The sequence below is a fragment of the Macrotis lagotis genome, chromosome 1 (assembly GCF_037893015.1).
Source record: "Macrotis lagotis isolate mMagLag1 chromosome 1, bilby.v1.9.chrom.fasta, whole genome shotgun sequence".
In the NCBI taxonomy this organism is placed as follows: domain Eukaryota; kingdom Metazoa; phylum Chordata; class Mammalia; order Peramelemorphia; family Peramelidae; genus Macrotis; species Macrotis lagotis.
Window position 1 is genome coordinate 838,063,095 of NC_133658.1, and position 144,179 is coordinate 838,207,273.

The 144,179-nt window shown below is 35.6% G+C and overlaps 3 protein-coding genes and 1 pseudogene across 5 annotated transcripts; 2 read left to right on the forward strand and 2 right to left on the reverse strand.

Annotated features, from left to right (window-relative positions):
- Positions 1-7,221: 7,221 nt before the first annotated feature.
- LOC141508603 (NACHT, LRR and PYD domains-containing protein 3-like) lies at positions 7,222-89,389 on the reverse strand. Of its 3 annotated transcripts, none has more exons than XM_074217384.1 (10): positions 88,896-89,389; positions 68,888-69,022; positions 62,102-62,143; positions 59,114-60,743; positions 54,456-54,626; positions 47,472-47,630; positions 45,757-45,915; positions 33,845-34,015; positions 14,450-14,620; positions 7,223-11,281 (listed from the first exon to the last, which is right to left on the reverse strand). In XM_074217384.1, the coding sequence occupies exons 1-10, from the start codon at positions 89,137-89,139 to the stop codon at positions 11,140-11,142; spliced, it is 3,024 nt and encodes a 1,007-aa protein (XP_074073485.1). In that variant the 5' UTR covers positions 89,140-89,389; the 3' UTR covers positions 7,223-11,139. The 3 variants fall into 3 exon arrangements, with proteins under 3 accessions (XP_074073486.1, XP_074073485.1, XP_074073484.1); XM_074217383.1 differs by having other exon boundaries at positions 62,102-62,146; XM_074217385.1 differs by lacking the exon at positions 33,845-34,015 and having other exon boundaries at positions 7,222-11,281; positions 62,102-62,146.
- LOC141508612 (ubiquitin-conjugating enzyme E2 L3 pseudogene) lies at positions 17,475-18,846 on the reverse strand (annotated as a pseudogene).
- A 33,610-nt stretch (positions 89,390-122,999) lies between the features above and the next one.
- LOC141507514 (olfactory receptor 52I1-like) lies at positions 123,000-123,988 on the forward strand. Its single transcript, XM_074215233.1, is given in 2 exon segments — positions 123,000-123,927; positions 123,930-123,988. Coding segments are annotated over 2 exon segments (987 nt in total).
- An 11,229-nt stretch (positions 123,989-135,217) lies between these two features.
- On the forward strand, positions 135,218-136,204 carry LOC141507522 (olfactory receptor 52K2-like). Its single transcript, XM_074215246.1, has one exon. It carries the CDS (start codon positions 135,218-135,220, stop codon positions 136,202-136,204), a length of 987 nt encoding a protein of 328 aa, XP_074071347.1.
- The last annotated feature ends 7,975 nt before the right edge of the window (positions 136,205-144,179 follow it).

Genomic DNA, 144,179 nt, shown 5'->3' on the forward strand with positions numbered 1-144,179 from the left:
TCATGTGTAATTAATGATTTTAGTTTGGATTTTGAAATGTAAATTCACTGAGAACAACCTCAGCTTCTTCCTCCCTACCCTCCCTTGCTCTCCCACTTTGCATATAGTCTGAGAAGTTGTACACCTGAATCCAGTCACATGGAATTGTTGACCACTCCTTTGTTCCTTCTCCTGAGTCCTTCCAGAATATAGTGAGGGGAGGGATTACTTAAAAGTTCTGGTCACCCTCTCTGCCAGACTGACCTCAACTGATTTCTTCTGATAACCCAGATACTCCCTTGCAGCTGTACTCCTCTTGTCATCCTGTTGACTCTTGCCTTTGGATATAAAGTGAATTAATGGCTAGTCTTACATCCCAATGAGATGTTCCTGTCCTAACGTCAAGTCAGCAATCAATTAGCAAGCATTTATTATCTATTATCTATCACTGGGCAAGCCTAGGTGTTAGGGATACAAACACAAAAAATGACAATGCCTGTCCTGCAAGAACCTTAGGTTTAGGGAGAAACTATCTGTAAATATAGTATCCTGTCTCCAGGGCCGATGCTCTGTCCACTGCTCAATCTAGCTACCCTGTAAATATAGTATCAAAACAGAATGAACATATGGTGATTTTTAGTGTGAGAGAAGAGACCACACGGGAGAGGTGACTTGCTTGCGGACTTGCTTCCACAGCTCCCTCAGGTCCATCTCCCAGATGCTCAGATCCAGTTTCAGGTCTCTTGCTGTCTATGAATACCAGCCACTTGGGTGCCTTCGAAACTCTTCAGACCATCCGGAGGAATAGTCTATCACATACAATAGTTTGAATTTCTCCAGCTCTTCTTTCGTCAGATGCTCCAAATACCCAACCAGCAGTGGACAGTCTCGACCATCGCAGCCCCCTCTGCTCGCAGCCCCCTCTGTTGTCCTGTCTCAGACTAAGCAGGACTGGAGAGAAGTGAAAGGTTAAGGATCCCTGACAGGCTTCCTCTGTAGGTCTAGGCTACGCAAGAGTAGGACCAGGCGTTGCTGGAAGACCTCAGGATTTTCCCCAGACCTCTGGCCAAACAGGAGGGAGGTGGAGCATTCTTGGAATCTTAGCCCCAGATTGGTCTTTTTTTCCCATTTCTTGACTGTTAGCTCTTTTTTAAAATTTTATTTATTTATTTATTTAAGGCAATGGGGTTAAGTGACTTGACCAAAGTCACACAGCTAAGCAATCATTGTCTGAGTCCATATTTGAACTCAGGTCCTCCTGACTCCAGAGCCAGTGCTCTGTCCACTAGTTAAAGGTCTAGACGACTCACTTCTGGTCAAAGAAGCCATATCCCTGGGAATGTGGGCTGGGGCTTGTGTCACACACACACACACACACACACACACACACACACACACACACACAAAGACACCGAGATATTTGCATCTTCCTTTCTTTTAATAAAGCCTCCAGTCAAGATCGACCTAGTGACTTGGAATCAGAGGTCGTAGATTCAAATCCCATCTATGACAGTTACTGTCTATACCAGCTTAGGTAAGTTTCATAAACTTCACAGGCTTCAATTTTCTCATTAGTAAAATGCAGGAGAGGAACAGACTAAATGGCCTCTGAGGTCCCTACCTTTTCATAAACAATATTTATAAAGTACTTAGTTTAATGCCTGTCATATAGTACGAGCATAACTTCTTGTTCCCTCCCCCACCTTCCTTTTAGCTTACTATCTATCACCGTGCTGGTGATTTGAGTTGAGGGGTGGAGTCAAGCCCCTTTGTTGGAGTCTAGCAAATCTGCATTGGATGATGGTTTTCCTCCCAGGTTGCAGATTTGCAGGAGAGAGGGACTTTGTTGTTGAATTGCTCAAGCATTTAGAGCCTGCTCTCCCATGTAGTTTCTTTTTTGATAATCTGACTTTTTCCCCCTGCCAATAAATATTTAAATAATGTCCAAATAAGGAAAGGCTATATATTACATCTTCCCTCCAATGAAAGATTTGTAGTCTCTGAGTATCATCAGATAAAAAAATCAGGATAACAAGGGGCAAGCAAATAGTTTACATAATCAACATATTTTAGAATGGTCCACATTAAATTAAAACTTTCATCATTCTAGACTATATATACCCACATAATTTCATAACCTAAAGCATTCAGACATATACTAATAGCACCTACTTCTATGCTGTGAGGTGCTATGAGGACCAAATTAGATATGGAAAATCCATTACAAACCTTAAAGTACTATATATTTGTGAGCTGTTATCATTCATATATACATAACAATCGGTATACATATAACAACAATAGACCAATGATTTGATTCTTATCTGGTCACTCTACCGAGATGGGCTCTGGAGGGGAAAGTAAGGTTGGTGATTTAGCACAGTAGCCCCTCACTCATACAATTCATGTGCTTATCATGACCACCTCCCTGATGTCATTGTTTTCTTTGAGAATTGAAGAACGACTATTATTACAGAAACATCTTGTGTAATTAATGGTTTTAGTTTGGATTTGCACCTTCAGTAAGACACTATTTAGAAGGGAAAACATGATGTAGTTTTTTATTATTTTTACAACAAACTTCACAGAAAGCTTACAACAACAATAACTAATTAAGATGATGAAAGAGATAGAAAACATTATCAAAGATTATCAAAAGAAATAGAAAGTTTTTTTACCAATCACACAATCAAACAAGATACAGGAAGCTCCAACTGTAAAACATCAGTCTTGGGGAATTCTGATTTTCAAGCAACCTCTTTCATTGTCTGGTCAGAAGGGTCCCAGGCAAAGCATCTTCTCCATGGGTGAGACTCCAAAGATGCATGAACAAGGCTTGTGTAATTAAAGGATTTTGAACAAATAAGGCATGGTGCCAAGTATCTATGTGACTCTGGACTCAGAAGATCCATCCTGAAACTGGTCAAATTTCAGGAGGGATAGTTCTTCTCCAGATAATTGAGGAAAGGGTCTGAATGTACAGGACTGGCCATGTTCCCAATAAATGCTCCCTTCCTTATCAGGGACTGGCCAGTTTCCCAATCATATGAATGTTTTACTTCAAGATCACCATGCCCCTAACTTGCTCTAATATTTTTGTTCAGGTCATACTAGGGACATGGAAGAGCTTCATTGATTAATCATTCACACAAATAGCATGTGATAAGCATAAAACTTCATCTATATCAACATGTATAAGCATGAAAAAGCCTATTTTGATTAAATAAATGAATAGCATGTTCTGGAGAGCAAAAGGTAGTTGTGGAGCAGCTAGGACAGTGGATAGAGTATTGGCCCTGGAATCAGTAGGGTCTAAGTTCAAATCTGGCCCCAAACATTTAATGATTACCTAGTTGTGTGATCTTAGGCAAGTCATTTAACCTTATTGCCTTGCAAAAACAAAAATAAATAGTATTTGCTTACAAGCTTCTATTACAAACATTATTTGTCATTAAAGAACTGTGGCTAGATGAGAGATCACTTCTGTTTTTCCTGGTGCATCCTAAATCTAATTCCTGCTCTTAATTTTCTATATTCCAAATAGTTGATTATACATTATACATTACATATTAACAGTAATTCTGATGGTTCAGGCTGGTTGTTAGGGTACCTTCTGTTTGCACTCTGTTTCATCTCAATATTTGAGGCATTATGGTAAAATGTGTTTGTCTCTGGGTTAATTCTGCTTATCTGAAGTGATAGTCTTCTATAATAGCAATATACTTTGTTATTGAGTGATTATCTTAAGGTTAGGGTGGAGTAATAATACATACTTTTGTTTTCATAAGAATCATAATTCTTTGAGTTATTACCTTGTTCTATACTCTTTCTGTAATATGTGGATTGTTTTTTTTCCCTCTCTTAAGTCATTTAGAACCAAGGTGCTTTCCTACAATCAGATCAGTTCCTGGCAGCACCTTCACAGTCTATTTTATTATATTCACAAGAATCTATTTTTCCCTTCTCCCGTTGGTACTCTATTGTTTCTTGTTGCTCTGCTTCTTTGAGTACATTTTTAGAATGCATTTAAAGGAATGAAATCCATTTAGATATTTGTCCACTTTTGCTGTTTAATGACTTGTTAGAAAGTTTGATTAACTCCCCAATAACTTAGATAATAGATAGTGCTAGTACAATGTCTTTGTAAATCCCCGGACATTTTCTGATGCTATTCTTTAAACTGTCAACTAACCTAATCTGTAGCTTGATGATGCTTGTCTTTCATTCTCAAAGAAGATCGTGATATTAGGGGAAGTGATGCTATGACAAACATATGAATTGGATTTGAGTAAGGGAGTGCTGTGCTAAGTCACCAATCTCATTTTCTTCTCTGAGGTCATCTGGGTCCAGTGGCCAGATATGAATCAGGATAATTGGAGATGGTTCTGGATACATGGCAGAGTTAAGTGACTTGCCCGAGATCATACAACTAGTAATATCAATATGTGAAGTCAGATTTGAACTCCTGTCCTCCTAATTCCAAGGCCAATTCTCTATCTACTGTACCACCTGGCAAATCAGAGCATAACTTTCCAGCAGGTTGCTATTTTGTGTATTCTATGTATTACTAAGGTTGTTTATCTTTTCATTTTTCTTAATATTTTCTTGTTTTTATTTTTCCAACTACATGCAATTGAAGTTTGCAACATTTTTTGCAAGTTTTTGAGTTTCACATTTTTCTCCATCCCTCCCCTTTGCCCTGACAGAAAGCAATTTAATGTAAACTATACATGTATAACCATGATAAACAAAGATCCATATTAATCATGTTGTGAAAGAAGAGTGAAGTCAAAATGAAAAAAGAAAGAGAAAACACATAATACATAAGACAACTATTAAAATTTGAAGATAGTAATGTTTTATTCTGCATTTATATTTCATAGTTCCTTTTCCATACATGGATAGTATTTTCCATCACAAGTCTTTTAGAATTATCTTTCATTATTGTACAGTTGAAATGAATAAATTTAAAAAAGTTGATCATCACCCAATGTTGCTCTTAGTGCATGCATACAATCTTCTGCTCACTTCACTCAGCATCAGTTCATGCAAGTTTTTCCAGTCTATCCTGAAGTCCCATCCCTTATGATTTCTTATAGAACAATATTCCATCATCTTCAAACACCACAATGTGTTCAGCCATTCCCCAATTGATGGTAATCCCCTCAATTTCCACTTTTCATTTTTGTACATGTGTGTTTTTTACCTCTTTATGTGATCCCTTTGGGATACAGACTTAGAAGTGGTATTGCTAGATCAAAGGGTATGACAGTTTTATTGCCCTTTGGCCATAATTCCAAATTGCTCTCAAGAAAGTTGAATTGGTTCACAACTCCACAAACAATGCATTCATTAGTGTTCCAGTTTTCCTACATCCTTTTAAACATTAATCATTTCCTTTTTTGTCATATTAAGCAATCTGATAGATGTGAGGTGTTACCTCAGAGTTGTTTTAATTTGCATTTCTCTAATCAATAATGATTTAGAGAATTTTTCAAATGACTATAAATACCTTTAATTTCTTCATATGAGAATTGGCTTTCCATATACTTTGGACATTTATCAATTGGGGAATGATTTGTAACTTTATAAATTTGACTCAGTTCTTTATATATTTTAGAAATAAGTCCTTTGTCAGAAACACTAGTTGGGGAAAAATTACTGCCTTCCTTTTAGTCTTTGTTGTGTTGGTTTTATTTGTTCAAAAACTTTCCAGGGTCAAGGGTGAGGGAGGGAGGGAGACTGTATGTGGGGAGTGTGTGCATGTGGTGGGATGAGGGCATGTGCCTCAAGGAGAAGCTGAGTGGCTGACGCCATCTGTGGATGATTTGGAGCCTCACTCCCCAAACTTCTCCCCCAGACCTGCCTTTCAGTGGGAAGTTCGCACTTGCTCAACAAGGGCTTGGCTGTCATAAAAATTTGAACATGGTCCTGCTTCAATAGTTGCAGTGGATAAGAAGTTTTAAAACTTTGGTTCAAGAGAATTTAAAGACATGGAAATAAGGATCCAGTGACAGGATGTTATTCTCCTAGGGAATTCTGAAGACTAAAAAATGTTGAAAAATTAAATTTATGATTCTGGAACTCGTGCTCATATTAAAAAATTCCAGGCATTTGACCTCCAATCATGAATGGTCCCATGCACCCACATCCATTGGTAGCTTTACTGGATGGCTGAGATTGTACAATATAAATGCCCATTCTGAAAGATGTAGCTACAGTGGCATGTTGTGATGCATAGTCCACACAAGAAATTCATGAAAAGGTACCAAATGAAACAATGGGTGCCTTGATGTATCTCACTATCACTTTAACATGAGAAGATCTGGAGAAATTCAAAGCTCTTCTAATAATCATCTGAATTGGCAGTGTGACTTTGATAACATTAGAAGAAAATAAGTAACAAAATTGATCCTCACTTCAGTAATATACTTTTATGGATCACAGACTTCATTAAAAAAAGACAAAAAACTTCCCACAAGGATCAGTAGTTCACAGTTTGGGAAATTTTGCCCTAGCTCCTATCTCTCCATTTCATCCACAAGTCTAGCTAGAGAGTTTGTCAAAGACTTTGCTCAAATCTAAATATACCACTACTATAGGGATCCCTTGATATATGTATCAGTTTGGTAATCCTAAAAAATAGCAAGTGAGATTAGTCTTGCATTATTTATTTTGAGTGGAGCCAAGGTAGCTCTTGGTGACATCATTTTCCTATATAATTTCTCAAAATTCATTCCTTTGATTCTAAGAAGCCATACTAAAATTATTTTATGAAATAGTCACAAGTATTCTATCAATTAATAATCACTAATTAAGTGCTTACTTTGTGTCAGTTACCATACTAAATTTCAGGGTTACGAAGAAAAAGCAAAAATCATCCCTATTCTCAGGGAGTTTCCATTTTAATTCAAAACATATAATGCATATAATTAGGTACATAAAATTATTGATTGATGTTTGTCCTTCATTCTCAAAGAACACTATGACATCAGGGAGGTGATGCCAGGACAAGCACATGAATTGGATTTGAGTGAGGGAGTGCTATCCTATGTTGTCAACTTCACTTTCTCCTCCAGAATCATCTGAATCCAGTGGTCAGATAAAAATCATAATGCCTGGAGATGGTACTGGATGTGAGGCTTTCAGGATTAAGTGACTTGACCAAGATCACACAGCTAGTAAGTGTCAAATGTCTGAGACCATATATATATATATATATGTATATATACATATATATATATGTATATATATTAGCTTAGAGAGAAGGGCATTAACATTTTGGATGAACAGAAAAGGCTTTCTGTGGAAGGTGGTATTTGAATTGAATCTTGAACAATGCCAGGGGATTCTCAAATAACTTAAGAAAACTTAAGAATTCTATTCTGCTCAACACAATAACCATTTCTCTAGAGAACTCATCATGAAAATTGTTACCCATTTTCTGTCAAAGATAATCAACTCAGAGAGTATATTAAAGCATATAATTTTTGGACGTAGATAATTTGGGAACTTGTTTTGTTTGACCATATTTTTTATAAGGGCTTGTTTTTTGTTTTTCAGTTGGTGGGGAGGAAGGAGAGAGAAAAATAGTTTTTGTTATTTAAATACTTTTTTGCTCATAAAATTAATTTCTATTACATATATTTGGTTTGTCTTTACTCCACACATTTTGGGAAATTGGATGGGGGCAGAGAGTGTGCATGGGGGCAAGTGAGGTACTTATGAAAAATCCCCAAATTTATCATAATGAATTTTGTTAAAACTGTTGACCTAGTCTTGCTCCTATCTATTTCTATTAGGTTATGCTTTTGTTCTGATTTGAAAACTTCCCTTCCCTCTCAACAAAGAAACCCACTTCTGATCTTCTTATTTAGAACATCTTCCTCCTAATCTCTTATCAATCCAATTTCTTCTTTTCCTTTTCAATCCCACCCAACTTTCACCCTTCTCCAGGAAGGCTTCACTGATTAACTCCACTTAACTATTCTTTTTGCCTATATTACAGTCCTCACACTTCTCTAGTTTTGTCTTATGAAAACAATAATAATTTTTATAACTATATTATGATAGAAAATTAAGTTCCATTAGAGAATACTATGTTTTATAGCAGATCTTTGCACTGCTAGTTAAAAATTAAGCTCTCTGTGTTCATTATAAAATCTAGAAGAATGATGCTCAAAATGTAAGGAGACTACTCCCTGGAAGAGACAATAGAACTCAGGAAAAAACAAGAGATAATACAGGAAGGGGTACAAAAATGATATCTTTGTAAATCAATTGTGCAAAATCCTATTAACAGGTCACTAAGGATGTTAAAAAATTTTCCCATTTCCCAAATAGTATAAGTATCTACTCACTTTCCCCGGTTTTCTGGTGTCAGTCATGGGATGGTTTCCATTACATATAGGTTTTGATTGATAGCTCCCATAGAAGAAAACTTGCCTAATCTGTATTTTTCAGTTATGCTGTTTTAACTGTTTTTAAAGTTCCTATAATTTTAGGGATAACAGTACAGATATTATTAATCCTTCTTATTTTAATCCATATTTTTACCCTATAAGACACTACAAACTAAACAACAACTGAATTTGGGGAAAGATATGAGAATTTTCTAGTCCAACCCATCCCTGAGCTGCTAAGCATCCTTGACCAAGTCTCTTAACCTTCTCTTGCTAGTTTCTTTGTCTTCTTCAAGCCTGGGATTCTATAATGTTCTGAAACAGAATTTCTACCCTGAGATATATATCTAGTTCATCACTCTCATTTTACAGATGGTCAAAGACACAATTACCTTGCCCTTGATCACAGAGGTAGTGAGGAGCAAGTCAGAAATATGAAACCAGATACTGACACTTCAAATCCACCATATGGATTTGGAGCTTGTTGTGAGGACAAAGAATAAGATTATGAGCAACAGGAGAAATGATATAAAATGTTGATCAGAAGTGAATTTCAGAATTATGAGAGTTTGGAATAGTGGTGATATCTGAGTTCTGATCATGTATGTACCTGTCCAAGGTAGAATAGAGTTGAACATCAAGGCAACTAAAGATGGTGATCAGGAGATTCAAAAAGGATAGAGTAGGAAAAACTCTGAGCAAGACAATGACCTCCTAGAGAAAGGAAGGGGAATAATTTAAAGTCTAGGTTACCAGAAAAAAAGAATCCAGACAGTTTGATAGAAAGGTGCGATGAACCTCATAAGAGAGACTTCTGAGGGAGGGACAGAAAAGTGACAGTTTTGGGTGCAACAAACATTGAGAGAGGAATTACACAGCATTGGAGAATCTATTGAGGGATGAGGTGTCTCTAGGGAGAAATCCAGGTTCCTTTGAGTATCAGAAAATAGAGGGCATAAAAGGACAAAAAAGAATTTGGTAACAATATAGTTCAGAGGGTGATGCATAAAAAGTGGAGAGCATAGATGGACAGACACTGAATGGGACAAGAGCTGAGCATGAAGTATACCCTGGGAAAAGGAATTCCCATTTTTTCTTAAAAACAAAAATATATTTTATTTTTCCAATTCCATGCTTTGGAAGTTTTACAACATACATTTATTTGCAAATTTACAAGTTCACATTTTTCTTCCACCCTCCCTTCTCTCCTCCCACCCCTTGGTGGTGAACAATCTGGTAAAAGTTACATATGTGCTTTTTTATTTAACATATTTACATATTCATCATTTTGTTTAAGAGAATCAGAACTAAGGGGGGGGGGAACCATGAGTTAGGAAGGAAAAACATATTTTAAAAAGTGAACACAGTATATACCCAGATTCTATGGTTTTGTTTTTTGCTTGGTTTTTTTTTCCTTCTAGATGTGGATGGCATTATCCTTAACAGATCTCCCAGGGTTGTCCTTGTTTTCTGAACTTCTGAGAGGAGCAGCATCCCTCAAAGTTGATCAACTCCCAGTGCTGTTGTTGATGTGTACAATGTTATCTTGGTTCAACTCAGGATCAGTTCATGTAATTCTTTCCATGCTTTTCTAATATTTGACCACTCATGATTTCTTTCAGAACAAGAGTACATAATATTCATATGCTATAACTTGTTCAACCATTTTCCAATTGATGGGCATCCCCTCAATTTCCAATTATTTGCCACTAAAAAAAGAGCTGCCATAAATACTTTTGAACATATGGGATTTTACAATTTTTATGATTTTTTTTGTTATAGGCTTAGTATTGGTATTATTAGATCAAAGGGTATGATTAGTTTTATTGTTCTTTGATCCTACTTCCAGATTGCTTTTCCAGAATCACTGGATCAGCTCACAACTCTACCAACAGTGCATTAATGTCCCAATTTTCCCACACCCTCTCCAACTATGATCATTGTTTTGTCATCTTAGCCAATATGATAGGTGTGAGGTGATATATCATAGTTGTTTTAATTTATATTTCTATAATCAATAATTATTTGGAGTATTTTTTCATGACTATATATAACTTTAGTTTCAATATTTGAAAGTTTATTATTCATACCCTCTGACCATTTATCAAATAGAGAATGACTAGTGTTCTTATGAATTTGGTTCAATTAACTCTATATATTTTGGAAATGAGACCTTTATCAGAACCACTAGCTGTCAAAATTGTTTCCCAGCTTTCTGTTTTCCATCTAATCTTGGTTGAATTGGTTTTATTAGTGCATAACTTTTCTTTTTTTTAATAACCTTTCTAATTAAATGTAGTCAAAATCATTCATTTTGGAATTTGTAATGTGCTTTACTTCTTGTTTGGTCATAATTTTTCCCCTGAGAAAAGGAATTCAAATTCAGCAAAATGAATATTAGAGATCTGCAAAGGAGGGAAAATTCTTAAGAATGTACTACAGACTTAGTTGACATGGATGCTTTTAATCTCAGGCAGCCTGTGATTTGGAATGATAATTTTTCTTTAGTTTTCAGTTGCAGGAGAGGTCTTATGTGTTTCTTCCATATCCAAACTAGGAAAGATGATTCTAAGAGACTTTCTAGATATTAATGATAGTAGGAAGGCCCTCATGATGCAGTAAGTTTCTAACTCCTAGGGAATAGGACTTCCTAACAGACCACCTAGTACAATCATCCATATCATATTATGGATAAGAAAACTGATGCTATAAGGTTACAGTGAGTTCAAAGTCACCTAGACAGTGAAAAGAGCTTATGCTAGAGAATGTCTTCAGCATCCCAGTCAAAGAATTTTGTGTTAATATCTTCATATTGTTCCCAAGTTATGTGACAAGATATTCTTGAATTTAGGCTGGTCAGTGCTCTCTCTGATTCTTTGCTTATGTCGAATTCCCAGAGTCTATGGAAACACAAAGAAATTTTGTTCAACCTGTAGCTGAGTTTCGTTTGTAACCCAGATGCCTATGCCCTCTGTTGAGTACCTTTTTTTAAAAAAGTTTTTGCAGGGCAATGGGGTTAAGTGAATTGCCTAAGGCCACACAGCTAGGTAATTAGCAAGTGTCTGAGGCCAGATTTGAACTCAGGTACTCCTGACTCCAGGGCTGGTGCTCTATCCACCATGCCACGTAGCTGCCCCTGTTAAGTACCTTTTAATAGTAATCTCTGCATCTCACTCCCTCATCCCATTTTGGTAAATGTGTTTCTGTGAGTGGTGTGTGTGTGTGTGTGTGTGTGTGTGTGTGTGTGTGTGTGCATGTGTGTGTGTGTGTGTGTGTCTGTATGTGTGTGTGTGTGTGTGTGTGTGTGTAGAAGTTACTGTTGGATGGTTTTTAAAAACACATCTGTTATATATGAAATAGGTATAAGATTTGCCCTTCCTTCCAACACCCTCCTCATGAACAGCTCAGTGATACTGAGAAGACCTTGTCTGTATGAATTTCACTAAAAGTAGGTCTAGCACAGGCTTGGAGGAATCATCTTTCATAATTAGAGCCATGTCACATGATTGGTTCTATGCATGGGGTTTAAAAAGAAAAATAAATGCACAAGTATTGAAAAGGGGGGAACATGCTTATTCAACAGTTATATTAAAAAAGCTTGACTTGAAACTCAATATGAGTCTTAGTGTGACAAATCAGATAAAACAACTAAAATGAATTTTGGTTTCATTAAGAGAAGCATAGAATACAAGATGAGGGAAGGGTAAGTCTATTTACAATCTGACATAGTCAAATCAGGGCTTCATCATTGCATACTCTTAGCAGAGGGGGAAGGGGCTCATTTTAGAAAAGATGTGAGAACTGAAGGATATTTGTAACAAGGGCAACAGTGATGATGATGATGATGATGATGATGATGATGATGATGATGATGAAGATGATGCTTGTCCTTTGTTTTTGAAGAAAACCATCAGGGGAGGTGATGCCATGAAAAGCACATGGATTGGATTTGAATGAGGGGAGTGCTGGGCTAACTCACCAGTCTCCTGCAGAGTTATCTGGGTCCAGTGTCCAGATATGAATCAGGACAACTGGAGGTGGCCTTGGATTCAAAGCAATCAGGGTTAAGTGACTTGCCCAAGGTCACAAAGCTAGTAGGCAGCAAGTGTTTGAAGTTGAATTTGAACTCCAATATTCCTGACTCCAAGGCCAATGCTCTAATAACTATGCCACCTAGTTGCCCTTAGGAGGTTAATCAGGATATAGATGGGGATTAGAAAACAAGAAAGAAAGGAAACAAGCAATTTTAAGCATCAGTACATAACCAATGTGCCAGTTAGATACTTTACATATCTTATTAATCAATCCAAAAATTCCTCTTCTCATATTTTCTTTACCCATAAACTCCAATCAAAGACAAATTTGATATTACTGCTCTTTTGTCAATCTGTGACCACACCCTTCAAGGGGATTTTTGTCAAGGAGGAGTTTGCCATTTCCACCTTTAAAGGTTAAAATAAACAGGTTAATTGATTTACCCAGGTCATAGCTATATGTATCCAAGTTCATTTTTGAGCTCTGGTCTCTGCCTAACTACAAGGCTAGTGTTCTATCCATGGAGTCATGTAGTGGTTTCCTTGACAGTGTTATGTGTAGGTAAGAAAAAAAGGTTGAAAGTAGGGGGATAGCAGGGATGTGCTAACTAAATTTCTGTATCTTAAGGCTATGCATGAGAAGGTTTCTGTTTTTTTGGTTTTGTTTTTATTGTTCTACTGGTGGGGAGGCAGTGGGAGAACTAATAAATAATTATAAAACTAAATTTGATCTCTCTCTCTCTGTATATATATATATATATGTATATATATATATATATATATATATATATATATATATATCTGTCTTTCAAAGTAGCTTTTAAGTAATAAAGAAGCCTGATTAGGTATTGGTTAGACTTGACCAGTGATATCATGCTCAAATTGAATTGAACTACTCAACACCATGCACTGATATAAAAAATTACAAATTAACATTACCTATGTTGTATTACATTTGATTTACTTTGTTAAATATTCCCATCTGAATCTGTTTGGACCACCCTAGACTGGATGAAATGGAGGAAGTTTTGATTTCTCAAGGAAGCACTACTATAGCAGTTCTCAACAGTTCCCTCTATGATCCTCTTCCAAGCATATATCTTTCAGGTCTGTTCAACCTCCACACATTAAACATACACACTTGTTTGATGAAAGGAGACAAGAGAAAACAGTTAAGACATGAAAACAGCTCTCGGGTGAAGGGACTAGATTAAAGGAAGGCTAGATTCATCAATGAATTTGGTAGGAGGAAGTGGACTTTCTTTTGAACAAACCGACCCTGGAAGATTTGAGTGAGAATGGAAAAGTTCCCCTAACTAGAATGTCCTTCAGGCATGAAAATGTGTTAGAATCAGACTTGTAACATGTTAAAACTGACTGACCCTGGGGTTCCTCTCCAATTTTCCCTGCTCATAGTTTTTTTGTCATTCCAGTAAAAAACTGGAAATTTAGAGGATATCCATCAAATAAGGAAAGACCTGTCAATTTAAGACATCTTATTTTAATGGAATATTGTTATACTCTAAGAAATGATGAAAAGAATGGTTTCAGAGAAACCTGAGAAGAATTGAATGAACTGATCTGGAGTGAACTTAGCAAAACCAGGAAAAACAGTTTATAAAATGTCGACATGTACACTGACAATTATAAAAACAAGCAACTTTGAAAGATTTTGGAACCCTGATCAATACAAAGACTCATCACAATTCAGGAGGTCTCATGATGAAATTTAACATCTATCTCTTAAAAGAGTAGGAGATGGACTCAGAGTCCTGACTGGCACACTTTGTTTTTGAACTAAGGTAATATAGAAATTTGTTTTGCTTGACTATGCATATATAAAAGTTTTATTTTTATTCTTTTTTCAAATTGGCAGAAAGAGGGGAATGGTAGAGAGAGATAAAGTGAATTTTTTAATTGAAAAACTAAATGAAAAGATTTTTTTGCGTGTTTTTCCTGTCATTTTCTCTTTTTACTTCTTTTTTCACCCTAATGCATAGGGAATATGCAAGAAAGGAAACTTAGGGAACTCACCTTAATGTTTGTAGTTTATAATTCTGCTTTTCCAAGGTCTTGCACAGCATATTCATTCCTTCATCACCAAAGAAATTATGTCTCAGATCCAAGAATTTTAGGGTCTCACTGCTACAGATAGCAGGTAGGAGATTCTTAAGACAAGCAATAGTGAGTTTACAGTTGGCCAACCTAAAGAAGAAGGTCAGTCAAAGGAGAAATGGCAATTTAATTTATCTTAATTTATCATTCATTTCCTGATTTCTTTGAGAGAAGAATTCAGACTCATAGTTCCTTTAAGACATAACTTAAGAGGCAGCTAGGTGGCACAGTGAATACAGCATGCCCTGAAGTCAGGAGGACCCAAGTTCAAATCTAACCACAGAACCCATAATACTTACCTAGCTGTGTGATCTTGGGCATTTCACTTAACCCCATTGGCTTTAATAAATAATTTTTTTTAAAAAAGACATAACCTCAGAACATCCTCTCTCTCAGTCTCTCTCTCTCTCTCTCTCTCTCTCTCTCTCTCTCTCTCTTCTCTCTCCTTTTCTGCCAAATTCCAGAATGTGTTTTGTTTAATCCTATATATTTTTATAAGGATTTTTTTTTGTTTTTGTCCCTCAAAAATGAGGAGTAAGGAAGGAAGGGTAGTGGGGAATGAAGATAAATTAGTGACTGGGAAAAGGAAAAAAGTAACTAAGACAGTTTTACTTAAAATGAAGGAGAGATAAAGGGATAAAAAGGACAGTTTTTAAAACTTCACATTGAATATATATTTAAAAATAAAATCAAGCTCTACATAACAGAGACCCACAATTTCATGCTTATTCTCTTTTTTCTGTTCTACTACAGAAGTCCATTCTACTTGGTGATTATTAAGTTTAGATTTTTTTTTGAAAGACTAAGAAATGACAATTTTTTTAATGGCCCTGTGTACAATACTTAATGACTTAAAAGGGGAGGAGAGAGAATCAAAAATTTTTACATGGTAAATTTTGATTAGATAAATTTGTTTACTGCATCAACAAAACCAATACAGCTAAAATTAAAAGAAAAATAAATAAATGGGGAGAAACGAATCTTTGGAACAAATTTTCTTGATAAGGGTCCTATGTCCTAGCTATATAAGTAATTAATTTAGGACTACAAGACTACAAGTCATTCTTCAACAGATAAAAAACAATGTTCAACAGAGAAAAAAACAATGTTCTCCTGGATCTGCTCACTTCACTTTATATAAGTTGACATATGTCTTTCCAGCTTATTCTGCAAATATTTTGCTTGCCATATTTTAAGCCATAATAATATTCTATTACACACATATGTCATAATTTTTTCAACATTCCCCAACTTATGGACATCTCTCCAATTCAATTCTTAGCTACCACAGAAAGATCTACTATAACTACTATAAATATTTTTATACAAAAAAGAAATTTCATTTTTTTTACCATTTAATCTCTTTGAAATACAGACCCAGCTAGTAGTATAGATGAATCAAAAGGAATGCACAAGAGACTTCCTGTGGAGAGAAGCTAGGAAGCTCCTGTAGTTTTTCTGTTTTCCTTTGAAATAACTTTAAGTGAAGACTCTAAACAACCTGTAAGTGACAGAACCTACAAAATTATTGAGTGAAATAAATTTTCACCTCAGGATATCCTAGAGGAACTTCAGGAAAGTCTGTCTCATGTAGGTAAAAGGGGAGTGCAATCCAGCATAGGAGGGTAACTGTGAAAGGGAACAAGAGACACTTGGCTACAATGCAGTTCAATTACCAAGGCAACTGTGTCCTAGTTCAGCAGGTCAGCAGAGAGGGCCCCAAAGCCAGAAAAGAATGCATATTGAGTGCCCAGAACCCCAGGGCAACACATGGGATTGGGTTTAGATGCCTTAGCACTGGAACAAGTTGCAAGTACATGAGACCCCAGTACAGAAAACTAGAGCCCACAATACAAATAGCTTAGTACTGTATTCCCTATTCCCCAGGAACAGACCTCAACTTTCAAAATGAGCAAAAGCAAAAAAAAATTAATACAAGTCATAGAATATTACCATGGTGGTAGGTAAGATCAAAATACCATTTCAGAAGAGGAAAGTAGTGACAAAATATCCACATGTGAATCTTCAAAGAGGATTATGAATTGGTCTCAAATCCAAAAAGCCCTCTTGGAAGAGCTCAAAAAAAGAATTTTAAAAATCAAATGAGAGACAAAGAAGAAAAACCGAGAAAAAATAGCGGTCATGCAGGACAATTATGAAAAACTGGAAAAATTGTCTGAAGTAGAATTGGTCAAATGGAAAAAGAAAACAACTACTTTAAAAGCAGACTCAATCAGTTGGGAAAGGAAATACAAAATCTAACTGAAGAAAATAAAACCTTAAAAATTAGAATTGGGCAAGTAGAAATTAATTGTTCTATGAGACATCAATAATCTATTAAAAAAAAACAAACAAGAAATCCAAAGGACTGGAAAAAGAGAATCAATTGTAAAGAAACTCACAGGAAAAAAAGACCAAATTGGAAAATAGAGATGTAAGTTTTGTATTACTGATCTAGGGGAAAGCCATGATAAAAAAAAAAGAGAACCTGGACAATATCTGTCAGGAAATCATAAGTGAAAACAACCTTAATAATCCTACATATAAGAAGATTAAATTATTTTTGAAAGAAACACCAATCACTTTCAGACAAAGATCCCAAAATAAAAATCCCAAGAAATATTGTATCCAGAGTTCAGAATTAGCAGCTAGGAACAATGGTTGGGATTATAAGGATTTAGCAGCATCACTATTAAAGGATCAGAGGGGCTCATAATATGATATTCTAGAAGGTAAAGGAGCGTGGATTGCAAGCAAGTATTAATTACTTGCAAAATTCAGTATATTCTTTCAAGGGGAAAGATGGGCATCCAACAAAATAGGGGATTTTCAAAAGTATTTGATAAAAAAGACCAGAACAGATGAGAAAATTTGATCTTCAAATACAAGACTCAAGACATGTATAAAAAGATAAATGGAAAGAGAAAAAAATGTGAGTCAATAAGATTAACTGTTTACATCCCTACTTGAGAAGATAATATGTGTAACTCTTGAGAATTGTATTTCTTTTTTTTTTTTGCTCGGGGTTTGCCCATTTAATCGACATCATTTTGATAGCATCAGCCAGATTTACACAACAGCCAGGCTCCTTCCTCCTTGGGTTTGGCCTCATTCGGGTTTCTTCGATGTTACAAACTCACAACCCATATCTCACAAAGCACAGAGCCACAGGGAGGGAAGGCAAGAGGGAGGACTGCTGGATCTGAGGGCATTTTCGTTCAGGGAGTGGGGTGGGAGGGGAAGGGAAGAAGGTAAGGTGGGGGGGGTTCCAAGGCATTGTTCTGGGGAGAGGGAGTGTGATTAAAATGAACTCAATAAAATAAGACATACAAAGGGGAAGGGAGGGATCAGGAGTATGCACCACTCACTAACTTTCTGTTTTAAACCTGAAGAGAAAGTGAAGATTTGGGACAGATTTGGGCAAGAAAAGAACACATCATCCTTTAAAGTAGATTGAAGCAGTGATTTTTAAAACAAAGAAATCAGAACTAGAACATCTTAATTTTTTAATCCTTTCTTTACAGGTTTACCTAGACCACTTTTGATTAAGAAAACTGTAGAAAGTTAGTAACTGCCACAAGTTAACGCCAGGAGGTGGCCCCTGTCAATTCCCAAAGAGTCCTGGTTGCGGGGTGTTGGAAATGCACTGCTCCTGGTCTCCGCTCGCCCTGCTTGGAATCAATCCAGAAGATTTAGTCCACGGGTCGCTTTTCCCCATATTTCTTTATAAACTCTTCAGCGTTCTTACAGAATTTTTTACGGTCCTTAGAGTACTCTTCAGCTAGGTCAGCCCGAAGGGGGTGCTCAGGCTGGGGGTCGTTCACCAGTGCTATGAGGGACTGGATGACTTGGTCAGTTTTGGTTGCTGGCTTCCAGTTTTCAGCACTAATTACAGGCAGACAAACCTGCCCTTTTTCGTCGATGTTAGGGTGGTAAATCTTTGTTTTAAAAGTGATCTTAGGCGGTTTGAATGGATACTCTGCTGGGAAGTTGATTTCGATTCTGAAGGCTCCCTTGTTATATGGAGGGTTGTCAGGAACGATGAGTCCTTGCCAAGTCAATAAATTAGCTTCATCAACCTGGATGTTACAGAAGTTTTTCATCCTACACTTGCGGATTTCTTCCAGCTCCTTCATCAGCCTCCTGCTGGCCGCCATCTTGGGTCTGAGAATTGTATTTCTATTAGGACATTTTAAAGGGGAATATTTAGTCAGATAGTGTGGGTATAAATTTATTATGATATGATGGTGCCTATTACTTTCAAGAATTATATTTCTATTAAGACAGTGGAAAGGAATATACTTACACAGAAGATGTGAGTATAAGATATATATTAAACAATTAAAACATGGGGTAAAAGGATTATACTAGAAGAAGGAGCAAGGCAAAAGAAGGTAAATAATATCACATGAAGAGGAAAAAGACCTATTTAGTAGAGGGAAAGAAGGAGTAGTGTGAAAAATGAGTGAATCGTATTCTCAACATATTTGGCTCAAAGAGGGAAAGAAACATTGCCAATAGGATTTAGAAATTTATCCTTCTCTACAGGGAAGTTGGAAGGGAAAGGGGAAAGAAAGGAGGAGGGCAGATTGATAGAAGGGAGAGCAGATTGAGGGGAGCAGTGGTCACAAGCAAAACACTAGTGAGGAGGGGAAAAAGATGAAAGGAAAGAGAAAAGTACAAATGGGGGGGAAATAGAATGGAGAGAAATGCAGAGTTGGTAAGTATAACTCTGAATAGGAATGGGATGAACTCTCTCATAAAATGAAAGCAGGAAGCATAGTCGATTAAAAACCAGCATTCCACAATATGTTGTTTATAAGAAACACATATGAAGCATAGAGATACATACAGAAGTAAAGGTAAAAGACTGGAACAGAATATATTATGCTTCAGATGAAGTAAAAGAAAAGCAAGGGGAGAAATCCTGACCTCAGACATAGCAAAAGCAAAAATAGATCACATTAAAAGGGCTAGGAAAGGAAGCTATATCTTTCTAAATGATGCCATAGAAAATGAAGTAATGTCAATATTAAACATATATGCATCACATAGTATAGCATCCACATTCTTAGAGGAGAAGCTAGAGGGACCTCAATCTCCCTCTCTTAGAATCAAATCTAACCATAAAATAAAGAAGGAGGTTAAGGAGGAGAATAGAATTTTAGAAAATCTAGACAAAATAGACCTCTGGAAAAAAATTGAATGATGATATTAAAAAATATACTTTTTTCTCAGTGGTACATGGAACCTAAACAGAAATCGATCATGTATTAGGGCATTAAAAACTTCACAATCAAATGCATAAAGGCAAAAGTATTAAATGCATCCTTTACAAATCATTAGACAATAAAAATTACATATAATAAAGGGCCATGGAATGTTAGATTAAAAAGTTAATTGGAAACTAAGTTCTTTTTTTTCAGTTTCAAGTCCTTTATTTGGGCAGGATCTGATCACAAGCTGCCTTTGGGGGGACAGATGTCATTCCACAGGTCCTGAAATCCAAGTTCTTTTCACTGTTGTGATCTCCGACAATGTGCCTGAGGGTTGAGCTTCACTTCTGGCCCTTCAGGTAGTTCCAGCCATCTTGACTGTCCTCCTGGATTGTGGTGGGAGTGGCAGACAGTGACTTCATCAAGTTATTGATTCCAAATGTCTCTTAAGTTAAAGTTGAAACGCGGAAGGAATGGGATCTCCAAGCAGATGCCCATGTGCTTCCAAAATAAGTTTGTGTAATGGTTGAAGGCATCAGGGATGGCTTCCTATGCCCTTCTGAAGAGCCTGACTCTCAGAACTGGACCCCAGCAGCCCTTGATTGCAAATGAAGTACACCGACCCACCAGCCAAGCCGGCCTTAAGGAAAAACCCAAACAGGGGCCGCAGGTGGGCAGCCATGGTCACCGAGCGACAGCACAAGTACACAGAGCTCTGCCCACCGTCCGCCCCTAAATAAGTTATTTTTAAAGTATGAATGGATCAAACAACAAATCATAGTAACAATCAGCAATTTCTTCCAAAACAATCACAATGAGAAGTTATCATACCAAAACTTGTAGCATGCAGCCAAATCAGTTATTAGGGGAATTTTATATCTCTAAGTGCTTACACAAATGAAATAGAGAAAGTGGAGGTCATTGAATTGGGAATGCAACTAAAAAAGCTAGAAAAAGAAAAAATTAAAACCTCCAATTCAGTACCAAGGTATTAATTTTGAAAACCAAAAGAGAGAGAGATGAATAAAATTGAAAGAAAACTATTGAACTAATAATTAAAGCTAAGAGTTTGTTTTATGAAAAAATGATGAAATAGATAAAATTATGAATAAGTTAATTAATTTTTCTTTAGTTCTGATTCTTCTTTAATAATAGGATTACTTTGGTAATATGTTGAACATGATGTATAAACTATCAGATTAATTGTTGTCATGGGGGGGAGAAAAGGGAGGTTGTAAAAAATGTCTAATACAAAAATTTACCAAAAGGATGAAATTTTAAAGTTATCATTTCCTGTAACTGAAAAAATAAATGAAATAATATTAAAAAAGGTATGCATAATTTATAACCACTTGAGCACATAAAGAGGCAATTTTTAATATTCTTTTTCTTTTTTTAGCTTTTTCAAGGCAATGGGGTTAAGTGACTTGCCCAAGGCCACATAGCTAGGTAATTATTAAGTGTCTGAGACTGGATTTGAACCCAGGTACTCCTGACTCCAGGACTGGTGCTTTATCCATTGTGCCCCCTAGCTGCCCCCACTGCACCACCTAGCTGCCCCCAACAGGTAATTTTTAAAGAAAAAAATTCAAGCTTTCAACAATCATAAGAAAAAAGGGCATAAATCAATAATTAGAGGAATGTAACTAAAGAAACTTGAAATTTCATTTCATACCCTTCAGAGAGGCAAACCTGACCAAAAAAAAAAAGAACAAGGAGTGATGAAGAAGCTATCAAAAAATAGGCACAGCAATATATTGTTAGTGCACGTGTAAAGTGGTCTGGATAGTCTGTAATATAATTTAATCATATGGAATGTCAAGAACATTACCAAATTATGTATATACTTTGATCTGGCTATATCAACCAAAGAAATGAAAGAAAAGAAAAAAGAGTTCTATGTACAACAACATTTATAGAAATTCTTTTGTGACCAAAAATTTAAATTAAAGGGTTATTCTATTGGTGAATGGTGAAGTAAGCTGTGTTATAGGAATGTAATGGTATATTGTGCCATAAGAGAAAATGAAATGGAAGTTACAGTTGAAACTAGGAAGACCTCATGAACTTAGGAGGAAGAAAATGAGTAGAACAAGAGCAATAACAGCATTATAGAGAAAAAATAATTAATAATTATAAAAGACTAGAACTCTGATCAATACAACAATAAATGAATTCAAAACGATGATAAAATGAATCTCCCATCTTACAAAGAGATGATGAACTTGAAATGTAGAGACATACGTTTTGGACTTTCATAAAGTCCATATAGTTCTGCATTGAGGGATTTTTTTCTCAATGGGGAGAAGATAGTGAGAGGGACAAATTGAAAAAAATGTTATCTGCAAATTTAAGAAAAAAAATTTTTTAATGTGATGTCTGAGTCTTTGTTAGTGACATGTATTAAGACAGGGAAAATAAGAGATCTCACAAGGTTGGAGAAGAGCAAATGTCTGTCTTTTTTTTTCAGAAAAGAAAAGAGACCAGGTCCTTCAAATTTTGTGCCAGTGAGACTGACTTCAATTCCTGGAAAAATTATAAAATGACTTATTAAAAAGATGGTTGGTGTACATTTAAATGAAGGAGTTATGATTAAAAAGTCAGTCAAGAAGATATTTGTGAAGAAGATATTATGTCAGACTAATTTCATGTGATTGGTTGGTTGTTGTTTGTCCTCAAAGAGGACCAAATTGACAATATTATGTTAGAATCAAGTTACAATGGGTTCAACTGTAGTTAGAACAATATGAACTTAGAATGTCCAATTAGGCACAACTAGTCCTTGTAAATATTTTGGGGAAATTCCCTAAATTTGCACATTTCCCATTCCTTTTGAGCTATTTCAATTCTACTTTGCTCATAGTCCATAGCACCTTCTTTGAAGAGGGCATGCATGTGATACAGAGGGTTCTGAGTCAGTGTCTTCAGAGGGACCTTGAGATTGTCCTTGTATCCCATCTTCTGACAACCATGTGCATTCTTGTCTTGTGGGAGTTCTTCATAAAATGGTTTTTGAGGCAAGATCAGTGTAGCTAGTACAGTGAAGTTGCACTATCTGTAGTCGATTTGAATGCTTGTTGGTTCAGTTTCAGAAAGTAACTCACTGTCTAGTAACTTATCTTGTGAGTTAATCTTCAGAATTTTGCATAGATAATTCAAATGAAAGTGATTTAGTTTCTTGGAATGGCACTGGTAGACTGTCCAGATTTCACAGGCATACAAACACAAGGACTCTGTAAATCTTCTGTGTATTTTGACCACAGGGTGGCTTCCCCTTGTAGTGCACCATTTCTAGCCTTTTCCTCACTTTAGAAGATGATCAGTATGGTTCTTCATAGGCTACTCAGACCCTGGTACCTGCCAAATTCCATGGCTGCTTCTAGTGAGATGATTCTATGACTTGATCCACCTGTGTGCAAGATTGTGACTACAGTTTCCAATGCATCTGTACCTGTTGCTTCATCATTTGCCTGTTGGCATAGACTTTGAAATAGGAAAAATGGCAAGATGGCAAGGGTGAGGTCTTTTGATTTATGTAAAAATTGGGTTTAGGTGAGGTAGGACTGTGTGAAGTTGTCAGTCTCTCTTCTACACTTGTCACAGTTCAGTGATAGGAAAAAGTCAAGATGATTGGTAATAGCTCATGATGCAATGAATGGCACTGGTGTCTTATGTCTAGGTTTCCATAGTATCTACTTTACCTGCCTTTATGAACATTGGAACAGATTGTTCTCAACCACCCGTTCCAAAAGGAGAAGTCTTTATAAGCTGGGGTAGACAAGGGTTTGAGACTTTTTGATTACCCTCAACCTAGCTTAGCCTGTTTTCTGAAACAGTTTACCATGGTGTGACCACTTGAGCATACTACTATTTTTTATCATATGTGAGATTTAAGTGAATCCTGTATCATTTTCTTATTAATCCTATCTACAGATATCTGATTTTGTTTTGAAACTATATTTTTTAGTGTAACTGCTTAAATCATTGTCATTGTCTCTGAATTTATTTCAAAGTTCAGCTGCCTGTTATGGCTTAATTTTAAAAGCTATCTATTCTTGCCTCAAGAAATTTTGCTAATATTTGGACAGACACAGATGCTGAGACACACAGAGACACATACACAGAAAGAGAACTGCTCAATTCTTAATTTCATCTTCCTTCCCACTTAGATGTGTACAGAAAGAGAATCTGATGTTTTTATTCTACTAATCTAACCTTCAAGGATGCCTAATTTTCTCTGCAAAAGTCTCGGCCACTATCTCAGAACTGACTCAAAAAATGAGCACTTGAATGAAGTGAGCAGAACCAAAAGAACACTGTAAACATTAACTATGACATTGTGAGATGGATCAACTATGAAGGAATATAGTTCCTTTTAGCAGTTCATTGATTAAGGACCTTCCTAAGAGACCTGTTATGGAAACTGAAATTCACATCCAGAAAAAAAACACATAAATAATGCAGTCTGAATGCAAAGCAAAGTATACTGTGTTCACTTTTGTTTTTTTGTTTTTGTTTTTTGTTTTTAGTTTTTGCAAGGCAATGGGCTAAGTGGCTTGCCCACACAGCTAGGTAATTATTAAGTGTCTGAGGCCAGATTTGAACTCAGGTACTCCTGATTCCAGGGCCGGTGCTCTATCCACTGCTCCACCTAGTCGTCCCTTTTATGTTCACTTTTAAAAATTTCTTTTATATTTTTCTTTCTTTCTCATGATTTTCTTTCCTCTTAATTTTAATTACTCTTTCACTCTAATTCCTCTTTGACTAATATGAAAATATATTAAACATGATTATACATGTATTACTTATACCTAATTGTTTACTGCCATGGGAAGGGGAAAGAGGAGGAAGGTCATAAAAAAAGTGTAGAACTCATAAGATAACAAATGGATGAATGTTGGAACTACCTTTGCATGTAATTGGGGGACAAAAGAATTTGTATACTGAAAAAAAGAGCACTTCTTAGTTTCGTGAAAGAAGTGCTCATTTTTTTAAGCATCCAAATTCTTTATTTCTATGCCCTTCCTCCTCTTCCCCCTTCCCATGGCAGCAAACACCTCAAATATACTTAATAAATGATTTTGAATTGAAGTGAATTAAATTGTGAACAAAAGTACAGGAAGGACAGAAAAATGGCAATTGTCCCAATGTTCCAAAAAAAAAGATAAGAGAATATCTTAAAAGTATAGACTAATGATTTTGTCTTGGATTCCTAGGACAATTTTAGCATATCTTACTTAGATTGCTAGAAAAGACACAAAAATGTAAATGGTTATCAGAAAGAGCCAGCATGGCTTCAGGATGATAAGGTCATGCTAAATATTTTCTTTTTTTACAGAGTGATTGAACTGGCAGGTAAAAGTAATGCTGTATAGATAGATTTCACCTAGATTTTAGCAAAGTTTTTTGATACAGTCTCATGCTCTTGTAGAAAATACGAGAGAAAAATTAGATTAAGAAATGGATAAATTATAGTATAATCATTGTTTCTATATCAGTTTGAAAGGTTTGGAAGGAGAATTGCACTTGACCTTGAGTTGTTTAAAATTTGGTGAATGTCTTGGATAGGGATGCTCACTTTATCATTATTAAATATGAAGATGATATAACACTTGGATGGAAAAAAGCAAACAATGCTAGGATCCAAATATATTTTATCAGGTTGGATTATTGCTGTGAACAAATTAAGATGGCATTTAATAGAAATGAATATAAATGCAAACATGGGTTAAATAACTGATATTAAAATAAAAAAATCAGGGCAGCTAGGTGGCGCAGTGGATAAAGCACCGGCCTTGGAGTCAGGAGGACCTGGGTTCAAATCCGATCTCAGACACTTAATAATTACCTAGCTGTGTGGCCTTGGGCAAGACACTTAACCCTGTTTGCCTTGCAAGGAAAAAAAAACCCTAAAATTAAAAAATCATGACAGCATTTTTATAATGATTTGAGATATGCAAATTATTTTATGTATGTTATCTGATTTAATCATTTGACATAAGATCAGACATTAGTTTATCTGAAAAAGTTTTCTGTGTATTAGGATACTTGAAACTCAGTATACATGCACAGTGTGATATGACAATCAAAAGAGATAAATTGATTTGGGGCTTTATGAAGAAATAATTCTCAGAAGGTGTTGATAAGAGTTCTGATCAGGTCACATCTGAAATATTCTATTGAGCTTTTGTTAATACAATGTGGTTAGGATATTAAAAATCTGAACAACATCCAGAAAATAGTAGAGTAAGGAAAAGATTTGTAGTTCATGTTAAGTGATTTGCTGAAGAAAATGATAATGTTCAGCCTGGAGAAAAGACTACCCATAAATGCAATGTAAGGAAAGGAGATAGAAAAATGTAACTCAAAAATCTTACAAAAAGATGAATGATATAAACTCTGTGTGTAATTGTTTAAAAACGTAAAATACAATAACATTAAAAAATAAAGGACAACTCACAGCAGTTTGATAGCTATCTTCACTTATTTCAAAGGCTATCACATAGAAAAAAGATTATAGGGATGCTCACTTTATCGTTATTAAATGTGAAGATGATATAACACTTGGATGGAAAAAAGCTTTCTATGACCCTGAATTTGAGGTTTTCTTGGCAGAAATACTAGTTTGCCATTTCATTCTCCAGTTGATTTTACAGATGAGGAATTGTGGCAAATAGGGTTAAATAACTTTTCCAGTGTCATACAGCTTATATGTTTGTTCTGTACCAAGTTATAAAGTCCAATTTAAGTATGTGTATAGGGGTCCAAAGAAGGTTCTAGAATTGAGAAGTAACATAATCATACTTGTGTTTGAGAGAATTTATTTTGCCTGCTGGTTAGGGAATGATTGATGATTTCTAAGGTTTGATCACAACAATGTAAAGTCACTATATTTGAGAAAGGTGAATTGTCCACTTAGAGAGAAATTGTTCAGTATGAATACTAGAGTCCCCAGGAAGAATGTCAGAGGATTTTAAAGAATGAATGAAAGTGGTAAAGAGAACAAAATTGAATAAGTCAAAAGAATTATCTAGATCTCTCTAGATGAAGTCAATATGGGAAGAAATGAACATGTGGAGATATATAAATGGATTGCAATCTGCATCAAGACTCAGATAAAAAAACACTTTTTGCAAAAAGCTTGTCCTGTTCATCCCCACTCCCCATGCCTTCCATGAGATTTTAAGTTATTTATATTTTTCCTTGAAAGACATGCTGTATCTATTTGATTTTTCCACAGTGGATGGTTTGGCCAAAGACAAATTGGTTATGGATCTCACTCAGGAGATCCTGTAGAGTTCTTGATACTTACTAATACAATGTCATCTGAAAAACAAGTATCTGGTGGTTACTAGTCCCTATAAGGAAATACTTCTTCCTTTTGGACTCTGGTTCAAGCATACTCCATGATAGCAGGAAACAAATCATATGAGCATAGTTTACTAACTTTTGCCTTAATCTCCTTGTTGAGCCTACCTCTACAATAGGTCGACCTACATGCATTTGACTCTACTCATACAGTTGTATTTCAGTAATCTGTAACATTTACTTGGAGTTCTTCAAAAGCCTCCTAATTGTCCTCTCTGGTTGTCATCTTTTGACTCTTAAAACCACATCAGTCCTACTGGTAATTTTTCAATGACTCTTACTTCTATGATAAAACAAAGTTTTCTTAGCATGGCAACATCAGTTCTCCAAAATTTAGCTCCTTCTACCCTTTCCAACATTATTTGCTATGAATGCTTTTTATAAACTATTGTTCTCAAATGGGTCTGCTAGCTATTTGCTTTATAAGACCTTCAATTTCCTGCTTTTGTGCTTCCACAAAGGTGATAGTCCTAATGTCAGAAATGAACTTCTTGGGGCATCTAGGTGGTGTAGTGGGGGTGGCTAGGTGGCATAGTGGATAAAGCACCAGCCTTGGAGTCAGGAGTACCTGGGTTCAAATCCGGTCTCAGACACTTAATAATTACCTAGCTGTGTGGCCTTGGGCAAGCCACTTAACCCTGTTTGCCTTACAAAAAAAAAAGAAATGAACTTCTTCCTCTCCTCTTCCCAGAGGATACAGTGATCTAAAAATCCACATCTCTTGCTTTGAGTATTGCTTCTTAAGAGACTTTCCAGTGAGGAAGCCTCCTCCTGGTCTTTGTGTTCACCCTGCAGTCTTTTCAGGGAGCCTTGAATTATCCCTGGATCCAGGTCACCCGCTGTTGGCCTTTTTGTTCAAGAAACATCTCTGATCTGCATCAGTTCAAGATCCAGGGTAACTGCCTCCTGTCTTGTCTTCATCCAAGTGTTTTCCCAGAGAACCCTGAATGAGCCCCAGATACAAACTTTTTTGGTCCTTAAGGTTAGGATTTCTGTAGTGCTTTTGTCTTTACCCATTTCCTACCTCTTACTTCAATTCTCCCAGGAATCCTGATTTTCTGAGAGGTGGATTCCTGGGCCTCACAGAATACAATTTGGCATCATAAGATTGAACCTCAAGGTAGAGTTTTGACCACTTTTACTACCTGTCACTCTTGGGAGAACTCTCGACTGCTACTAATACTTTGCCTGAACTCATTCCTCAATGATTTGCATACTCCTACCACATACATACATACATCATGCATCCTAGTGATTCTGCACTCTCAATTGTCCTTGTACAAACCATATCCATTCACTGTCCACTCTCTCATGCCTATCTTTTCAGCTTTACCTTTTAAATGTTGATCTCAGATTTGCACCCCATCTACAATGCTTTCTGGAATTAAGGGTCTATAATTATCAAGTTTGATTATAATTAAGCAAGCTTGCTTTCAACTTAAAATTTTTTCTTTCTTATTGCCTGTCTTTTGGCTCTCAATGAACTCTGCTTCTCAAGAATATATTGCTGTCCTTTCCAATACTGGTTGTGTTGAGATTCACATTCTGAAATACTGTGGTTTGGCATAGGATGTCTAAGAAAGAATTCAAAAGATATGAGCTCTGTCCCAAGCACAAACTCTAGCAATGAGAGCTCTGACATATTTTCATTTATATAGGGAGAGAAAAAGATAGAAGAGAGAAAAAACTCAGATAAATAATTCTATTTGAAGTGGATTTGGCTGACAGAAGTTGGCACATCCAAGGGACAGAACTTAAGTTAAGGAGGACTTTTGCATATCAAAGAAGACCCCAAATGCTGATAATAAGTTATTAAGATGCTAAGCAGATCAGATTCCCACTTATCACATGAAAGGTAAAAGAACAAGTATGACTTCAAGCAGATCTAGAGCAGTAGGGACAGATAACTGGCAACCATAAGACAAAAAGGTCTTGGGCAAAAATAAAGATAGTAGAAGGACCTTGGACTTAGGCAGTAATAAGTCATAGCTATCTGGTTCTAGCAAAGACCCAAGAAAGTTACTCAGAGCAAATCTGAATGTTGGGGAGAAGGCTCATTTAATGGGATCCCCAACTTTCATCAATTTCTCTTTCTTTTATACCCCACCAATTCATGGGTCAGTAAGACTGATTTAGAAGACTCCTAGTTAAGCATTATAACTCCCAGATTCTCCCATTTTAAGCATCACTAAACAGCTTCTCCCCCTTTAAGGAAGAAGTTATCCAATGCAATTCGATTGTGATGACAATGAAAATTAAATGCAAATTTATTACTTAATCAAGATTCTGGTTGCTGTTTTCAGCACCATCTCCCAACCTTCCTCTTCTCCTTCCCCTTCCATGATAACACCTTCCTTTTTCAATTAGTGAATATAAACCCTTGCTTGTTTTTATAGTCTTACTCTTAGAGGAATTTGACAAAAATACTGATACTTCTTTAAATACCCTAATATTCCAGTTCTTTACTCATTTTCCATTTCTTACTTCTCCACTCCATCTCAGCTACACAGACATGTAGTTTCATTCTTGATCTTTCACTCATAAGTGCTGTTGTATTCCTATGTTTAGAGACTCTGAAAATCCTTTATCTGACATAATTGTTTATTATTCCATTTTCCCCCTCTGCTTTACAATCCTGTTTATCCTTCCTACTTTTCCAGTGTTATGATATTTTACTCCACTTCTCATTTTCTATGATCTAAGAACATTAGCTTTCCTATTGTTATTTTTATTCTTGGTATTTTCTTATTATCTGTTTACTGGTTCTTCCCATGTTGGAATTTTCTTCTTCCTTACCTTCATGAGTCTGGTCAAAGTTTCCTAACTTTGGCCTTAGCTTTTCCCATCAACATCTCCCCACTCCAACAATTCTACTACTCCCCAATTAAGAAATGTTTCTTGATGGCAGATATTATCTTTTTTGCCTTTCTTTGTATCTACAGAGATTAAAAGTGTTGATTGATTGCCCCTTAGTGTCTATTTTTTCTTTCAAAGTAAAGGTCAGACACTAAAGGAAAGTCTCATGAAAATGACATTCCTGATCACCCCAATGGTTAATGATATATTATTCTTGTAATTAAAGAAAAAAGATGGTGGTCTAGCCATACCTGATCTAAATTTATATGATAAAGCAGCAGTCAAAACTGTTTGGTATTGGCTAAGAAATAGAGTGGTGGATCAGTGAAATAGATTTTGTCCAAAAGAAACAGTAGTAAATGATTATAGTATTCTACTGCTTGTTAAACTCAAAGACTCCAGTTTCTGAGATAAGAACTTATTGTTTGATTAAAAACTGCTGGGGAAAACTTGAAAATAATATGGCAGAAACTGGACATAGACTCACATTTCACATTATTCCAAGATAAAGTAAAAATAGGTATAGGATTTAGGCATAAAGTGTAATATCATAAACCAATGAGAAGAATAAGAAATAGTTTGTCTGTCAGATTTATGGAAAAGAGAGGTGTTTATGACCAAAAAAGAGGTAGAGAACATAATGAAGTATAAAATGGATAATTTTTATTACACTGAATAAAAAAGTTTTTGCAAAAATAAAACCATGTAACCAAGATTTGAAAGAACACAAAAAGCTAGAAAATGATTTTCCTGACTAGTGTTTCTAATAAAGAACTCTTTTCTAAAATATACAAATAATCAAGTCAAATTTATAAGAATATGATTGATAAATAACCTAAGGATATGAATTAGCAGTTTTCAGATGAAGAAATTAAAGCTAGCTATACTTATAAGAAAAAATGCTGAATATTGATTGGAGAAAAACAAATTGCAACAATTCTGGTAACACCTCACACTTATCAGATTGACAAAAACTAAAAAAAAAGGAAACTGATCAATGTTGTAGAGAATATTGGAAAATTGGAACCCTAATGCATTGATGATAAGAGTTGTGAAATGATTCAGTCATTCTAGAGCATACTTTTGAACTATGCCCAAAGACCAATAAATCTACATACTCTTTGATTCAGCAATGCCATTTGTAACACTATATTCCAAAGAGATCATAAAAATGGGGGAAAGACCCAAGTTTACAAAAGCATTTGTAGCAACTCTTTTTGTTGAAGCAAGAATTAGAAAAGGAAGGGATGCTCATCAATTGAGGAATGTCTGAACAAATTAAGATATATGAATGTGGTGGAATAAGAACTTAAAAATGGATAGACCAGAAAAGCTTGAAAAGACTTTGATGAACTAATGCTGAATGTAATGAGCAGAATGGTGAGAATATTGTACACACTGACAGCAACATCATGTAATGATCAACTATGATCAACTAACCTAGTGAATGACCAGTAACAATTCTAAAAGAATTGTGATGGAAAATGCTATCCACAACCAGAGAAAAAACTATGGAGACTGAATACAGGCCAAAGTATACTATTTTCACTTTTCAAAACTTGTTTCATGGATTTATATTCCAAAAAATCCCCCCCCCCCCAAATTCTGAGTCTTCTTTCACAACATGGCAAATATGGAACTACATTAAACATGATTGTACATGTATAACCTCTATCCAATTACTTATTGTCATGGGGAGAGGGGGGAGGATAATAGAGAGATGTGGAACTCTAAAACATACAAAGATATGTTGAGGGGTGGTTAGGTGGCACAGTGGATAGAGCACCGACCCTGGAGTCAGGAGCACCTGAATTCAAATCTAGCCTCAGATACTTAATAATTCCCTAGCTGTGTGGCCTTGGGCAAAGTACTTAACCCCATTTGCCTTGCAAAAACTAAAAAACAAAGATATGTCGAAAACTATCTTTGCATGTAATTGAAAAAGTAAAATTAAATAACATTCAAAAAAATGTTAATTTCTTAAAATTTCTTTGTACATACTTTGGTTTTGCTTAGTTGTATGCAGGTTATATATACTGATGTAGACCATAATATCTTTAAAGTCTGGGACTATTCCATTTGTATCTTTGAACCCCCCAGCACCAAGAACAGGGTCTTTCAAGCAGATGGGCATTTAGTAAATATTTGTCAAATTGAATCATCAACTTGTGATTCTGTTCATAGTCATCATTGTCATCTGCAAAAAATGTCTCTCATCTCAAATTCCATAAGGATGACTTTGATATACATAGACTTGATTCTTTAGAAGCTAAAGTAGAAATATACTTTCATTCTTCATGACATCTCCTGTCTGCCCCTTTTACAGAAGGTAAGAGTCATTCTCCTTCATGCTGTCTTGTCTCTAGCTAGTACTCTAGGTACTGGTCTTGCTCATCACATTTTGCCTTCTTTGGTACCTCTTTCCACTTTTTGGGGCAGCAAAATAAAGTTCTACGATGTTAGATTTCAAATTTAGGGGACCTATTGTCACTGAGGAAGAACAAAACTTGTTTTGGAAAAATAATGGCAAAATATTTCTAAAGATAAGGACCCTTAATTTGCAAATAACTTTGTGATTTCATAGATTTTGGAGATCCTCCTTATGATGGAAACATAACCCTTTCATGCTTATTTATTGTGCGAACTCTTGTCCATATTCTCCCAAACACTGGCCACAGGGTATCTAATCAACACCGCTTTCTTGCACTATGAGGGTAATACTAGTTCACTCCAGCTATCATTTCATCAACTACCAGCATGACCAATTCATCTTTTCCTCCTATCATAGAGTTTGTTGGTGACATATCCTTTTCTCCAATTCCTCAAAAGTTTTCAATGGTTACATCTGACAAAGATATTAGGAGTTTATAATCCTTCAGGGGAAAAGATGTATAAATATATAATGAAGACAATACAGATACAAGTAAATTTTTGTGAGGAGGATACTAACAGCTGAGTTAATCAGGAAAAGCTTCTTCATAGTCTAGGCGGTTTTGAAAAACTAATCTTAAAGGATACTAGGACTTCTAAGAGGTTAAGGTAGAAAGGAAGATCAACCCAGGTATAGTGACCAGTCAATGCAAAGGAACAAAAATAGGCGATAGGTTGTATTATCTGAGCAAGAGTGAGATCATTCTGACTGGATCACAGAATGTGTGAAGAAAATAAGGTCAAATTGAAGGTTGAAGAGGCAGCTACATAACAGATTCTAAAGGGTTTTTAATGTCAAACAGAATATTTTAGATTTGTTCCTTGGTGTAATAACCAGATAGTAGGTTACTGCAATAGTGATAAGGGTCTGAATAAGAAGGGTAGTTATATGTACAGAGAGGAAAAACAGAGAAAGGAGTTTTTTTTGGAGGAAGAAATAACAAAATTCATAAAAGATTATATGTATGGAGTAAGAAAGTGAGGAGTCAAGGATAACACTGAAGTTGAAAACCTAAGTTACTAGAGGGCCAGAATCCTCGACAAAAAAATAGGGAAGTTAGGAAGAGAAGTGGGATTTATTGAAAAAAATCAGTTCTGATAAAACATGTTGAGTCTGAAGATATTTACAGAATATCCAGAGATTAGGACTGCTGATATAGATTATAATAATTAACTATATTAATATAGATTTGGGAGCCATGCACATAGATGTTATAAAGAGCTGTTAGAAAGGCAGTATTCCCTAATCAAACCAGCTTTTCTTTATCATGTAACTCCTCAGAGCATCATGAGAGGAAGAAGGGTGTAAGATTATCAAACCTGAACCAGGATTAGGCAGACACATTGAATTCTTAATTCCTAGTTTGTGCTGTTCTCTCTTCCCAATGTACTTCTGTCCCTGATATCAAGCAAACAACTACAAAAGTGATATGTGGGAACTCACCTCAGTTTTTCTAACTTGCAGTTCGAATTTTCCAAGACCTTACACAGATGTTTTAATTCCGCCTCCTTTATGAAATTTTGACTAATATCTAGATTTTTCAGGCTCTTGTTGAAATTGAGAGCATGGAAGAGATTCTGGAAACATATAGATGAAAGAACACAAAACTCTAAACTGTAGGGAAAAAACACAACATAGTCAGAATGAAAGTAGTCAGTTCAATTTTCCAAGAGCAATTCTTTTCTTGTCTTTCTCAGGGAAATGCACACCCACTTTATGATCATCATCATTTGTTGTCTCCTCTTCACTATAATCAATGTAATTTCTTTAACAATGATTAGATTCTCCCAAATTTTATTTTTTATTATTTTATTTATTTTTCCAATTACATATAAAGATAATTTTTAACAATCATTTTTGTTAGATTTTGAGTTTCACATTTTTCTCCCTCCATTCCTTCCCTCTCTACTCCCCTTGAGAAAAAGCAAACTCATGTAGTTTATACATGTATAACTATGTTAAACATATTTTCATTTTAATCATGTTGTAAAATAAAAATTGGAACAAAAAGGAAAAACCACAGAAGAGGGGAAAAAACTAAAACATAAAATAAATTTTAAAAATTAAAAATAATAAATTTTGTTTTGCATTCAGACTTCATAGTTCCTTCTTTGGATGTGCATGATATTTCCTTCAGAAGTCTTTTAGAATTGCCTGTGGTTATCGTACTGCTGAGATGAGAAAGAGCACTGTGTTGATCGTCACATAATGTTGCTTTTAATGTATACAATGTTAATCTGGTTCTACCCTATTTAGCATCAGTGCATGCTGATCTTTTCAGGCTTTTCTGAAGTCCAATTCCTCATGATTTTTTAAAATGCATTTCATTGTTCCAATTGCATGTAAAGGTAGGTTTCAGCATTCATCCATTTGCAAGTTTATGAGTTTCACATTTTTCTACCAGCCTCCCTTCTTTTCCCCCTCATTATGGTGGCAAACATTCTGGTAAAACTTGTACATATTTAATATATTTTGATATTGATCATGTTCTAAAAAGGAATTAAAATAAAGGGGAAAAATCATGAGAAAAAAAGAAAAAACATCCCATTCACATTTACAGTTATGATTACTAACTCTGCATTTCCCTCCATGCTATCTGCCACCATTTTTACTTTTCTTGCCTTTCCCCTTATCCCTCCTCACCAATTTTGGACTCTTATCACTTGACTGGGCTGTTGCTTCTATCAGTCCTTTTCCCTTTCCTTCTCTCTTTTCCCTTTGATTCCCTGAGATCAGGGCTTTCAAGCAAACCAACAATATATCAATTGTCTTTCCTGAATCTACTTTCAGGTCGACAATTTTAGAGGTACTTTCATTTTCTTCTATTTTTTTTCCAGTCTTTTGGTTTTGTTTGATGGAATTTTGGTGTCTCACAGATTAATTCATTTCTCTGTCCAATTCTGACTTTTAAATTTTTATTTTCTTCAATTAGCATTTTTGTTTCCTTTTCAATTGGTTAATTTTATTTTCTAGCTAGTCAATTTTACCTTTAAAATTATTTTCATTTAATTTTTCTTAATTTTTCATAATTTTGCATGACTCTCATTTCTTTTCTCCCTTTTTATTCTTTTTTTCTTCTTTGTCTTTCAAAATCTTTTTTGAGGTCTTTCAAGAAGTCTTCTTGAAATTGAGACCAGATCATCAACCCCTTAGAAGTTTTACATGTGATTATTTTATCACTGTTTTCCTCTTCTGTGATGGTGTTTTTATCACCCCTATAAAAATAGTTGCTCTAAATGGTTAGCACTTTGTTGTTTTTCTGGTCATTTTGTCAGTTGAGCTCTGCTCCTGTGGTCCTCTGTTCCATTTGGGGGGTGTATGGGTCCTATAAGAAATGTGGAGGGTGTTTGGCTATATTGTTAGCTTATATTACAAAGACCGGGGTTGCCTGTGATTGTGCCTATAGGTAGGTACGTGAGTGTAAGACAAAGGAGTTGACCCAATCTGATCAGACCTGAGATTAGATCAAGCCTGCTCCATCTGGTTCTGAGCTGACCTAGAGTTCTTGGCCTTTACAAGTGTGTCTGCTCAAGGAGGTTCATGCATATTAGTGTTCACTTCCCCTGTGTTCATTAGTATAATGAGCAAGACAGAGAAAACATATATGGGGAATGTATGAATTAGATTTTGACCCTGACCAATAATTGGCATAAAGGGAAGTAACAAGGCTTTCAAACTGCATGTGAGATTAGACATTGTCATAATTCAAGACCTTCTTTCATTAAGAGAGGAGGTCTTTCTTTGCAAAGAAGAATTAATAAATGCATTTTAATCACTCTGGACTAAGTATTTATAATGATGAGTCCCATGCTTTTTTTTCCTTGCTGGAGGCCTAGTTTCTCACTCTGGTGTTTTTCATATTTCCAGTTTGCTCCTTGGGCTAGGGTAGCCCACCAACTTCCCAGGGCTCAAAACTTGCTCTCTGAGCTGGGGTTGGTACTCTTAGTGTTGGCAGAGCTGCACTGAGACCTTAGCTACACTATGGCTAAAAGCCTCTCGATGGCTTCCAAGTTCTCCTACCTACACTTGTTTAGATACTCCTCTTTTACCCATGTGACAGATCTTTTCCAGAAATTCCTAGAAGAAACTTGCTGAAAACTTGTTTCATTGGGGTTTTTTGGTAGGTTCTGTTACTTTAGGAACTATTTAAAGGCTTCATTCAAAGTTGTTTTAGGAGTAGCTCAGCGAACTTCCTAGCTTTGCACCCCTATCTTAACTCTGAGAAAATTTTAAAATCTCAAATTATACTATAAGGCATGAAAGAGTTTTGTAAAGATGGTGGAATAAGTCAGAAAACTTTAGGATTATCAAATTTTCTCCACAAGAAAAAAGTAGGAAATCATTTCAGAGTGAACATAGAGTATCAGAAATAAATAAAATTCATGGTAAAGCAGTTATCCTCCTATGATAATACAAGAAGATCCTAGGAAAGACTTAACCTCTAGGGTTGTATGTTTGGTCTTAGTGAAGCACAAATAACACTAGGTATACACCATTGAATAAAAAAATGAAATCCTGGGGGCAGCTAGACTGGAATGTAGCTCAAGCCTCAATAACTTTTATCTCACAAACAGTGTGGGAGGTTGAAAGCTGAGTAACAGATGATTGAAAGACTTTCCACTATGGAGTAATGTCAAGTATAGCTATGTGGAACTAGTCTGGTCCCCCACTGTGACTGTGGTCCTATGCTGAGAACAGTAGTATTAGGGTAGGTACCCTGACAACTGTGGATACTTGCAGGAGAGTAGAGACCCTTGTTTCTGTATCAAGGAAGAGAAGAAGCTATAGTTTTCAACCACAAGAAATACTAAAGGAATCAGGAACAGTTGTGTAACAGAGTGTCTGGCAGTCCCAGTCATGGCTTAGGGATAGAAGGGAGTGTCCAAGGATACTTGACCCACAGCATAGAGCCCAGAACATAGTAAGAAGGATCTAAGGCTGAGGCATGATTCCCTATTCCTGAGGACTAAAACCTGAATATCATTAATAAACTAACATATATATTAAATAAAATAATAAAAAGTAAGTAAGTTAAGGAGAAAAAACGCAACATAGTTAAGTTTCTATAGGGATAGAGAAGATTTGGTTTCATATGCAGATGAAGATAGTAAAATTAAAGTTACTGTTTTTTAATGAGAAATGTTGAATGGTTATAAGCCAAAAAAAAATTTTCTGGAAAAACTAGAATAGGACTTTAAAAATACAATAAGAGACATCAAAGAAAAATTAGGGGAAAAAAGCTAACCAAGAAAATCAAGCAAATTATGAGAAAAAAATCAACCAAAAGGAAATAAAAAATCAAAAACTTAATGAAGCAAATAATTCCATAAAACTAGCATTGGCAAGGGGAAGCTACTAACACTACAAGACACCAATAAATAATAAAACAAAATCAAAAGAAAGAGAAAACAAAGAGGAAGGTGAAACATCTCATCAAAAAAACAAAAACAACTGATATAGAGAACAGATCAAAGAGAGGCAATAACAGGATAGTCAGACTACCTGAATGATACGACAAAAAAATTCTTGATACAATATTACATGAAATCATTAAAGAAAATTGTCCTGAATTCCTAGATCAAGAAAGAAAAGCTGAAAGAGAAAAATAATCTAAATATCACTTTCTGAAAGAGATTCCAGTAGGATAAGTAACAGGACTATTATAGGCAAGTTTAAAAACTTCTAGGTTAAGAAGAAAATAGTACAAGCAACCAGGAAAAAAAACAATTTAAATATCATGGAGTTACAATTAGGATTACATAGGACCTAGTAGTTATATCATTAAAGGATCACAGGTCTTAGAACACTATATTTCATAGAGCAAAAGAACTAGGGTTATGACCAGTGTTAACTTACCTACCAAGGTTAAGTATAATCCTACATGGAAAAAAAAAAGGACATTTAAGGAATTGAAAGACAAAAATATCAGAATTTAGTGAAAAAAAATTCACATATAAGATCCAAGAGAAATATAAGGTAAGTATTAAGAATCAATTATAAAGAACTCAGGGCAGCTAGGTGGCCTAAGGGATAGAGCATCAGTCCTGGAGTCAGGAAGACCTGAGTTGAAATCTGACCTCAGACACTTAATGATTACTTAACTGTGACCTTGGACAAATGCCTTGCAAAAAGAAAATTATCAATGACTCAATAACATCAAATGTTTATTTCTTATATGTGAAAATGTTATCAATACTCTTATGATTGTCAGTATTGGGGTGGTTTGGAAAAAAGATTTAGACAGAATTGTGTCTGATGGGGTGATTCTAAAAAAACTGAATAGGAAGAGATAAAAATGTGTAATTCTCTCATACAAGTGAGGTATGAAAGGAAGTACTGATAAAGAAGAAGAAGCAAGTAAGGGGAGAGGGCTTCCACTACTCAAACTAAACTCTCATAGAGATGATTTAAAAAAAACAACACATACATCTAAAAGGGTATAAATTTAGAAAGAAATAAAAAAGTCAGCAGATAGGTTAAGAGTAGAGCTTTTAGAAGCATTTGCAGAATTTGAATTAGGAGGGGGATAAGGGAGAAGTTTTTAGAAAGATAAGTAGATAAAGGTGAAGGGTGGGAGCAAAGAATAACAAAAGGACTCAGAGGGATAGATTAAAGAATAGGAGGGCAAGGTAGCATGTAGAAATAAATTATATGAGAATGGAAAGATAGGCTAAATAAGAACAGAAGGTTAGGGAGGAAAAAGAGGAGAGAGGGGGTAACATAACAAATTAATTAAACTAAGAATGTGAAGAAGGGAGTGGAATCAAGATGGTAGAGACAAGCCAGGAACTTTATTGAGATTTTCCCAGCTTCCTTCAGAAACAACTTCAAATCAAGCTAATAAATGGATCTTGGAGTGGAACATTTTCCACCTTAAGATTTCTTGGAAGGACTTCAAGAAAGATCAGACTCACTTGGGTAGACAGGGAGTATGGTCCAGTGCAGGCTGAAGTGAGGAAGCCAGGAGGAAACTCTAAGTCACACTAAAGATCAGTAACTGAAGCCCTTGAATCCCAGCTCAGTAGGCCAATAGTCAAAGCTTCAAGAACACTGCATACAACAAACTGAGAGGCTCAGAAGTCCTGCATAGCTAGTGCAACAAGACCACACAATTCTAGTACATTAAGAAAACTGCCAGCACCTGAAGTTCAAATATGGAAAATCTGTAAGTAGACCCTTGGTTCCTTAGTACAACAACTCTTATAGTTCAGGAATAGAGTTCAAAAAAGTAAGCAACAGAGGAAGGCCCTGTCCATAGAAAACCATTATGGTGATAAGGAACATCAAAACACCATCCCAGTAAAGGATAATAGAAAAAGTACCAGATGTGAAGTCCCAGAGGGAATATAAATTGGTTTCAAGACCAAAAAGTTCTCTTGGAAGAACTCAAAAAGGATTTTAAAAATCAAATAGGAATTAGGAAAAGTAATGAGAGTTTTGCAAGAGAGAGAGTCAACATCTTGAAAAGAAAGAATAAAAATTGCCTGAAGAAAAACAAGTCTTTAAAAAATACAGTTGGGAAAATAGAAAAGAATAACATCTCTTTAAAAACTAGAACTAGTCAAATGAGGGGAAAAAAAGTTCACTGAAGAAAACAACTCTTTTTAAAAATTTTTTTATTTACAGCAATGGGGTTAAGTGACTTGCTCAAGGTCACACAACTAAGTAATTATTAAATTTCTTAAGTCAGATTTGAACTGAGATCTTCCTGACTGCAGGGTCAGTGCTCTATCCACTGCACCATCTACCTTCCCTGGAAAACAGTTATTTTTTTTAAATTAACCAAATTAAAAAAAGATACAAAAGTTAACTAAAGAAAATAATTCCTTAAAAATTAGAATTGGGCAAGTGGAAGATAATAACACTATGGGACATCAACAATGAGTTAAGCTAAATCAAAAAATTGAATATAAAGTGAAATAACTCATTGGAAAAACAAATGAATTGAAAAACTGATCCAGGAGAGATACTTTTAAGAATTATTGGATTACCTGAAAGCCATGATCGAAAAAAAGAACCTAGGCAACATCTTTCAAGAAATCATAAAGTAAAACTTCCCTGATATACTAGAACCAGAGGGTAATATAGTCACTGAAAAAAAAAATCCCCTAATCACCTCCTGAAAGAGATTACAAAATAAAAATGCCAAGGAATATCATAGCCAAATCCCAGAATTATCAGGTCATGAGAAAATACTACAGGCAGCTAGAGAGAAATAATACAAATACCAAGGAGCTACAGTCAAAATTATGCAGGACTTGACAGCACCAACATTAAAGGATGAAAGGGTCTGAAGTATAATATTCTGGAGGATAAAGAAATAACCAAGAATCAATCACTCAGCAAAATTTAGCATACTTTTTCAGGGGAAAAGATGAAAATTCAAAGGGGCTTTCAAACTTCCTTGATGAAAAGACAAGACTGAACAGAGATTTTGATCTTCCAATTCAAGATTCAAGAAATACCTAAAAAGATAAATAAGGGAGAAGAAAATAAATATTCAGTAACATTTAACTAGCTGCATCACTATATGGGAGGATGATACTTGTAACTCTTGAAAACTGTATCTTTATTAGAAGGTGTATAGTTTGAGGATGTGGACATAAATTGATTTTAACATGATGATATAAAAAAAACTAAGTCATTGAACAAAAGAATTACACTGGGAAAAGAGGAAAAGGGAAGACAGAATAAGCTAAATTTCATCACATGATGAGGAACAAAGTCTCTATAGAGGGAAAGAAAGGGAAAGAAAGGAGAAGGTGAGGACTGTTTGAATCTTATTCTCTTCAGACATAGCTCAAGGAGGGAACAGATATACTCAGTTGGCTTTAGAAATTCATCTTACTCTACAAGGTATTAGGAGGAAAAGGGAAAAGGACAGGAAAGAAGGAATGGATAGAAATGAGGGAAGAAGAAGAGAGGGAAAAAGGAGAAAGACAAGGGAAGGGGGCTGACAGATGGGAGAACAGACTGAGGGAAGTGACATTCAGAAGCAAAAAGACTAATTAGTAGGGATAAGTTAAAAGGAGAGAGAAAAGTTCAAATGGCAGAGAAAATAGGATGGAGGGTAATCATAACTATGAATAATGGGTTGAACTCTTCCCACTATAACATGGAAGAGATAGTACAGTAGAATAAAAACCAAAATCCTACAATATATTGTTTACAAGAAACATATGAAGCAGAGAGATACATACAGAATAAAGGAAAAAGGTTGGAACAATATATATTATGCTTCAGCTAAAGTTAAAGAAAAAAAGAGATGGTAATCCCAATCTCAGACAAAGCAAAGGCAAAAAAGAAATCTACTTAAAAGGGATAAGAAAAGAAATTATATCCAGCTGAAAGGTATCATAGTCAATGAAGTAATATCAATACTAAACCTATGTACCAAGTGTATAATATCCACATTTTTTGAAAAGTTAAATAAATTACAGGAAGACAAAGAGACCAAAACTATACTAGTTGGAGACTCCAAACTCACTCATTCAAAATTAGAAAAATCTAAAGACAAAATGAAATAGAAAGAAATTAAGAAGGAAATAGAATTTTAGAAAAGTTAGATATGATAGTTGTCTGGAGAAAATTGAATGCAAATAAACAAGATTATACTTCTTTATCAGTGGTACATGATATCTAAATAAAAATTGATCATGAATTAGGGAATTAAAAACTCTCAAATGGAGAAAGAAAGAAATAATAAATGTATCCTTTTCAGAGGATAATACAATAAAAAATTAAATGTAATAAAGGGCATGGAAAGATAGACTAAAATTAATCAAACACTAAATAACAATTCTAATGAATGAGTGGGTTAAACAAAAAATCAAAGAAATTATTGATAATTTCATCCAAGAAAACGACAATGAGACAACATTTCAAAATTTTGGGGAAACAGCCAAAGCAGTTATTAAAGGATATTTTAAATCTTTACATACTTACATGAATAAAATAGAGAAAGAAGCTATCAATGAATTGGACTTGCAAGGAAAAAATGCTAGAAAAAGAACAAATTAAAAAGTCCTAATTTAATAACAAAATTAATATTCTCAAAATCAGAGGAGAGAATAATAAAATTGAAAGTAATAAATTATTGAATAAAAAATAAAACTAAAAGTCAATTTTATGAAAAAACCAATAAAATAGATAACATTTGTTTAATTTGTTTTTTAAAAAAAGAAGAAAAAGAAAATCAAATTTAATCTAAGATCTCCCTAAGAAAATATCTTCAATACCCGATGAATTCATTAGTGAATTCTACCACATTTCCAATAAAATCAATGGTGAAAGAAGGACACCTGTTTTTACCTTTATTATTCAATATTGTTTTAGAAATGATTGTTTTAGCAATAAGAGAAGAAAGGGAAATTGAAGGAATTAGATTAGGTAAGGAAGAAATAAAATTGTATATGTTATAATGGTTTACTTAGATGATCCTAGAAAGTCATCTAAAAAAGTCCTTAAAACAATTAGTAATTTTAGCAAAGATTCAGGATTTAAAATAAGCCCCAAAAAATGATCATTTCCATATATTACAAAAAAAAGAGAGAGCAGCAAGAGGTAAAAAAAATCATTTAAAGTAAATGTGGACAAGATAAAATACTTGGGAACCAACCTGCCAAAGCAAACTCAGAACCTATATGAAAACAACTATAAAACACTTTCACACAAATAAAATCATATCTAAACAATTGGGAAATGTCAATTGCTCAAGGACTTCTGGGGCGAGCCAAGATGGCAGAGTGAAGCTAATGGAACTTTTCCCTAGCAAAGATAAATGAGATTCTGTTCTGAGATTCAAGCTACCAAGATCCCAAGAAAAAGAGAAGATTCAAAGAAGTTTTCAATGGCAGACATCATGGAAGATCTTCAGTGAAGGTCTGTCTCTTAGGGAGAAAAGGGGAAGTAAAGCCCAGGAGGCAGAAGAGTAGGAAAGTAAGCAGTAGGCTTTTAGCCACAGTTTAATCCAGGTCCTGACAGCTTGACAACAGCAGAAGTTCCAGCGGCTGAGTAGTAAACCAGCGGGGGAGGATCCCAATCCCAAACAATTCTGAACCATGGGAACACCAGGGCAAAAGACAGGACTGGGTGGGGAACAAACTACTGCTAAGACAGTGCCTGGACATAAAAGAGGAAACAAACCTCTGCAAAGGCAAGATCTGGGCTGCATAGGCCAACAGTAAGCCATGGCTCAGGCTCCAGTCCCAACAACAACAACAAAAAAACTTAGATCTATATACTCTATATCCTAAGGATCTATGTCCCTATAGCCCAGGAGCAGAGCTAAAGCAACAAAGATGAGCAAAAAAGTTAAAAGAGTACTCACCAAAGAAAACTATTTTACAAAGATGAAAACAATGGCATGTCTGAAGAAGAAATCAGTGAAGAATCACTCACAAGTGAAGTATCAAAAGTCTATAAATTGGACTCAAATACAAAAGTTCATTGAAGGGCTTAGAAAAGAATTTAAAAACCAAAGAAGAGAGGAAGAAGAAAAATGGAAAAAAGAAATGAGAGTAATGCAGGAAAATTATGAAAAATTGACCAGAAAATTCAACATTTTTAGAAAGAAAACACAAAAGGTAATTGAAGAAAATAAAACCCTAAAAATTAGAATTGAAGAAATAGAAACCAATGAATCTATGAGACTACAAGATTCCATGAAGCAAAATAAAAAGTTTGAAAACATTCAAGAAAATGTAAAGTACCTTTTAGGAAAATGAACAACCTGGAAAAGAGATCCAGGAAAGATAATTTATGAATCATAGGACTACTAGAAACTCTAGATCAAAAATAGAACTTGGGAAACATGATGCAGGAAATTATGAAGGAAAATGGTCCAAATCTGCTAGAGTAAGAATACAATATAACCATTGACAGAATACACAGAAACCCTCCAGAAAAAGACCCCAGGATAAAAACTTCAAAGGCTTTTATAACTAAATTCCAGAACTCTCAAATAGAGAATATTGAAACCAGCAAAAATAAAACAATTCAACTATAAAGGAAACACAACCAGACTCAAACAGGACCTATCAGCCTCAAGACTGAAGGACTGGAAAGCATGGAATCCCATATATTGGAAAGCAAAGAACCTGGGATTATGACCAGAATGTACTACCTTGAAAAATTCAGCATATATTATCAGGGGAAAAGATGGATGTTCAATGAAATAGAGGACTTCCATAATTTCCTGATACAAAGACCAGAACTGAACAGAGAATTCAATTGCCAAATACACACCTCAAGAGTTGAATAAAAAGGTAAATGAAAAATGGAAGGAAAAAACAACACAAAACAAAACAAATGTTGGTCGTGGCCATCAAATTGCATACTACCCTAAAAGGGAAGATATAACACTTCTAATTCTTGAGAACTTTATTTGTCTTAGGATAATTAAAAGATTGAATATAATTGAAGAGACTGGACTTAAAGCACTTAAAGCATATGGGTATAGCTGAGTCTTTCCATTGAAGAAGTCCAAGATCACATCACTATGTTTGAGACAAAAAGCCATGATGAAAAGCAGGGGTGTTAACTTTAAATTTAAGTCTCTCATTAGTTTTTGACCCACTTTAAATCTGCTGTGCTGAGAAAGCTTGGCACTTTTATCTAATGAGGGCATCATAAACTGGGTGGTCCTGAGTCAGTGTCTCCCATAATTAACAATCATTTATAAAGTTCTCAGGTGAGATCTTTCAGAGATTCCTAGAATTTATAGAGCTTTAAGATTCTTCTATTTAAAGAGATCAGGGTTTGACTTAATTGGTGCTTCACTTAACAAGGGATTAAGTACCCTGGGTGGGGAAGGGGGGGTAAATGTGAGAAAAAACAGGTCCGGGGGAGGGTCAAAATCCACCTAAAAAGTAGCAGGGACAAGGTGTGAGAGAGAAAATGGTTACCAGTTGATGTACTGGGATTAAGGGATGCTTCAACTGGGCCTCTCAGAAATAATTTTTTAAAATAATTTAAAAATAATAAATTTAAAAACTCATTACAAATTACTTTCTGGTCAGTTTCTCAAAGAACCACAACCACTACAGCAATGAAAATGTATGAGACCTTGATCCCTAAACTGTCCTGAAGAATGGAGTTTTCAATCTCTCTCCCCAAACTTAAGCTTCTCCTTCCATCCTTACTTTCCCCTTTGACCAGCAAACCTAAGATATTAATTGAATAGAAAATTCAGGGTGGCTAGGTAGTGCAGTGAATAGAGCACCAGCCTTGGAGTCAGGAGTACCTGGGTTCAAATCCAACCTCAGACACTTAATAATTACCTAGCCGTGTGGCCTTTGGCAAGCCGCTTAGCCCTATTGCCTTGAAAAATCTAAAAACAAAATTCAGAGGCTTACCTTAGTGCCTGTAGTTTACAGTCATGTTTTGTAAAGACTTTACACAGAACCTCTATTTCACGCTCCTCAAGCCAAGTAAAACTCATGTCCAAATTTTGAAGGTTCTCAATAGAGAAAAAATTCTTAACATAACCACCAAGTCTCTGAGAGTGAGTTATTCTGAAGGAGACAGAAAACCAGAGAAAACATGATCAATTACATTCTCCAGGATTCATTCATTCCCCATTTGTCAATGGGAAAGAATTCAATTTCATAGTTCATTTAGAATTACCATACTCAATAAATCTAATTCTATTCTCATTGTTTTCAATTGCTTGGAAATACCACCTACCCAATAAACTACACATTCCTTTTCACTCAGATCCCCATGTGTCCCTACAATTTTATATTTGCTATATATTGGATAGGGTCAAAGATAGGACTGGACCTTTGATTTTACTAAAATAAGAAACTCCCTGGTGAAGAATCCCCAAAATTAACAAAATAATGGGTAGATTGAATTGTTGCTAAAATTAGACATGACATGGAAGAATGGAAGATTTGTCATATGCCTGGAGAGGGACAATTGCCTCAAAATGGGGCCTCAAATAAAGGGGCCCTTCAAATAAAAGATCAAGAAGCAACATGTGCATGCCTAACAAAATTTGAGCATGTATTGATTAACAAGGTTCAAAAAAGTCAACTATATAAGTACAGGATGGTTTTTCAAGACAACAATTTGTGTAAAAAGATGTGTGTGTGTGTGTGTGCAATAAACTCAAAATAAGCCAATCTTGTAAGGTAGAAGTAAAAAAAAGTATGTGTGTATATATCTATATCTATATCTATATCTATATCTATATCTATATCTATATCTATATCTATATCTATATCTATATCTATATCTATATCTATATCTATATCTATATCTATATCTACATCTACATCTATATCTATATCTATATCTCTATATCTATATCTATATCTATATCTATATCTACATCTACATCTACATCTACATCTATATCTATATCTATATCTATCTATATCTATATCTATATCTATATCTATCTATATCTATATCTATATCTATATCTATATCTATATCTATATCTATATCATATGAATAATTCTTTCCCCATCTTATCCTTGTTCATTCATGTTCTCTGTTCTGGACAAAATAGACTACTAACTCCTCCCTGACTTTACAATCATTGTCTTTACAAAGGCTGGGGTCAGTGCCATGATTCTTCAACACCTCTATCACCTTCACCAACAGTTTAACTGAGATAAGAGGCATAGGGTCAATAGTGAAGACAGCTCTGCTCCTGCTGTCCTTAGGCAGTGATCCAAATCCATCAGAGGGCTATGAAGATAGTGGGTTATGAAGCCACTAATTTTACAGACCGTATAGGTGAAAAAGGTTAAAGAGTAGAAAGGAGACTCTTCCTCCACAAAAAGGAATCCTTTCAATAGCATTCATTCACTGAAATAGTGGTTATTCCTCTCCCTCCCCCACCCCATTTATTGCCTATCAGTGCAATTCAACTTTCTCTTAGCAGAACTAAACTCTTCTAGTTAGCACAAGAAACAGGGGAAAAGGCAATATATGGGGGAACCTTAATCAATTCATGGGGCTACATCAAGGGAAGGTCAAAGAAGTTTCGATAAGATATCAGAAAGAAGGGACCACTCCCTTGAATAAGTTATTAGAAGGGTTACTTATGGAGACTCACCTTAGTGTCTGTAATTGACAGTTCTCTTTTTTCAGGGTCTCATATGGCAAGTTCAAGTCACCTTCCACAAAGGAAATACCATGCAAGTACAGGCTTTTCATATTGAGAGCAGAGAAGAGACACTGACAGTCCAAATCAGTTATCTTTAGGCCTTCCAAACTGTAGGAGACATAAAACCACAGGTTAAGTGAATTATTTCTTCAGGACTTTTCTTTCTGGAAAGGACCTAGCTCTGAGCCTCCATTCCTTTATAGACACTATTTTCTACTATCTCTTTTCTAAGTTAATAATCAATAATAATAATTAATTAATTCATAATTCATAATAATATAACAAATAAATTATAATACAATATGATATATGTTATGATATGATAGAACATAATATAATAAAATAATATATTAAAATTAAATAATAAAATTAATAAAATTAATAAAAATGAACAATTAATAACCATATCATTTTGTTTCCTTAAAAATTACTATTTCCTAATCTACCAATCTATTTTTCTCATTTTGATCCTCATGCCTGTGTTACATTGGGTCTATCACGAAAAATTGATGTAAATTAGGAATTATTAGGAATCATAAGGTAGGAAAGTATAGAGGAATTCATTTCAATTCCTCATTTTTGACAGAATTGCCATACTGAATTACCACTCAATATCTTTTGCATTTCTCCACTGCAACAGTGCACCAGGCTAGAATCCCTTTTTTTTTAATAACATACACAACTTTCTATATGTAGATATATAGATATGTATGCATGTATGTATGCATGTGTATGAATCCATCTTCTACTTCTTAGGTCTATTCCTTAAACAAATAAAAAAACGGGAAAAATTTCAGCAAATCTTGCCAACATATGAGATAAATCTGATGCTATATACAGCATAATACAACTCCAGTCCTTCTACCATGACAAATGAAGACAGGGACTTATATTCTTTTATCTTCTATCATTGGCAATACTTGATTATAATCATATTACAACATTTTCCCTTTTTCCTTTCATTTTATAGTTGAAGTCAAGCTATTCATTGGTTTCCTGGTTTACTTTGTTTTGCATTAGTTCAGTTAATTCTTTCCATGCTTCTTGTAGGCTTTATATTCAGCATTTTATATATGAAGTGGTATTACCTTATGTACATATGTTAAAAATTTCTATACCTATTCTCTAACTGATGGATACTATGCTCCTTGGTCCCCACCAAAATGGGGAAAAAGAAAAGCAAATCTCTTTCCAATAGTGCCCCTAATACATAGCTGCATATCTGACAAAATTTGATATATTAATATGCTTCAAATTATGACATTGCTATGTTCAAAAATTTTTGTTTATTCTTGCATTTTTAGAGGTGATGGGCATATTTTTTCATTCCCTTGGACCCACATTTCAATTATTTTTGTATAAATTTTGTATAAATTGTATAAATTGTTCTCCTAATTCTGCTCACTTTGTTTCCTGTTAGTACACAGTCCTTCCCAATTGCCTCTGAAACTGTCCATTCCATCACTTGATATGTCACAAGAAAATTCCATTTGATTCATATTACTACAACTTGTTTTGTCATTTCCTATTTGAAGGACAACTGAATTTCCAATTTTTAGTTACCACAAAAAGAGCTGCTAAAATATATTTTGCTATATAGCTCCCTTTACTTTTTCCCCATCTTTTTCTAGACCCTTTTCTAAGATATTATAATTTTAGCAGTAATATAAATGTGTCAAAGATTAGATACATATAAGGATCTTTCACATTTAAAGTATTGTGCAAAATAAGGCATAGTTTCACAATTTTCCAGAATGAGTGGACCAGTCACAGCTCCTTGAAAGGCACATTGGTGTACCTGTTTTCCCATGGTGACTACATTTGTCATTTCCTCTTTTGTTATCTTTGTCAGTCTAATGGGTGTGAGATAAAACCTCAAAGATGCTTTAATTTTCATTTTTCTAATTATTACTGATTTATAGGATTTTTGCACTCATTTTTCATTTTTGCTTCCATTCATTTCAACCATTTTTCATGTTTGCAAACTTCTTTTGAAAATTGCTTGTTTATATCTTTTAATCAATTATTTAATGCAGAATAACTTTAAGTCATATGTTTGAAACAATTCCTTAGATATAATGAGCACAAGGCTTTTAGCAGACAAACAATGCAAATATTTTTCCAGTTACCTCTCTGCTTTTTGAATTCCTATTATATTAGATTTGTGCAAAAGACTTAATTTTAGATAATTAAAACTGTCAGTTTTCCTTTCACTTTTTTAATCATGAACTATTCATCTTTCCATAGAACTGAAGTGTAGTTTTTTTCTTTAAACCTCTAATTTAGGATTTGAATATTTATATTAGACCATATATCTGCATGGAGCTTATGCTATGCAGGTTCCTGGCAGTTTTTTTTTTTTTACTGAGTTCTCCCAAACAACTAAGGTTTTGAGGTTTTTATCAACGTTATCCCCTTATGTTTGTTTCTTTATGTTATATATCTGATCTGTTAGATTGATTGATGATTTTCTTCTTTACAAAAAATTGTTTTTTGATTTATATTTTATATATATTTATTTATATATATTTATATTATATATATAAATATTTATAAAATATAAAAAAATTTATAAAATATAAATAGGAGGACATTCTTGATCTTTTGCTCTTCTGTATGAACTTTCTTATTTTTTCCTACATCATTAAAAATATTTCAGGACCTTGAATTGCATGTCATTTAATAAGAAGACTTAGGTTGTCATTTTTAAATTTATTAGTCTGGCCCATAAATGAAAAATATAATTATTTCTCTAATTATATAAGTCATCCATTATTTCAACAAAGTGAGATTCACAGTGTCTCTTTGTGGACCTTGGTAGATATATTGTCAATATTTTATAGATTCTATAGCTATTTGTATGTATTTTTCTTTTAGCTCTTTCTGTGTATTTTGTTGGCTTTTTAGAGGAATGATAATTTATAGGTTTATATCTTATATACTATAATTTTGCTGAAGTTATTATTTCAATTACTATTTGATTCTTCAGTGATCAATTGACTCTTTAGAGTTCTACAAGTATACCATCATATCATTGACAAAGGGGATAATTTTGTTTTCTCTTTGCATACCCTTAATCTCTTCAGTTCCATTATTGTTGCACTATGCTAAATATTAGTGATGCTGTTTTACCTTGTTGTATCCTGATCTTATTAGAAATAAATCTCCACTGAATATAATTTTTTCTTTGATTTAAAGACAGTTTAATATATTAAGCAATAGTTTATTGATTACTATTATTTCTAGTTTTTAATAAAAAAAATACATGATTTATTAAAAAGATTTTCCAGCATCTATTGATTATTCTTATATTACTATCTTTATTATTAATGTGACTTTTTATATTTATAGGCTTTCATATGTTGAACCAGTTTTGGTCATACTGTGTAATTTTATGACATATTATTATAACCTTCTGAATGATACATCATTTGTCATTTTTTATGTCATTAACCATTAAGGTTAATAGACTTTATATTGCTGTATTTGCTTTGTTTCTCCCTGGTTTACTTATCAGGACCCTATTTATATTAAAGAAAGAGAATGGAATTTTGCCTTTTGTTATTATTGCAAATATTTTATCTATTACAGGAATTAACTGTTCTTTGAATAATTGATGAAATTCACTTGTGTATACATCAGTTCTTGAAGTTTAGTTTTATTTTGAAATCTTATTTATGGCTTGTGGAAATTGTTTTTATTGACAATGCATTACTGAAATATTATATGTTTTTGTTAATCTGTGCATTTTATATTTTTGCAAATATTTCTGTTACCTCTAAATGATCAATTTTTTAGTATATAATTTGATGAATTGATTTTTATCAGACATAGACAATTTCTATTTTTTTGGCATATTTCTAAATGAATACCAAGGATAGCTGGGTCAATTCATCATCCTGTCAAGAAAATATTAGTGTTTCTATATTTACACAGTATCTCCAAGATTTTTGTCATGTCAGTTTTTGGTCATCTTTATCAATTTGTATATTATAAAATAAAACCTGAATGGTTTTAATTTATATTTCTCTTACTATTAGTGATTCAGATCATGTTTTCATGTGACCATTTATTGTTTGCCATTTTTATTCCTATTTATTATACAATTTATCTTTTAAGTTAATTATAAATAAATTTAGGATATCAGACATTTATCATTAATATTTGGGAAGGGTTGCAAGGAAATGGGATTAAGTGACTTTCCCAAGATCACACAGCTAGGTAATTTTTAATTGTCTGATGCTAGATTTGAACTCAGGTCCTCTTGAATCCAGGGCTGGTATTCTATCCATTGTGACACCTAGCTGCCCTATCAGTGATATTTAATGAAATATTTTCTATACTATTTTTTGCTTTTATTTTGATAGATAGGTAGACAATTAAAATATTTAAGGAATTTCTAAATGGTTAGAATTATTTATTGACAGGGACTGGTTCATTTTTGTTTGTGTGTATCTAGCATAAATGCTAGGCATACAATAAAAACAAACTAGTCAGTTCCTTTAAGGTCTTACATTTTAAATAGGGGGAAACAACAGAAAAAGGAGAGATGGAAAAGAGGTAAGTGATGCAATACAACTGTCTGGAGTTTGGGTGGAGATATGTGAGAAGTGTTGTGTATAGAACAAAGCATAATAAGGCCAAAGCTGGCTTATTAAGATTAAGAAGAGTTCTAGGACGAGATTTCAAGTTTCTAGAGGTTTGGAGAAGGAAGGAGTAGAAATTAATTATATGACTAATGTTGTCTCTTTCATATTTTATGAGCTTTTCTCCTCTTATTTAAGAAATTGCCCTACACATGGTTATGGAGGGTACCTGATTTTGTTCTCATTTGGTTAATTTTTTGATGTGAATTTTTATATTTAGTTCTTCTAATCCATTTTGAGCTTCTTTCTGGTACATGGTAGTAGAATTGAAATTGAATGTCTATCAAACTGCTTTTTGAAGTTTTCATGACTGAACATATTGAAAAGGAAATCACTTCCCTTTTAAATTTTTTACTTGGATTTATCTGACAGTGGGATACTATTTTAAATTTCTGTTTATTTTTTATCTTGGCTCTTTTTCTTATCTACTTCTCTGTTTTAACTACTACCAAAGAAGTTTGGTATCTTTTCTGCTTTATGATGGAGTCTAAGCTCTAATAATATCTTATTTTTACTTTTGCGTATATTTTCCTTTGAGATTGAAATTTTCAATTATCCAAATGAATTCTGTTATCATTTTTATCTGATTCTATAAAATATTTCCTTGGTAATTTGATTGGCATGACACAAAACACAGAAATTAAAAGATCATTTTTCATTTTAATATCTCTCCATTTCTTTATGTTTCCTTTTATTTCTATAAAAGTTCCATTTATATAAATTTATGTAAAAACTCATATTAATAAAAAAGTTGTATATATATATAAATATATATGTGAATATAAATTTTTTGTTAGCTTCCAGATTTCTTCTGCTTTTTTGTCATTTTGAATGAATTTTGATCAATCAACATATTTTCATTTACTAACAGGTTCTGTACTAAATGCTAGAGAGATACAAAAACAAAAATGAATTATTCAACTGCTATTAAAGCCCTTATATTCTATCTATACTCATGTAAATTTTAGATAGAAAAGATCTTTAAGGGCAGACTGTTGCATTCTTGTTTTTTATCTCTAGTACCTTGCACAGTGTCTATTACAAAGGTCTTTAATAAATGCTTGTACACTTATCTATATTTAATTTAAATAATGAAAAGCAGAAAATATCAAAAATGTACATGTGTATATTTATTTATTTATATATGCATACATGCACACATGAAGAGATTGATGTATATATGAGTAAATGTATACATATAGATAGAATTTTCTAGAATGTTTTCATATACATAGATATATATGCTATACATATACACACCTACATATAAACAAACATACATGCACACATGCATACTCAAAGAAGGGAAATCAACTTGGAGTCAGTTTCAGTAATTTAAGTGAGAGGTGATAAGGGTTTGATTTAGGATTAGACATGTGAATAGAAAAGAAGGGAGGGATGTGAAAGATATTGTGCAGATAGAATCAATAATACCTAATAATTGATTGCATAAAGAAAATGATGAAGAACAAAGAAGGATGACCCTAGGATTGCAAACCTCTGTACCTGAAAGAATGATGGTTTCCTTAATAGGAAAGGGAACAGTGGGAGGAAGAGTGAGTACTAGAGGGAGGGGATTTATGAATTCTGCAAATTTAGAGCAGGAAGAGACTTTGAAGTCTATCCCCTTCGTTTTACAGTTGAAGAAGCTGAGGCATAGGGAGGCTAAATGACTTATCAAAGGCTCTATTTGAGGTCAAAATTGAACCTAGATCTTCCTTGCTCCAAGTCTAGTGCTCTGCCTATACATGTTGAATCTGATGGTTTTTTCATTATGTATAGGGGTATACACATACATGCTACAGGAGAAAGTACATTGAATTTGTAGTCAGATGACCTTGGTTTTAATTAGTACCTTAGGAAAGTTACCTAATGTCAATGGATCTGCATCTGGAAAATGAGAGGGTTGTACTAGATGGACTCTAAAGTAATTTACAGTGCTAGATCTATGATCTTACTATCAATTAGCTCCTTCACTGAATTTCTGGGGTTTTCTTGGTATAGCATCATGTTATCTCTAAATGGAGAGATTTTACGTTCACTTTGTTAATATGTGTATCCTTAATTTTATTTCTTTTACTTATTGTTATAACTAGTATTTCTAGACAATATCAATTCCCCTATTTCTTCTTCCCAATTCTTCATTGTCCTCTTTTTCCACTCATTTGGATTCTGGGCTATCATTTCTTTTCCTTCTAGTACCTTATTTTTCACATTTTCCTCACTTTACTTCACTTTCCCTACTCATACTTTCCCCACCCCAGCTATGGAATCAGCTTTGACTTACGTCAATTTTTCCAGGGTACAGTTTGGATTTCTTAGTTTCACACAAAGATTTTCTATAGAAGAATTATCAAATTCAATCCAGGACAGCTTGAGTTCTTTCAAGTAATGATTACTGTTGACTGCAGAGAAGAAATCTTGCCAAACATAAGCAGGTACACCACAAGGATAAGAACTAGAAAGAGAAAAGTTAGAGAAAAAAATTTACTATGGGTATCAATGGCATTTAAGTTTCTCCCCAGTATTAATGTATGGAACTGTGCTGTATGGAAAAATGAAAAGGTCCAATAGCATTGTGTAATAATTCTCAGGGAGAGTAGAATATGTGGTATTAGATGCTTGGGAATCTGAAGGCTGGTGTATCCGAGACAAATTCAAGTACTAGTCATTGTCATTTCCATCAGCCTTCATTCCACCCTCTCTTTCTTCCCAATTTTTCCCTTTGTCCTTCTTATTTCATCCTCCACATACTCAGTGGCAATGCTGAGACCAATGAAAAGATTAGTTATGCTAAGTAGAGTAGGAAAAATCTGACTTAAGGAAAGAAATATCTGACATTGACAGTGACCCAGAATTTATAGTGACTCAGGCTTTCAGGAAAAGAGGAGACCTAAGTATACTAAGAACTTTCTCTAAGACACAATTAATGGGGAATTGGTAATGGGAAATTGCTGTTGGGATAAGCTCATGGACAGTAATTCTCAGAGAACACCAGTAGAAAGGCAATGGTACCCCCAGTTGGGCTAAAAGAGATTAATTAAATTCTTGAGGCTCATATGAATATATTCTGACCATAACCTTCCCAACCTTTATCAAAATAAAGAGGTAAGACTATTTTTCTAAACTTTCTCCACCACTTCTCAGGCTTCATTTGTTGCTATTTACCCTTTCTAAATCAACTTTAGTTTTAATTTTACTCTGATTGTATTGGGAGCTCAGTCTTACAAGTTATGCCTCTTCAAAAAGATTCTCAGGATTTTAAGAACATTTGGAGGAGTGCAATGTGAAAAGAAACTGAGGATACTAAAAGGACAGAATTCAGTCTCCTTGCCAGCATTTCCTTTGTGTTTCCAGAGTCTAGCCTAATGCTGTGTACTTAGTGAATAGCAAATAATTGAAATCCACTATCAATGATAAAGAAGTCAGAAAGTGCTAGGCGAATATAAGACAAAATGACTGAAACTGAATATCTTAAGAGGAAAAGAACTCAGAAACCTTAAGCATGAGTAGTTAAATCAGTATAGTAGATATTAAGACAGAAATGAAAATGAACCCCACAACATGCAAATGAGTCTAAAAATGCCTGAATTTATAAGGCAAAATAGGAAACTAAAGCAACACCTAATGGGATAGATTTCTAAGAGAGCATGGAAACAGAGAAGGATGTTAATGGTTCAAGAAAGACATAAAAATTATATACTGTGATTTCCCCAGCAGAAATAATTTTTACAAACGAAAAAGTTGAATCCAGGCATGATTCTTTCCAAAGAAGTAAATAAGAAAACAACAGATGGGTAACAGATAGAAGGAAATAAAGGCAAATATGGAAGAAAGAGAAAAAATAACATTAAAAACCCACATTTTATGTATAAGTAAAATATGATGACCTCAAACACAGTATGAGTAGACAAAATTTAAGGTTGATCGAACTCCAAGAACAACATGACTCAAAATATGTGTAGACTAGAATGCAAAGAAAAACACAAGAAAACTACTAATTTGAGAATACAGAAAACAAAGTCACAATCAAAACTTTATAGATCAATTCTTGGAAAAAGTCCTATGATGAAAACCCCAAGTTGTTAGTCATTAAATTTAACAAGTAAAATGTGTGTATGTGTGGGATTTGCAATTGTCCAAGACAAATTTCTTGAAACATATAAGATATGAAATTTGTATAACATAAGACTATTTAGGGCTCACAAAAAGATACAGAAAGGAAAAGAATAAGATCATTCAAAAAGCAAAAAAAGTTTAAAATTCAACTGAAGTTGACATATCCTGTAAATGAAAGTCTAATTGTCAATGGGAAAAAACACCAACTTTTGATAAAAGAAGCATTGGAAGCATTTTTTAAAAAAAAAGAAAAATTATTATGAGAAGAGAACTCATCCAAAGTCATACAGTTAATAAAAGGCAAAACAGAAACTCCATTCTAGGATCCAATCTTATTTGATGTCTTTGTTATTTATCCTGCCCCTTATTGTTCCTCTTTTTACCTACAGGTATACTCTTCTCCCTCTGCCAGCAACATATATGTATATATATATATCCAGAGGTATCTTTGCTCTAGTCCTATCTCACTTTTTTTCTCATAACTTGATCTCTTTACATCAGTAGAACTTAACCTCATTCCTTCTTGAGCAATTCCAAATTTTAAATAACTGAGATTTTAACTTTCCTTCCTTTCCAGACTCTCATACCTCCAAAATGTATGAGACAAAGTATTGTATTTGGCATTAAATTATTTATGTCAAAAGACAAGAATGGAAAAGTCATTTAGCTCTATCTCATCAAGTACACCTAACTTTTCTATCCAATCCAAAGCCTAAGAAGAACATAGAATTCTGTCTGCTTTTATACAAAAGTTCCTCTTCTGGTCCCAGCACTGGAGCTCCTACACAGCTGGCCCCCATAATGCCTAATATCTGCTTCACTACACCATATCATTTTCAAATAATGGGAGCTAATTCTTTTTCCATTGTTATTCATAAAATAAAATAAATATGGTATTTATGTAATGCTTTAAGGTTCACAAAGCGCTTTACAAACTTTATCTCCTTTATCCTCATAACCCTAGATGTCACATGCTATCATCTCCATTTCACAGATGAGAAAACTGAGATAGGAAGTGACTTATCCACAAGTTCAAAAGGCTATTGAATGTGTGATGACACACTTCCTCTCATATATTTTTGACTCCTTTATCTCTGAGAGAAGTAAATATTAATAATCAAATAACATGGGGGGGCATGGGAAATCTAGTTTTTTCCTTCTTTCTATTTCCTCATCCAAGCCTAGTCCATGGGAAGGGTGATGAAACTGGATTAACATTCTCCTCAATCTTGGGCAGGACATCATCCAACTTGGAAAACTTTGTTTTGATTAAAGTGTGAAGAAAATCTAAATTCAAGTCCATTGTATAACTCCATAAGTAGTCTAAGTGGAGGTAGATCCCTTTTTTCCTAGATACACTTGAGGCTAGTGTGATCCAGATATAGATGAGTCTCATTGTCGAAGAATGAAATGATCATTTCTGTCCACCAGTCCCTCACTAGAATAATGCATTTTAATATGCATTCTTTCATTAATTATTAACCAATGAGAGTTGATTAGCAACTATCAGCAACACCCTGTCTTCCAGGGTTATTTAAACAATGGATGGTCCCTAAAGGGGATGGATGAAGGGTTTGACTTCCAGGAGAATCACTGACCTCAATCTATTAATTATTTACTAGCTTTAATGTATTGATTGATTATTAATTACCATGGAACTGCTATCTCCCCAAAATTGCATTCATTACAAGTCTATCCACTGTAGTACCTCTCTGTTTCTTATGATGTTGCCAGGCAAAAACTACTAATGTTAACCTTTTCCCTCCCACTCCCTAAAAAAAAAAGATAGCTTTAAATGCATTGCCAAGATTTATTCTAGTTTGAAAACAATTTCCTGCTTAGCCGTCTCACATGTTCAAGAGACTCCAATGTGTGAAATACTGAACCAAAGTCCCTGAGTGAATATTAACCTGTTCCCTCCACTTACAGAGAAACATTTATTGTCTAGAGCTTGGCTGAGGAGACTGAAAGTCAATCAGAATTTCTGCCATGAACAAGCATGAGCACATTTGTTTTTGTTTTTTTTTAATGTAGAAGGGAGTGCAAGGGGAAAGGATTCAACCAAGAACATGAAAAGCAGGATCCTATCACCAAGAAGTTCAAAGTAGGTGAGACCTACTCTCTTTCCCTTCCCTTCTTCCTGCTTTTCCCTCCTCAATGTGGGTCATTCTTGAAGATTTCAAAGCTGAAAACTGGTACCACAATGCCATTAACTTCCCTTCCAATCACTGTCCAAGAACTTCTAAAAGAGAAGGAACATTTGTAGCTCATCCTAGGAATGGGATTTTTTCCTGTACCACAAACCTGGAAACTTGTATAACTCCACCCCCACACCCTCCCCCCTCAGCTCTTTGTCCTTCTCTTCTCTCTGCAGAACCTCAGGTACCTGAACAGAATATTCTTTAATTCATCTCAGTTGGATATAGAAATGTGTGTACAAATTTTATCCTTTTATTTTCCTGGAAGTAGTGAAAAATACAGTATCAATTTTCAGAGATCTCTTCACTGCCAAATACAACTTAAACAACACTAATACAATTGGTATTCTTTTAATGGAGTTGAAACATAAATGGTAGAAAAGAACATCACCTTAGTTTTCTACACAGGCACAAGGAAAGGTCAAGTCCCACAGTGCCTAGTGTTAGACCCTTTGTTCCAAAATTCTGTGTCCCCAAGTAAAGAAAAGTTAGGTTGAGAATCTGGATGGAACAAATGTCCAAACTTAAAAAGTGAATACTGGACTCCCTCATAAGAAAGATCCATAGTTCCATCTGTCTGTAAAAAGTCTAGGAAAGGTTTCAAGACATAAGAAAAGAAGATACTCACAAGAAAATTCTCTGTACCCCAGGACAGTGCTTGATGCAGAAAAGTGCGCTCAGAGCATCACTCTGTTGGTAAACTTTTATTTTGAATTCTTTGATGTTCACTAGTGCCTGTGTTACAAATTCAGCATCTTGAGTCTCATATAAATAAGAATACCATTCTGGTAAATTACTATTAGAAAACTGGGATTTTTTATGGCTTTTAGTTTCTCCCTTAATCCAAAGAAGTAATTGGGACTTGATTTCTGGTGACATACTACATCCAAATTTCCTCTCTAGCTCTCTTGCTGTCTCTGCATTTAGGAAACCAAACAGGAAGCGCACCACCAGGACCACAAAGTTGGCATCATTTCCACTATACTGCTCCAAAAGTATTTTGACATCTGGAATGGAGGAATCAGGATTTTTCACCCCTTCTTTGTCTGTGCTCATTACATAGAACAAGGCAGCAAAAAACTCTTGGAAACTCAAGTGAATGAAGCTGTAGCAGTTTTCACAATCACCGTCTTTCTGAAAAATGCTCATGTCTAAGAAGGCAGAGACATCAGCTGCTTCTAAGTCATGTCTCCTCAAGTCCTCCTCCTCAAATAGCAATTTCTTTCCCCAGATCCCCTCAGCAGCCAAGTGACAAAGGCCCCTCAAGTGCTGAGATATGAATTTCTTATCATCACATATGATTAAATTTGAAAGATAACTCATGTATAGGGAAGTGGTTGTTTTCAAAGCCTGGATGAGACCTCGTCCTCTCTCCTCTTGTTGTTTCATGCAAGTGCAGACAATCCAGTTCATCAGGGGAATAGAACACATGGTGAAGAGTGTGGCATTGCCTTCTACTAAATTAAAGGCTTCTTTACCTAAATTTTCATCTCTAAAAAATTTGCAGAAATACTCCTTCCTATGCTCCACAGAGAAGCCCAGGATCTCCACATGACTTGCGTTCTCTAACAAAGGACTAAATTTCCCCAGAGCAGTGAGTTTTGTAGTGAGTAGCAAATAGGCTTCAGGGAGCAAGGTTTTCCGTAGTAAACTGCTCAGCAGAATGGGCACTGGCTTCTGCTCTTTCCAATCTTTGCATAGATCATATCTGTGCTCATTGCAAGGGAATTTCAATTCATCTAAACCATCAATGATGAACAGAAGTTTCTCTGGCTGTGACATTATCTCTGCTATAGGAGCCTGTGGGCCAGGCCACTCATTAGCAATGAAATCAGCAAGACTGATTACTTTATCTCGTAATGAGTTCAGTTCTCTGCAAGTGAGATAGAAAATATAGTTGAACATCTTCTCATAGAGTTTTCCTTCGGCCCAGTCCAACATCACTTTGATGACCAGGGTGGACTTCCCAATACCAGCAGCCCCTTGCAGCACAACAGTGTGTGGTTGGATACCTGTCTTTCGATCAGGGTCAAACAAACCTGAAAGATCTGTAAAAGGTTCTTGCTCCAATGTGTCCTTAGTATGTTTCCTTCTATGAATTATTAGTTGATGCTTCTGCTCCTTGTAATGGAATTCCTGAAGAAGCAGAAGCTCTGTGAATCGGTGATGAAATAGTTCATGCTCTCCAGGACGGGAGTTTCTGTCTTTCATGAGCTGAAATTTCTTTTTCATTCGTTCTTGGTACTTATTTCTTTCATCTAAAGTCATAATGAAAATAGAACAGAGATATTCAATATTAAATCTGCTGGGTTATCTTTGGAATAAATCCCTGAGGTAATGATTTGGGCATCATTGTTCCCAGAGTCCACATGGAGGTAAAATGCTACCCTTGCTTCTGCCCTCACCTCACATCAGCTGGTGTCCAAGGGAAGCCTCCAAATCCTGCTTGCACCTTAAGTGGCCTTTCTGAAACACAACCTTATGATAGCACAGTCCTGATCAAAGTCTTCAATGTCTCTGTCTATGGGATAAAGACTAAGCTTATCCCTCAATTCAGTGACTTCTTATTTATCCATTCTTATTTTCTCCAATTTTTCCCAAATGTACCCGGAGCTTCCTAACCTCTATTACTTAGTTAATGTCAAATCACTCAAGTCAAAATTCAACTCCACAACTACTTAACTGCCTACTCTATGTTGCATTGTCTGCTAAGGTCTGGAAATATGAAGGAGGACAAGAGTCTGTCCTTAAGAAGCTCACAATCTAATAAGGGAAATAATAGACAAATAATTATTACAACAAGATAGAAACAGAATCAATTGGAGATAATCTCAGCAGAAAAACACTAACAACATAGGAGACACTGGGAAAGTCTTCTTGCAGTAGGTGGAATTTTAGCTGAGACTTTAAGGAAGCCAGGAAAGCATAGAGAGGGGGATGAAGAAGAAGAGAATTTCAGGCATAAAAGATAGTCAGAGACAAAGTAGTCAACAATTGAAATTTCTTGTGCCTATCACAAACCATCTCCTCTTTTCTTTCAAAACATTATCATTTCTTCAATATACGAGACAAATTCTACCAGACTTAATGAAGTTCTCTTCTGAAGATCCCAAATGTTTGGGATCCTACAAGCTTTCTTTCTGTTGAAACCATTTTGATCTCCTCACTGACTAACTTATATCAGTATTAATTCTTTGGTGACAAGGATCTCTGCTAGAATCACAGAATTGCTGCATTTGCAAAATTCTCTGCCAGGTTATCAAATCAAGGCTTTTCTTTGGTGCTATTTATTTTCATTTCAATAAACATTGATTAAATGCCTATGGTATGCAAAGCACTGACAGAAGTTTCTATAATAGTCCCAACAAAAGTTTGTCCAGGTTCCTTCTATGCATGTATGAGAGTGTGAAGAAAAGTTTATGAAAATAGAAGTGCATCTAAATTTATGTAATATGAAACCATGGGGACATGCTCCTGGCTTTTCCCTGTCCTTATTGATCACTGGGATTCTCAACCCTCAAGAATCTCAAGAGACAATTTTTTTTGTTTCTTTTTTTCCCCATCCTGGAGCTCAAGACAGCCATTAATGATCTTAAGAGTGAGAAAGAATACTTACCTGTGGAATTTGAAAGAACGGGGACTTGAAGTGATTCAAAATCTTCTGTGGGAAAGGAAAAAAAAGACAATGAGAGATCCACTTGTTGAATAAGGAGATATTTAGGTGTTGAGAGTAGGAATGAAACTGGAGGATGGCATTAGAGGGTTGATTTTAGTTGAGACTCTGAGTAGTTGGAGTGGAATTTGCTGATCTCAGCACCACAAACTCCACAAAAAAATGCTTGCTGACTGACACAAATACAATGATATAGATTCTAGCTTTGTACTTCTGTGTCTTGTGGTTACCCGGGTTGGCAAGAGGTTATGTTTCTATACTCTATATTGCTTCCTCTCTCAGAAGTCTCAACTCTATCTACAACCCTTAGTCTGAGTTCAGTGGTATAGAAACCTGGTTCCACAGATTGGTTTGGTCAAAATTCAGGAAAATATTTGGTTATAATAAGTGATGACTGTGAATACATATGTATATGTGTATATACAATATACTTATATTCTTGTAGAATATATACATGTATGAATTATATATATAATGTGAGATTGTATGAGAGATAGATGGGAGGAGAGGGTGTTCTGTGTACATATATAAATCTCTGTCTACATGTGAATATATTTTCATGTTGTACTAGACACAAATGGGAAGGGGTCAGAAACACACAAGTCATTGTTGGTCACTAAGAAACAGCTTCTTGATCTGGGGACCAGGAATAGATGATAACATTAGAATCAGAATCAAGGTTAGTGCCAAAGTCAGAAAGTAGTCTATGAGGTAAGTGAAAAGATTTGGCCTGGAAGACAGGGATTGTTCCCCTTTTGTCTTTGTATCTTAGTGTATATACAGTAGGTATATGATAACTGAGATGGAAAAACAACAGAGATTCAGGTTTAAAGTTTCTTCAATTTAGTACAGTCAGTTCTTTTTGATGTCTTCTTTTTATGTGGGATTATGTGGGGTTATATTGGATCCTCCTATAACTACTGCTATGACAATGTCTATTACTGATGGCAGACTCCATTCCTTTCCCCAGAAGGCTGTCCCTAATCCATAATTAACAGTTTTTAGGACTATAATGGATCTGGGAATCAATCTAGCAACAAGTTTTAAGTAAGCAAGGGTTGCTAGGTGGTGCAGTGGACCTTGAAGTCATGAGGATGGGAGTTCAAATCCAGCCTCAGACACTTGCCACTTACTAACTGTGTGATCTTGGGCAAGTCATTTAACCCTGATTGCCTAGCATACAGGTTTATCTCCAGTCATCCTGATCAATATCTGGCCACTGAACCCAGTTAGTTCTGGAGGAAAAAGTGAGGCTGGTGACTTAGCACAGTTTGCCCTCACTCAAATCCAATTCATGTGCTTGTCATGGCATCACATCCCTGATGTCATGGTCTTTTTGAAGGACAAACATTTATTAAGCAGCTGCTATTTGCCTGGCACTGTGCTCTTTTCTGTGTTTAAAAATTCATAGGCTAAAAACAATCCCTTTTCCTCAAGATTACAAATATACAAACTCATGTATATCAGTAAATGTTATATAGTGTTTGAAAGTTTACAAGGTGCTCTGGGACCTGGAAGTTACCTTAATGTCTTCTAAAACAGATGAAGAGCTACCATCTATAGACCTGGATTCCTGTGTAGAATAAATTACTATCCATGCTAGAATTTGTTCTCATTAAATTATTGAGATTATTCTATGAACAATAAGAAGGGGTTGTATGGCTTAGAGGGTCTTTGAAGTTCTCTCTACTTGGAGATTCCAGGTCCTACATTACAACTGGCCCTGTTTACCAGGGCCCATGAGATTCCACTTATTTATCCATTATATATAGAGTTGTTTGTCTATGTCTATTATTCACATTATACCATATGTAATACTGACATGATATTTTAGATGGTGCATGCAGAATAAATATTAAAGTCAAAATAATATTTTAAAGGAAGGGCTTAAAATATAGGAATCAATAACTATTACATAGAACTCTATGATACTTAGGAGAACAGAGCCAGTTATCCTGGAGACAGTGGATGGCATCACTCAAACATTCAATTAATTCTCTCTTAAGTATCCCTGGATTGACAGTGATAGATAATAGCATGGAAATCTTAACATGGAGACAATGAAGAGGGTAGAACAAAACTGATGACAAACAAACAAAAGAAAATTATGTTTTATGGGAGTCCTCACTTACTAGGGGAAAATGGGCTTGGTATAGAAGGCACAATGGGGTAGCAAGGACAGAAACCAAAGGGAGTTGTCTTTTTTTTTTAGGTTTTTGCTAGGCAACGGGGTTAAGTGGCTTGCCCAAGGGCACACAGCTAGGTAATTATTAAGTGTTTGAGACCGGATTTGAACCCAGGTGATTTGTCTTTTGAAGAGCGTCTAGGGCAGACTACCAGACTTGTCACAGGAATGAAATTCCACTGCCAACCAGAACCATTGTAGGACTTCTAAAGGAAACAAAAGATATGGGAGGGGAAAGAGGTTTTCTTATGGTCCTGTACTTGAGCAGAGATCTGATGACTGACAAAAGAATTCTTGAGTGACAATAGGCAGCTTGAGCTTACTTTGCCAATGGCTCAACCACAGCACCCAGTAAACCACTCTAGGGAGCAATCCTATAGAACAGTTTTTCCTACACTGGCCCTCTTAGTATATATGTTTACATGTAAATATATACATACACATATATATATATATATACATATATATATATATATGTATATATATGAATGTGTGGATGGATGAATGGATAGATGGAGAGAGGGAAGAATGGGTGTATACCCTTTTTGTTTGGATGGTATGAAGCTAGGCTTGGATATATGTAAGTTAAGCCTGTTGGCATATCTTTTTCTCAATCCTAATTCTACTTGACTTCCTGAAGATTTTGACACTTCCAACTACCATTTCCCTTCTAGATAATCTCTCTTCACTTTGCTTCTGGAATGTGACTTACTCTTGAGTTTTCCTTCCACTCCTCTGACTGTTCCTTTCTAATGGATGACTATCCTTCTGACTCCTATAAAATGTGAGTGAGCCTTCTGACTTTCTTCCTTACTTCACTCTTTATGCTCTCTCAAATATATCAACAACTTCTATACATTTAATAATCTTTATGCTGATTTCTCACATGTGTATCTATTTAATTCTTATCTAAATATAACTATACTTCTATTCAAATAAGGAAAAACTAAAAAGGTTGTAAGTTGTCAGGACTTGTGGACAAATGGAAAAGTGTATATATTCCAAAGGGGATTGATTAAATCTGTCTGCAGTGTATCTCAAGTTTTTACCCAGAAGAATTATGTTTTAAGGTGATAAAGTAGAATGCACTTCATATTCTCCTGGAAGATTCTTGGTGATCTCTTCTCTTCTCACAGGGAGTTAAATTATTGATTTATGAGTTTCAGTCTTTATTATTCAAAAACTTTGAATGAAAATCAAGGCATGGCTGATCTCGAAACCTAATTACTTGTAATAACTCTCCTCTTTTCCTTCCCCCTGCCTGTCCCCATCTGACCAGGAAGTTTCAAGACCTGACTTCTTTATGATGGCTTCAAGGTCAGAGGGAAAGGAGAAATAAACTGATCTTAACTTTATCAACAATTTTTTCATGATAGATAAAGAGAAGATTCTATGTATTGCCTCATGCTCTTGTTAATATATTTGTATCTAGTATTTCATTGGGTGTGCTTTTAGTTATATCCTATTGGGGTTTTTTTTTGGGGGGGGATAGAGACACAATGAAAGATGAAAAGATAAAGCAGTAACAGAAGAGAAAAGGTACACTGTAAATACAGCACTGGACATGAAGCCAGGAGAGATATGGATTCAATCTTGCCTTTGATACTATCAGGGGTAGTATAGGGGAAAGACCAATTGAAGAGTCAGAGAATTGGGGCAGCTAGGTGGCGCAGTGAATAGAGCACCAGCCCTGGAGTCAGAAGGACCTGAGTTCAAATCCTGTCTCAGACATTTAATAATTGCCTAGCTGTGTGGCCTTGGGCAAGTCACTTAACTCCATTGCCTTGCAAAAACCTAAAAACAAAAAAAGAGTCAGAGGATCACTTCTGTGTAGTGACTCTCTTCTTATCTGGCACCCTATTCACTATGCCACCTAGATTTTTTTTGATGGCTCAACTCTAATAGGTAGCCTGAAAGATAACTGAAGGGTTGAAGACTAGCTAAAGTGGAATTAAACCATTCACTAAAATGCCCTGGAGACATGGCATCCAAAAGGGAGGAGATTTGGCAGAAAATAGTTCTAGTTTTAACTCTGGCATCTCCATATGACACTGGCAGTTCTCAGCATTGGTAATATTAACTACCCCTCAAAACATGTGCTCTGATCTCTACTCTTCTGACTGAGGGTGTGTAGTTGTAGGAGAATGAGTTCTTCTACATTTATGGTGTTAAACTCAAATACAAATGGAGGCTACTAATCTGTACCTAAGGATCTCTATAATTTAATTTTTAATATAACATCATATTTTGATTTATTTTTAAAAATATTTTTCAATACCATTTTAATCTGTTTCAAACTCTACTCAGGAGTGGTGGGCTGCATGAAGTCTGAGGGATACATTTTTTGACACATCTCCACATTTCTCCTTTGAGTGACTTTGATTTATCTAAGAATATACTTTTGATGATTTGTAAAAATAAAAAAATAATAATGGAAGAGTCAAGGGCAATGATTTGCAAAATAGTACCTAGAGCATGGACTGGTTTTCTTGGAGTCTATGAATGAACTTATATATATGGATACAAACATTCATTTTCATGTATGTAAGGATTTATGTATAAGTGCATGAACTACATGCTCCTGTTTAAGTATAAATATGTGTATAAAAATATTTATTAATTAGTCAGTAAACATTTAGTGGGTAATCTAGTATACATCATGCACTATGCTAAGCACCAAGGACACAGAAAGAGGAAAAAGATAGCATTTTAGTTGAGACTTAAAGCAAGTCAGAGAAACCGGGAGGAGGAGGAGGAGATGAGGTATTAGTATTCTAGACCTGGGGGGCATCCAAAGAAAATGGCAAGAGTCTGGAGATGGAACATCTTAGTCCAAGTCAATGTCACTATATGTCAGATTACACTACCTGTGTACCAGGTACTGTCTACCTGCATACTCTTAGACTGTTCCATTAGTCTCCTAATTAGTCTGCATCATCTCAAAACTCCCCCCTCTCCATCTACCAGAGTATTACAAAAGTGACATTAATAGAGATTGATCATCTCATTTTTTCTCATCAATAAACTCCTGAACTTCTCTATTATCTCTAACATTAATGCAGTTTAGGTCTGATCATCTTATCCTATTAATATATAAGAACATTGCCAGTGTTTTTCTATCTTGCCTTCTCGGAGTTATATTATCTCCTATAACCCATAAGATTCTTATTAACTCAATGGGTGGGAAAGTAGTCCAGGTTCCTGCTTCATATTTCCTTAAATAGACAATCTGAGGTACAGGATGACAGGTGGGAAAAAGAAAGAATGAACTAAGTTTGGATTTTTACAATGATAATGCTTTCTGACCTGAGGAGGCTGAAGAACTGGAGTAGAAGCTAATCCAAGATCCTCTGCAGAGAAAACAAACAAACAAAAACAGCAGAAGATAATGAAAGACCTATCTGCTGCATAAATAGTTGTTGCTATTGTTGTTTATTTGTCCTTCATTCTTGAAGAGGACCATGACATCAGACGTGATGCCATGAAATGCAATTGAGTTAGATTTAAGTGAAGAAGAGCTGTACAACCTTGCTTTTTTCTCTGGAGCCATCTGGGCCTAGCAGCCAAAAATGGATCAGGACTAGAGATGGCCCAGAATATAGTGAGAGACCTTGACCTTTTTAAGGGAAGATCTTTAAAAGGTCTCAGTTTGACTGAGGCAGTGTCTATTCAGCAATTAAGCCTATTAAGAAATAAGACAAAGAATGATCTTTTTAATCCCAGTCAAAATAAAAAAAAATCAATCCAGGAGGGAAAAGCCCTCAGGATTTGTGTCCCAAACAGAAATTTTTGCTATATTCATTCTGAGCTATCACAGTTCCAAAAACTGACTAAGTGGGGCTTGGATTGGGATCTATTATTGGTCAATCAAGGAGAGCCAAAATGATTTGAATTTAAGGCATAGTATTTAAAAAAGAAATCTAGGCCTTAAACCTCAAGATATCTTGGGAGTTTTCAGTGATCAAAATTTGCATACCTTTTGGTAGAGCACTCACAGTTAAGGGTTTCATAACATATGTGAACAAAGGAAGCATGAGGGAGAGAAAGAAGGAAAGAATGAGTGTCATTGTCCAATTGGAACTATCTTAATTTTTGTTAATAATAATTATGATGATGATTAGATTACAAAATATAACTAATTATGATCATTCAATTCATAGAGCCTAAACCTAGGATCACACCCTGAATGTAGAACTATTTCAATTAAACAAAAATAAAGTTAAAAGCTCTTCAGTCAGATAAATCTATTAAACATTTTCCCTGATGGGAATCACCTTATTCCTCTCTTCTATATCTGAGCTTACACCCCTAAAGCTAATCAGTGAGGAAGATTTCAAGTTCTTGCTGAAAATTTTGTCTTTTTTTTTTATTGCTCCCAGGTCACTGACTTTTAGCTTTTACTTCTTTGTCTTCGGTGCTTGTATTTCCTGTTTCCTAAATGTTGTCACTTGGTGATGCATGCTACTCATTAGTGAACATACACACATATTCATATATGTGTGTGTATATTTATTTATTCAGTTGTTGTCCCATACATCCCATACCTTCATTTTCTTCATGTATATGGAACTGGTCTGACAACATTTTATTTAGTTTGTCAACAAATGCCAAAAATCTTGACATTTTTCCTTTTGGCTTTCTTTTCTCTGTCATGATCTTGTTGCTCCAGATGAGCTTATCTGAAAAACATGAAAAAAAAAGTTTATTACAAAGGGATTGTGGGAATCTTTCTCAGAAGAAACCCAGAAAAAGTCCTAGTGATAAGAGGAATAAAACTCATTCTAGTGTCAAACTTCTGCCCATCTCAAAAGATGAGTTTTCCTAAATGACTTATAAGACAGAACTAGATTCTCTAAGTCTATATGCTAGGAAAGAAGATGAAGGAGGTAGTATAGATATTAGAGAAGAGGTTGCCTCAGGAATTAATAATAATCAGTTAATCTACAACCATTTATTATTATATGTCTGACACTTTGCTAATTGCTGAGGATACAATGAACAAAACAATCCCTGTCCTCAAAGAGTTCACATTCTAATGAGGAAGTATCTATGTGGAATAGAGAAAGGAAGCCTAAGCAGTGACCATTCCTGGTTCAATGCGAGATTACAGGAAATATCTCCCACACTGGTTTCAGAGAAATATCTCCCCATCCATTTCTATTGTCAGTGTTAGACTTATGCTGTATTATTAACTCATAGGAACAAAGGCATTCTCTTTCCTCTCTTTGGGAAGTTATAGGGAACTTTTCATCTTTTATCAAGAATGGTAATTGGGGTTGCTAGGTGGTGCAGTGGATAGATCACTGGCCTTGGAGTCATGAGGACCAGAGTTCAAATTCAACCTCAGACCTTAATAATTACCTAGCTGTGAAACCTTGGGCAAGTCACTTTACCCCTTTGCCTTGTAAAAACAGAAAAAATATAAAATAATGGGAATGGTTATTCACAGTAAGAGATCTGAAGCAGGAAAGGAGAAGGAAAAAAGAAAGGGAGGGAAGAAAGTGAAGGAAATTAGAAGGGAAGAAGAAAAAAATAGGTGAAGGTTAGCAAAAGCTAGTTAGAAGAGAAGAGAGAGAAGACATAAGAGCAAAACAGGGGAAGGGGCAGGAATAAGAGTATGTGAGATAGTACAGTAGTATAGAAAGGTTAGAAGATAATGTATCTAGTAATCATAAACTACCTCTTCAAATTTACCTATCTGTGGTGTCTCTCTCGTTTTACTTGCTTCCACAACTCTTTCAGAGCCATCTTCTCTCATGTCATGAGAGCCACAAGCCATGCCTTGTATTCCCCATAATGATGAACCATGAGTTCAAACATGTTATAAGCTTTTTCATCTGACCCATAGAGATCCTGAGAAACCTCTTTCTGGGGGAAAATTCTCTACATATAACTTGAAACTTTTGAGCTCCTCATTGGTTAACTCCAATATTACACAGATCTGCAGCAGACACTCAGTCATATCTTGCCCAGGACCAAGCTCAATAGCACATGGTAGAATTTTTTAAAATTTTGTATGGAAATTAGGATCAACAGACCAAGATCACCTTACTGTCTTATACCTTGATTCATTATTTGTTTGCTCCTTAATTTTCTGGGTATTTTTACTGAATGCCTTCTGCTCTAGGAAATGCAGGGATCTCCTTATTAGATAAGCCCCAATTTTTAGTGCTCCTTCAGTGAAACTACAAGTCATGCTTCCTTCCCTCTAGTCTCCCACTCTAATAACCCTTTTTCATATCCTAATCATTATTTGTTTCTGCCAATTAACTCATTATTCTTTCTGAGATTTCCTAAGTCACTCAATTTCAAGTCCTACAATCCTGCAGATCTCAAGTCAAGATCGAAATAGAATGTAGAAAGAGTGGTGGTGTCCTACAAACCAAGAGATCTGTCCTAATAAGCAAGAATCCAGATTGAGATTTTGGTTCTTCCCTCTCTCTTTTACCTAATCATGACTGATAACGACAGACAATGTTTCTTAATACACAATTTCACATCCACATCATTAATTTTTCTCATTCTTTTAAAAAATTTTTCAAGATCATGGGGTTAAGTGACTTATCAAAAGTCACCCAGTCAAGTAAGTATTAAATGAATGAAGCTAGATTTGACTCATGTCCTCCTGACTCCAGGGTTAATGCTCTATTCACTGTATCTCCTATCTGCCCTTCCCCCATTATTAATTTTTTTTTAGATTTTTCAAGGCAATGAGGTTAAGTGGCTTGCCCAAGCCCACACAGCTAGGCAATTACCAAGTGTCTGAGATGGATTTGAACCCAGGTACTCCTTATTGCAGGGCCAGTGCTTTATCCACTGCACCACTTAGCTACCCCCCATCATTAATTTTTAAAGATTCCATGATACATTCAGCAAGAGTTTAGAGAACTGGGGTAATATGAGACTATGTGAATAAAGAAGACCTGAAAGAGAAAGGTTTGAGAATATTTTCATAGAGGAAAGAGCTGGGAACTTAGATGTTAATTCAAAAGTGAATTTTGCTTTCCGGCCAAGATGGCAGAGAGAAGACAGGCACAGTTCTAAAGGCTCCTGATCTCTTCACCATCTATCACATGAAACAAACCTCTTAAAAGAAATCTGACCCACAAAACCTAGAAAGAAAAGCCAGGAGAAAGAACATCTACCTCAGGATTTGGCTCCCGCAGCAGCTTTGGCCCAATACAGGTGGGTGAGTCTGGGCTCACAGGGAGGATCAGCCCGGGATCAGCCAGATTAACAGCTGAATTGGAACCGGGAGTCTGAGGGCCTAGAGCCAGAGCTGCTGGATCAGTGGTGGGGCTGGACGAAAGGGGCTTGGGTCCGTGGGGGAGCAGAAGCACTGGTGTTGGTGCTGTCCCCCTGGAGCTTGGGGACAGGGCTGCAGAGAGATATCTGGTGCAGGAGAACTTGCAGACACAATCCCTGGGCTCCTCCAATCTGAGAAACTCTGAGTCCTAGCCTCCATTGCACAGAGGCCTCTTCCCAAACAAACAAATGCAAACTACTTATGCCTCAGGCCCAGGTGTGTGAGCAAAAGAACCAGCCCAGCTGAGGAATAACCTCAGGCCAGGGTAAAGCCCACCATTGATTGAAGGCAAAAGAATTCAATAGCTCCAATTCCTCCCCTCAAGCAAAGGGAGAAGGCCTCCCAACCAAGGTCACAGACACTCCAAAGAAAGCAACCAGCACCTCCTACTGGCCAGGCAGAGAAACTGAACTCAGTGAGAAAAGACTTTAGCAATCTCAAGCCCCGGTGAACCAGCCCCAACTCCGGTCTTAGTAAAATGAAGAAGGGTCAGCGGAAAGGTGGATCCATAGAAAAATTCCTGGAAGGGAAAGACCCCAACTCAGAGAGACCAGGAACCTCTGAGGAGAATACAATCTGGTCTCCAGCACAGAAAGAATTCCTTGAAGAAATAAGGAAGGAGCTTAAAAATTTGGGAGAGACAATTAATATCTTGCAACAAGAAAACAAAACCTTAGAAAGTACAATTGGACAAACACAAAAAAGAGAATAAATCTCTCAGATCATCAATTGGACAATTACAAAATGAGAATAATTCTCTCAGATCCTCAAATTAGCAAATGAAAAAAAGAAATTGATTCTCTTAAAACCTCAATTGGTCAAATGGAAAGCTCTTTCAAAAGTAGAATTGGCCAATTGGAAAAGGAGTTGCAAAAGGTTAATGAAGAAACCTCCTCCCCCCAAAAAAAGAATGGAGTCTACATAAACTAATGACTCCATGAGACACTGAGAGTCAGTTAAACAAAATCAAAAAATAGAAAAAATAGAAGCAAATGTAAAATACCTGATCAACAAAACCACTGACCTCGAGAATAGATCGAGGAGGGGCAACCTGAAAATTATAGAACTTCCTCAAAACATTGAAGAGAAAAAAAGCCTTGACTTAATATTACAGGATCTAGTGATGGAAAACTGCCCTGATATCATGGCATCGGAGGGCAAAGTAGTTATTGAAAGAGTACATTGATCCCCACCAGAAAAAGATCCTAAAATGAAAACACCAAGGAATGTTGTGGCCAAACTCCAGTACTATCAAATAAAAGAGAAAATCCTGCAAGCAGCCAGAAAGGAACAATTTAAATATATCAAGGAGCCACAGTAAGGATCACACAGGACCAGGCTGCATCAACTTTAAGGGATCGAAGGGCCTGGAAGGAGATATTTAAAAGAGCACGGGAGCTTGGAATGCAGCAAAGAGTCTACTTTCCTGCAAAGCTGAGCCTTCTCTTCCAGGGAAAAAGATGGACATTTAACGAAATGGAAGAATTCCAAAGATTTCTGATGCAAAGACCCGAGCTAAACAAAAAATTTGGTCATCAAACAGCAGGTTCAAGAAACACATGAAAAGGTAAAAAAAAAGGGGGGGGTAAAAGGAAAAAAAAATGCAATCCAGTAAGTTGAAACTGGCTATATCCCAGCATGAGGGAAAAGAAGATTCTCATAAATCTTGAGAAATGTAACTCTAACAGAGAGAATATACCTAGCTAGAAATGATGGACATTCATGACCTATCCATGAGACTGCTATCTAATGGGATGTAACTGGCCTTAACCCCACTTGGGAGAAAGACTCTAATAACTTTCAGGAATTTTGACTCTATTCAATAGAATATACTGAACTAGAAGGGACAGACACTCAGAATTTTCTATAACTTAGAATGATCTAAAAAAAACACTACCTCCCAAAAAGGGGGACAGGAAAGAGACGGGAGGAGGGAGGGGATTGAATGGTACAAATCTCATTACACTAAGAGGTACCAAAAAACTATGGTAATAGAGGGGAAGAAGTGAGCAGAGGAGAAACACCTGAATCTTCTTCTCATCAGACTTGATTTAAAGTCAACCTACACATACTCAGTTAACTTATAAAACATCTAACCTTTCAAGTATTAAAAGGGGAAAAGGGGAGGGGGGGTGCAGAAAGGGAAGGGGAGTGGGGGAAATAAGGGGAAATAACAAAAGGAAGGGAAGGAAAAAGGGAAAGGGGAAAGAAAGGGGAGGGTGTGATATAGGAGGGCAAACACACTGAAGGGGGTGGTATTCAGAAATAAAATACTGGGGAATATGGATAAAAGGGGGGAAAGGGGGGAAAATACAAACAGAGGGAAGATAGCACAGAGGGCAAAAAAAAGAATTAGTCATCATAACCTTAAATGTGAATGGGATGAACTCTCCCTTAGCAGAGTGGATTAAAAACCAGAATCCTACAATATGCTGCTTACAAGAAACTCATTTGAAGCAGAGAGATACATATAGAGTAAAGGTAAAAGGTTGGAGCAAAATATATTTTGCTTCAGCTGAAGTAAAAAAAGCAGAGGTAGCAATCCTTATCTCAGACAAAGCAGCAGCAAAAATAGATAGCGTTAAAAGTGATAAGGAAGGAAGCTTTATTCTCCTAAAAGGAACCATAGACAATAAAGTCATTTCAATATTGAATATATGTGCACCCAGTGGGACAGCACCCAAATTCTTAGAGGAGAAGCTGAAAGAACTACAGGAAGACATAGAGAGCAAAACTCTACTAGTGGGAGACCTCAAATTCCCACTATCAGATCTAGATAAATCAAATCATAAAACAAACAAGAAAGAAATTAGGGAGGTAAATAGATTGTTAGGAAAAGTAGATATGGTAGACTTATGGAGGAAACTGAATGGGGATAGAAAGGAATACACCTTTTTCTCTGCAGTACATGGAACTTATACAAAAATTGACCATGTACTAGGACAGAAAAACCTAATGATCAACTGCAGAAAGGCAGAAATAGTGAATACATCTTTCTCAGATCATTAATGCAATAAAAATCATATGCAATACTGGGCCAAGCAGATATAGACCCACAAAACAAATTGGAAACTGAATAACCTCATTTTGAAAAATGAGTGGACCAAAAAACAAATTATAGAAAGAATTAACCATTTTATCCTAGATAATAATAATAATGAAACAACATACCAAAACCTATGGGATTCATTCAAAGCAACTATCAGGGGATATATTATAGCTCTAAATGCTTATATGAATAAATTGGAGAAAGAGGAAATCAATGAACTAAACATGTAATTAAAAAAATTAGAGAAAGAACAAATCAAAAATCTCCAATTAAATAACAAATTAGAAATTCTAAAAATTAAAGGAGAAATTAATAAAATTGAAAGCAAAAACTATTCAATTAATAAATAAAACCAAAAGTTGGTATTATGAAAAAACCAATAAAATTGATAAACCTCTGGTCAATTTGATTAAAAAAAGAAAGAAGAAAACCAAATTGTTAGTATTATAAATGAAAAAGGTGAACTCACCACCAATGAGGAGGAAATTAAAGTAATAATTCAAAATTATTTTGCCCAACTCTATGCCAATAAATTTGATAATCTAAGTGAAATGGATGAATATTTACAAAAATATAAGTTGCCCAGGTTAAATGAAGAAGAGATTAAATACCTAAACAACCCTATCTCAGAAAAAAGAAATTCAACAAGCCATTATTAAACTCACTAAAAAAAATCTCCAGGGCCTGATGGATTCACAAGTGAATTCTACCAAACATTTAAGGAACAATTGGTTCCAATCCTATATAAACTCTTTGGAAAAATAGGGAAAGATGGAACTCTGCCTAACTCTTTCTATGAAACCAATATGATACTGTTACCTAAACCAGGAAGAGTTAAAACAGAGAAAGAAAATGATAGACCTATTTCCCTGATGAATATAGATGCAAAAATCCTAAATAAAATCTTAGCAAAACAGCTACAACAAGTCATCACTAGGATAATACATTATCATCAAGTAGGATTTATTCCAGGAATGCAGGGTTGTTTCAATATTAGGAAAACTGTTAGTATACTCAATTATATCAACAACAAACCTATCAGAAATCATACGATCATATCAATAGATGCTGAAAAAGCTTTTGACAAAATACAGCATCCATTCCTATTAAAAACACTAGAGAGTATAGGAATAAATGGACTGTTCCTTAAAATAATTAGCAGTATCTATCTGAAACCATCAACAAGCATTATATTCAATGGGGAGAGGCTAGAGGCATTCCCAATAAGATCAGGGGTGAAACAAGGGTGCCCATTATCACCACTACTATTCAATATTGTATTAGAAATGTTAGCATCAGCAACTAGAGAAGAAAAAGAAACTGAAGGAATTAGAATTGGCAAGGAAGAGACAAAACTGTCACTCTTCATAGATGACATGATGGTCTACCTAGAGAATCTCAAGAAATCATCTAAAAAACTATTGGAAACAATTAGCAATTTTAGCAAAGTTGCAGGTTATAAAATAAACCCTCACAAATCCTCAACTTTTCTATATATGTCTAGCAAGAAACAGCAGGAAGAGCTAGAAAGAGAAATCCCATTCAAAGTAATCTCAGAGAAGGTAAAATATTTGGGAGTCTATTTGCCAAGACAGACTCAGAATCTTTTTGAAAACAATTATAAAACACCTCTCACACAAATTAAATTAGATTTAAATAACTGGGCAAATATCAACTGCTCATGGATAGGTAGAGCTAATATAAAAAAAATGACAATTCTACCAAAACTAAAATATCTGTTTAGTGCCCTACCAAGCAAAATACCAAAAAATTACTTTAATGAGTAGAAAAAAATGTAAGTAATTTCTTATGGAGAAATCAAAAGTCAAGAATTCCAGGAGCTTAATGAAAAAAAGTGCAAAAGAAGGTGGCTTAGCCCTACCCGATCTAAAATTATATTATAAAGCATCAGTCATCAAAACTGTTTGGTATTGGCTAAGAAATAGAGTGACGGACCAGGGGAACAGACTAGGTGTAAAAGCAGGAGATGATTATAGTAATCTGCAGTTTGATAAACCCAAAGAGTCCAGCCATTGGGATAAAAACTCCCTCTTTGATAAAAATTGCTGTGATAATTGGAAGTTAGTATGGCAGAAACTTAGATTAGACCAACACCTCACACCCTTTACCAAGATAAGATCCCAGTGGTTACAGGACATAGACATAAAAAACAATACTATAAGCAAATTAGAAGATCAAGGACTAGTCTACCTGTCAGATCTATGGAAAGGGGAACAGTTTATGACTAAGAAAGAGTTGGAGAACATAACCAAAAACCAATTAGATGATTTTGATTACATCAAATTAAAAAGATTTTGCACAGATAAAACCAATGTGATCAAGATCAAAAGAAATGTAGTAAATTGGGAAACAATCTTTACAACTAATGATTCTGACAAAGGACTCATTTCTGAAATATACAGAGAACTGAGTCATATTTTTAAAACAAAAAGCCATTCCCCAATTGACAAATGGTCAAAGGATATGCAAAGGCAATTTACAGATGAGGAGATCAAAGCAATCCATAGCCATATGAAAAAATGCTCTAAATCATTAATTATTAGAGAAATGCAAATTAAAGCTTCTCTGAGGTACCACCTCATACCTCTCAGATTGGCCAGTATGACAAGGAAGGATAATGATCATTGTTGGCAGGGATGTGGGAAATCTGGGACATTATTATACTGTTATTGGAGCTGTGAACTCATCTAACCCTTCTGTAGAGCTCTTTGGAACTATGCCCAAAGGGCAACAAAAATGTGCATTACCCTTTGACCCAGTAATACCACTACTGGATCTATACCCTGAAGAGATGAGGAAAAAAGGGTAAAAACATTACTTGTACAAAAATATTTATAGCAGCCCTGTTTATGTTGGCAAAGAATTGGAAATCCAGTAAATGTCCTTCAATTGGGGAATGGCTTAGCAAACTGGTATATGTATGTCATGGAACATTATTGTTCTATTACAAACCAGGAGGGACTGGATTTCAGGGAAACCTGGAAGGATTTGCAAGAACTGATGCTGAGTGAGATGAGGAGAACCAGAAAAACACTGTACATCCTAACAGCAACATTGGAGTAATGTTCAACCTTGAAGGACTTGCTCATTCCATCAGTGTAACAATTGGGAACAATTTTGGGCTGTCTGCAAAGGAGAGTACCATCTGTATCCCGATAAGGAGCTGTGGAGTTTGAACAAAGTGCAAGGACTATTCCCTTTGATTTAGAAAAAAACAGTTATCTTATTGTCTGATCTTGTTACCTCTGAGAATTCTCTTCTCTTTAAAGATATGATTTCTCTCTCATCACACCCAATTTGGATCAAGGTACAACATGGAAACAAAGTAAAGACTGACAGAGTGCTATCTGTGGGGGGGGGAGGGAAGCAATATTGGGGGAAAATTGTAAAACTCAAATAATATCTTTATTAAAAACAAATTTTAAAAAAAGTGAATTTTGAATCTTCTACTGGAAATTACCAAATGTGTGATCTTGAGTAAAGGCTTCATCATTCTGTACCCCAGTATACTCAAATATAAAACTGGTTAACATAATAGTATATTGAAGCTTACAAAATCCTTTAAATAACATTTTTATTCAATTTCACAATAAACTAGAACTTAATTTCCTCAGCATTGATATAATAGTTCACATTTACAGTACATTAGAATTTACAAACATTTTTGCATTTTCTTATTTGATCTTTATAATAAACCTTATCAACTTAAGTTCTACATGCATGTGATAAAAGTAAGTCTCAGAGAAATTTAGTGCATTGGCCATAGTTACATAGTTAGTATGAATCAAAGGAAGGATTCAAACCCCAAACCCATCTGTCTCTATGTCCATTATCATTTCAAGTAAATACTATTGATGATAGTTCCAAAACTATTTCCAACACAAAATTATTTCACACTTCAAGAGTGAAAATCCCCAGGCTTATTCCAGCTGTAAAACTTTATTAGTTGCAGAAACTATGTTCAATCTTCACATAGAATAGGCCATGGTTGGACAAAGGACTTGTGAACCACATATTCTTTGAAGTTTGATCTTCATAGATATCCACAAACATACAATAACAAATTTTTCATCCTCTTTTTGCATATTGTTTTAATATATGTAGCTTGAAATTTACACATTCCTGGTAGCTTAGATTCCTTTTCTCCCTTTCCACAAGCTTAGCAGTAGTCTTAACCCCCTTGTACTAGATTCTAAATCTAATTCTCTTAATTTTAATAATTTAGGTGCAAATATATTATCAAATCTCATTCACTTTTGATGATCTGTATGAAGAAATAAAAGCAGGAAAAGAGGGAGGGATGAAGGAAAGAAGGAAGGAATTAAAGTTGTAAGGAGGGAGGAAGGGAGGAAAAGAAGAAGGTGAGGAAGACAAAGGGGAAAGAAGGGAGAGAAAAAGGAAGGAATGGTAGGGAAAAGGAAGTAAGTAGGGCATGAAAAAAACAATATGGAAGATGACTACAGCGATAGAAATGTAGAGAAAACTGAAAAGATAAAGAAAATCTGAATGTTACAAACTATAATGACCAAAATTAGACCTGAAATGAAATTTGGAAAGGCTCCTGCTCCTCTGTTCTTCCTTTTCAGGGGAACTATACATTTAGAGTAATGCAAATAATGTCAACCTTTTTCAATATTTGTTAAATTTTTTGTTAACTTGTTAATTTTGTGAGCTTTTCCTCGTCTTACTTATTTTTTTTAAATACTAAACTCTCACTAGCTGTATGACTTAGGGAAAGTCACTCAACCCTGATTGCCTCCCATCCAGGGCCATCTCCAGTCATCCCAATTCATATCTGGCCAGATGGCTCCAGAAGAGAAAGTGAGACTGGTGACTTTCCACCAGAACCCTCTTATTCAAAACCAATTCATGTGATTTTCATGGCATCACCTACCCTGATGCCAATATTCTTTGAGAATGAAGCACAAGCATCATCTCCCATGTTAAAGAAGGATAGCAACATTTCCATTATCTATTCATATTCAGAGGAACTTGCTTTACAATTTACAAATCTATTTTACCTTTAATCACATTGATTATATCATGGCTTCTAGAGGACTATTTCTCTTATATCCTTTGAGTATCTCTTAGAATCCTGTCCAAGGATATGAACTGAAGAATTCTGGGGAACAAGTCTAAGATATTGACTAAATGCAACAGGAGCAAGGAGGGGGTTCAGCCTGGGTGGGAAGGGCTGCATCATAGCCATGGGTAATTCATTAAAATGAAATTCAACAAACATTTCTTAAGTTCCTACTAATGATAGCCCAATACTAAATACTGGGAATAAGTGAAATAATCCTGGCTCTCAAAGTGCTCACTTTCTGATACAGGGGATGAAACACTTGCAGAAAAGACAAAGTGATTTGAACAGGGAAGAATGAAGACTTTAAGGAATCAGGAAAGGTGGTGGTAACAAAGCAAAGTATCCCTTCCTTGACCATCTCCTCAGTCAGGATTATTTTGGGAACAAGGCAGCATTTAACTAATTAGATCAGTCATCTGGCAGTCCAAAATTAGAGGAGGTGCAGAACTATATTTCATAGACAGTGGTATGCCAAGGGTCATTTACCCAAGTAACTAGGGTGTTATATATATATATATATATATATATATATAATCTCCCTTAGTGTTCCAAGAGAATTTTGCACAAATTATACAGAGGAACCCTGGGTTGACCTTCTTTGTCCTTCTCATAACCACAGTGTGTGACTCACTTTTCAGGATGAAGGAAGTCTTATATAGGAAGACAGAGACCCTGTACAGAAGTGTCTGGTTTTCAGGATAAATTGTTCTTTTCTCTTTGATAAAGGAAAGGGGGCTAGACTTCAATAATTTTGAAAATCCTGTCCTTCCCTTCTCATTTACTTAAGATCTTTACTGCTTTATAAAGTAATTTGTAATTCATAATAGCATATGCGTTATTATAATTAATATCATTTATACGAGAGAGGTCATATATGATGTCTGTCCTTTCTTCTTAAAGAAGTTCATGACATCAGGTCAGTGATGCCATAATATACACATGAATTGGTTTTGAGTGAAGGGGTGCTGTACTAAGGCACCAGCCTCACTTCCTCCTCCAGAGCCACTGGGTCCAATGGTCAGCTATGAATAAAGATGACTGGAGATAGCCCTGGATGCCAGGCAATCAGTGTTAAGTGACTTGCCCAAGATCACAAAGCTGGTGTCAAGTGACAGGCTGAATTCAAACTCCTGTACTAGGGCTTTATCCTCAGAGTCAGGAAGACCTGTATTTTAGTCCTGCTTCTGGCACTTATTGGCTAGGTGAACCTGGCCAAGTCCAACTCTTCTGTTCCAAGAAACTTTCAGACTCTAAGGATCAAGGTAGTTTCCACATTTTCACTGATAGTAAGGCTTTATTTGTAATTACTCTCCACATTAATGAAATCATAAGTCTCAAACCCATAAAAGTAAAGATAAAATGAATCAATAACATTAAAACAGACAGGGCTAAGAGGCCATATCAAAAGGTACATTTAATTAAGACCAGACCCACTGAGATATCAGGAGCCTCCTTCCCAGTTTGAAGTGAGGGATATCAGAAAGTTCCACTGGCCTCATGTGGACCTTCATTTCCTCCACAAACCCTGACATTCTCTCAAGATAATCTCTAATGGAATAGAGTTAACAGGCACTCTGTTCTCCAAAGTTTGCTAAATCATAGGAAGTATCTATGGGTAGAAGTACCCTTTCCTCAAAGTATTTTAGATATTACCTCTTTGTTCAGGGATTTGTACCTTTGAGTAGGACCCTGAGATCATGGAGCCCTTACTCTGTGCTAATCACTAAGAATACACAGGAAAAAAATGAAACATTAATTGTCCTCAAGGGCTTGCATTCTATCAGGGAGGCACTGTGCATAGAAAGAAGTGTGTATATAAACTACAAAATAAATGGCTTAATTTTAGTGGGGAAAAGCACTAAGAGCTGAAGAGATCAGGAAAGAATATTTTTCTAGATATTGTTGGAGCAGAGTTTTGAAGGACACAATGGATACTAAGAAACAGAGGTGAGATAGAAGTGCATTCCAGGCCTGGGGGAACAGTCTATGGGCATGGAGATAAGAGATGGAGGGCCATGTGATGAACAACAAGAAGTCCATTTTGCCTGGTTTGAAAAATGTGGGAAGGGGATTAATGTATATAAGGCAGACTCAGGTCAGGTTAGAAAAGACTTAAAAAACTAAATAGAGAAATTTATATTATAATGATTTTTGACTGAATAACCCTTAGAGCAATTGGAAACCACCAAAATGTATTGAATAGGATAGTAGCATTATCAGCTTGCATTTTATGAAAATTATTTCAATAGCTATTCAGAGGATGGATTAGAGTGAGCAGGGTATTGATGAAGGGTAATCAATTTAGAAGATATTGCAATATTTAAATCAAAAAGTGAAAAAGGGTTGGATTAAGATGGTGTCTTTGAGTGTACAGAGATGTGGATAGACGAGAAAACATTTGTGGCAATAAAAATTATAACAGAAATAGGAAAGATTTAGTAATTGATTATATATGTGAGATGGTAGAGAGCAGGGAGTGAAGTATAACATCAAAGAAATGGACTTGAGAGATTGTAAGACTGGTGGTTCCCTTCCCAGAAATAGGAAAATTCAAAGAACAGTTGAATTTGGGGGATATGGTGGTAAAATAAACAAATTCAAATTTGAACAACTTGAATTTGACATAATTTTTTTTTGCCCTCAAGGTAGGAGGGCATTCTAATAGGGAGAATTTGTCTGTGAAGTGGAGGAGATATTCAGTATGATAGTTTGAGAATATATGCAAGTTTGAAATATCCAAATAGTAGTTGAAGATAGGTTGACAAAGAGCTCAGGACAGAGTAACATTCTCTGTCTCTCTCCCCTCTCTCAATTCATTTATGAATCATTTATATAGATATGAATATTAAACCCATGGTGACTGTGATTACCACAAGAGAAAGTGTAGAAAGAAAACAGAAGAGAGCCAAAGACAGAACTTTGTAGGTAATGGGGCTTATATGGAAAATCAACCAGTAAAAGAGACTGAGAAGTGATCAAACTGCGTTAAAAGAATGAAGAGAGATGTCTGTGACAAAACTCCAGAATATCCAGGAGGAGCAAATATTTCTACACCATCAAATAAGAACGAGATTTGCCACAAAGTTATCAGATTTAGTAATTAAGAGATACATGCTAGCTTTGTAGGGAGCTAACTTGTAAGGTGATATCAAAAGATATTGCTGGAGCAGAGTTTTGAAGGAAACATAAGGGAACATGTGAGGGACAAGTGAGGGAAAAGAGAGGCAATGGACACATTGCCTCACAAACATGAATAACTTTTAAAAGTAATCGTCTATGAAATGGAAAAGATATTCAGTATGATGGCTTGAAGATATTAGTGCTTGGTTGTACTCTTTTATACTCAAAGAGGACGGAAATGACATCACTATATTGGGGTCATTACACAGTGTGTCCAACTGTGGGTGATCAGATTAATAGAAACTTGGAAGGTTCCACCATAGGACAGGTGCAAATAGTTTTCTTATTAATATTATTGTATTTACTGTTTCACTCTATGTGCTTGAGTTTTATCCTGCTGATTTTTGGGGGGGGATTGAACAGAGCAGTACTAGAAAGGCAGCACTGGGCATAGAATTGGTAGAGATCTAGGTTGAATTCTGCCTGTGATACTATCAGTGGAGGTACAGGAAAATGATTGTTGGAATCAAAGGATCTTTTTCATCTAGAGACACTCTTCTTGTCTGGTACGGTATAAAGAAATCAGAAATATAACTGGAGGGTTGAAAACTAGCAAAAATGAAACTTGGCTACTCACTAAAGTAACCTGGAGACATGGCACTCATAGGGAAAAGATTTGGTGGAGAGGAATATTGTTTTAGCAATAACACTTCCAGAAGACAGCAACAGGTCTCAGAATTGATAATTTAACTATTCTTCAATATGGTATCACTATCAAATGTGTTCCCAAATGTAAATATCTAATATACAATCCTTAGGCATTTCTATTTTTCTGACTGAAGTAGTGGACTTTTAGGAAAAGTTTACAATAGTGAGGCTAAACTTAAATAGAAATGGAGGCTACTAATCACTACATAAGATCTTTATGATTTAATTTTAAAATGTAATATTATATATGTTTTATTATATTTTAATTGATTTACTTAATATTTCTTAAAACTATTTTAATCTGTTTCAAGCTACACTCAGGACTGACTTTGATTTAATCTAAGCATATAATCTTATCATAGAAAAAGAAAACACAGTATGCTGGCAGAGTCAAGAGCTAAGTCAGAAGAAAAATAATATGAACCACAAAGTACGTAGAATATCGATGACTTTCTGGGAGCCCATGAGTGAACACCTGTATATATGGATATAAATGTGTATTTCATACATGTCAGAGTTCATGCATACATGTTTGTGAACTTCATGATCATGCTTAAATATACATACATGTATAAGGATTCTTACCAATCAGTCAATAAACCTTTATTAAGTGTGTAGTATATGTCAGGCATTTTGTTAAACACTGAGACAAAAGAATCCTATTCCTCACAATTCAATTGAGGGAAATAAGCAAACCTATATATATATATATATATATATATATATATATATATATATATATATATATATGTAAGTTACATATAAGATAAAGAGAAAATAGTGAAGAGAAAAACTTTAGTGTAAAAGATGGTATTTTAGTTAGCACTTAAAGCAAGTCAGGGAAACCAGCAAGAGTAGCTGATGAGGGAAGCATATTTCAGGTGTGGGGGAATGTCTTATTCAGGTCAGTATCATTGGATCTAAGAGTACACTATCTCTCTACTGGCCTGTTACATTAGACTCCTAATTAGTCCACATCTCCTCTCAAATCCCCCCACTCTTTATCTACCAAACTACTACAAAAAAAGTGACTTTAGTAAAGCAAAGATCTGATAATGTCATTTTTCTCATAAAATAAACTCCAACAGTTTTCTATTTCATCTACCATCACTAGAGTATATGTCTATTTCACCCTACTATTAAACAAGAGCACTGCCAGTATTGTTCTATTTTGACTTTCTAGGAGGCATATTATTTGCTTTAATCTATAAGATTTTAATTCACTCAGTGGTTAATGAAGTGGTCCAGATTCTTTATTTTAAAATTTTATTTATTTAAGACAATGGGGTTAAGTGACTTGCCTAAGGTCACACAGCTGGGCAATTATTAAGTATCGGAGTTTGGATTTGACTCAGGTCCTCCTGACTCCACCAAGCTGTCCCCAGTGGCCCAGATTCTTGCAGCACATCCCCTTAAAAATTTACTTATAGGACTCCATTAATAGACAATCTGAGGTCCAGGAAGAAAAAGGAAAAAAAGGGGAAAAATGCAACTAACTGAGCCAAGACTTCCATATTAACAGTGGTTACTGATCTGAGGAATCTGCAAGAATTGAAGCAGGAGCTGATTAGAGAACCTCTGTAAAAAAAAGAAATGATAATGAGACCATTTGTTCCATAAGTAGATATTTGGGAGTTGAAAGTAGGAATAAGATTGGAAAACAGTATTAAGGAGTAGATTTAAATTTGGGCCCTGAGGAGTAGGAATGAAATATACTCAGTATCAACACCACAAATTCTACAAATAAAGGCTTGTGGACTGAAACAAATACAATAATATGATTTATAAACTTTGAAAGATTAACTATATGAGCTAGTGAATAAATCACTCAAGAAGCATTTATCAAGCATGGACTATGTGCCAGTCACTCCAGTTCTGATGGTATACAGATAACCAGAAATTCAGGAAAGAGAGCAAGCTTTCAGGCTGATGATCTACAGACAACTTCTTTTTTTTCCCCTTTTTTCAAATTTTATTTATTTATTTTTGAATTTTACAATCCTTCTCCTAATCTTGCTTCCCTCCCCCGACACATTTTTTCCATGCTATACATTGATCAAAATTGAATATGTTGAGAGAGAAAAATCATATCCTTAAGGAAAAAAAATATGAGATAGCAAAATTACATAATAAGATAATTTTTTAAATTAAAGGTAATAGTCTTTGATCTTTGTTCAAACTCCACAATTTTTTCTCTGGATACAGAAGGTATTCTCCATTGCAGATACTCCCAAATTGTCCCTGATTGTTCCAGTGATGAAATGAGCAAGTCTATTAAGAGTGATCATCATCCCCATGTTGCTGTTACGGTGTACAATGTTCTTCTGGTTCTGCTCCAGATGACTTCTTCTTAAAAGAAGTAATACTTGGTCTGTGTCTCAAGAGTGGGAGGCTATTCTATACTGCCCAGGTGTAGGAAAGGAAAAGACAGGGCTCCTGTCTCCAGTTGAGTGGAGGCTTGGCTTAATGTTGTTATCCATTGGTTCTTTTCTTAGATTTAAAGTAAATTAATAGAAGTATAGAATGGGGGCAGTGGCTAGATGGCACAGTGGATAGAGCACTGGCCCTTGAATCAGGAATACCTGAGTTCAAATAGGGCCTCAGACACTTAAAAATTACCTAGCTGTGTGGCCTTGGGCAAGTCACTTAACCCCATTGCCTTGCCAAAAAAAAAAAAACCAACTAAAAAAAAAGAAGCATAGAATGAATTACAAGATCTGATACTGAATGAAGGGAGCAAAAGTAAGAAAACAATGTAGACATTAAAAACAATGTTGTGAGATGATCAACTCTGATGTCTGCAGCTGCTCTAAGCAGTTCAGAGAGCCAGGACAACCCTATTAGACCTGCTGCAGACAATCCTATCCCCATCCAGAGGAAAAACAAAACAAAACAAAAATCCCTCAGAATCTGGTGAACATCATATTGACTTTTTAAAGAAAAATATCTTATGTATTTTTTTCCTTAATCCTAATTCCTCATACTGAAAATGACTAATCTGTAAACATGTTTAACACAAATGTATACATACAATATTAAACTAACTGTTTGCCACCAAAGGGAGGGGGGGTGGAAAGGGAAGATGGAAGGAAATTTTGTAACTTAAAAATATACATAGACAAATGGATGAATGTTGAAAAACTTTCATAACATGTATTTGGAAGAATAAAATATCAATAAAAATAAAGTGAATTAATAGGGAGCTTTAATTTTTTTTCAATGATTGACAGCAGATGTTCAAAACTGGAGATTGATAATAAATGGGCAAAACAGTTCAGCAAACATCAGGTCTGTTTTATAGGAAATTTTAAGTGACCAGAATATTTGTGGTTTAGACCTCAGTGTTTGTTGGTAAGGTTGAACTAGTCTGAGAAATCCAGTGACAGATGGGATCATACAACACCATTTCAAATTTCCTGTTTTTAGAGTTTTAATTGACAATTCTTGCTATTTCCTCTTTCTTCTGTCCTTCCCGTTACAGGGCACTGGATTGTCAATGCCTGCATGGAATGGGCATAGGCCTAAACGGGGAATAGGACAATCCTGAATTCTCTGCAGGCTTATGATACAACCTTTGATAATAACCCATTAATGTTATGGGCAGCTTGGGAATATAATGGATGGAAAGCTGAACTGGAAGTAAGAAAGATTCATATTTCTGAGTCCAAATTTGTCCTCAGACACTTACTAGGTGTGTGACTTGGACAAAGTCACTTAATGCTACTTGCCTTAGTTTCTCATCTGTAAAATGAGGCAAAGAACAAAATGGCAAACCACTAGTATCTCTGTCAAGAAAACCCCCTATGGGATCAAGAAGAGTCATGACTCAACAACAAAAGATTATTTAATGGAACCAATTTTTTTCATCCTTGCTATTGTAAAAACTTGATTAATTATGTTTAAAATAAAACAAATTTAGATCAGACATGAAAAATATTCTCTAAGATTTACTAAGAAACCTATAGGTGTTAGTCATTATTAGAAATGTTTATCCAGAGAGAAATGAGAAAATAATATTTATAAAAAGTACAGTCAGTTACACATTAGTGCACAAAGGGACCATTGATTACTTTGTAATCCTCATTCCAATCCATGAAGTCTGTTTTATGTCAGAACTGACATAAATCCTATTAGCAGCAGCAATAGTATTTCCTGACTTGATATTTTGTATTTTTATCAGATCTGCTATAGACATATTAAACATGAGATATTCTCCCTTTCCAAAATGTCATAAGTATAGAAACTTATTTAGTTTTCTTATTGAGATAGTCACATAAATTTCCTGCTTGCTTAAGATGGTTTTGCTTTCTAATCGTTGACACAACTGGGAAGGAAATTTTATTAATGTAATTAGAAAACAAAGACTAACTTACTCTGAGTCAACATTCAGATTCCTAGCTAGAGAAGACAAGGAAACAGAGCTAACATTCAGACTTAACTTTAATTAGAAGCTGAGAAAGCAGTTTTTTGATTAGAAATGTTTTAAAAACTTGTCACTGTCATACATTGACGTCCTGTTATTTAGCACTCATTAAGAAAAAGAAAAGAACTTCTACCTTTGCTCCTGACTCACACAATCTTCAGGGAATTGTCAAATCCAGTAATCTATTTTCCTTATGTTGAGACATTTTCCTTATGCTGAGATACAATAATTGATCAAAGCTCTCTCTGCTGCTCTCCCTTTTCTCTTTTCCTCAACCACAGCTGAAATCTCCCCTAGTTCCATTCTCCCAGACCCACTATCTCCCATTCCTCTTCAATCCCTTCCCTCAGTTACTAGAACTTCCTGAACATTCTCTTATCTTTAGCAAATTCTCTTTATGGCCCACATGTTCTTCCTCCACAGCTTTCTGGGAACTGTGACTGAACTCTACTCCTCCCATCTGGATTGTCCGGAAAAAGTACAGAGGGCACCCTCCCTTCCTCCCTATCTCAGCCCTCCCTCATGTGGCCCAATGAGATCCACCTATACTAAAGTCAAGGTCAATAAACAATCACCAAGCATTTATGGGCTATCACCAGACAAGCACAACCCAGGTTCTGGGAATACAAACACAAAAATGATCTAGTGTCTGCCGGGAAGAACTTTAGGAAACTACCTGCAAGCATAGAATCTATACAGAGTGAATAATTGGGAGAGAAGCCCTAGCAGAGTGGACCAAGAGGGAGGGAGGGGGAAGGCAGTAAAGAGGTTGGGACTCTGGAGAGCTGGAGAGTGCCCACGTGGGAGGCGGAAACCCCCGCCCTCAGGCGGATCCTTACCTTTCCGGGCTCGCTCGCACAGCTCCATCTGGCCCATCTTCTCCCAGATGCTCAGAGCCAGCTCCCAGGCCTCTTGCTCCCCCAGAGAAATGACCAGGAGATCGGCCACTTGTACGTGATTGGCCCCCTCCAGGCGGCCCCGGGGGATGTGGTCCACCAGGTAGACCAGCTTGAACTTCTCCAGCTCCTCTGATGTCAGGTGCTCCAAGTGCCGAAGCAGCCGGGCACGGACAGTCTCCGACATCGCGGCCCCCTCCCCTGCCCTGCCTCAGACTAAGGAAAGAGAAAGTGCAAGTGAAAAGGTCCGGGGCAGGCATCTTTCAACCACCATCTAGGCCATGACGCCTAGAACTTAGAGCGAAAGAGCAAAGCCTGGGCAAAGCCTTTGGACCTTTGGGTTTTCCCTAGTACTACCAAAGAGGAAGGAGGAGGAGTCTGATAAGGCTCAGGGTATTAGCTCTTTAATGAACAAGACTACCGGGACAGAGGAACCCTGTCTCCGGGGGTGGAACTGGAGGGTGTAGCCTCTACAACACCCTCCCCTCCTCCTCTTCCTCTGCACTCCCCCCCCCCCAAGATATTTGCATCTTCCTTTCTACCCAAGCCTTCAGCCTACTTAGACCTAGTGACTTTAAATCAGAAGACCTGGATTCAAATTTCGCCTGTGACTGTTTCTGCCTTTATCATCTTTGTCAAGTCACTTGGTCTCCACTGACTTCACTTTCCTCATCAATAAAATGAAGGTCAGAAATTAGGCTAAATGGTTTCTGAAGTCCCTGCTTTCACTTAAAGCACTTAGCATAATGTCTGTCACGCTGTAGGGACTTAATAAATATTTATTGACTTGAATTTCAAGGTACTTTAGTAACTTCTTGTTCCCTTCAATACCTTCCTTTTGCTTTTATCTTGGCATCTGTGATCCAAAGATCAGTTGTGTGATTCATTTTGCTCCCAATTATTCTCTTCCTAGAATTCATAAAAATTTTAAATTTCTGACTATTATCTGGGATAAATCTTATGAATAAATTCAACAGGATATCATTGAAAGATCACTCCTTTTCTTATGGATGAGCTTATGTTTAAATCCTCTGATACCTCCCATGTCATACTTTTATGTTATGACTGTGATGTTTTGTGAATTCCTTGTTTATTTCCTGCCAGGAAGAGGTATTTGACAGGCTTTGTGGATGTTCAGTTATGTTTGACTCATTGTGATATGGAGGTTTCTTGGCAAAGATACAGGAGTGGTTTGCCATTTCCTTCTTCAACTCATTTTATAGATGAGGAACTGAAGCAAAAAGGGAGAGGTGACTTGCTCAGCTAATAAATGTCTGAGGCTAACTTTGTTTTCATGAAAATGAGTCTGTCTTCTGGCCTATCACATTATTCAGGAAACCAGGGCAGGGGAGGTTTCCTGTGTGTAATAAAAATGCACTAAACAAAATCTTCAGGGACAGTCTGAGCAAAAGAAAGTTTTTTATTTACTTTTCTCCAGAGAAGGGCATACTCCAAGTCCCACAAAGGTACTGAGGATCAAGGAGCCACATCAAAGGTAGTCAAGCAAGATTATATTAGCCCCTTCTCATCCAACCCAGTTGGTTGAATTTTCAGAGTTACAGTCTTTACGCAAAAAAAAATCTACCCAGTAACAGAGAAGAATAGAATGGTTTCATCTATCTAAATGAAATAATGTCTAGGTATGCAAGGTCTTCTAAGAAAAGTCCTCCTATTCAGTACTTATCACACAAGAGGAGGCTTATAAGCTTCTTTGGAATGCAAAGTTTTTCCATGGAAATAGTCTCCCAGTTAGTAAAAACAGTTTTATCATAAGATAGGTGGCTAGCTTAGAATGCAAGGTCTTTCTAGGAGTATTCTAAGAATAATAGCCTGCAAGAAACAGATTAGACCAACACCTCAGACCCTATACCAAGATCAGATCAACATAGATAAAGGATTTAGACATAAAAAGCAATATTATAAGCAAACTAGAAGATCAAGGACTAGTTTGCCTGTCAGATCTATGGAAAGGGAAGCAGTTTATGACTAAGGAAGAGATGGAGAACATCACCAAAAACAAACTGGATGATTTTGATTACATTAAATTAAAAAGCTTTTGTGCAGACAAAATCACTTTAACCAAGATCAAAAGAAATGTAGTAAACTGGGAAACAATCTTTACAATTAGTGTTTTTGACAAAGGACTCATTTCTAAAATATACAGAGAACTGAGTCAAATTTTTTTAAAAAAAAACATTTCCCAATTGAGAAATTATTAAAGGATATGCAAATGCAATTTACAGACAAGGAGAGCAAAGCAATCCATGGTCATGAAAAATTGCTCTAAATCATTACTTATTAGAGAAATGCAAATTAAAGCATCTCTGAGGTACCACCTCACACCTCTCAGACTGACCAATATGACCAGAAAGGACAATAATTATTGTTAGAAGGGGTTGTGGGAAAACTGGGACACTAATACATTGTTGGTGGAGCTGTGAACTTATCCAAACTTTCTGGAGAGAAGTCTGGAACTATGCCCAATTGACAACAAAAGTTCATACCCTTTGGTCCAGCAATACCACTACTGGGCCTATACCCTGAAGAGATGACAAAAAAGGGTAAAAATATCATTTGTACAAAAATATTCATAGCAGCCCTGTTTGTGGTGGCAAAGAATTGGAAATCAAGCAAATGTCCTTCAATTGGGGAATGGCTTAGCAAACTGTGTATATGTATGTCATGGAACACTATTGTCCTATTAGAAACCAGGAGAGATGGGGATTTAGGGAAGCCTAGAGGGATTTGCATGAACTGATGCTGAGCAAGATGAGCAGAACCAGAAAAACATTGTACATCCTAACAGCAACATGGGGTGATGATCAACCTTGCTCATTCCATCAGTGCAACAATCAGGTACAATTTGGGGCTGTCTGCGATGGAGAATACCATCTGTATCCAGAGAAAGAACTGTGGAATTTGAACAAAGACCAAGGACTATTACCTTTAATTTAGAAAACAAAACTTGATATCCTATTGTCTGATCTTGCTATCTCTTATACTTTATGTTTCTTCCTTAAGGATATGATTTCTCTCTCATCACATTCAATTTGGATCAATGTATACCATGGAAGCAATGTAAAGACTGTCAAATTGCCTTCTGTGGGGTGTGGGGGGGAGGGAAGTAAGATTAAGGGAAAAATTGTAAAACTCAAAATAAATAAAGTCTTAAAAAAGAATAATAGCCTGTTCTTGTCTTAACCTGGGGTACTTCACTAGGAATATTAACCCTAAGAAGGTTTTATTGGGAATATTCCACTCAACCCATTACATACATTATTTTTGAGAATTCAAAGCACTTTGAAGGGGTTACAAATGAGCTTACAATTTTATGATACAGTGTATTAACCTCCTTGAGCCTCAGTTTCCTTACTATCATCTCTATTAATGCTATTTGTTTCATTGTATAACTAAGACCAAATGAGCTCTGGAGCGAATGATTTAATAGTATCAGATCTCAAACACACATCTTCAAGCTTCATGTCCTGTGCACTTTCCATTAAGCATCTGACTTTAACCATCAGAGAGTTAACCAAAAGTAAGATGAGCTATAAGTACAAGACAGTGGAGCATCATTGCAGGTTTTCAAGTATAGGCTGATTATTGATTTCTTGAGTATGATATAAAGAGAATTTGAATTCAGATATGTATCAGCAGGAAAGCATTCCCAGATTAAGAAATCCGACAGTAATATAAACAGTTTCCTTTTGTATGTAATACAATATACAAAAAAGAATATATAAACCAAAGAATAAAATCATACATAAAGCCATCACATCAAGACTATTTACATTTTTATATTCCAGTATATCTGGGATTTATAGATTTCCTCAATGTGAGTTCACAATTCTTCAATGCAAATTGCAAGTCTTCCTCATAGGATCATATGGTCTAGAAACACACAAATCATTTAATAAGGCTCCTAGTACACATGTGCCAGAAGTTGAACCCAAGGAACAAAAATGAAATAGTTCCTGCCTTTGAGAAGCTTGAATTCAAAAGGGGGAGAAAACACATACATGTGTAGATATATACAAGATAGGTTGCAAAGTGTATCCTGAAATTTTGTTGCTTTCATCTGTATACTTAAAAGGAGTTCACTGACTATATAGTTTCAGGTATTGTTGAAGTGGTAGTATCTCACTCAGGTCCCTAATCTGGAAGCCCTGATGCAAAAGATATAATAACCCAGCCTGGAAGCCACTGCAGAACAATGGACTCTCACTGATACTGAACAATTCATAGTTACGCCAGTCTTAACCACTTCTTGAGTATTTCTGCATTATACATCCATGTGATTGCCTACATTTCTTTTATGACTGCATTCCTCTGAGATATATCTGACATATCATCATTCTCCAAGGAAGCTTATTATTTGGACAATCTCATCATCCTGCAAGATTTCATTAACTTTAATTCTTCATCTTGAGAAAACTGGAAAAAAATATTGCAAAAACTAGACATAGACCCACATCTCACATCCTATACAAAAATAAGGCCAAAATGGGTACTGGATTTAGATATAAAGGGAAACACCATAGATAAATTAATAAACCAAGAAATATTCCATCTATCAGATCTATGAAAAGGGAATAAATTTATGACCAAACAAGAAATAGAGCATATTAAATACTGCAAAATGAATGATTTTGACTATGCAAATTAAAATTTTTTGCACTAATAAAAATCGATATTGCCAAAATTATAAGGAAAGCAGAAAACCAGGAAATAATTTTCATAATTAGGAGTTCTAATAAAGGTCTCATTTCTAAAATATATAGAGAATTGCATTAAATTTATAGTTACAAGTCATTCCCCAGTTGATAAATGGTCAAAGGATATGAAGAGACAGTTTTCAAATGAAGAAATTAAAGCTATATATATATATATAATCACATGGAAAAAATGCTCCAAATCATTATTGATTAGAGAAATGCAAATTAAAACAACCATGAGGTATTACTTCACACCTATCAGATTGACTGTCAAAAAGGAAAATGATTGGTATTCGAGAAGTTGTGGGAGAACTGGGACATTAATGCATTGCTGGTGGAATTGTGAAATGATTCAAACATTCTGGAGAACAATATGGAACTATGCCCAAAGAGCAATAAAACTCTTCATACCCTTTGACCCAGAAATTCCAATTCTAGGCCTATATCTAGAAGAAAGCATAAAAAATGGGAAAAGTCCCACATGTTCCAAAATATTCATAACAGCTCTTTTTGTAGTGGCAAAGAACTGAAAATTAAGGGGATGCCCCTCAATTGGGGAATGGTTAAACAAGTTATGGTAACATGAATATTATGAAATGCTATTGTTCTATAAGAAACCATAAATGAGGGCAGTTAGGTGGTGCAGTGAATAGAGCACCAGTCCTGGAGTCAGGAGGTCTGGAGTTCAAATCTGACCTCAGACAATTACTAATTACCTAGCTATGTGACCTTGGACAAGTCATTTAACCCCACTGCCTTGCAAAAAACCTAAAGAAAAAACCATAAATGGTCAGACCCTAGAGAAGCATGAAATGACTTACAGGATCTGTTGCTGAGTGAATGGAGCAGAACCAAGAGAACAACATACACATTAACAATAACATTGTGAGATGATCAACCCTGATAGATCCAGCTAGGACAGAGCTAGGACAATCCTATTAGGGCAGTGGACAATGCTACAATGCTATCCCCATCCAGTGGAAGAAAAATAAAATAAAACAAAAATCCTTCAGAATCTGATGAGCATTATATTCACTTTTTTAAAACAATATCACTTATGTGTTTCTTTCCCTTAATCTTAGTACCTTATACCAAATATGACTAATCTGTAAACATGTTTAACACAAATGCATACGTACAATATTAACCTGACTGTTCACCACTGAGGAGAGGGGGATGGGAGGAGAGTGTGGAAGGAAATTTTCTAACTTAAAAATATACATATGCATATGAATGAATGTCGAAAAAATTTCCAAACGTGTATTTGGAAAAATAAAATTTCAATAAAAAATTATTCATCTTATAACTATTCCCTCACCCCTGTGACAGGAGGATGAAGTCATTTAATCCAAAACCAAATTTAAGGAAGGGGCTTCCTTCAGAGGAGCTCCTTATTTCTCACTTGTACTTCCTACTTGGTGACATCTCTGACTTTCATAAGATACTTTCCTTACCTGTAACTTCTCACCATCCAGGTTTCAGCTTCCTTTGGTATGATATCTTATCCTTATTAGATTGTAAGCTCCTTTAAGACAAAGGCTATCTCTTCTTTTCATAATTGAATCTCTTATACTTAGAACAGTGCAAGGCACTTAATAAATATTTATTGACTGTTGGATAAATTTCAATATAAAAAATTTTTGGACCATCAAATTTGATCCAGCAAAATAAAGTATCTGGTCTTTGTACACTTCTGAATATTTATGGTCTTATGTGAGAACACAGTGGTAGAAATATAGATATACATTTATATACATATAGACTATGAATTGGTGAATTTTATTGCTTTGATAGATTTTGAACTTCTCATCTGGAATCAGATAACAAGAGGAATTCTGGGTCTAAAATGTGACTTTTCATTGTTCTTCCTTCTCACTTTTGCCTACTGCTTTTTCTGACTTCTTTCAAGATACAGTTCAGATCATGACCTCTGAAGGAGGCATTTCCTGTTTCCCTACTCTTAGTATTTTCCTGCTGAGGTATATGTGTATGCCTACGAATAAATAGGCAAACACGAACAATAGTACTTGAATAAGTTCCTATTTTGGCTTGCAAGACACTGAAAGGAAACTCCTAATCTTGGGCCAAATTCCAAATCTGGTTAAGAACCACTGAAATGTAACAATCTAAACAAAGAGAAGGTCAAAATATATACAGGATTTAGACAAAAGGTGTTATATCACAGAACAATTAAGAGATCAAGAAACTCTATTTGTTGTTAGATCTATGGAAAGGGGAGAATTTTATGACCAAACAAAAACTGGAGAACAATACAAATTTCAAAATGGATGATTTTAACTATATATATTAAATTTAAAAGTTTTTTGCACTGATAAAACCAATCCATCCGAGAGTAGAAGAGGAAAAAAAATTAGAAGGAAAGCTGGGAAACAATTTTCTGATAAAGGTCTCATTTCTAAAATATATAGAGAATTGAATCAAAGTTATAAGATTATAAGATAGTCCCCAGCTGATAGATGATCAAATGATATGAACAGGCAGTTTTCAATTATTGATTGATGCATTGATTTATGCTTCACAGATCGTTAGTTCAGACTCCTTGCTGAATGATTCCAGAGCAGAAGATTCAGGAATACTAATGGGACTCCAGGGCTGCAGGTTTCCAGAGCAAGGAGGAACCTGGGTTATAAAACCTCCTCATCACAGACAGAATTCAAATGAAAAGAAATTAAAACTAAATATAATTATATAAAAATTCTCTAAATCATTAGTGATTAAAGAAATGTAAATCAAAACAATTATGAGTTATCACCTCACACCTAAGAGATTGACTAAGATGACAAAAAGGAAAAAGTTGGAGGGGTTGTGGGAGGATTGGTACATTAATGGTGGAGTTGTGAACTGATCCAAAGATACTGGAGAGTAATATAGAACTATGCCCAAAGAGTTTTGAGCCAGCAATACCAATATTAGGTCTATATCTAAAAGAAATTTTAAAAATTGGGAAAAGTCCCCCATGTTCAAAATTTTTTTGAAGCAGCTCTGTAGTGGCAAAGAATTGGAAATTAAGGAGTTATCTATCAATTGGAGAATAGTTGAACAAGTTATGATATATGAATGCTATGTTTTATTGTTCTGTAAGAAATCAAGCATGGTCAGCCTTTAGAGAAACAGGGAAAGAATTACATGAACTGATGTTGTGTAATAAGAGCAGAACCAAGAGAAAATTTTACACATAAACAACAACATTGTGAATTGATCTACTATAATATATACAGCTTCTCAGCAGTTCAGAGATATTGTACAGTCCTGGGAGACCTGTTATGAACAATGTCATTCACTTTCAAAGGAAAATAAAGCAAAACAATCAAACAAAAAAGTACAACATAGAATCTGAGTGCATACTTTGTTCATATTTTTTTTAGGTTTTTGCAAGGCAAATGGGGCTAAGTGGCTTGCCCAAGGCCACACAGCTAGGTAATTATTAAGTGTCTGAGACCGGATTTGAATCAAGGTACTCCTGACTCCAGGGTCTGTTCTTTATCCACTGCACCACCTAGCCACCCCTTTGTTCACATTTCTAAAATTACTCTTATGTTTTTCCTTTCTATTTCATGGTTTTCTTTCTTTTCCATTAATCCTAATTTCTTTTGCATAAAATGATTAATATGTAAATGTGTTGATCACAAAAGTACATGTTCAACTTTTACCAAACTGCTTGCCATTGTGGGGAGGTAAATAGGGAAGGGAGAGTGGCAGAAATATGTGTAACTTATAAATTCTCAAATGGATCAGTGTTGAAAAACAACAATAGCATGTAATTGGAAAAATAAAATATCTTTTTTTTTAAAAAAAAGAGGAGATGGAAAGCTTCATGGGACTGTTGAAGGTGTAGTTAGGCTGTTCAAATGCAAGCAGCTAAGAAGGGCCAATCTTGATATACTTAGTCATCTACTTTAGAACATACAGTACATGAAAGGAAGTCTTGTGAAAAAAGAATGGAGGGTACTGAGGTGGCACAGTGGATAGAACACCAACTCTGGAGTCAGGTGGACCTGAGTTCAAATCCAGCCTCAGACCAGTAGTAATTGCCTCGCTGTATGGCCTTGGGAAAATCACTTAACTCCATTGCCTTCAATTAATAAATAAATAAAAATAAAAAGGGAAGAAGACTGGAAAGGTAGTTTGGAACTAGATCGTGGAGAGATTTAAATACCATGCTAAAAGATTTGATTTTATCCAATAGCAATGTGATGCTTTTGAATATTTTTTTGGCAGAGCAGTAAGATGATCAGAATTGTATAAAAGATATTTTAGCTTCTAGAGTGAATATAATACTAAGTATGGAGTCAGGAATAACTTCAGTTTAATTCTGTCTAAAAATACTTGATAGTTGTGTATCCTTGAGTAAGTCACAATAATTTTTTCATTTTATCTCACTTTCATCATACATAAAATGGCTAATAATAGCACCTACTTCTTGTAGTCACTGGTAAAATCGAATGAAGTAATATTTGTACCTGGCAATAATAGACTCCAATACTAGTTGCTTTTATCATTATTAATTGATCGATTTTAGGATTCTTGAGTCATTATCCTAAGAGGTAAAGAAGACCTGAACTAGGGTGATGGTAATGTGAGTGTGGAGCAGCAGACAGCTTACAAGAAATTAAAAAAAAAAAACAAAAAAGAACCACAGTATGTATCTATCTATCTAATTTTAACTATTTGCATGTTGTTTCCCTCCACTCCTCCCACTCTCCCACATACACACCTTTATTAGAATGTGAGCTCTTTGAGGGCTGCTAACATGGTTTTTGCTTTTTCTTTTATTTATTTGAATATGCATTGCTTAGCACAGTTCCTGGAATATAAGGGTTTAATAAATGCTTATGGACTGACTGACTCAGAAGGAGTAAGCCATATACTAAACTTGGAATATGAGCAAGTTCTGGTCATGAAGCCTCAAACTTGCCTCATTGTTGCTTTTACATCCTCATTGCCACAATCAAAGCATTTGCTGAATGCTTCTTTATCTAGCAACTTCTATAAGTATCAAGGCTTAGACTCACTGTAGTGGGGGTGGGGCTCCTCCTGTCTAGTTACCTTCTTCGATGGAAGTTTACCTCTGTAAGCTCTCTGATCATTTATTTTCAGAGTTTGACAAAACAAGCACCCCCCAAAATCTACAATCTATTCCTTATCAGAAAAAGAAAAAACCTATATATACATATGTATATATATAGAGAAAAAATTAAAATGGGAGATTAGAATAAAATTTAATATGCATTAAGTGAATCCAAGAAAGCAATGAGTTGCAAACCTGTCACAAGAGAAAGAAAAAAGAAAAATTCACAATATCAAGATAAAAAAATTATTTTATGCTTAAAGAAACCATATACAATGAACTGATATCATTACTAAACTTATATAAACCAAATGACAAATTTCTAAATTCATAAAAAAGCAATCTGAATTTTTAAAGACATAGTAATTCAATATATTGGAAGACTTTTTGTTCTCAGAACTGTAAATGTTAACAAAAAGATAAAAGGGAAAATAGAGAATTTGACAACTTGGAGACTTTAGAGTAAAAAGATTAATACAATTTTCTGAATAGGACATATATATATATATATATATATGTATTTATATACAAGATTGTAGATATAGATCAGCATAACATGGGACTTTTCCAATAATATACAATGCATTCAGTATAGAGGAATTTCAAGCATATGTGAGTGAAAAAGCAGAAAAAATAGACATCCTCACAGAATAAATGTCCTCTGCAGGAAGTTTCTAATTCCAGGTAGTCCACAGCAGTAACACTTTCTTAGAGCCCACCTTAGCTCAATCATCTCATCTTACAGATAAGAATATTGATATCATAATCAAATATTGATTCATAAGCAAAAGTGACTTGTCCAGGTCATCCAGCAATTGAGCAGATCCAGGGTTATTCTTAGTCTCTAATATCCTTGATATAGAATGCTCTTGGAACCTCATAATATTCTTCCCAATGGGAATCACAAGGTTTTCTTGAAATCAGGCTGGTGAATGCCCTCTGTGATTCTTCACTTATGCAGAGTTGCCAGAGGCTGTGAAAACACAAATTTTTTGCTGAGTTTCTTTTGTAACGCTGATGTCTGTTCCCTCTGTCAAGTACTCTTTAATCACTTCTGCCTCTCACAATTTCTCCTTCCTTTTTTTGGTATCTGTGAATTAAATATGCGTGATTATATATGACTCTGTATATTTATGTGTGATTAGAAGCTACTGTAGGATGATTTTTAAAAAATTATATCTGCTATATTTGAAATAAGTTTAAGATTAGTCCTTCCAATGTCATGAATGACTCAGTGTTAAGTCAGAAGACTTCTGCATGGACTTTATCAGGGCAGGTCCAGCACAAGTTGTACAAAATCTTCTTTCAAGTCAATGGCTGATTCTATGCCTGGGTTCTAAAAAGGTCAAGTGGACAAGTACTAAAAGGTGGAAGAGTAGAGGTGAGTATATGGTTGCACATATATGAAAAAATATCTGGGTTTGCAAGTCATTATGAGTTTACAGTGTGAAAAATCAGACAAAATAGCCAGTGTGAATTTTGGCTTCATTAAGAGAAGCATAAGATACAAAAGGAGGGATGAGTTAGTCCTTCCACATTCTGTCCTGATCAACTCAGTGCTGGATTATTTTATATTCTCAACAGCAGGGGAGGGGTTCATTTTAGAAAAGACTGAGAACTGAAGAATGTTCATAGAATGGTAATCAGGATACAGATGGAGATGGGAAACAAGGAAGAAAGGAAACAAACCATTTTTAAGTACTTTCTGTGTGCCAAGCCCAATGTTAAGTACCTTACATATGTTATCTCATTTAGTCTTCAAAACAACTTTGTGAAGTAGGTATTATTGTTCTCCCTGTTTACAGTTAAGGAAATTGAGATACACAGGAGTTAACTGACTTGTGCCTGGGTTACAAAATCTATAAGCAGCTGAGACCATATTTGACCTCAGGTCTCTTACTGACTCCAAGTCTATTATTCTATCCATGCTTCCACCTAATCCCTCCTTGACATTGCCATGGGTGGGTCAGATCAAGAAAATAAGAATTGGGTTGGGGGAAGGCAAGTGATATATTCTTTGAATTTTAGTATTTGAAGGCAATGCATGGGAGGTTTCCATTTTTTTGGTTTGTTTTTATTGTTCTACTGGTGGGTAGGTAATGAAAGTATTAATGAATGGTTGTAAAATAAACTTAATCTCTCTATATATGTATCTATCTATCAAAGGAGTTTTGAAGTAAGAGAGAGGTCCTATTAGATACAACTTGCATTTCACCAGTATAGTAAGCTCAAATAGAAATGAATCCCTAAAAGCAAAATGCTAACTAAGAAAATGACAAATTATCTATGTCGCATCATATTTTTTATTTATTTTGTTAAATATTCCCATTTGAATCTGAAAATGTTTTGGCCCCAATTTTGACCCCTCTGAATTAGATGAGATGGAAAAGATTTTTTTTCATGTGTAAACACTATTAATGCAGTTGTTTTCAATTCCGTCTATGCTCTTCTTCCAGGGCTACTCAGTCTTCTCACCACTACACAATTAGACCCTCCCTTAATGAAAAAACAAACAAACAAGAGGGAACCATGAGATGGGAGAAGAGGTCTCAGGTAAAGGGGATGACCTGATGAAGGCTAGATTCTGTCATTGGGATGGACAGAAAAAAAGTGGACTCTCTTTTGAGCAAACCAACTTTGGCAGAAGTGAGTGAGCAATGGGAAGGTTCCCCTAAATGGATTATTCTGTGGAAATGAAAATGTCTTAGAATGATATTAGTGACACTTTATTAGACTGGATGATTTGAGGATCCCTCTCCAATTTTGTCTGCTCATAGATCTTTTTTGATTCCAATAAAAAAAACACTTCTAGAAACTAGGAGAGTGTCCATCAAGTAAGAAATGATCCAAAAAATTATGATATACTAATGTGACAGAATCATGTTGAACTCTAAGAAATGATGAAGGGAATACTTTCAGAGAAACCTGGGCAGACTTGTATGAATTGACAACATGCACAATAACAAAAAAAAAACTTTGAAAATAGACAATAGAACCCTGATCAATACAATAATGTAGCACAATTCTAAAGGATTCATAATGACTACCTACTCACAGAGGTGGGGATGCACTTAGCTGACTAATTGAGACACATGTGTTTTGAATTAGGTTAATATGGGAATTTGTTTTGTTTGACTATGTATATTTATCACAAAAGTTTCATTTTTTTTCTTTTTAGTTTTCAAATTGACAAGAGAAAAAGAATGATAAGATTTGGTAAAAACTGATAAGGGGAAAGATAAAGTGGCTTATTTTGAAAAAAAAAAAGATTTTTTTCTTTTATACTTGCCATTTGTTCTTCCTGCTTCATTTGTGACCCTAATACCTAGGGAACACAACTGAAAGGAAATTTGGGGGACTCACTTTAGTGTGTGTAGTTTACAATTTTGCTTTTCCAAGGTCTTCACACAGCAGTTTAATGGCTTTATTACCAAAGTGATTATCACTCAGGTCCAATTTTTTTTAGGCTCTCACTGCTACAGATAACAGATAAGAGATCCTGAAGATTAGAAGCAATAAGTTCAGGCTAAAGGAAAAGGACAACCAAAGGAGAATGACAATTTTATTTCTCTAGAAGGCATTCATTTTTTAACTTTTTCTGAGAAGGGGATCAAACTCATGAATGTGTTTATGTGTGTATGTATACATGCATGTATATGCACATGTATATTTGTGTGAACATGTATGTGTATGTTTGTAGGGATAAGTATCTATATGTTTGTATACATGTGTATATATACACTTGTGCCAAATGCTGTTATTTTGTTTGGACCTGTTATTTGCTATTTAGACTTTGTTTTTCTTTTCCCCAAAATCAGGGAATAAGAATAAGATAGTGAATAGAAAAAGAAAAACATTAAGGCATTTTTTAAATTGAGAAAAAAGGAAGATAAAAAAAGCATAAATAGGATAGTTTTGAAAGTTACAAATTATTGTCATTTATTTAAAAATAAAATCAAGTTCTATGTAATAGAAATCCACAGTTTGATGCATAACTCTCTTTTTTATGTTCTCTGTATGTAATAAAAGTTCATTCTTTTTGGCTTTTCTTAAGTTGAAAATTTAAAAATAAAGAATTCATCAGGTTAGAATTGAGGAGATAATTTTTTATTTTATTTCATTTTTCCCCCCAGTTAAGTGCAAAAACCAAGTTTAACATTCATTTTTAAAACTTTGAGTTCTGAATTCTTTCTTTTCTTCTCACTCCACTCCCCCCCATTGAGAAAGCAAGTTATTTGCTATAGATTAAATATATCTAGTTATCAAAACATTTCTATAATAGTCATGTGAAAGTAAACATGGATACCCCCCCCAAAAAAGAAATCTCAAGAGAAATAAAGTAAAAAAATGCTTCAATTTGTATTGAGACGCCATCGGTTTCCTCTCTGGGAGGGGATAGCATTCTTTATCAAAAGTCCTTCAGAGTTGCCTTGGGTCACAGCATTGCTGAGAAAAACTGTCATTCATAGTTATTCATCCTACAATATTGCTTTTACTTTGCATATAGCACATTTCCCATTGTACCTGCTCATGTAAGGCTTTCCAGGTTTTACAGAGAGGACCTTGCTCATTATTTCTTATAAGAGAATAGCATAACATCATAATCACATACTACATTTTGTTCAGCCATGCCCCACTGATGGGCATTCCCTCAATTTCCAGTTCCTTGCCACCAGAAAAGAGCTGCTGGATCATTTTACTTTATATGAGATTATGTACATCTTTCCAGGTGTTTCTGAAATCATTTTCTTGATTCTGAAATCAAATTCTTTCTTACAGCAGAATAATACTCCATTACAATTATTTACTATAACTTGTTCAATCATTCTTCAAATGATGAGCTTCTCCTCAATTTTCAATTCTTAACTATCACAAAAAACTGATAGAATTATTTTTGTACAAGTAGGTGCTTTTTAAAAAATCTCTTTGTTTTAAAGATAGAAAAGCAAGTCATCAACAACCATAAGAAAAAGTGCAATAAATTAGCAATAATTTGATAAATGCAAATTAAAACACTTAAAGTTCCATTTCACAATCTTAGGACAAGCAAATATTACATAAGAAAAGAACAAGGATTGTTGGGAAACCTAAGGCAAAACAAGCTTTGTAATACATTGTTAGTGGAGCCATGAATTGGTCTGGATAGTCATGAAACTAATTTCCTGAAATGCCAAGAAAATATCCAAATTGTCTATCATTTTCAACCAGTTACCACTTCTATTCCTATACAGCAAAGAAATGAAAATTAAAAGAAGAAAAGTTGTTATATGTACAACAAAATTTATAGCAATTTTTTCTGCTGTAGTTAAAACTTGAAAATTGAAGGGGTATTCTATTGGGGAATGGTGAAACAAGTTGTGGTATATGAATATAATTTAGTGATGTGCCATAAGATATGATGAAGTGAACAGTTTCAGAGGAAATTAGGAAGACCTCTATGACCTTATGGCAAAAATGAGAACAGATCAATCCATACATTATCAACATTATAGAGAAAAATAACTGGAAAAGACTTTGGAACTGTGATCAACATAATGATATGTTTCTGAAATAGTGATTATATAATAGATTACACATCTTCTGACAAAAAAGTGTTGAATTTGAAATGTATAGAGATATAAATTTTTAGATATAGTTAATGTAGAAATTTGTTTTTCAGACTTATAGTTATACAGTGAAGGATTTTTTCCTCAAATGGGAGGGATATTTTTTTAAAAATCTATTATTTGGAAATTAGAAATAATTAAGAAAAAATGAAAAAAATTAGATGTGATTGCTGAGCAGATGTTAGTGATATGTGTAAAACCATGGAAAATAAGAGAGATCCTATAAGCTTGGAGAAAGTCAAATGTCTGCATTTTCAGAAAAGGAAAGAGAAAAAAGTCTTCACATTTTGTACCACTTTGACTTTGACTTCGATTCCTGGAAAAAATATAAATCGACTTATTAAAGAAATGGTTGGTGTACATCTAGATGAGGATGTGATGATTATAAAAAGAAGTTGATGAAGAAGAATTTATGCCAGACTAATTTAATGTTATTTTTCAGTGGGTTGATTTATTGTTGTTTTTTTCTCAAATAGGACTAAAATTACATCACTATATAAGAGTCAAGTTACATTGTACCAACAATGAATGATCAGACCAAAATGATCTCAGAATGCTCTTTTAAGTAACTTCAACTCTGCTTTGTTCATAGATCACAGTACCTTCTTTGATGAGGGCATGCTGTGCCACTGCCTCCCATATCATATAGTCATTTCCAGGGTTCTTCAGAGAGATTTACAGGGTGTCTTGTGAGTGCTTACCTTCTATGTATTTTCCATAAAATAGTCTTTTTGGAAATCACATATTTGACATTTGAACAAAATGGCTAGCCCAATGGAATTGAACTATCCACAGTAGAGTTTGAATATTTGACAGTTTAATTTGAAAAAGAACCTCAGTATCTAGTATCTTAAATTTCCAGGTAATCTTCAGAATCTTACTTAGACCAATCAAAAGGAAGCAATTCAGTTTCCTGGCACAATATTGCTATACTGTTCAGGTTTCACAGGAATATAATGATGAAGTCAATAAAATGGCTCTGTAGACAATAGGCAGCCTAATACCTCTCTGCCATGCTTTCTTTCAGAGCCTCCAAAACACTGAACCAGCAATCTGTGCATCATCCTCATTCTCAATGTATACATCCCAGGAGAGTATACTGCCAAGGTAAATTAGCTTATCCAAAATATTCAAAACTTCTTCATTTGTTGTATCAGATGCCTCCACATACGGATAGTATAGTTCTGACTGATGGAGAATGTATGTTTTCTTGAGATTAATTGTTAGGTCAAAATATCACAAGTAGCAGAGACTAGATTGATACTCTGTTGCATCTCAGCTCCAGAAGTTGTATGGAATGCACAAACATCTGGTTTCAAAAACTTCATGCATCAGCTTTACCTCCAATTTACCATTTTTTTTTTTTATCCTCCCTTTACCACTCTCCCTCCACTTTACCATTAGAGTGGTAATTAATCTTGTTGTCATGTTTATCCTCATTGAAGATATCTTACATTGCTGAAAATATAGCACAGGAGCACTGTACAGTTTATAGAACATGGGCTACCTGCTGTCATGAATTTGATGTACAATACTGATGAACTTCTGTGATCAACCAAATTTTGACATAATTTTCCATAAGATCTCATAAATGACAATAGCTAAGGCTTTGGTCAGATAAATGAAAATTATTTATTTACCTATTTTGCTATTATTATATCTCCTAGATTTGTGGGGTTGCAAATAATGTACCATTCTTTGGCCTTTTCTTCAGTTATACTAACATTCAGATAGATAACCATATTCCAGGTCAATGATCAGCATATTTAGGAGGATTCTGGCAAGAATCTTGCCAGTGATGACTAAAAGACAGATCCACTAGGTCCCATGACTGTCAGAGGAAAATCTTTTTCCTTTACTTTTAGAGAGATGAAAAATGGAGGAGTTCTTCTGGAGATAACCTTCTCTCAGACAATTTTAGTCAGCTTTGTATGAGCAATAGACCCCCTCTCACCCTGTAAATCTCAACTGGAAAAGGATAATCACCAAGTCCTTTGTTATAGGTAAGGAGCATAATGGCATTCAGAACCTCTTCTTCAGTTGGCTAGAGAGGGATTGCCTTCAACTTGAAATAAATGGCCAATTATTTTAACGTTATTGATGACAGTCTCTTGAGAATCCTATGGAAGTGTTCACTCATCTCTCTAGGAACATGTCCTTATCATTAATCCATGTGGGGTCATTAGAACTGAGTAGTTGAATTTTGGAGCAGCTAGGTGGCACACCCTGGAGTCAGGAGGACCCAAGTTTAAATCCAGTCTTAGACACCTAGCTGTGTGACCTTGGGCAAGTCCCACTGGGGATTTGGGCTTAATCCCATTGCCTTGCAAAAACCTAAAAAGAAAAAAGAAAAGTTAAAAAAGTAAACCAGAATGAAGTAGTTAAGATGTACCATTCATCTTTTACCCATAAATAGGTTTTTATGGCATCATAAAAGTGCATTGGATTGTTATTATGAGAATAAAACTGAATTTCAACTACCTTCTTACTGAGCCAAGAATCCTTCAAATCTCCAAATTTAGATTGTACTTTACTTTTGATGAAGTTAATGCTGCCTTCTTTGAGATGGATCAATTATCCTGCTGGTAAACTCTGTAGACTTTTCATTCTTCATGTAATAGTTTCTGAATTTCTCCATCATTTTCATCAAATCAGCCCTGATGCTTATCAGAGTTCTAACCTAGATAAACAAATATAGGGTTGCACACCAAATCTCAGAAACTTGTTCTGTTCCACTATTAGCAATCATGTGTTGACTTAACTTTCCCTCAAGTTAGTAGTAATAAACTGTTCCCACTCAGAAAAGCATTCAAATCTGTTGACAATGTTTCTGGATGCTATGCTTCCTTCAGACTGCTGCATTTGTTGAATGCAAATATTTAGTTTGAAGAGGATGTTTATTCTTATTCAATCACTGCACCACACACTGCCTTTGCCTTTGCCATTCTTCTTATAATGGCATTAGCTATTAAATGTTAATATTTTCGAGGTGTTTTATTGCATTTGGAAAAGTGGAAGATAGTATTGTTGATGAAGTGTACAATAAGATACAATATATATACAAAGATGTACATAAGATGTGCAAATATTCAGAGTAAGAGATCATTGCTTCTCTGTTTCTAAATACATTCCTCTCAAGGATTTCCTATAAAGTCTAGTAGTCTGTGCTTATTCTAACATTAAAATTACTCAGAATTATAAGCTTGTCCACTTTTAGAAAACTGACGATGGACATGATGGTATAACTAGAGAATCCCAAGAAATCATCCAAAAAACTACTGGAAACAATTAGCAATTTTAGCAAAGTTGCAGGATATAAAATAAACCCTCATAAATACTCTTCTTTTCTATATATGACTAGCAAGATATAGCAGGAAGAGCTAGAAAGAGAAATCCCCTTCAAAGTAACCTCAGGGGGGCAGCTAGGTGGTGCAGTGGATAGAGCACTGGGCCTGGAGTCAGGAATACCTGAGTTCAAATCAGTCCTCAGACACTTTCTAATTACCTAGCTGTGTGGCCTTGGGCAAGCCACTTAACCCCATTGCCTTGCAAAAAAAGCCCAAAGTAACCTCAGACAATCTAAAATACCTGGGAATCTATTTGCCAAGACAGATTCAGAAACTTTTTGAAAACAATTACAAAACACTTCTCACACAAATTAAATCAGATATAACTGAACAAACATCAACTGCTCATGGATAGGCCGAGCTAATATAATAAAAATGACAATTCTACCAAAACTAAGTGCTCTACCAAAGTTCCAAAAAAAATTACTTTAATGAGTTAGAAAAAGTGGTAAATTCATATGCAAAAAATAAAAAGTCAAGAATTTCCAGGGATTCAATGAAAAGAAAGTGCAAAAGAAGGTGACTTAGCCCTACCTGATCTAAAATTATATTATTAAAGCATCAGTCATCAAAACTGTCTGGTATTGGCAAAGAAATAGAGTGGTTTATGAGTGGAATAGACTAGGTGCAATAGTAGGAAATGATTATAGTAATCTGCTGTTTGATAAACCCAAAGAGTCCAGCTATTGGAATAAAAAACTCTCTCTCTGATAAAAACTGCTGGGAAAATTGGAATTTAGTATGGAAGAAACTTAGATTGGATCAACACCTCACACCCTATACCAAGATAAGATCCAAATGGATACAGGATTTAGACATAAAAAATAATATTATAAACAATATTATAAGCAAACTAGAAGATCAAAGACTAGTTTACCAGTCAGATTTATGGAAAGAGTAGCAGTTTATGACTAAGGAAGAGATGAAGGACATCACTAAAAACAAACTAGATGATTTTGATTACATTAAATTAAAAAACTTTTGTACAGACAAAATCACTGTAACCAAGATTAAAAGAAATGTAGTAAACTAGAAACCAATCTTTACAACTAGTATTTCTGACAAAGATTTATTTCTAAAATATACAAAGAACTCAGTCAAATTTTTTAAAAAAGCCATTCTCCAATTGACAAATGGTCAAAGGATATGCAAAAGGCAATTTACAGATGAGAAGATCAAAGCAATCCATAGTCATATGAAAAATTGCTCTAAATCATTACTTATTAGAGAAATGCAAATTAAATCTTCTCTGAAGTACCACCCCACACCTCTGACCAATATGACCAGAAAGGATAATGACTATTTTTGGAAGGGTTGTGGGAAAATCCTGTACACTATTATATTATTGGTGGAGCTGTGAACTCATCCAACCTTTCTGAAGAGCAATTTGGAACTATGCCCAAAGGGCAACAAAAATGTGTATACCCTTTGATCCAACAATGCCACTACTGGGACTATACCCTGAAGAGATGCTGAAAAAGGGTAAAAACATCACTTGTACAAAAATATTCATAACAGCCCTGTTTGTGGTGCCAAAGAATTGGAAATCAAGTAAATGTCCTTCAATTGGGGAATGGCTTAGCAAACTGTGGAAATTCAGAGATGGGAATTCAGGGAAGCCTAGAGGTATTTGCATGAACTGATGTTGAGTGAGATGAACAGAACCAGATAAACACTGTACACCCTAACAGCAACATGGGGTGATAATCAATCTTGCTCATTCTATCAGTGCAACAATCAGGGACAATTTGGGGCTGTCTGAATAGAGAATACCACCTGTATGCAGAGAAAGAACTGTGGAGTTTGAACAAAGACCAAGAACTATTATCTTTAATTTAGGGGAAAAAACTGATATCTTATTGTCTGATCTTGCTATCTCTTATACTTTATGTTTCTTCCTTAAGAATATGATTTCTCTCTCACCCTGTTCAATTTGGATCAATTGTATACCATGGAAACAATTCAAAGACTGGCAAATTGTCTTCTGTGGGGAGTGAGGGTGGGGAGTAAGATTAGGGGAAAAATTGTAAAACTCAAAATAAATAAAATATTTAAGAAAATTGATGATGAAGGTCTCCAGGTCTTCATAACTGTTTTCTTTATCTCGTTAAGGTTCATAAGGGTGAGAGAATAGGTCCTGATAACAGTGTTGTGTTACTTTCCTGTAAGTGACAATCATATTGTCATAAGCCTGACAATCACAACTTTTCAGAGGCATTAAAACTTGTTGATTAGGGGCAGCTAGATGGCACAGTGGATAGAGCACCAGCCCTGGAGTCAGGAGGACCTGAGTTCAAATCTGACCTCAGACACTTAATAATTACCTAGCTGTGTGGCCTTGGGCAAGTCACTTAACCCCACTGCCTTGGAAACTCCCCCCCAAAAAACTTGACTAGATAAGATTTGATTGTGAAACAAATTTAAGTTCCCAGGTGTTCCCCATCACTGTAGCCACTCCAGGAAAACATCTTTGCAGCACTATCTCTGGTAAGCTGGGCTTCATTTGCCTGCCTTGTTTTACTCAAGGCTATATTTGGATATACCTGCTGAATTCTCTCACAACAAGAGCTGTTCATCTCTCAGGTCTGTAGGATTTTGTGTACACACATTACATGTACTCATGGTGAGTGGAATCACCTTTGCAGAAATTTTTGTGCTTTTTTGCATATGTTTCAACTACAAAATGGTTCCCCACCTGGTGAAAAAACAAGTCAAGGTTGGATAAACATAATTTGGGGGGCACCTTTTCTTTCTTCTTCCTTGTACTAGAATGTGATCTGTGTAGTCCTTAAAAAGCCTTGGGGTTGCTAAACCCACTTCTGCTTTCAGTGAGATGATCCATTGACCTAGATCATCTATGTGCAAGGTTGCAACTTCAGCTCCCAGTGCTGCTACTTCATCACTTGCTTGTAAGCCATAGGACATTGATATAGGTAAAAACAGTAAAATGATAGGGGTGATATTTTTTGGTTCATTCATAAATTGGATCTAAGTGAGGCAGATTTGTGTGAAATATTCAGTCTCCTCTCTTCCAGCATTTTACACTCCAGTGACAGTGAGTTCCAGTGAATGACCTTGGTGTCTTTGACTTCTAACCAAGCTCTAAGTGTTCAACAATGCCTACTTTTTCTACCATCATAGCCTTTGGAACATTTGCCCATTCCACCAAAGGAAGATGTCATTTGCTTGAGGTAAACACTCCATTAAAAAATGTTTGATTTCTCTTGTTTATCCTCAACTTGGTTTAGCCCATCTTCTAAAACAGTTTTTTAGGGTGTGGCCACTGAGAGGGACTACTACTACTACTACTACTACTACTTCTTAGAGCAACATATGACATTTTTAGTGAATCTTGTATCATTTTCTTATTGATTTTATATAATGTAACTGATTTTGTTCTGTAAGTACTTCTCCCTGCCCCCCAACTGCTTGAGTTATTGTTCTTTGTCTCTGAACTTTGTTCGAAGTACAGATGGCTTCTTAAGGGTTAAATTTAAAAATCCATCTATTCTTGAAAATTTCAAGAAATTTTGCTAACCTTGGGAAATATATGAGAACAAAAAGACTTGGAGGAGACAGGACAGTTGCTTGTTACAGGCAATGTGTGCCATTTAAGATTGGGATAATAGTATATCCATTCTACATGAAATCCATACCAATTGCATTCTAAACCCACTGTGTCTAGAGAGTACTATATGAATCTTGTTGAGAAGTAAAATCTTCTTAATTATGAGAGTTGTTAAAAAAAAGAAAATGAATTACTTCTTTAATGTAGGTTTGCAAGTTGAGGTTGAATATCTTTTTGGTAGAGCTGTTAAACAGGGCATTCCTGTTCAGGTACTTATTGCTCTAGAAGACCTTTGAGGCTACTTCTAATTCTGGAATGATGTGATCCTGTCAGAAAGGAAGAGTTGATGATCCCTAAGAAACATGAGAACTACAGGACACAGGAAATACAATTTTCATCACATTTAGTTATCAACACGGTACATTCTTCCTCAATTTCTTCTGACTGTCTCTTATAGAACCCTCAGTGGACTTGTGAGAGAGAAGTTTATGCTTTCTTCAGCAAACCATTCTCTTATGAATTAGACCCCAAGACATAAGAGGAAGGAAGAAGGATCTACTACACATCATTTATTAAATAGATCAAGCTGTTCTGATCAGGAGTCTCCCTGATCCAGCTTCAGATAAGAAGGTTTCACTCTTTCCTTCCACAGGTATGGGCATTTTCTACTTATCTCTTGGGCCAGGGAGCCTTTCACAAAACACCAATGAATCTCACCTTAGGGGGTGGAGTTTACAATTCTGATTTCTCAAGAGTTTCTTTGCACAATCTCCAACATTATTACAACTCAAGCAAAAGTCTTTCAGGCTTTCATTCTTCATGAGGGTGGAAGAGAGATATTGACAACAAGCATCAGAAAGTCGACAATTTGACAACCTATAAGATAAAACATGAGTAATGATTATTTAAATTATTTACAATGACTTCATTTCCTGTTTTTTTCAAGTTGTTGCAGTGGTTCAGTGTTTTCTTGTGAAGAATCACTACTTGACCCAAGAATGTAGGAGTGAAAAAGAAAATAGAGGGGTAGCTAGGTGGCTTAGTGGATAGAGCACCGGCCCTGGAGTCAGGAGTACCTGAGCTCAAATCCAACCTCAGACATTTAATAATTACCTAGCTGTGTGGCCTTGGGCAAGCCACTTAACCTGATTTGCCTTGCAAAAACCTAAAAAAAAAGACAGAAAAAAATAGAGATTTATTAGGCAGTTGTTACAACACAAAGAAAGTGACAGAAAAGTTAAGCAAGATTAAAAGAAAACCATGGATTGTTAATTAATCTGGGCAATACAACTACAAGATTAATGCAGAAGTCTGAAACCAAAGAAGAGGCTAAGCCTCCACCAGGATCTCCTTAAATGCCCCCAGGGTCCATGGGAAGAGGTGGTGTCTTAGGAGTTGCCCAAGTCCCACACAGAAGAGTTTGACTTTGGGGGAGGGGTTAAGGATCTTAAATATTTGATTCTGGCCTGGGTGGTCTCAAGATGATGTTTCAGCCCTTGCATAATTTTGCTTACTTTACCAATGAGGATGTAGTCAAGTTCAGAATGGAGGTCAAGGTGGGATGTTTTAACAGAGTGATAAAGACTGAAAATTTTAACAGTTCAAACAAAAGATTTACAAATGTTTTTCCAATTAATTTCAATACTCCCTATGCCCATGATTCTCTGCATCAAAGTCACTATTGGTAGCTTGAATTTCTTGGACTCCTTGAGTTTTTGACTCTTTAACCAAAGGTTTCTTAACAGTCTCATGGGCAGTTTTGTATCTGTTCCTATAGATTCTAAAGGGATGGCTGCTGGGTTTGGGTTTGTAATTATAGACCATATGTGGTCACTCCAATAACCATTGACAAGGATGGTTGTCAGGCATATGTTTTATATTTCTGTCTGTCTTTGTGGAGTGCCATTTATGTTTTCTCATAATCTGTTTATTTTTATATTATTACAGTAGTTTTTATTGTGAGAATAATAATAAACCCCCTTCCCCCCCAAAAAAAGATGAGAAACCTCATTGTGTGGGATGAGATTACCCACTTAAATAAAACTCAGAGATTTCTCAAGGTATGAAAAGTTTTATTCAATTTTTCGAGAATTGGACACATTGCTCTGCCCTAAACACGTAGAGGGGAAAAAAGGGGTGCAAGAGCAGGAAATCCAAGATCTATTTATCCTGAAGCAATTCCCTCCCACTGACCCATCTTCATTAGTGAGGAATGTGGTCTTCACAATCTATTACTCTAAAGAAAAAGCACATAATTCAAACAGAGACAGGTTTCCTCCAGGACAAGAAATGTAGAACCATCTTCAGAACCAGATAAGACAAGGTCAGTTTACTCTTTATATTCTGGTCAAAGTAACATTAGGGAGGGGCAGAAGGGATATAACACACAGCTTAACTATTTCTAATCTATAATATTCTATTGAAGAAATCTCAGACTTTATCTCATTCATTAAGAATAGTGAGAGAGGAAAAACAAATGTATTTCAATCTGTGTTTAGATTTCAATGGCTCTGTCTCTGGGATGAGTTGCCTTCTTTATCATAAGTCTACCAGAGAAGATACTCTAATATTTTTCCCACAGTTGCTATTACTATCTGTATTTCCCTCTGCTCCATTCCTCCACACTCTCATTTATTCCATTCTCTCTCTCCTTTCCTCCTGTTCCTGTTCAGAAGTGTGTTGTATCTGAGAATCCTCTCCCATGATCTTCTTTCTCTATCACCTACTCCCCACTTCCCTCCCCCCATTCCCCCTTATCCCATCCCTTTTCTCTCATTTTTATCTAGGTAAGATAGATTTCTATACCCTATTATTTCCTCTCTGAGCCATTTCTGATGAGAATTAACATTCTCTCATCCCTCCTCATCTTCCCCCATTACACTCCATTGTAAAAGCTTTTTCTTGACCCTTATGTGAAATATTGCAGCCCCTTCTTCCTCTCCTTCCTCTTCCTCCTTTCTCACCCATTGATTCCTATGTTTTTAGTATATTTTATACCATTATATTTAGCTCCTTCCCATGCCTTGTCTATACATGCTTCTTATAAATGAGAAAGTTCATGAGTTATCAGTATCTTCTTCCCATACAAGAATACAAACAGTTCAACATCATTAAGTTCTTCATAATTAGTCCCCCTCTAGGGTTCCCCAGAGTCCTGTACTTGGAGATCAAATTTTCTGTTCAGCTCTGGCTGTTTTAATAGGAAAGTTTGGAAGTTCCTTGTTTTATTGAAAGTCCATCTTTTCCCCTGAAAGCGGATGTTCAGTTTTGCTGGGTCGTTGATTCTCAGTTGTAAAACAAGATCTTTTGCCTTCTGGAATATCATATTCCAAGTTCTATGAGCCCTTAACGTAGATGCTGCCAGATCCTGTATAATCCTGACTATAGAGCAGTGGTAGTTGAATTGTTTGTTTCTGGCAACTTTTAGTATTTTCTCTTTGACTTGGGAGTTTTGGAATTTGGCTATAATATTCCTGGAAGTTTTCTTTTGGAATATCTTTCACAAAGTGATGGGTGAATTCCATCAATTTCTATTTTACCCACTGCTTCTATGATTTCAGGCCAATTTTGCTGTATTATTTCTTGAAAAATGAAGGCAAGGCTCTTGTAATCCAGCAATTTTAAAATTATATCTTCTGGATACGTTTTGGGGATCCATTGTTTTTTCAATGAGATATTTCACATTTTCTTTGAATTTGGTCAAAGTAACATTAAATTGCTTGTCAGGGGAGGAGGGGCAGAAGGGACATAACACACAGCTTAACTATTTCTAATCTATAATATTCTATTGAAGAAATCTCAGACTTTATCTCATTCATTAAGAATAGTGAGAGAGGAAAAACAAATGTACTTCAATCTGTGTTTAGATTTCAATGGCTCTGTCTCTTTTTTTGGTATAGTCTGGTTCCTTGAGGGGGGGGCAGTGTTCATTTTTGTCCCGTCTTATATAAGTGGTCTGTGTTAGTTATTTCTGGGTCTGGGGACTCAGTTTACATTTTAAACTGGGGGAGCTGGGAGTTGGGTGGAGGAATTTCAGAAAGTAGGGGAGAAGGAAGTAGGTCTGCAATGTCCCCCTTGTGGAGCTCAGCTCCTCCCTTGCTGGTGTTTCTCTTAAAGAGAAAAAGGTGTGGTTCCAGGAGAGTTTAAGAGAGAAAGAATTTTTAAGAGAAATGATTAAGACTGAAAAGTTATAGGAGGGAACTTTTTTTTTATCCTTATGATTGTCTGGGAAAGCTCCCCTGTTTTCTCCCGGGTTGGGGGAAGGGAGTGGGAGAGTTGGACAGGTGGTGGTCTTGATCCCATCTGCCATCTTGTTAAGACTTGAACTTTAAACTGAGTTCAGCTGAGGAGTTCCCCACCCATGGGTGGGGAGAGACTTCAAGCGCTTAAGCCAAGGGAAAGACCCTGCCACAGGTGAGGTGAAAGGAAGAAAATATAAAAACTAGGGGTGGGGAGAGACCTTTTTTGAAAGGAAATCATATTTAATGAATACCTCTGCTCTGATCATGTGGCTAAAAGTGTTGACTCTCACTGTGCTTTTAAGGTTGACCCCTTTTTGTACTAGAGTTTTGGGAATCACTCTGAAGATTTTAAAAGAGGGATATTTGTGTTGTTACATTCTGACAAAACTTACAGAATGGGAGATTGTTAAAATGGTTTGGGATTTTAAACTCAATTGTAACACCTTTGAGTTCAAAAAAAGTGGTATTGTGTTACTAAGAGGAAAAATACCTATGTAATCAGGGATATTTACTGATTTCTTTTGGGAAAAAGAAAACACCGGAGAGGAAAGAGTTGTGAAGGGCATTTATGGAGAGGGCTTATTGACTGGAATTCATTTTAATGTTAAGCCTAATAATGATAACAATTGTACTTTTATTTTGAATAGTTTTGGAGTTGTGAGTGCTGGATTCTTTGTACAAAGGACTTTGAAGTTTTTGTCAAACTAAACTGTTGGGAAGTTTAGATGGACAGTTGGTAGCAAACTAAATGAACTGAGATTGCATCTAATGGTTTAATCCTTTGCCATCAGATTAACCATGGCATAAATAAGAATTGCATTGAGGTTTTAAATGTATCATATGTATGAGATTAGATTCTTGGAGGATATGGGTACAACTGATGTGGGGGATTCTGGCAGATGACAAATAGCAATTGTGTGGTTCTACTGTAAGGCAACATGGTTATGTAGTTATCTCTTATGGGTATATAAGCTATTTGAATACCATAATGTTAAATCCTAGAATTTACATATAATTGCTTTAAAGGGGTAATACAGTAAATATAAAAATTATGACCCCTTTTGGGATAGAGCTGTGGATTCATGTATAATGGAATAATGTAGAGATTGATTTGTACAATCTAGTAATTGATGTGGTATACTTACTGCTGTTTTGTCATGTTGGAACTAAAAACAATGTTGGGAAATTTGAAGTCATCTTGTTCTAATGTTTGAAAGAACTCTGAAAGTTATGATTTGTATGTTAGGATGGCTAGTAGTTAAACAAGTTTATATATAGAAATTTTCTGTTATTTTTAGATATATATTTTGGATATATACATAGTTATAGAATCATCATACTATATTCCACTCAAATAATTTTTATATTATCCCAAGTAATAAGTGAAGTATTATATTTTAAAGGAGTAATACAAATAAGTAGAAAATCTATAATCACATAGTGATTGCAGTTTCATCTCTATTGCATCCACATGATACCCTATGTTGATTACAAATGTTTGTAATGAATTAATCAAATGATAAAGATCTTAATTCTCTCCTGAGCTTTTAATGCTCCTGTAACATTTTCTGATAATTCTTGAATATATTTTGCTTCTATCTTTTCTTTATTCATCATTTGTATGGACATAGTTGTGGATGTAGCAGCTGCAATAGCTTCTATAATACTTAATATTCCAAACCCAATGCAACTCACACAATCTCTTTTGCCTGATTCTTTTTAATACTTTTTCTAAAAACTCATCAGCTGGAGACATATACCAGCCTTCTACCTTAGTGGATATTATAGGAAATTTTGATTGTCTTATTATAACAAACAACATCATCATTCATCACTTCTTTACATACATATGCTCAAATAGAGTTAATATTATACCCCAATTATATTTGTGATCCCAGTCAATGATTGACATGAAGGGGCAGGAACAAACCTTTTAAAAGTGCATGTAACACCTAGCAGTTCTGGATTTCAGGGCCCCTCTCCCCTCAAGAAAGGTATACTATTTATTAAGCTGTCTTATTAAAAAACTACAAGCCATTTATCACAAAGAACTACAATATATAGAAATAATACCCCTAAAATATAAAGTAGGAAGTCAAAAGATAATTGAAATAACAGGAAACTTTGATTTTAAAGTAAAAATGAAGCACAGCAGGATATGTAGACAGTATCTGATGGCAGAAATTGAAGCGGAATTTTAAAAACCTCTTGATGAAAGAGGAAAGTATAAATGTTGGTTTGAAGTTTAACTTAAAACCAAAACCAAAACAAAAAAAAAACCCCTAAGATCTTGATAACTGATCCCATCACTTCCTGTTTAATAGAAAAAGAAATGTAATCACCAAGTCAAAATTTGGTCTTAAAGATCACTATAGTGGTGACCACAGCCATGAGATTAAAAGACAATTCCTCCTTAGAAATAAAGTTAGAGAAAATCTAAAAGCATACTAAAAAAACAAAGACATCTTGACAAAATTTCATGTACCTGAAATGATGGTTTTTCCAGTAGTATTGTCTGTTAGAGTTGGAAAATAAGAAAAGTTGAGGGCTTTAGAAGCATCGCTTTTGAATTGTGTTGGAGACCTTGAGTGTCCCTTCAATGGCAAGGAGATCAAATTAGTGAATGCTTAAAAAAGTTAATTCAGGCTATTAATTAATTAATTAAGGTTATTCACTGGAATTTACTCAAGCTGAATCTTAAATACTTTGACCTCATAATAAAATGTTACTCATTATTTTAAAAAACCCTGATGCTGGATAAAACTGAAAGAGAAAGGAAAAAGGGATGGTAGAGGAAGAGATTGTTAGATAGTGTCACAGAAGCAATGAACATGAACTTGGACAGACTTTGACTGATAGTGGTGTATGGTAGGACCTGACATACTGGGGGCATGAAGAGTTGGACACAACTGAATAACTGACCAACAACAACAAAGAAATTACTTTGTTGTTTATATGTTTTCTCCCAATAGAAGGTGAAATCCTTGAGGGCATTAGCAACTTTTCTTTTTGGATACTGATTCTGCCTAACACAGCACTTGGCATATAGAGGTCTTGAAAATTATTGTTGAGGGGGCAGAACCAAGATGGCGACAGGAGAGGATCATCTCTTAGGTGCTCTCTTTGATATTTCCAAACTTATAAACTAAGGATTCTAACTGAATTTTCAAGAGACAGAACCCACAGAGGGATACAGTGAGGCAATTCTCCAGCCCAAGGTAACCTGGAAAAGAGCAGAAAGGCTCCACTCCATGGGGTTAGAGGGGTGGCCTACCAGAGTAAAGGAACTTCAGCTTCTGGGAGGCAGCCCCAGGGCGCCTGGGAGCCTGGCTCAGGGCAGCTGGGGGCAGTTTCCTGACCTACACCCCAGGGAGCACTGGGAACAACTTGGGGGATCAGCGGGGGAACCTCTGCCAGAGTGAGCATGTGAAGCCCAGCACTCAGGGCACTCAGCAAGCAGCCCAGATCCAGGAACTGGAAGCAGGTGGAGACAGTAAGCAGGAGCCCCCAGGCATGAGTGCTGAGCCTAGGGAGGGGAGTGGAGAGAGATTGCCTAGGTCTGTCCTCTGTCCTTGGAACAGGACTCCGGGGCTCTGACCACATTCAGATCCTGATTGCAATCTAGACCCCCCATAGAACAGAAGGGCCCCCCCACCTCAGCCCCCTGGCAGAGGGGCGCACTTGTGGTCATTCACAGACCAGGAGGGAAGACAGAGACTCATACAAGGAGATCCTTGTGTGGGGGGGTGTCCCAATAATACTCAAAAGCTCAGGAAGCACCCCAAAACCAGGCACAGGCTGGGGAAGTGAGTAAGCAGAGAAAAAAGAGGAACACCATTGAGAAATATTTTGTCTATGATCCCAAGAAGGATCAAAACACTCACTCTGAAGATGAGGAAGTACAAGCTCCTGCATCTAAAGACTCCAAGAGAAACAGAAATTGGGCTCAGGCTATGACAGATTTCAAAAAAAGACTTTGAAAATCAAGTGAGGGCGATAGAAGAAAAATTGGGAAAAGGAAAGAAATGAAAGAGAAAAGTACTGTTGAATTCAGAAAGCTAAGTGACCTTCCAGTGCTTACATAGTGATTAAGTGTCAAAATGGATATCCAAACCCAGACTAAAGCAACAAAGCCGGGAGGCAATCTGGAATTTGTACAAGGGCAATAAAATTTGGAAGACACTTAAAGTACTTTTACTTTTGTAACAAACAACTTAGCTTGTCACCTACTGAATAAGAAATATTATCAAAACTAAGAAGTTATTAAATGGAATGTTCCTTCCCATTGTGGCTCACATCATGTTATCCTGTAACTCCTCTAGAGTTAGTAGGAAGAATAGAATGACCCCATTTCACAAGGGAAGGAAATGGGCCCAGAAAGGGGAAGCATCTTCTTCAAATTCACCTCCCTGGTTAGTGGAATAAACATGGACAACATTCAAAACTAAGTCCTCTGACACCACCACCGATGTTTTTTTTTCCTCCATGCCAGCTGCCTCCCAGATGTCTCATGCTCCACAGCTCAACAGCTCAGGCTTTTTTTCCCCAGAGTGATTCCAGGAGAGACAATGCAGGTCTCCAGAGAGGGCTGCAGGCTCCCAGAGTAAAGAGAAGTTTGGCTTATAAAACCTCCTCATTTAGAGAGGGGGCAGCTCAGATGCTCCTGTGGCTCTTTTGGAGAAGGAAGGGTCTGGAGGTTTCCTCAGGGCAGGTAGGTTCTGGACAGGGCAGGATGAAATTTTAGGGAGATGTCTCTTTGAAGGTTTGGGAAAAATCAGTCTTCTCTGTTCGGGAGTTCGGAAACTGACCCTGAGTTTCAAGGTTCCAGAAAATCTAATCGAGAACATCCCCTCTCCTTCAGTCCAGAGTCTCTGACCTTCAGACATACAGCTCAAGGATATCCCCCTTATCATGTCACCAACCACTGCCATCCTCCCAGGGACAAACTGAATGATTGAACACTGTTCTCCCTCACTGTCAGTGTTTGTGCTCCCCAACACACTAATTTAGGGGTTGTTTCTATTCCCAGAACTCTGACTATTATCCACTATCTGGAGGGTTTTTCCTTGCCCACTCAGGGTCTCTGATCCCTGACAGGTCCACCAGGAACCCTCTTAGGCAAGTCCTCACCTGAGGCTGATCTCTTAGCAGCTTTCCTTTTTCACATGAGATTCAAAAATAAATTTGGTCAAAGACTATTCCTATTCTTTCTTCTAACCTTATCTCCAGTACCCTGTTTCCTAACATGATGCCTAGGTGGAACAGTGAATAGAGCACTGGCCTTGGAATCAGGAGAATGGGAGTTCAAATTCAGCCTCTTGACACTTACCACTTCCTATCTGTGTGATCTTGGACAACTCACTTAACCCTGATTGCCTCACATCTAAGGCCAACTCCAGTCATCTTGAATCATATCTGGTCCTTGGACTCAGATGGCTCTGGAAGAGAAAGTGAAGCTGGTGAGTTAGCACAGTACCCCCTCACTTAAATCCAATTCAAGTGCTTGTCATGGTATCACCTCCCTGATGTCATGGTCTTCTTTGAAAATGAAGGACAAACATAAAACATAAGACCTATAAGCCAACACCAGGGAAGAATAACAGCAGGATAATCAACCACCTAATTCTCAGAATTCCCATTTCTTTTAATATAGTCCAAGGGCACATTAGCTTTTTCAGATACATTATACTTTTGACTCACTTTAATCTAAAGTTCATTAATGGGACCAGAATCTTTATCAGAAAAATTGGTGTCTAATCATACTTCTCTCCAAGATTGGATAAGATGTCCTAAAAATCTTATTGCATTCTGAAGTTTATCACCACTAAGACTTTTGGGACACTCAGTTTTTTTGAAGTTCATTTCTTAAAAATCTAAATGTAATACTTGAAATTTTAATTATTATTAATTTCTAGCTAATACGAGTCCCATTAATGTTCTTATCTATCAAGATAGGTTTAGATACTTATTCTGCAGATGACAAAAAACTGGAAAATATTACTAACAACAGTATTATATATATTAGGGCTATCAGCTATAAAACTATTCATCAGCAAAGGGGAGTCATAGATTTCTGCCCTACTGGAACCTTCTTTATAATGACATTTAACTATTCATGACTATTTCTTACAAACAATTTTTATTTTTTTAAATACAAGTTCTCAATTCATCTAGCTATATACATCGCTTCATCTTTTCCACAAGAATATCATGCAGTACTTGGTCAAATACTTTTCTAAAGTTTAGGTAATTGATATGTATAGCATTCTCCTGAACTTTCAGTTTAGGACTTGCCAAAAAAAGAAATAAAGTAAGTGTAGTTATTTTTGTTGAAGACACTCTATAATTGTTGCTTTATTTTCTAGATCTAAATTCTCAAGCAGTTTTATTTGAGGACTCCTTCACATTCTTTAAGTTTATTGAAGAGCCCAAACAATCTGTGCTTATGTGGGTTATATTTGCCATATTTGAAAGTAAGCTAATTAAGTTTACATACCAACTGAAAAAAATAATGATAATTTAATTTAATTTAATACATAATTTGGGGTGGCTAGGTGACACAGTGGATAGAGCACTGGCCCTGGAGTCAGGGGTACCTGGGTTCAAATCCAGCCTCAGAGACTTAATAATTACCTAGCCGTGTGGCCCTTGGGCCATCCACTTAACCCCGTTTGCCTTGCAAAAAAACCCTAAAAAAATAATTTAATACAAAAAATTTCCCAAATTAAAAATAGTGAGATAAGCAGTATTGTTTTACATATTTGGCAAATCTCTAGTGTCTGATTTAGTAGAAGACAAATGGATTCTCATATCTCATTCTAAAACTCAATCTTTTGTGATAAGTTGTTTAAATATAGGAAGAAAATTTGGCACCACATATGTATGTAGATGAAAAAGAAAGGACTTTTTAGTAAGTGTACAATATCTTAGTATTATTATGAAAATAACTTTGGCCTTGAGGACCCACCCAAAGAATCTCAGGAATCCCCAGAGGTTCACAGTTTGAGAACTGTTGTTTTTTAACTATTCTCTGACCACATTTTCAAACATTATAAATTATAATTTTCAAGGCTTTGAGGTCAAACTCATAGGTTGATAGTTTTCAAACTTCATTCTAATTCCTTTCTTGACACTTGAGACACTGGCCCTTCTTCATTCTGCAGCACCTCTCCTGTGCTCTGCAATCTTCCAAATCACCAGCAGTGGCCCAGAGGTCATGTCCACCAGCTATTTCAGTGTCTGAGCCTGTAATTCAGATCAGCAAAATAGCACCCAAATTTTTTTGTCTTTACTTTTCATTAACATCTGCTTCCAGTTAACCATTTTGGTTTTTCCTACCAAGACAAAAGATCTTCTAATTGGCCGAGAAACAATTAAGTCAAGTAGGAGATGGCATTGGGCAGAAATAAGCACCCAAGCTGGACTTCTTGTGCTTTTAAGATATTTGTTGTTTTACCTACAGGAAAGAAGACTCTCTAGCTATGCTGGCAGCACCTTGCAATCAGACATCAGCTAATTCTTTCATCCTTGTGGGCATCCCAGGACTGGAGGGGGCACACCTTTGGCTGGCAGCCCCACTCAGCTTCATGTATGCTATGGCCCTTGTAGGGAACACTCTGATTCTGACTGTGATCTGGGTTGACCCTACTCTTCATGAGCCCATGTACCACTTCCTGTGCATTCTGGCAGCTGTTGATATCATCATGGCAACTTCTGTAGCTCCCAAGATGTTGAGAATATTCTGGGCTGGTGATGGTGTCATCACATTCACTGCCTGCTTTGCTCAGATGTATGTGGTCCATGCAGCCACAGCTACTGAGACAGGGCTGTTGCTAGCCATGGCTTTTGATCGCTATGTGGCCATCTGCAAGCCCCTGCACTACCAAACCATCCTCACACCCAAGATGATGTTGGGTATTGGACTAGCTATTATGATAAGGGCTGTCCTGATCATGACTCCACTGAGCTGGATGGTGATTCAGCTGCCATTCTGTGGCTCCCACATTGTCCCCCATTCCTACTGTGAGCACATGGCTGTGGCCAAATTGGCATGTGCTGATTACATGCCCAGCAGCCTTTATAGTCTGATTGGTTCCTCTATCATTGTGGGTTCTGATGTGACCTTTATTGCTACCTCTTATAGGCTGATTATGCAGGCAGTGTTTAGACTTTCTTCCAGGGATGCCCAATTCAAGGCTCTCAGCACATGTGGCTCCCACGTAGGGGTCATGGTACTCTACTATCTTCCTGGGATGATATCCCACTATGTGGAGTGGTTTGGGCAGGATGTAGTGCCACTGCACACCCAGGTGCTACTTGCTGATTTTTATTTGATTATTCCACCCACATTGAACCCCATCATCTATGGTCTGAGGACCAAGAAAATCCTAGAGCGAATGTTAGATGTGCTAAGGAATGTTGGTGCAATGTGCAAAGGCTCCAACCAGAGAAGCCATGCATGAAGGTTTAATTACTTGGAGTTATAAGGGCAGGATGGGCATGGGGAATAAGACTTATGATTGTATAAAGAATTTTAAGATAAGGAAACTTTCTTTCCTAATACATATGATATCATCTAAGAAACTTATAGTCTTAGAGGGTTTCTAAAACTATTGAGAGGTTATCTGACTTGCCTTAGGGTTATACAGGTATCTGAGGCAGAACTTCAATCTATTCTTCCTGCATTCAAAGTCAGCGCCCTATCTGCTGTATCACATTGCTTTTCTCTGGTACCAGGATTGTGACTAGATGAAAAGGAATGCCTCCTAATCTTGGAGTAAATTAGGACCCTGCCTATTCTAGAGCTATCTATCTTATAAAATATTACTTAACATTATGTGAATTATTTTACACTAGCCAATAGTGCTAAATGTAGATAATTTAATATTTACAGGTGAACTTAGTCTGACTAACTAACTGTGATTCCTGTCATGGAAGATAGTCAAAAAGAGGTTGTGTGACTTTTCAAAGTAATGTAGAGGAATTTCCCACTGTGGTTGGGAGGATGAACAAGACCATATCTAGCATCACTGAACTGTAGCTAGATTTTGGACTATAAGAGTTGTAAGGAACTTTACTGATCATTCAAGCTAATTTATAACTATAAATAGAAATTTCTCTACCACAATAAAGACAAATCATTAGTTACCCTATGACTGAAGACTTCTATTGATAGGAATCCTCATTACTTTGGTTTTCCCCTACTAGGAAGTTTTCCCATATATTGAAACTTAATCTTGCTCTCTGAAACTTTTCCCCATTCTCCCATTTCTGCTCTTTGGAGGAATTGGGGAACCAGAGAATTCTAGGTATATTAAACTCAATAATATACAAAATTTGAACTTCAGCTAAAAAATCTGCATTTGCTACTTTTAATGAAGCCCAGGTTATTAGATTTGATATGCCTATCTGGGGCATTGAGAGCCTCTTACTTATTTCTACATGTTAGTGGTTTATTGTGTCCCATTGCCACTATGGGGCAAGCACTGTTCATACTATTCTATTTGAGTTGTAATTTATATTTGGAGATGTTCAGAACCAATGAGTTCAGAACTAGGAGGATTGCTGATTTGCTTTGGTACCATTATTATTATAACATGTATTCTGCATGCCCTCCAATTAAGCTGCTGTGTCTACATAATAGTAGCTTAACTCCATCTTCCCATTTATGCTTTTTGAAAAGTCAAGCAGGCAAAGAAATGATGAGCTCAAGTAATATAATGAGATATACATTTTTGGAAAGAGACAATATAAGTATTTCCATTTTCAGTATATGCAACAATATGAGCATTTTATTTTTCTTTCTTTTGATTTTTTTTGTAAAGGGAGAAAAGGTAAAGAAGTTAGCTGACAATGGTGCTACCAAAATGAAGTTGTTGGGGTTTAAGTAAGAAAAGAGAAGGAAAGTCAGAAAGAAACAGACAAGCAAGACTGAATTTAAAAACAAGATGTTTCTTATATGCTTTAAAAGAAAAGCAAATTATAAACATTGAAGAGCCACAGTTTCATGCACAATTCTATTTTTTCTGTTCTTTGCATTCAGATGTTCATCTCGTTTCATGTTGGTTAAGTTCAGAATTGACATAATAGATAGAACACTGGTCCTGAAGTTGGGAGGATCTGAGTTCAAATCCAGCTTCAGACACCTTGACACTACACTTAATAGCTGTGTGACCTTGCCTCACATCTAGGGTTATTTCCAGTCATCCTGATTCATATCTGGCCACTGGACACAGATGGCTCCAGAAGAGAAAGTGAGGCTGGTGACTTAACCCCCTTACTTAAATCCAATTAACATACATTTCATGGCATCACCTCCCTAATGGTCTTCTTTGAAAATAAAGGAAAAACAGCACCATAATCAAATTCAGAATTAAAGAAGAAAGAGTAAGATCATTAACACTTATTGAATCAGGTCTCTCAAGTTAAATCTGTAGTTACTTTTCTCTATATATATGCTTTTGACTCTGACTTTTTTTGGGGGGGAGTGGAATATGGAAATAAAAATAGTCCAGGAGTTTTTTATTGCTTTTGCAATTCTTTAAATCAATGACATTCCCTCCTTCCCTTTCTCTTAGGGGAAATATTTCACTTGTCTCTAAAAGAAGAAATCCCTCCTTATCATTATCTGTCTTTACTATATTAAATAGTCTGAGTTATTTGGTGACTAGTAACTTTATCATAGCTTAACAACCAAAGCAAAAATTGAACATTTGGGGAAAAAAGGAAAGCTACCATATCAGTTAAGAAGTCAAATGAAATGAGGCAGTAAGAGAGCTTGAATAGTACAAATGAACATTCAACTTCTCCCTAGACAGTAAAAAAGGAAGGGGGGAAAGTCATTGTCTCTGCCTCTAGGCTTATTTTTTTTTCAGCTGATTGAAGAAGATAGTCCATAGTTCATGAACAGATCATCTCTATTAGCTCTTGCCATAATCATTCCTCAGTATACTGACTAGATTTTTTGAAATTATGAAAATGCCCTCTTAAGGAGCCTCTCAAGCTAGTCTCTGGGGATCTCATTTTACTCTGTCATCTTACCATCTTTTCCCAAATTCCTATCAATTCAAGATTAGACTAGAATTTGAGAATGCTGTGTTATCCAACTAATCTACTCAGGTTATTATTGTGGTCATCACACAGTGAGCTCTTAAAAAATATCTATTGAATTATTAACAGATTCCTATTAAAAACTTACCTTTTTAATATGTCAAATGATTATTTGCAAGCTTGTTCTTTATAGCACCCCTGTAAGGTAAGGAGCATAAGAATCATTCTCACCATATTAGAAATGATGACATTAAAGCTCAATTCAAGAACTATCCTGCCCATAATCATATACTAAGTGATGGCATTAGCAAGACTTGGGTGCAAATTCAGAGTCTAAATTCTGGGTGCTTTCTCCCATATTACAGAACTTGCCTTAAGCATAGTACTAATCTTAAAAATATAAATAGCATGTAGTTCTTTTAATATACTCAGCATTTATAATATTTTATTAGCACATTTCCCCATGTGCCAGAATCTGATATTTCAAATCATCAAATCTACACTTCATCTCTGTTATCACTTGAGAGTATTGTACTATTAGTTTCTTTTCACTGGGAAAATATATCACAAAAAAATCTATCCTCATTTCAATAGTACATTTTTTTTGTGAATTCATGGACTTCATTGAAAAAGAAAAATAATTTCCCACAGGGATCTTTGGTTCACAGTTTGGGAACTATTGCTCTACTCTACATCTCTCTATCTTACCTACAAAACTGGCAAGAGAGATAGTCAAATGTTTTGCTCAAGTCTAGCTACAATACTACTATAGGGATCCCCTGTTCAAAGTGCTAGTTCGGCAATCCTATCCAAAAAGGAAATAAGATTAATCTGATATTATTTATTCTTAATGAAGTCATGGTAGTTCTTGGTGACTTCCATTTCTGTTCTTAAATTCTCAAAATTCTTCTCTTTGACTCAAAGAATCCATTCTAAAGTTCTATCATCTCATCAATTAATCAATCAATAATCATTTATTAAGTTTTCAATAATTGTCAGATACCATACTAAACTCTAGAAGATACAAAAACTCAAGATAATTAATATCTTCAGAAAGTTTACGTTGTAATGCAATAATATCTTATATATAAGTAGAGACATAAAAATACATAATGTTTAGATGGAAGACTCTTTACCGGGGAGGGTATTACATTTTGGATGAATAAAAGTGACTTTCTGCAGAAAGCAGTGCTTGAACTGAATCTTGAATAGAGTCAAGGGATTCACCAACAACTTTAGAAGACTTAAGACAAACACAATAGCCAACCTTTTCTCCATCAAACTTGTGATGAAACCAAACCTGCTATCCACTTTCTGCCAAAAAAGGAAAAAACTTAGGGAACAGATTGAAACATTTTTTGGTCATAGTCAATTTGGAAATTTCTTTTGTTTGACTATGCATATTTGTCACAAGGATTTTGTCTTTGGTTTTCAATTAAGGGAGGAGGTAGAAGAGTGAGAAAATATTTTTGTTAATAAAAATATTTTTCATATGCAAATTTCTCTTATCTATATTATATATAAATATTTCTCCCACTCTATGCAATTTAGGGTTTTTTGAGGGGTAGGCTGGGGGAAGGGAGATATTGGGGAAGAGTTATATATCAAATTTCACCTGGTAATTCCAACACTGCCTCAATTGTTGCCCTATTGAATAACCTTCTGTTTAGGAAAAACAAGCCAAATAAACAAAATAAACAAAAAACAAGGCAATTCTTGAAATAGTTAAATGAACTATCAATCATTTCAGCACAAGGAAATGGAAGATCTGGGACTTGAATCCAGTTTTCTGACTCAAATTCTACCACTTTTTCAATTACATCACATAGCCTCATTACTTGTCTAAATGGGTCATTTTGGAAAACTTTGGATGTGAAATGTGAAGAAAATGCTGGTTTTATTTCATCAATAGATTTGTGATTGCATCTAAATGGGTACTCCCTAGGCCAGTAAAAGCTCTGATCTTATAATTTATCATTCTTGTATTTGTGCTACCCAGGGTGCTGAAGTCCTTCTCTCAAGTCTTTTGCCAGTTTCTGTGTAGCACTGCAATCCTTTGTCCTCTGATCCTCACCTTTTGCTGCAAGGTAACCCACTATACATTTGCTCATTGTTCCAGTTTTTTCAACTGTATCACTCTGCCACTCTACCAGCATCTATTTTTAAGGAATTTCTATTCTATCTGAATTTCTATCAGGTCATTTTCCTTGCCAGAGACAAACCAAAAAACATGGTTTCTGAGTTTTAATTAAATCTCTAATTGAAACCATAACCAGCACTGTTTCATTAGAACTCTGGGCTGTTTGTGTTGGTTGGCAATATGTTGTTCTCAAAACCCATAGAAACTGATACTGATTTAGCTTATGAGGAAGATAGTATAAGTATTATTATTTATATTTTACAGAAGAGGAAACTGAGACTTAAAAAGGTAACCTAAAGGTAACCTAACCATTTGGTAGCTAAAATTAACCATTAAGTCACTAAAATTAAAAACATAGTTCCTTGACCTCCACAAAGAGTGACCCAGTACATCTTGTTAGTTCTCTTGACAACCTGGATTGTTTATCTATGGTGTAACAGTTATTCCATTGGGTGATTCCTGAGGAGTGGATCAGGTTTGCCCTAGAGGCTCCTAGTGCTCCCTGTGACTCAGATTATCTATTCTTTTCCCCCATGGTTCACATAGCAAGCAGGGAGTAGCCTGGGTTATAAATGCATACCATTTGAATAGAAGGCACCTCAGATGCCTGGCTATTCATTCAGAGAAGGAAGGACCTGAAAGTTTCCCTGGAGCAGGTGGATTCTATGGTTGGGAATTTGGAGTGTGTGTGTGCATACGTGTGTGTGTGTGTGTGTGTGTGTGTGTGTGTGTGTGTGTGTGTGTATGGGGGATGTATTAGAGGTAGCCCTTTGAAGATTGTGACACAATAAGATTTTCTTTCTCAGGGACTTGGGCCTCAAAATAGACTGACTCTAGGAAGTCAAGATCTTAGGCAAATTGATCAAGGAGCTCACTCTACCACTTAGTCCAATAGATTCAGGTTTTCAAATAGATCAGTTAAGAAACAGACACACATCACATCTTTCTTTCCACATTCTCCCCACAATAACTAAGGACAGTTATCTCTGGTTATTCAGAATAAACTTAGGATAACTTTATCTGAAGTCCTTCCCTCTTTTCCCCCTTGTAGGGCTCATGATGCTAGAAAAAATTATTTTGGTGTTCTTACTTTCCCCAAGGTCATAAGTCCCCAAGCCAGTCTTACCCAGTGTTACCCCAGTCAGGACCCCCATATCCAATGAATGAGATTTTGAGTGGACTATATTGTTACTTTCTGAGGATAAGGAGGAAGGAAATTGTTTGTAGAGACCATGTTTATGACTCTTCACCTTCCTCTGATTATTAAGAAATTTTACTTTACACTGAATATAAATTTCCTCTGGTTCAACCCTTAAAGAAAAAATACAACAGGTCTGCTCCTTTCTTCTCCAAATATTTGGAGATTGTGATTGTGTATCACTAATTATTCTCCTTTCTAGGTTAAATGTCCTCAGATCCTTCCATTTATTTTCATGTGACAAGTTAACTCTGTCAACTCAACAAGAATTATTTGATAACCTGCTTTATGCAAAATATAAGTACTACAGGTAAGACAAAGACTATAAAGTGCTTTTCAGAATCTATTCTTGCTCTCTGCACTCAGGGAGTTTATGAGAACAAGTAGTAGAAACATAGACAAGGGTCCACCTTGGTGGTATGGTGAAGTTTATGGTTCCCTTTGCAGAATAGAAATGCATCAAATTATTACTGAAAACTAGATGTATAGAGTTCTCTGAAATTTGCAAAGCACTTTATAAATATTATATTATTCTAGTTTCACAAAATCCCTGGGAGTAGGTGCTAGTATTATCTTCATCTTAAAATAATAAGGAAACTGAGGCAAACAGATATTAAAAGACTTGCATAGGATAACATAATTAATAAGTTTCTGAGAACAAATTAGCACTGAGGTCTTCTTGACTTTAGGTCCAACATTCTATTTACTGTGCCACCTACCTGTCTCACTTATAAAATCTATGAAATTACAAATGTCCAATTTGTAATTATACTGAAATATAGTTATCTATATCTATCTATCTATCATTATATTTATATTGATTACAAAATGAGAAACTCTAGGGTATGAGGTTTCTAAATTGGGGCCTAGGCAAAGATCAGACTCCCCATCTTTCTAATTTTTTTGTTTCCCTGTTTAATATAACTTAGAGTACCCCACACCCTAGTGCTATATCTCCATCCATTGATTCTTGATCCTCTAGTTCAAGGGATTTCAGGTCTTGTTTAGACAGCCTTAAAGAATAATATATACACAGCTACCAAATGGAGTCTGTGGCATATAATTTTGTGTGTTCACACCCATATTCATAGAACTTCTGAATCAGAATCCTGAATTCCATTTCTTTCTGCATGCATTTCATGTGTAAATTTGAGTGTGGGGAAAGATCTCTTGCAAGCTTCTAGAAACAATAGAGTTTTTCAGAGTGTAGACAGAGAAAAAAGAAATTGAGAATCAATGTGCCACAATCACAAGTAGAGGGTGATATAGAAAATGCTCACCCACAAAAAACATCAAATGTCATTATCGAGTCAACTTCTAATTTGGCCTGCTTTTCTCTGTATGCAGTCATGCATAAGAGGTTCTAAATGTGGTTCCAAGATCTAAATGGGGTTCCTAGGATCATGAAACATAGTCCCAGTCAGTCATTTAACAAGAATTTATTCAACATTTAATGTCACTTATTATGTTAAGCAATGAGGATAAACAGTCAACAATAGCCCTTACCATCAAGAATAATTTGTAGTTACATAGCAATTTGAGGCTTACAAATTTATTTCTTCCTGAAAGAGATCATTATACCCATTTTATAGATAATGAAACTGATTCAGGTAGAGGTTGAATAATTGTCCAGATTTGTAAAGGGGGTTAAATAGCTGAGGGCAGATTTGAACTTTTGATTCCAGGTCTAGTTTTCTATCTAACTGGTGAACATTTTCCAAATCACCCTCTACTTGTGATTGTGGAACATTGATTCTCAATTTCTTTTTTTTCCGTCTACACTCTGAAAAACTCTATTGTTTCTAGAAGCTTGCAAGAGATCTGTCCCCACACTCAAATTTACACATGAAATGCATGAAGAAATAGGCAAACAACTATGCTAAACAAAGTCTGAAATCTTTTGAACTAGAGGCACAAGGGCCAATGGATGGGGAGACTGATCTTTTAGAAGGTATTGCTTCCCCTGTTCCCTTCCCAAATAGAGAGAATCAAGAACCATGAGTTTAAAGTTGAAAGGGACTGTTTAGTTGCTATTTAATCCCATTTGAGGGTTGAGGAAATTATAGCCCAGAGAAGTTTAAATGACATTCCTAAAATCACACAATGAAGTGACAGCAGCAGGATTTGACCTGAAGTTCACTAATGTAATCCAGTCCTCTTCCTATTATACTATATTGTCTTTCTTAAGAGCTTAAGAGCATCTTAAGAAAAGGAACTCTGATAAACAAGTGCATGTGACATAGTTGGATGAAGAGACCCTTTTTTTAGATTAAAAGAGACTCAAACAGAAGATGCCTGGAAGTTAGAATCTCCAAAAAGAAGCATTAAGTATTTGTTTTCTAAACTACAAGAAGACCTTGGAAGCTTAAATAAGCTAAACTGTTACCAGGTTAGAGTTTTTGTGATCACAGGAATAGACTCAAGAAAGGTTTAGGGGTGACTAGGTGGCACAGTGCATAGATCACCGGCCCTGGAGTCAGGAGTACCTGGGTTCAAATCTGACCTCAGACACTTAATAATTAACTAGCTGTATGGCCTTGGGCAAGCCACTTAACCCCATTGCCTTGCAAAAAACCTAAAAAAAAAGGTTTAGAAAATTCTCAGTTTCTAGTATGACAGGTCTTTGGGGAAGGTTCCAAGAATGTAAGATCTTATTCTTGTCTTGGGTCAACCATAGTTTCCCCAAAGTACCCCCTCTAAACCCTAATCAGAACTTACATAGGGTTTCTTGAGTAGGAAAAGGTGATTAAATTAAGGGATCAGGGAGGAGAGACAAGTATGTGTCTTTTGTGTCTGTGTTATTGGTAAAGTACAGGGGTTTTGTCTGATTTTTGAGGGAGTAGGGTCAAAAGTAGTTATGAAAAATATGAATTTATGAGCATGTTTGTTTAGTCCCTTCATTTCCATGAGACCTTCATTTATTCCTCTATTTTGTGTCTTTATCCTTCTGCTCCAGTGCGAAAATTTCTTCTCATTCTCAACATTCAAATACCATACCTCACACTCTTCGGATCTCTGATTCTCCCATTTGGAGTACCTTCCTTCCTCTTCTTGACAATTCATTTCCATCTTTTTCTTCCCTATCCCACTCAACATTCACCTACTGTAGGAAGGCTTCCCTGATTTACATCCCCAGTAAAATTAATCCTGTCTCTAGGTTTACCCAGGTACCATTGATATTTTTTCTTTTCCTTCCATCTTTTAACTCTGTAACATGCTGCAGGCTAGAATACAATTGAAGGTAGGGAAAGATTGGGGAATTGGAGAACCTGTTTTCTAGTCCAAGATCTGGTCCTCTGTTGCTAAGCATCCTAGACAAAGTCTCTTAACCTCCCTCAAATTAGTGCTCTTATCTATCAAATGAATGTTTGAACTCAATGCTTTCAATTCTAGAATTCTATAACACTTTAAAACAAAAGTTCTTACTTTAAGGTTCATAGAATTTTTAAAAATTGCTAATGATTTAAATATAATTACTTTCCTTTGTAAACATATGCTTTTGTTTTTGTTTTTTCTTTATTTTGGGGATTTTTTTTTTTAGGTTTTTGCAAGGCAGTAGGTTAAGTGGCTTGCCAAAAGTCACACAGCTAGGCAATTATTGTCTGAGGTCAGGTTTGAACCCATGTCCTCCTGACTTCAGGGTCGGTGCTCTATCCGCTGCACCACCTAGTCACCCCATCATATGCTTTTTTACTTTATGCATTAAAATATTATTCTGAGCAGGGGTCCATAAATTTCACTAGATTGTCAGTGGGACCCATGACACAATAGAGTTTAAGAACCTGCTTTTGAATAAAAAAATTCCATAAATCAGTCATAGTGTTAATTGAAAGACCACAAGCAACAGAGCTCTGTTACATATTGGGGAAGCAGAAGCTGAAGCCAAAAGTAGACACACAGTCCCTGTGCTCTGTCTTCATCTGGTCTTCAGATGATGAAACTGGAGGATTGTAACAAAGTGGAGCAACTGAAGGTTTCAAACAATGAAGTACTAGTGTGTCAGAAATTCCTGAAATTAAAAGTAGAAAGATTTTAAGACACCATCTAGTCCAACCCTCTCATTTTACAGTTGAGTAAACATAACTAGAGACTTCCATTTAGTTGCCCAGATTCACACTTATTAAATGCTATGTTCAAGGTACTGTTTAAAGGAAAGGGTAGAAAGAGTCAGAGCAGATTATTAACTTAAAAGAATAGTAGGTGAAGAAAAGTCCCTCATCCCCATTAATATACAGGAGGCTAGTGCAATTTGACGAAAAGAGGAAACTATTGACGATCCTGGAGAAATGATATGGAAAGAGAAGTTTAGCTTCGGGAAGGAGGTATATTTTTCCGCTGAGACAGGAGAGAAAGAAAGAGTGGATGGACAGAGAAAAGTATACCTAGAAGTATATTATCCTGAACAACAAGAGTGTAATCCTGCCATCCTCTGCCCCATTTAGAACATAACTACAGTGTTATGTTCAGTTCTAAGTGTCATGTTTTAGGAAGGAAATTAATAAAAAAATTTTTTTAAAAAAGAGTATCCACACAGGTGAGGCCAAAGTGGAAGGGGTTTTGAGAACAAGTCATTCAATTATTGACTGAAAGTACTAAAGTACTTTATTTTAGAAAAATCTGGAGTTCAGAGGTAAGGGAGAGGAATATAAGAACTTCAAGTCTTTGTAGGGCTATATGGGGAAGAGGGATTAGATTTGTTCTGCTTGATCTCAGAATACAGAGCTAGAGCACTGGGTAGAAATTACAAAGAGAGAATTTCAGCTTTTCTTATTATCCAAACTTTTTAAGGGCAAAATAGGCTGCCTCCAGAAGAAGAATGTTCTCTCAGTTACTGGAGGACTCAAAGAGAAGGTTGATTGGTCAAATTGGGGATCTTATAGAAGAGATTTCTACTGAAGTATAAGTTGGTTTAGATGCCTCCTGATTGCTGTCCCACCTCTTCAATGGAATCCTTACTGACCACTCTAGACCACAGCATTTATTTCCTCTTAATAAATTCTACTACACTTATTGCTTGATTGATTCCCTCGGCATTTCTTGTATTATTTAACTTTTAAAGAGGGTATATATTATGTTTTAAGTGATATTTCAATTTCTTTAAGGGAAGATACCTCATGTTCTTCTTTGTATGTATTCAGCTCACTCACTGCCTGATTTTCCATTAGGTTGTAGAATGAGGACTAGGGGCCATCTTCACAGATGGGAGATCAGAGGTTGATATGTCTAATTCTGACCACTCTAAGTACTCTCTATCTTGAAATGGGAGAAGCCCCTAAGAAGACAGATGTGAATGAAGCCAGCATATAGTGGCTATGTCAATCATGAATAGCACCATTCTGCACCCAACCTCCTTTCTGCTGCTGGGGATCCCGGGTCTAGAACATTTACATATCTGGATCTCCATCCCCTTCTGCTCAGCTTATACCCTGGCCTTGCTGGGTAACTGCACCCTTCTCTTCATCATCAGGGTAGATGCTACTCTCCACGAGCCTATGTATCTCTTTCTGGCCATGTTGTCAGCCATTGATCTGGTCCTCTCCTCCTCCACGTTGCCTAAAATGCTAGCCTTGTTCTGGCATGGAGATCATGAGATTAACTTCCATGCCTGCCTAACCCAGATGTTCTTTCTTCACTCATTTTCCATCATGGAGTCAGCCATACTCTTGGCCATGGCCTTTGACAGATATATGGCCATCTGTGAGCCTCTTCACTATGCCACAGTGCTGACACAACAACTCATTGCAAGAATTGGAATGGCAGCTGTAGTCCGGGCTGTGGCCCTCATGACCCCACTTCCATTCCTTCTCAGGCATTTTTCATACTGTCGGGGCCGGGTGATCACTCACTGCTATTGTGAACACATGGCAGTGGTAAAACTGGCCTGTGGTAATACATGGTTCAACAATATCTATGGCATTGCAGTAGCACTGGGCATAGGTGGGATGGATTTATTCTTTGTGGCCCTCTCCTATGCACTGATCTTGAGGGCAGTGCTGAAACTAGCATCTCGAGAAGCCCGTTATAAAGCCTTTGGAACATGTGTGTCTCATGTGGGTGCCATCTTGGCCTTCTACACACCTGCAGTGCTCTCATCATTCTTACACCGTATGGCGCGCCATGCTGCTCCCCATGTCCATATCCTTGCTGCCAACTTCTACCTACTCTTCCCACCTATGGTCAACCCAATAATCTACGGCATCAAGACAAAACAAATTCGTGACCGAGTCCTAGGTCTTTTCCAAAGAAAGAATATATGGGGAAAGAGGGCTGGGCAGAAACAGCTCTCACTGGAGAATTAAATGAAGTGGCAAAATGGTGGAAAGGGAGGGAGGGAAGGGAGACATGACTGTTTCACTGTGGGTAAATTCAAATTGGATGTATGAAACATTTTGTATCTTCAGAGAAGCACTTATTATCTACAAGACAGAGACTATCTTTTTGGTTCTTTTTGTGCCCTCAGTGCTTAGATCAGAGCCTGATGCTTAATAGTTATTGGTTGGTTATTGATTTGAGAAGTCCCTTTGCCCTCAGGAAATCCCTGATCTGATCAGGATGATATATATGCCTGTCCTTAGGGAGCTCCCATCTAAATGAAATAGTTTGTTGCTGTTATCCTCACTCTCACATCTTTAATTTCTGTCTACTGGATCCTTTCCACTTCCTTACAAACATGCTCAGATATCCTTCATTGTTAAAAAAAAAACCTCACATGATCTAATTATCCATACTGGCTCTCATCTCTTTACTTTTGTGGTTTAAATTCCTTTAAACAGCCAACAACACATGATGATTCACTCAGTACTAAACCCCTCTGTAATCTTGTCATTTAACTGAAGGGGTATTCTCTATTTTAACTAACAAATTTACTAGACTTTTCCCTATCCTCATCCTCTCTGCAACTTTTGACTATCAATCACATCCTTTTTTTTAGGTTTTTACAAGGCAATGGAGTTAAGTGACTTGGCCAAGGCCATACAGCTAGGTAATTTTAAAGTGTCTGAGGCCGGATTTTAACTCAGGTCCTCTTGACTTCAGGGCTGGTGTCAATCACACCTTTTTGTATATTCTTCTGTGTGTGTGTGTGTGTGTGTGTGTGTGTGTGTGAGAGAGAGAGAGAGAGAGAGAGAGAGAGAGAGAGAGAGAGAGAGAGAGAGACTGTTCTCTCTCTTGGTTCCCTTATTTGTCTAATCATCCTTGATCTCCTCATCAAATCTCCTGGGTTCAAAGGGATTAAATTCAATTCAACACATCACTTCCTGATCTATCCAGCCAACCCTAACCTTCATGCTGATATAGTTTCAGTTCTTCAATAGCCACTTGTATATCTCAAACTGGTTAATCTATAGCCATTTCAGACTTGGGACCTCAAAGACAGAACTCATTCCCCTTAAACTGTTCTCACTTACAAACTATGTCAAGGAGATTCCCAACTTCTCAGGCAAACAAACTCAGTGACTTAACTCTCATTCTAATAACTCTACATATCCATTCCATCATCCAGTCATGTAATTTCTATCTTTCACAACTTTTTTGTATATATCTCCTCTACCTTTCTAGCCCTCAACACCTCCCTCTTGATTTATTGGAATAACCTACTTATCAGTATCTCTGCTTCAAATTTCTCTCCATTCCATATCTCCTACTCAAATGCCTCAGTGATTTATCTGAAGTGCAGGCCTAATCATGTCACTTCTCTGCTTCAGTGGCTGTTATCTCCAGGATCAACTATACAATCCTCTGTTGGCATTTAAAGAACTTCAAAAACCAAGTTCTTTTCTACCTTCCTTTTCTTTGTATACCTTATCTCCTATACTTTATGAAGCTCCAGTGGCTGATTTATGACTCCTTAAACACTCCATCTCTCATTTCTATGGCTTTGTACTGTACATGTCTCCCATGACTATAATGTTCAGCTCCTCTAGTTGTGCACTCCACAGTTCTATCCTTTGCTTCCCCTAGCTTCCTTCAAATTCAGTTTCAGCAAGAGTCTTTTTCTGGTGTCCTTTCCCTCAGCTAACATTTTCTCCTCTCAGATTATATTTATCTGTGCTGAATATACTTTGGATATACATCTAAAAATTTTGCAATGTCTCACCAATAAGAATTAGAGTTCCTTTAAGGAAGGTCCATTTTTGCTGTTCTTTATATCCCCAATATTTGTATAAAGCACAGGGATTACCATGAAGTAAGCACTTAATAAATGCTTGACTTTGCCAAAGGCTCATTAAGGCTGCTTTTGGTGAACAAATGGAGAGCACAGTAGTGAAGATTTATGAGCAATAGTGTTAGAAGCCACAGCACCTCAGGATTACATTTTACTTTAGTGAGAAATAATAGTTTCACCCTCTGAGGATGCCAAGCCTAAAGTGTGAGTGTGTGTTGGAGGAGTAACCCCAAAGCAGGGTGCTGCAGAGAAAAGGACACTGAGGTACAAAGTGGTAAAATAAATTGCATAAGAACAAACAAGTATTACAATGAGAAGACAGTGGTGACCATTGAAGCCAAGAGATCATATTCAAGAGGATAGGATAGTCACTGGTGGCAAAACTGCAAGAAAAATCAAAGAAGATAAAGTCTATGAAAAGGTCATTGGATTCATCAATTGATGTCTTTGATAACTCTTGAAAGCTTGTTTTTAATATAGGGATGGGGTTGGAAGCTAGGGCAAAAAGGACTAACAAGTGAGAGTAAGAAAAGAAATAGACTACTTTTTAAAATATATACTTTATTTTCTCCCCAATTATAAGTTTAAACAATTTTCACATTTTTTAATGTTTTGAGTTTCAAATTCTATCCCTCCTTCCTTCCCTCCCTCCTCACTCTCCGAGATGGTAAGCAATCATATATAACTCATATACATGTGCAATCATTTAAGACATTTCCATATTAATTATTATATAAAAGAAGACAATAAAATAAAAAAGAATGAAAGGGAAAAATAGTATGCTTCAGGCTATATTCAAACAATAACAGCTCTTCTCTGGAGGCAATATTATGCTTCATCATATGTCCTTTGGGGTTGTCTTGGATCATCAGCTGGGAATTCAGTTCAATATTACTGTTACTATGTATAACTTTCTCCTTGTTCTCTTCATTTCAGTTTGCATCAGTTCATGTAAGTTGTAGACTACTTTTTTAAAAAAAATTAAGCTTTTTTATTATGAATTTAAATAAACATCAACATTTCAATAAACAATAAAACCCAAAACATGAAATTGTGAGATTCAATTTTGAATAGATTTTAGATGGTATGTGTCAAATTTAACACATTAGAAATACAAAATAAGAATACAGAAATATAAGATCAAAAGAGGACTTGAGACATTGGAAAGTATAAAAAGAACCAACAACTTCTAAGTAACTGAAGGTCAGTCACATGGAAGAAGTCTGAAAGGTGATCTACTTCTTTGAAAATAAAACAATGATATATGAATGTGTTTAAGAAAGTAAGAATTTAGTTCTATATCAAGACAACTTCCTCACTATGTGAAATGTTCATGGAATGAGCTGTCTGACAAGGTAGTGGATTCCACATCTTAGGTCTTCTATTGGGGAAGAATGTGAGCATGTTTCAGGGATGTTGTAAAAGGATTTCCAGTCAGGGAAATATTGGAATTTTTGAGGTCTATGTCAACTTGATGACTGTAACAGCATTGAGAAACAACAAACATCATCAATCTATCCTCAGTTTCTTTTCTTCATTGAATATGGCATAGTCTTACCTTATCATATCTTTGTTATGCCTCATTTCCAGGCCTATTCATTCTTCTCACTCAAGAATTGAACCCTCTAGCCCACATAGGACAACAACAACAAAAGAAGAAGCAGTGTGTGTTGGGGGAGAAAAAGGATTACCACTTGCCAGTGCTGGAACTAAGCTATAGGAATGCTTTCATTGGGCCTTTCAGAGATAAGAAACCCCTCAAGCAAATTACTTTTTGGTCAGTTTTGCAGAAGAAATACATTCATTAGAGCAATGAACTATGTGAGACCTTGATTTCTGAACCTCTCTAAACAAAGGGGACTTCCCCAAACTTGTGCTCCTGCCTCCCAATTTGCTTTTCCTTTTGATAACCAAACCTAAGACACCTGCCTCAAGGGGCTCACCTGAGTGTTTGTAGTCTACAATCTTTTTACCCAGGCAGTACACAGAACTTCATTGCAGCCTCTATTATGCAATCATTACTAAAGTTTAAGTTTTTTTCATGCTTTCATTGTTAGCCAAAGGAGAGAACAAACTTCAATACAGTTAACAAATTTCTTGCTATGTTTTATTTTGAAAGAGAGAGAGAACCCAGAAAGGATATGATCTGTTACATGAGCTAGAACTCATTCACCCCCCCCTTCTGTCACTGGGAAAGAACTTAGTCCTATAGCTCACTTAGAATGACTATACTTAATAAGCCTAATTCTATTTCTATCTCTATTCTATTCAGATTATTTGAAAATGCCCCTGCTACTAAACTACCCATCCTTTCCCACTCAGATCCCTATAGAACTCTTCATATGTATTAGGGATTGGAGTTGAATCTTTTATTTCTATACATATATATATATATATATATATATATATATATATGGAGAGAGAGAGACAGAGAGACAGAGAGAGACAGAGAGAGACAGAGAGACAATTCCCTGGTGAGGAAATCCATAAAGTACCAAAGTAATGGAGAGAATACATTGTTTTTCTAGGTTATTTACTTTATTCTACATTCAGTTAATTCTTCCCATGCTTTTATGTAATCTTTATATTCATATGTGTTAATCATATATATATATATATATACAAATATATTAATATGTATGTATATGATGTATGTGACAATAACTTTACATATTCTTTCATCAATCATTATCTGCTGTTTTTTGCTCTTTCTACTTCTCTGTCCCTTGGCCCCACTGATGATGTTTGTCTTTCATTCTTGAAGAAGGCCATGTTATAAGGGAAATTATGCTGTGACACACATGTGAACTAGGATGGATTGAAGGGGTGCTGTGATAAGTCACCAGTCTCACTTTATCCCCCAGAGCCAACTGGGTTCAGTGGCAAGATATAAATCAGGATAACTTGAGATGGTCTTAGATTCGAGGCAATCAGGGTTAAATGGCTTTCCCAAGGTCATACAGCTAATCAAATGTCTGAGGTTACATTCAAAATCAGGTCCTCCTGACTCCAAGACCAGTGCACTATCCATTGCACCACTTAGCTACTTCACTGAATGAGCACAGAAAAATATAGCTTTTCCCCTTCCCCAAATAAAGCCTTTAATACATAGCTGCCTATTCTGACAAATTGTGGTATGTAAATGTATCTCAAATTACAATATTAATCATATCCAAAAACATATGTCTATAACTGTATTTTAAGTTAATACCTATCATGAGGTGAGAAGTATATTTTATCATCATTCTCTGTTACTCATAGTTCAGTTGTTCTTCCCTGTGTTATCATTGTATAAATCATTCTCCTAGTTCTCTTCACTTTGCTTTCCATTAGTTCACAGAGGACTTCACAATAACTTCCAAAACTCTCTAATTCTTCATTTATTACATCACAATAATATTACATTAGATTCATAATCTACAATTTGTTTTGTCATTTTCCAATTGGAGGACATCTTGATTTTCAATTTTTAGCTACCGAAAAAGGAGCTACCACAAATATTTTTGTACATGGAGATCCTTTCCCCTTTTCTTTGATTTTCTTTGGAGGACCATTGCAGTAGTGGTGTAGATGGGTCAAAAAGGATACACATTTAATATCTTTCTAGGTATAGTTCCAAATTGATTGTATCGATTCCAGCTCCAACAAAAGTGTATCTTTTCTCAGTTTATCCAACGTTTGTTGTTCTCTTCTTCACATATGTCAGTGTGTCATGTGATGTAGAACCTCAAATTTTCACTTTCATTTTCAATCATTGCTTTCAGGATTGTTATTTGCTTCTTTCTTTGAAAACTGCCTGTTCATATCATTTAACCATTAATTTACTGGTTAATGGCATGGATCTGAGAACTTTATCAGAGGAACCTGATGCAAAAATTTTTCCAAACTCCTATATCCTTTCTAATTTTTACTATATTAGATTTATACAAAAGCTTTTAAATTTGATAATTAAAAATTGTTAGTTTTTCCATATGATTCCTCTCTCATTCGTTTAATTGTGAACTTTTGCTCTATTCATAGATCTGGAAGGTAATTTCTTCCCTCCTACTCTAATTTAGGACATAAACTTCTATATTGAGGTCACATATCCACATGGAGCTTGTATCTTGGTGTAAGGTGAGATGTGTTGGTCTAAATCTAATTTCTGTCACAAGATTGTCATACAGTTGTCCACCTGTTTTTCCCCTCTCATTATCTAGGATCTTTTGTTTATCAAACAATGTTGTTTACCAAACTCTGTATAATTGTATTTGTTTGCTTCTCTCTATGGTATTCCTGATCTGTTTGACTGATCTTTTCTTTTGAATCCTACCGAATTGTTTAATCACTACTTTGCAAAATAATTGGAGATGCGACCACAATGGGTCCCAAACTTCCCATTGTTTTTACAAAATTACCTTCAATATTCTTGACCTTTTGCTCTTCCATATAAAGTTATTTTTTTTCTAGACCTCTATTCTTTAGGGAATTTGAATTGTATGGCATTAAATAAACCAAGTTAATTTAGGCAACATTTTCATTTTTTTAATATATGAGTCAGTCTACCAATGAAAATTACCACTATTTCTCCAATTATTAAGGTCTGTTATTATTTCAACAGCATGAGATTCATGAGTCTCTTGGTGAATCTCAATCTTGGTAGGTATAATGTCAAACATTTTATAGCTTCTGTAGTTATTTCAATGTATGATCTTTTTAGCTCTTCCTGTTGCATTTTGTTAGTTTTATAGAGGAATGATGATTTGTGATTTTATCTTATATCCTGCAACTTTGCTGAAGTTAATATTTCAGATGATTTTTGTTCTCTCTACAGTTGCAAAAGGACACCATCATATCATCTTCAAAAAGGGATAAATTTGTTTTCTCTCTCTACTCATTTCTATTAAATTTCTTTTTCTTGTCATATTGTTCTAGGCAGTAATTCCAGCTACTAGTGTGCAAACATCTAGGTCTCATGTTTTCTCAAGAGAACTTCATGGCCAGCATTCTTAACTTTAATCCTTTACAACTTTACTATTTGTATTGTTCATATGACTTGTTATATATCTTTATATATAACATTTATTATGTTGAAACAACCCTGCAGTGTTGTCATAGTGTATGACCTTATAACACACAGTGATAGTCTTCTTGATAATATTTTATCATTTTTTGGTCAATGTTCATTAGATTAATAGTCTTTAGATTGATTTTTCTGTTTTGTTTTTCCCTGGTTTAAGTATCAAGAACATTTCTATTAAAGAAAGAGACTGTAAGAGTGTATTTTTATTGCAGCTAACATTTCATGTGTTAATGAAATGAATTGTTCTTGGAATTATTGATAGAATTTACTTGTGTATCCATCTGATCTTGGAATGTAATTCTACTTTGGAAGCTCATTCATGGCTTATGAAATTTCTTTTTACCACTAAAAGGCTATTGAAATAGTTTAATTTTTTTCAAAATCTGGGCATTTTATATTTTTCTAAATATCCCTGTATTGTTTCTAAATTATCATTATGTTAGCATATTCTGGGGGAAATGATTTCTATTTGATATGGATAGTTTATAATATGTTTTCCATAATTCTAAATGAATATCCAGGATGACCAGATCAATTTATCACCTCACCAGAGTTTGTACAATATCACCAGGATTGAATGTTGCAATTTTTCTCATCTTTATCAATTTGCAAAGCATAACATAAAATATGAGTGGCTTTAGTTTCCATTTATCTTAGTATCTGAGATTTGTGTTATGATTTGTATAGTCATTTATACTCTTTTGTTTTGAAAACTCTTCACATTTATTGACCTATTTATCTGAGAAAGACTTTTGGTGTTAAACATTTGAGGAACTATGATAAATGCTGGAGATACAAAAACAAAAAACAGTCTCTTCTCTTAAAGATCTCATATTCTTTCTATATACATGAAAATATAGTACTTGGTAAAAAGGAGGTGTTTAATAAATGCTTGTAGATTGATCAAAATTTCATTCAAAAGTAATAAAAGCAGAAATTATCCAAAGTATTCTGTGTATGTGCATATTTTTGACAAAATATCCTACAATTTTGTCCTGTATTGTGTATTCTATCAGATATATTGAATATACCTGATATACATACATAT

Bases quoted from the DNA above. Each gene is read 5' to 3' on its own strand.
- LOC141507522 (XM_074215246.1), top strand. From the start codon at position 135,218: ATGTCAATCATGAATAGCACCATTCTGCACCCAACCTCCTTTCTGCTG.
- LOC141508603 (XM_074217383.1), bottom strand. From the start codon at position 89,139: ATGTCGGAGACTGTCCGTGCCCGGCTGCTTCGGCACTTGGAGCACCTG. The intron at 34,016-45,756 runs GTAAGCCTCTGA...TTTTCCCTACAG, and splicing joins TGTAAACTACAGGCACTAAG to TTTAGAGTTTTGTGTTCTTT. The intron at 11,282-14,449 runs GTGAGTTCCCTA...GTGTTTCCATAG, and splicing joins TATAAACTACAAACATTAAG to ACTCTGGGAATTCGACATAA.